The sequence below is a fragment of the Pseudochaenichthys georgianus genome, chromosome 10 (genome assembly GCF_902827115.2).
Source record: "Pseudochaenichthys georgianus chromosome 10, fPseGeo1.2, whole genome shotgun sequence".
Taxonomy (NCBI): domain Eukaryota; kingdom Metazoa; phylum Chordata; class Actinopteri; order Perciformes; family Channichthyidae; genus Pseudochaenichthys; species Pseudochaenichthys georgianus.
In genome coordinates, this window is record NC_047512.1 from 25,884,737 (window position 1) to 26,011,985 (window position 127,249).

General features: G+C 41.5%; 4 protein-coding genes across 6 annotated transcripts; 1 reads left to right on the forward strand and 3 right to left on the reverse strand.

The window, feature by feature from the left end:
- Window positions 1–13,252: 13,252 nt before the first annotated feature.
- Window positions 13,253–16,729, reverse strand: dusp1 (dual specificity phosphatase 1). The gene is made up of 4 exons (XM_034093300.2): window positions 16,091–16,729; window positions 15,467–15,612; window positions 15,131–15,350; window positions 13,253–14,451 (listed from the first exon to the last, which is right to left on the reverse strand). The coding sequence occupies exons 1-4, from the start codon at window positions 16,497–16,499 to the stop codon at window positions 14,096–14,098; spliced, it is 1,131 nt and encodes a 376-aa protein (XP_033949191.1). The 5' UTR covers window positions 16,500–16,729; the 3' UTR covers window positions 13,253–14,095.
- A 3,653-nt stretch (window positions 16,730–20,382) lies between these two features.
- On the forward strand, window positions 20,383–45,326 carry ergic1 (endoplasmic reticulum-golgi intermediate compartment 1). Its single transcript, XM_034093716.1, has 10 exons — window positions 20,383–20,509; window positions 29,922–29,983; window positions 36,881–36,953; window positions 37,401–37,495; window positions 40,331–40,455; window positions 41,805–41,909; window positions 41,985–42,045; window positions 42,261–42,361; window positions 43,026–43,148; window positions 44,043–45,326. Exons 1-10 carry the CDS (start codon window positions 20,490–20,492, stop codon window positions 44,148–44,150), a joined length of 873 nt encoding a protein of 290 aa, XP_033949607.1. The 5' UTR covers window positions 20,383–20,489; the 3' UTR covers window positions 44,151–45,326.
- A 959-nt stretch (window positions 45,327–46,285) lies between these two features.
- On the reverse strand, window positions 46,286–110,841 carry flt4 (fms related receptor tyrosine kinase 4). 3 transcript variants are annotated; one of them, XM_034093714.1, is made up of 30 exons: window positions 110,467–110,841; window positions 94,949–95,045; window positions 92,037–92,311; window positions 90,049–90,173; window positions 89,791–89,956; window positions 88,633–88,772; window positions 88,386–88,557; window positions 80,600–80,717; window positions 80,261–80,445; window positions 79,288–79,453; window positions 74,440–74,575; window positions 73,840–73,948; window positions 73,100–73,459; window positions 72,474–72,620; window positions 70,604–70,735; window positions 70,000–70,106; window positions 68,002–68,137; window positions 67,407–67,508; window positions 67,146–67,259; window positions 57,314–57,402; window positions 56,973–57,132; window positions 56,262–56,356; window positions 53,592–53,714; window positions 53,298–53,409; window positions 52,950–53,049; window positions 52,648–52,753; window positions 51,953–52,077; window positions 47,932–48,052; window positions 47,683–47,768; window positions 46,286–46,867 (listed from the first exon to the last, which is right to left on the reverse strand). In XM_034093714.1, the coding sequence occupies exons 1-30, from the start codon at window positions 110,522–110,524 to the stop codon at window positions 46,648–46,650; spliced, it is 4,182 nt and encodes a 1,393-aa protein (XP_033949605.1). In that variant the 5' UTR covers window positions 110,525–110,841; the 3' UTR covers window positions 46,286–46,647. The 3 variants fall into 3 exon arrangements, with proteins under 3 accessions (XP_033949605.1, XP_033949606.1, XP_033949604.1); XM_034093715.1 differs by having other exon boundaries at window positions 46,286–46,852; window positions 47,932–48,055; XM_034093713.2 differs by having other exon boundaries at window positions 47,932–48,055.
- Window positions 110,842–115,990: 5,149 nt separating this feature from the next.
- On the reverse strand, window positions 115,991–124,001 carry trim105 (tripartite motif containing 105). Its single transcript, XM_034093053.2, is given in 10 exon segments — window positions 115,991–117,401; window positions 117,606–117,721; window positions 117,846–117,859; window positions 118,011–118,244; window positions 121,401–121,502; window positions 122,452–122,499; window positions 122,501–122,584; window positions 122,586–122,639; window positions 122,641–122,784; window positions 123,885–124,001. Coding segments are annotated over 9 exon segments (1,299 nt in total). The 5' UTR covers window positions 122,728–122,784; window positions 123,885–124,001; the 3' UTR covers window positions 115,991–116,841.
- Between the last annotated feature and the right edge of the window lie 3,248 nt (window positions 124,002–127,249).

The following is a 127,249-nucleotide window of genomic DNA, read 5'->3' on the forward strand; positions in this document are numbered from 1 at the left end:
GTTTTCTAAATTGTAGGTATGGTGAAATTCATTGTAGGTCTATTTTACACAGATACATGTAATAGTTTCAATTGGTTTTATTAATTTTTTCGGTTGTTTTTTCTTACAATACAATACAACCTATTTCTGATTCTGATTATAAGAGAAAAAGAATAGCAACATGTATTTCTGAACATGGACAACAATGTGGTTGAACAGATACATGGAGCAAAAAGGAGGAAGCAGATAGTAAGGGGCCATCCAAAGGTTTGAAAACACTGAAATAGTTTGTTTTCTTTCCTTCTGGATCACGTTGGTTCTTGTCCAGCGGTGACTTCCCTTTCTATTCTCACAATCATTTTTGCCTTTTTTCCCATCACCCAGCAGGGGTCTGGGAAAATCTATGACACACTCTGTAAACCTTTCTCAGACACACAGGGCTCAGCAAGCAAATGAGTGACAGGCATTTCCTTTCGGCATAAAACAACAAATACAATTGAATTAATTTGAGATGTGGTAAGATAACTTGATTGGTAACGAAAAACTACCCTTTAGATATTGAGTCTATGTACCAAACGTAAAATAGCTCTATGAATATAAGAGCTCTGTAAACATTACATAATACGTTTTCAAGAACAGGTGAAAACCAATTAACTTCATTTTATTGTTTAAATCTCATTATGAAGTTTACTGATTATCTCGAACTCTTCCCTGTCTTTTTACTATCCAATTGTATTTTCCTTTGTCCTTGTTTAAATGTGTTGTAATTGCTTTATTTAGTAATACCAGTAGAAGTGGTAGTAGTAATAGAATCAACAACAGTGGGAAATTAAAACAAATCATTGTCTAGCTTTTACGCGAAGAAGAAGTATTACAATATACAGCAGCCTGAAAAGGAACATTCAATTATTATTGTTATAATGTTGTTTTTTATATTTGTATTCCAAACTTTTTCTCTATTAATTACAAATATTTAACAGCCTTAAGTTAAACATTAGACAATGCATTCACAAAGAAAACAAGAGGTTTACAATAAAGAGTCTGGCTTACCCTCTGTGCTGCCGTTAAGTGTCCTTTCTTCATGGGGGAAAGATAACTCGCTCAAACCAAAGGCAAAGCAGATGTTTGAAGATTGGTTATTCCCCATGCTGTTTTTCATTCAAACCGTTTTGAATTTAAGAGTAAATTAGCCACCTAAAATGACGTTTGCTAAAATAACACGTTTGAAGTGTGGTCTGTTCTAGCAGTGGGTCTCGTGTGAGTCAGGAAACTGCGTTATAATAACAAGACCAAATCCCGCCTGAAATTTGAAGATTTGTAAACAATAAGCACGTGGCTATTGCTATCACTTATTCTGTCCAATCAAGTCCAACCTAAAGTGTGTGTGTGTGTGTGTGTGTGTGTGTGTGTGTGTGTGTGTGTGTGTGTGTGTGTGTGTGTGTGTGTGTGTGTGTGTGTGCGTGTGTGTGTGTGTGTGTGTGTGTGTGTGTGTGTGTGTGTGTGTGTGTGTGTGTGTGTGTGTGTGCGTGCGTGCGTGTGTGAGTGATTGTGCGTGCGTGCGTGCGTGCGTCTAACCAGTTTAATATACACATGAGTCGACAATAAGAGTATAGCCTACTACTGTATGTTGACCAGATTTTCAAAATGAAAACCGGGGACATTTTGAGTTTTGCGGTCAATATATCATTAACATATCCAATTTCCTTCACTGTTAAAGAAAAAAGGGGGACAATTCTGGTTTAATGTAATTCGAACATTTGAACTGTTTGAACAAACAGAAGGAAGATAGCTCATATATGAGACTTCAAAGGTCTTTTATTTTGAAACTCTACATCAGATTGTCCTGATTCTCTCTGAGTGACTAGATGGGGTGTCCTGCTATCACCCTGGAGTGAAATAAGTCTTTGATAATTTGACAGTTTTTATTTATTCTTGTATAAAAACAGAAGGACGATAGCCATATAAGATTTCAAAAGTATTTTATTTTCAAATTCTACATCAGATTGTCCTGATTTTCTCTGATTGACTAGATTCTAGTCTCCTGCTATCAACCTGGAGTATTTCATTGACTTCGAATGACTCTTTGATTATGGATGGTTTCCATTAAATAATAATCAAAATATAGATGGACAATAGATCTAATTTGAGATTTTAAACAGCATACATTTTAAATTGTGCTTCAGAAAGTAATGTTATTTTAGGAGTGTTGTGAGATGGTGTCAACATCAATTGAAATTAGTCACCCAGTGGAAATGTCAGATATGTCTTCATAACTGTATACTTACATTTTACATTCAATCAATCAATCAATGTTTATTTATATAGCCCAATATCACAAATGTTACATTTGTCTCAGTGGTCTTCACAGTGTGTACAGAATATCAGTATGACAATACGACACCCTCTGTCCTTAGACCCTCACATCGTACAAGGAAAAACTTCCAAAGAAAACCCAGTTTAAAGGGAAAAATGGGAGAAACCTCAGGGAGAGCAACAGAGGAGGGATCCCTCTCCCAGGACGGACAGACGTGCAATAGATGCCGTGTGTAAATTGAAAAGATAATACATTTGCAACATAGGTAGTCCAAATGTTTGGAAATGCATGTGTGTATAATAGGAAGATGAATCCACGAGGATATCCATCCAGGACCTATGATCCAGGACCACAGCCACGACTCAAGATCCAGCGCTCGCGATCCAGGACACAGGACCGCAGGATCATCCATGACTCCGGATCCCAGCGTATATAGACACCAAAAAGAAAGACATTTGGGGAAGCTGGGTTAATCGGAACATGAGTGTACACGGGTATAGACAGAGAGAAGGAAGAAGTAAGATGTCCCCCGACAAACTAAGCCTATATCAGCAAAACTAGGGGCTGAATCTAATCAGCCCTAACTATAAGCTTTATCAAAAAGGAAGGTCTTAAGCGCACTCTTAAAAACGGATAGGGTGTCTGCCGCCCGAACACAAACTGGAAACTGGAAGCTGATTCCACAAATTCACTCAGTTATAATGTGGTAGTTATACATAGTTTGTTTTAAATTATTATTGATCACATTATATAGTACGTATTTCTTAATTTAAGCTCCAGTATATATGAATATGTTTGGTGTGTTTTTTTTTAGGTATATTTGTTATTGACCGAGTAAACGCTTTTATTTTGAAGGCAGTTTTTACAGGCCTCTACCGTAATCCATAGGATATTCGTGCACCGCAATACAACGTACTTTTGACTGTGTTTTCCGAAGTGGGGGCTGGCTTGACCACAGTCTGTTTACCCAGTGTTTCCTGACAAGAAACGTTTTATTTCACCTTGCTATGTGTTTTTAACGTATATTAAAAAACGGGGACATTTCCGGGGACAGTTTCAACCGGGGACAGGCCAATACAAACAGGAACTGTCCCCGGAAAACGGGGACGTCTGGTCACCCTAGCCTACTGGTGACTTGTTTCAGGTCACACCGCAGTTTCTAAAAAGGGCAAACTGGGCGTGCATGTTAGCCAAATATTGCTGTCCTCGTGAGGTGAGCGCCCGCTAACCAGGAAGTTTCATTATGTGGTAGGTGCATCTTTCTTTTAGTTGCTCATAGCCTAAATTCACCATGGTAAAGTTAGTTAGAGTTAGGTTAGATATTCGAGGAAATTCACTTCGGTCCACTCAGTTTAATAGACATAGGCCGTAGAGACGGGCCTATATAGATAAGATATCGTTAGAGGACGGGATGAAGGCCTTCGTAGTTTGGTTAAATTAGAAAGATATTGACGGATTCGATTTTGACGAATCAATAACTCCACGTCCGGCAATTCTCTTGTAATTCAAAAGATATCTCTAAACTCCTATCAAGTCAAGTGTCTTTTACCAAACAATGGGCTTTGTTTTGAAATGACGCTACTTCCGGGAGTTCCACCCCTCCCCTCGCTCAAATATATTTAGGCCATTTACTCAGGAAAAAAGCATTGCAGTCGCTTTTCTGTTCACTGGTTTAAGAAAGAAACAAAGGTGCACTGACACTAATTTACATGACGTCACGCAATAATACGCACCTCTTTTATTGGATTTGGGGATTCTTTTTTTTACATAATCATTTAATCAACAATAAGCTATATTGAAAAGTCTCAATATTTGAACCAGTGACTCCGAATAAATCTGTCCTACACTGGACAAGTAGGCAACACCTGTTTTTGTAATTGTATTTTATTGCATTTTATATTAATTATATGAACGTTCTTATGACAATTCAGCATTTTTCCATTAATATCTTTCTATTGATACATGGTAGCCTACTTTATGATTCCAAATCAATGTGCAATTGTATTACTGGACAAGAAAAGTAGGACACACCACTTTTTAAAAGCTTGTACTGCTTTTTCTATTTCATATGAATAGTCCTCAGTGAAAATTGTCTATTGGACATTACACTACAACTTAATCGAGTTGTCAATAAAAACTGAAGTTGTATTGTTATCAGCCTTCAAATTTGTATTTAATGATCTCTTATCTTGAACTTAACATATCAATGTTGCAGTTAGTTAATGATCAGTTAATATAGATTACTTATGTGGTCACAGAATGGCTCCTAGTGTTACTGATTAAAAATACCGGTCGAAAGTCAACAGTTTGAATCAGAGTCCCTTGAGTCAGAGATGGGAAAAGTACTCAGATCTTGTACTTCAGTACCACGTAGGAATACTCTGTTACAATTTAAAGTCCCGCAATTGAAATGTTACTCAAGTAAAAGTAGAAAAGTATTGGCATCAAAATATACTTACCAAAAGTAAAAGTACTCATTATGAGGATTGGCCCATTGCAGAATTATATGCTATCTTTTGATTATAATTATTGATGCCTTAATGTGTTTATCAAAGCAGGTAAAGGTGCAGCTAGTTTTAATAACTTTTTATGCTGCAGGGAAGCTTGTGAATTTTACCCCAATGTTTAACTCATCAATTTCACATCATTAATCAAAATCTGCAAAGCAACTAAACACATTAAATAAATGTAGTGGAGTAAAAGTACAAGATTTACCTCTGAATTGTAGTGGAGCTAAGGTACAAAGTAGCAACACATTGAAATACGGAACTAAAGGTACTTGAGTAAATTAGTTACTTTACACCCCTGCCATGAGTTAACCAATAGCAGTCCAGCCTGTCTCTCGATTGATCCAGCTCAGCCGTGTGATCTATTGAACCCAGGGTATTTGTTGGACTTTCGTTTAAATTGGAATAGGTCAGGTTAATCTAACATCCTCTCTTGAAAACTCATCGTCTGTGTTTGCCTGTGGGATGTTGATTTTCCTACACACACACTGATCGTTTCACAACCTCTTTACTGTCAACAGAGACTTTAGATAGCTGGGCCACCTCAGCTCCCTGATAACGTCCATTGATTGAGGTAATATGAAAAATTGGTTGTGTAATCAAACCACCTTGCTTTTGGAATCAGCCTTAATGTCGCTGAATTATGAACCATCCAGATCTCTCAGGTCTTCAGGGACTGGTCAGCTTTCTGTCCCCAGAGTCAGAACTAAACATGGAGAAGCAGCGTTCAGTTATTATGCTCCAAACATCTGGAACAAACTCCCAGAAACCTGCAGGTCCGCTGCAACTCTGACTACTTTTAAATCCAGGCTGAAGACTTTTCTTTTTGCCGCTGCTTTTAATTGAACTATTCATATCTTAGACTGCACTGTAACTTTTATCCATGTATTTTTTCTTTTAATGTTTATTTTATTAGCTTTTCTTTTTAATGACTGATTTTAAATGCCATTTTCTTAATGTCTTTCATTTTTTGTAAAGCACTTTGAATTGCCTTGTGTTGAAAAGTGCTATATAAATAAACTTGCCTTGCCTTGCCTTGCTGAATGCTAGAGACAGACATTTTTTGCAGACAGTAAGTCTACTTATTCCCATCAAAGATGTCTTTTTGGTAACACAATTATACTCCATAAGATGGCGCTCACACCCCTGTCTTTCTGTGGATCAATCTAGTGTATGTGATGCTCTACTGAAAGGGTGTTCAAGACTGAGACTGTTTTGACAGCTGTAATAGACATCATTGCTTAATGCAGAAACACACAGAACAGAATATAATTACATTTCATAAACCAAGAGATTTTGAAGATCTGTTATCTTTTCTGTATTTTGCTTAACCAGTTCAGCAAAACAAAGGGGACCAAATCAGGTCCATGTATATTTTGGCTAATTAAATGGATGAGTCCAATCTTACATGCTTCTGGAGTGAAAACAACTCGTGTCATATGATTGAAATAAAAATCAGATGTCAAAGCACACATCTTAAAATGATGATTTAAAACTTGAAACATAAGGTTTATGTAAATGTTAAACTCAACCTGTAGCTTGGTCATCACTAATATAAGAATTAGAATTACATTTTGTTTACGATGAAGGAGAAGAATGACCTCAGTAATGTTGCATGTACCACCAGTTAGACCGTATGCGTGGTGATCATTTCTCAGTCATGTGGGATGTCCCATGAAAGCTTGTGCCCAGGGCCCTCAAGTCGCAGAAGCCAGATGTATTCTCTTATTACTGCATTATTTTAGCACACATCAGGAGTAAATTACTGATAATTTTCTCTACTTGTTTCCATATTGGGTTTGACCAGAGCCAAGTGGTATTTTGATGTTGGGATAGTTTAATCGTTTCTTTAACAGGGCTTGTGCACAACACATCCATTGAGCCAGTTTATATTATGTGGTCCCTGTGTAGGAATGTATTACAACAAACAACAGAAATGAAACAAATAAAAGCAGAACATTTGGAAAAAATAACAGATAGGGAGTCATACATGTAACAGGGAGGCTGTGGCGCAGTGGCCTAGTGCGTTGGTGTTCGGATCAGGGGAGCACATTCAAAACCCCACTGCATGTCGTTGTGAGACACTTCACCCCAAATTGCTCCTGTGGGGATTGTCCACAGTATTGAGTATGTGAGTCGCTTTGGATAAAAGCGTCTAACAAGTGACATGAAATGTAATGTAATAACAAACATAAGTGTCATAGTCTCTGCTGGAAAACAGTTAGTTCCATACAAAGTTTATGTCAGTCATCACATGATATGGTTTGTTTTGAGCCATGTTATGAAGTGTTGTTTAAGAAATACTGAAGCATGAAAGCACGTAATGGTCACATCTCTCTGATAAAAGCCAGAAAAACATGTCTCGCCAGTCTTTAAATATGTCATTATTAGTGCCAATCAGATCCTTTTTCTCAAGATTGCCAAAATGCTACGTCAACTTGTTTTTGTTCTAGCTGTCACATCAGTGATTTATGTCTGCTCATGTATGTTCCTTGGGTGTGACATCATCCACCCAGAGTGCAGTCAGTGCTGGAGACAGGATGCCAGACATTCCTCGAATACTGCACACAGGATCTCACTGCTGCTTGTGAACACAACCCTGCGCCTCCAGTGAGTGGAAAACTACCGGCTCTGTTCAGACACAGCGTGTTGAACTAGGCTCTGGAGGGATTCATACAAGTCTTACTTCTGGTTTTCAATCAAACATATGATTACTTTTTATGATCAGGAGCAACTAAAAGTGACTATGCATTTTCATTTTTAATTGACTGAATATTGTTTTAGAATAAATGTCCTTTTTTTCTTTCTTTGTCTTTTCTTTTTCTTTTTGTATTGTCTATATTGTCTATATAATTTGTATCTGGATAAGTCCCTTTTGTGAGGGCAAAAAAAAAGAATAAAAAGTTGGTCACAAAAAAAAAGAATAAATGTCCTTTAATACTGCATTATTATAGGCGTAGGAGCACTGTTTTATCTGGACTGGTGGAACAACACAACACAATGGGAGATTAATATCATGCAACTTCAGTAGAGATACCCTAAAAGATAAACCAGTGCACTGCTTAAGAGCTGACATTGTTTCTCTTTCACCGTTGTCTTACATTCCAGATAGGGTTGTTAAAGGAAGGGGAGACCTGCTCGCAAGGTAAATCCACTCCACTGTGGCCATACGTAATATCCTGACTCCTGACATTCCTTAAACTAGACAAGTCTTTGGTTGTCGTGCCTCAGATCGGGCCTTATCTGGGCTCCTGTCACGCTAACCAGCGTGTCTGGCTTCCTTTGCAGGGTTTCTGCTAGAGCTTTGATCTGGAATCGCATGAATACAAAAGTCTGGTAGAGGTGAGGGCTTCGCAGTCACAGACAAATTACGTAGCAGCTTTCATTCTCTATCATTTTAAGTGATCTGTATTACCCTTTAAACATCGTACCTGCAACATGGATGGTTATTGTAGTCTTAACACGTTTTTTAAAGCAGGTTGGGGCTTTCTTTTCTTGTTTACGAAGAAGGCAAGAAAAGATTTGTCATCTGGCACAACAGACTTTATGTGTGTGTGTCTGCACTCTGCATTGATATAAAAGTGTGAACAAGACAGTGCAAATTCTAATGCCACAAAATGTTATAATAGAGGCCCTGCGGTCCTAAACATAATCCTTTTACAGATTTACTGCAGGTAAGTATTCTGCCATGACATCAATGTGTGGACCTAATCTTCTCACTCAGGATATTGTGTGTGTTTGTGAGAATGGATGTGTGAGTGTGTGAGACTTAATCCAGTTTCAAGGTACGATGAAGTGTGAGAGGTGTAATTACCCAGCATCCTAGAGTTCCAGAGTGGCAATCATGTTAACACTTAAGCCCTTCTCACACAGGAAGTCTTTGTTGCTTAGTCTTGTCCGTGTCATGTTCCTAAGTGTGTCTTCGAGTGAGGACAACTAAGTTATTTGATACATTTTTATTGCAAATTGAACACAGAAGTTATCAAGAGTTAGACTCCATAAAAACTCAATGCAATTAGTCTTGATGTACTGTATCGATTTATCAGATTAGCAAACTCTTTACTAATGCTAAAAAGAAATTGCCAAAAACACGGGCCATTCCAATTGAAACAAAACAACACGGGCGTCCCAATACATTCCTCCTGCTTGTGATAAGAAAGTGTAATGTACCAATGCATTTTGTATGCTTAAGCTCCTCAGAGGTGCTGTTCTTATTTACTACGCAAGGGTGTCCCACCATGGCTGCCAACTCTTTCTCAAAACTGCATATGCATTTCATAGTTCCTTCCTTACTGTCAGGAGAATATGATCTGAGTTATAAAAAATACCAAAATTGAGCAACATTTTAGTGATATAACATATCTAATCTATATAACTATCTTATAGAGAGATGTCATATTCTCTTCAACATATGTCACTGCCATGGTCAGGGCCTTATTTGTTAGTGCTCATGGTTCTATTACATGTTGGGTATTTTTGTTAATGTTTTAAAACAACATGAACAATGGTGAAAAAGACTTTTGTTTCCCATTGTTTTCAATTCAATTCAAAACCTTTATTTATCCAGGTGAAATCCCATTGAGATCAATGATCTCTTTGTCAAGGGAGACCTGCAGCAGTAGGTTCCACAAGAAGACGTAAAAACATAAACAACAGAACAACAAAAGGACATCATACAGCAAAATGTACAGGGATTACAATTTACATATCTAACCACATGTACAGGTACCAACAGCATCTGATTTTGTAGCATCCAACCGAGCTTTAAAAACATGTAGTGGTACTAGCTTGGTAATTTTCCATTCTTTTTGCAGACTGTTCCAAGTTAGTGGAGCTGCACATCTAAAAGCTTTCTTCCCTAAGACAGTCCTAGCACTTGGCACATTTAATAAAACCACAGCATGCGATCTCAGGCAATAAGTACTTTCAATTCGCAGAGAGATCAGGGAGCAGATATAAGATGGTAGTTTATCCAACATGGCTTTGTAAATGTTTGTTAGACAATGGCTTTGTGATCAAACGCAGCCATCTGTGGTTCAAACTGTAAATCTACTACTTTAAGTAAATTAAACGCAATAACAAACTGAAATGTTGCTGAAAAATTAGGAAAAATACAAAAACCATTACCTCCTTTCCATTTATCTGTACTGCTAAGCCTTATTATAAACGGTAGTAACTCATTAATAAATGGGAATGTGTTTTACACTTTACAACAAGGCTCCCTTTTGGCAACTATAAATGTTAGTAACTCCTAAATAAATGGTTATAAAGAGATGCCAAGAAACATCAAGATGGAAGGGGGGTATTCAACTCAGTGAGCAACAGATACCAAGGATGCTGGCTGATGAAGAAGACGAAGTACGCTAGGTAGCCAATATAAGGGTTCATCATCTTGCCAAATAGTGCGCCTGTGTTGTTGTATGAAAACTATGTTATAATTGGTTTATAAATGGTTCTTAATGATTAATAAAGTGTTAACAACCTAATTAATAACCTAATTATAAACCCTTTATAAGGGTAGTCTTATGTGGTACCTTTGATTCCATTTAGTCAACGTTTCAAATCAACTTTTTTGGTACATGTTACGAAATTCAATGCTAATGTCATTGTTATTTGTTGAAGAAGTAGGTATGTGTCATACCTTTGATGTTAAAAAAAGTCATGAAACTTACATCAACTTCCACATATTTGATCCAAACTGAGTAATGCAAAAGGGGAAGGGTGAGATCATGTTTCCTTGTGTCATGGCAGCAGAGTCTGACACATTATATCACCATTGTTTTAATTCAAATGACTTTGCAGTTGAGACAGAGCTCAGTTGCTAAATGGAACAGCCAATTGACAACAAAGTGAAAATGACATTATAGTCAATTCTGTCTGACTGATATCGACTGAAATTGTGAGCTTACACCTTGGCATTGTCTCACACCACATCAAGATTATCTCTCACACACACAATGCTTTAATGCCGCTCACCTGACAATTAACTGAGGGCCTTCTTCCTCCAAAGCTCCCTCATCGCACCATAAAAGATGCATAACGACTTTCACACTCACACACACACACTGCTGCCAACCTCCCTCCTGACAACAGGAAGTCTAAAGACACAAAGGTGGGGGGCTGGGGGGCTGGTAAGGGGGGCTGGAGCACATATGTCACCAAAACCACAGCTTGTCTGAGGGGGCTGGTGAGGTCATGAATGAGCCTTTCATCACAGAGTCACTGGTGATGTTTCCCTGCTCAAAAACAAACATTTACAACAGTGAGATAAGAAGTTAAAAGTTTTAAGAATACATTTTGTCATTTGTCAGAACCCATGTATTTCAAGTTAAAATTATAATAAAGTGTTCTTCTTCTTCTAAATCTTATATACATTAATTATGTCTGGCAGTGAATGCCTTAGGCAGGGTTGTCCAAACTCCTTTCACCAAGGGCCACATACATACAAATATACGAAGGGTTGGGCCACTCACTAGAGGTGAGGTATATTGCCTCATAAGTTTAGTTATAAGTCAGCAAAATCAATCAATTATGCTTGTAACTTGAATATGCTTTATGAAAACAAACAGGCTACATCCCACCTCTCTATAGGGTTTCATTTATTTTGTTAGCAGCTCATTCCTTACAACAGAAGCCTCAGATTGCTTATAAGAAGAGGAAATATGAAGGGTATATTTCAAGCTTGTTATGTTAATAAGTTATTAGGCTTTTTTCTTATCAACTTAGTGTCACGATCTGTCTTTATGGTGTTGTGTTTTGTCTTTAGATCTGTCTGTGGTTCCCTGTTCGTTAGTTTCCCTGGTGTGTCTGATTACCCGATTGTGTGCACCTGGTGCCCCTGTGTTTTCTCCTCCCTCCTCACCTGTGTCTTGTTTGTATGATTAGTCTTGTGTGTATTTAAGTTCTGGTTTTTTTGTCGGTTCGTCTTGTGTCATGACTAGTTCGTCAGTGAGTGTTCTGTTTTGTCTTTGTTTATCACCTAGCCTTGAAATAAAGGAATTTTCACTTTATTCTGCATTTGGGTCCTGCCTGCTTCACACACCGTAACACTTAGATTTGTTAGAAATTGTTTTCAACTTGAATTGACTGAATGTATTTGAAACATTTGGCTTATTAACTCATGAATCCTACTGTGTAATATATATTTGAGAAGTACAATATAAGACAAGCACATATTTCATTTGTGGGCCATATTTCATTATACTTTTAGAATGCTCTGAGGGCCGAATCAAAATGGCCCGTGGGCCGCATTTGGCCCCCGGGTCGTAGTTCGGACATCCCTGCCTTACGGGTATCATCATCCTCACTTCTGGAGGACAGTTTTTCAACTTTTTCTCACACGCCACCAAGGGTCAAGGCCAATGTTTTGGCTAATTTGCAACCTAAACATATTCCTATCCCTTTCACTGGCGTCTCTGTCTCCACCTCCATTGGTGTGGGAGGCAGGGGACACCAGGCCGGTACTTGAATAATCCCTGAATGCTCTTTAGTTGTCACACTTTTCCCAAACGCCTTGCAGCTGCTCCTATTGTGGCCTCAGAGGGAGGGCTCCTCAGCTTATTCTTTAGGCCTCCTGCTGCTGGCCTGCTCTCAGATGGGTTCATAGAGAGGGAGTGTGGCCCAGACAATGGCCAACACCATGACATCATGCTTCTTATGTGGGCAAAAACAATTATACAAATATACGCTTGGATTCCATTGCATGGAACAAAGCTGGGAAGGATGTGCACACAGATATCACATGCCATTAGATCCATCTTTTGCAATGGTGTTCCTCGTGTTGCTCTTTTGAGTGTTTACATTTTAAATTAATACATAAATATATAAGTATTTTGGAAATCACAAGTCCATCAACAGAAAATGTTTCTTTTTAAAAAATAAATTAAAGGTGTTCTAAAAACACACTTTCAATTACTATGTGAATGTTTCTGGTTGTATTAGTATCACAAATATTATTACGAATTAAAAGTCTTGGTTTTGGACTGAAAAAATAAGCATTATGAAAGTCAAGTTTAGCTTTAGGAAATGTTGATGGTCTTTTGTTTTATAATTTTATCATTTCTGACCTCTTGGTTGTTGAGTAGTTTCCCTGAAATATTCCTCTTATTGGCCTTATAAATGAACACATATATTTACGGATAGTTTAAAATGAGTGTTGAGAGACAATGATCTTATGAATTTACTTTTGTATTTTTCACTAAATTACAATAGTGTTTATAACCTGGACATGCCACTATGATAAATACGTTATATGCACTAGCTGCCTCAATATACCTGGCAACCATTAACCAAAAGTGTTGGTTTATTGAAAGACAATCAGTTGTGAAATCAATCATAAAAAGCTGAGTGTGTGTCCTAGAATGATTTGCAGGTCATTGTAGATTATGTCCTGCTCATGATAAATCTGTCTTCTTTCAAACATAAGATATTAAAGAAGGAGAAAATGTTCCACTTTGTAAAAACGTCATATGAGATTTATTAAACAGTATAAAAACAACATTTAAACAAACAGATGCAAAAATAGATACGATAAAGAAATATATTACTTTAGTTTAATAAATATGTCAGAATGCAGCCTCTGAGGACTACGTGTCCCCATCATATTAGCTTTAGGTTGAGTCCGTCTCAGCGCTGCAGTACACAGTACAGGAACTTGAGGTATTTAATGGTCCATTTCCCCTAATGTGTCGGGGTCGTCAAAGTTTCATGAAGTCTTGAAAGGCAGGTATTTGGATTGGCAACCATTCCTCAAACTGAGCATGAAGATTCATGAGGGGGGGGGGGGGGGGATACATTCATTGTTCGTCAAATGAAGGAGTAACTTCCATTGCCATGTTGGGCTTTGGGTTACATTACTTTCGTTAAGCAGTACAGAAAGTCAAATGAACATATGAGAGATTCCCTGAGACAAATTGTAGCCCTCTCCATTTTGTTTGCTTACATTTTGATTATCAAAAGCAGTTTCCTTCATAAAAAAATAAAATCAGTCTTTTGAATAAAGAATATTCAGATACTTCTTACTTCCTCTTCAGGAATAATCTCAACCACCTTTTCAGCCATTTCCAAAGTCATCTAGATTAAACTTTGGATGTCTTTCACATTTAGGAGGGACAACATGAATACTGCCTGATGGTAGTTGTATCGTCCTTTGAAATGATGAGGAACCGACCCCAAATATGATTCCGCCATTCTGTTCAGTGATACCAGTATCACCATAACATGGTTTAGAATCATGATTGTTTGTGTGTTTCAAGAGTCACTAGCGTGTTGCAGTTCAAAACAAGTCTGTGCTTCCTCAGCAGCTGGGAGAGGTGGTGATGGGACTGTGGAGGAAGGAGAGCTGCCCAGCTGACTTGTGTACAGGGATGGAGACTGGGAAATTGAAGACTGTGCTGCTGTTGCCGATGGCTGGACTTGCCGCCTCTGAGGAGCAGGTGGACGAGGCCAGGACCTGCGACTCAAACTGGAGGAGCTGACCCATGAAGCTGAAGTTCGGGGAGATGATGCTGCGGCGCTGCTTGACAAACTCAAAGGCCTCGTCCAGTTTCACACGGTTGGTCCGCATGAGATATGCAAGGCAAATGGTGGCAGAGCGGGAGATGCCTGCTTGACAGTGCACAAACACACGTCCTCCTTTATTCCTTACCGAGTCTGAAGGGGAGAGAGAGAAGAGAAAGCAACATTAGTTCACTGTAAACATCCCTCAGGTGAGGAAATGCATTTGCAAAGAATGGAGGTAAAACTCTGGCTGTCACAGGAAGGCAAAAACACAAAGGTCTTTGCAACACTTTCAGTTGCCTTTTAAATTCAACAGTGCTCATTAAGACACAGGAACACAGCTAATAGGGGTGCAGAGTGTGAGCCTGTGGGGGTTATTCCCCAAGGAGGCAGTCTGAATGGACAAAAGAGGGGAACAGACCCCTGCTGGGGGTATTGATCTGGGAGGAAGGCCGACAGCGAGTGAGGGGAAAATGCCTTTTGTTTAGCCGGAACAAAGAGCGGCGTGGAGGGAGCCATTCAAGCCCAGCCAGCATACCCACTACAAAACTAGTTTGAGGCCGCTGCCTTGCGATTGAATAAAAGGGGGCATCCCTTTATCTACGCCTGGGAGGTTGTGATGATGTAACCACCATTGTGGAGGAGCAAACAGCCTGTGCCGAGCCAGCTGGTCGGTTTTGGAGGGAACTTTTAAAAATGCAAATCCAGGAGTGTTTTGAAGGGAGAGGGGGGTTGGGTGTTTGTGTTTCCTGCCATCAACGGGCTCAGGATAGGCCCTCACATTTGGCAGGGGGTGTGAAGGGGGTACTAAAGAAATGGTGGATGTACTCACCAATAAACTCGATAGCCTCGTTGAACCATGAGCTGATATCGGCTTTGTGGTTGTCCTCAACTGGGATGCTCTTGTAGACGAAGGAGTCCACAAAGTGGTTAGGGCAGTTAGCGGAGACATTGATCAGAGCGGTGATCCCCAGTACGTCCAGCATGTCTTTTCTTGAAGCATGGTAAGCACTGCCAAGGTACAGGAAAGGCAAGATCTCCACAGGACCACCCTAAACAAAAACAAATAAACAAAATCATTGAGTCAACTTCAAAACAGTACAACAGGAAAGGAAAACAAACAGAATTCAGTGGGAACTCAATCTGATAGTATAAGAAAGATACTAACCTGGTCATATAGAGGAGTATTGCATGGACTACAGCTCGGGTCTGCACTCCCAGGATGACTGGAGCTCAGCGGCAAACAGAGCCCTTGTGGGGGGGAGGGTTTGTTGCAAGCCTCTGGATACTCTGTAGAAAATGTCTCAAAACCGCCTGGAAAACAGAGAAAAACACATCTCTGTTAGATGACAGACGGCACACAGACACATTCAGGTTCAAATATGGGTCTCCAAAAAGGTGACAACTGCTCAGGGGGCTATTTTTGAACGGTGTTTACTCCAACACCAGCTGGTATGGTGACAGCTGTAATCCGCATGTGTTGCCCCGTTGTTAGGATACAGTGACATTATTGTGAATTTATTTTATTTAACCAGATAAAAAAGCATTGAGATAAAATCTCATTTACAATGCTGACCTGGTCAAGAAGGCAGCAACGTTATAACACAACACACACATGTAATATACAGAAAACACAACTAAGAAAACAAAAGACGAAAAAGCTGTCACTACATTGAACACATTTAGGACAGTATGGTGCACTACTTATTACTGCAAGAGCAGTTGGTGGTAAGGATCTCAGACAACTTCAATTTAAAAGAGGCTATTATAAACAGTTATACACTCTTCTTACCTTTGAGAATTAAAACCCTGGCTCCACAGGGGTCGCGGCGTAGGGCCGTGACAGCCAGCATCAACGTGCCGTCTTTCTTCGCCTGGTTTAAGTCCAAACTGCGGTCGTCCAGAAGAACAACACACTGGTACTCCCCGGACAGGAGCCGGTTCCTGGTGTCCCCATTGGGGACAATGTGCTCAAGTCCCAGACCCCCCCTGGCTCTCCTGCGCACTATGGTGCTGAAGCGCACGTTGGTGGAGCCCGATATGTGGGACGAGTTGAAGGACAGGAAGGATCGGCAGTCCAGCACCAGGCAGCCCGGGCCGGCGCCCTCCAACAAACCACGCAGGGACGCACAGTCGATGGTGGGGACCTCCATAATGACCATAGTAGGGCGGCGGGATAGAAACGTTAAATCCAAATACATAAAGCTCGCTCGGCAGGAAGTGTAGGTTGTTGTGAAAAACGCGTTTCCCCTCAAAGCAGTATTTGAATCGGCGAGTCCTTTGTTCCGGTTTGCTTGTTTTGAGAAAAGAAAAGTTTTAGGACTACCAAAGCTTGTCCTTTCCTCTTCTTAAGTGTGTCCAGTAGTTGTGTTTCTTCTTTAAAAGTTTAATTTATTCAACTTTATCAGTCAGTTGCTTCTGTCTAAGAGCGCTTCGACAAGCCTTATATACCGCTCGTGCTTGTGAATGAGAGGCACTAACGTCAGGATCCCGCCCACTTTGGCTTCCTGCCAGCCTCGCGGACGTCATTTCCCCCCCCCCCCCCCCCCCCCGTGAGTGCAGCAGGGCACATGCGGGACATTTCTGTACATGCGCACAGCACGTAGCACCTGGGCACGCGCGGTGTCAGGAAAGTTTTCACGAGTGAGGTCTAACTCTTGTGTTTATTCTGTCTTTTATAATACTTGTATAATTCATCTCATGTTTCCAAATTATAACTGTTTGCATAATATGTCAGCAAATAAGGAATTTGCCACATTTTCCATGATGTGAGTGTTTAATTAGATTTCTATTTTGCCTTGACTGAGAGTTGACAATAACAAGATAATAAGTAAATATCTGCGGTGGGGGCCATAAAAGTTTATTCTTTGTCTTTATTAGTCACAGGTACATAGTGTGCAATGCCCCGAGAGCAAAGGCCAACCATAAAAGCTAATCACTGTATAGAAATCTGAAGTCCAGTAAATTTCCACATGCTGAGAAACAAAACACTGGTCTACCAGGAAGAAAACAGCCGATGGAGATCTCTTGGCTTCTCAGATTTTGTTTCATTTGTGATCTTATTGAAGCAGATGAATGACACATTTTGTTTCCCCCAAGAACTTCTGAGAATATTTAAAAAAGCAAACATGGTTACAGTCACTCTGGGATCTACTTTTCATTTGTCTGTGTGGTTTGCTGACTCACAGTGTGCAACACTGCTGTAAGGAGCAGGCTGATCATTATTGACAGACAACAGGCGCCACTGACAAGAGAGTGTGTTGAAACTGCACAGCAGAAACACGCTGAGGTTGTTTTGTTGTGAAAGAAATGCATAAAAGCAGACTTAGAAACAGGTAGTAGGCTACTCAAAGCACCATCTAAAATGACAGTGAATTTCTACTCAAGTGTGTCTCAGATTATGTTATTGTCTTAAACATCGGATTAATTGTAATTAAGTCTTTAGATCTGAACATATCATGCTGTTTGTGGCAAAAGATGCTTTAGGTTTTATTCCTCCAAAAGCTCAGGCTGACACTCACTACTGTATGTCGGTCATGACATCGTTCACACTTTACTGTAATCTGAACAGTTGAGGACTTTCAGCCCAGTGAATCCACATCCATGCTGTTTTGACTCTCAGGCACAGGGAAATAGATGTGAGAAAGGAAGAGGGGGAAGGGTGGGGAAGTTCTAAGGGCAGAAACTTAACCAATCACAACAAAGTGTAAAAACTCTCTAGCCGGTTTAACTTCACACTCCTGTGAGATGAGTCAACTCTGAGGCACATGCCTCAAAGCAGGAATGTTACGCACTTTAAGGGGAAGGACGGTCGAATAAGGCTCTGAAAACAGTCTGTTCCTAAACACTTTGTCCTCAAATGTGTCTTCACTCCTGTCATGAAGTGAGGGAATTACTCACTGAAGTTTAGAAAATAAATCAGACAGAAAATGTTCGCTTCATTATACACAGCATTTTCTACTGTGATATGGAGGCTTTCCAAAATGTTATACAAACAGTGTACCTACATTTATTCATATATAATAGTATATTGGACTATATATACAAATGTATTTAAAATAAAAATGTATATTATTATTATGTTTTTATTTTCTGTATTTAGATATTTCTTATTCTACCTGTTTATTATTCTATTTAGGTATCACTTGTGTGCCTACTACTTTATTTAATATCCTTATATTATATATATAATGACTCGGTATGCACATGAAAAGTAAAACTAAGCTTGAATGCACAAGTCAAACAGTATAATATAAGTATAAGCGCTCATCAAAGAAACACAGAGATATTTTTCGCTGTTTGGTCTTAATGATCAGCAAAAAGATCAAGAATGAAACCAAAACTTGTCTTTCTAAAAAATCCTGTTCTCTGTATGACAACATTTATCTGTGCAAATCTGTCTCTGTGAGTGAGAATCAAAACCCGGGTTGGCTGTACTGTACGGGACAGAATATTGGAACACAGGTCTGAAAATAGAGCCTGAGTTGTTGCTCTGTTTTGAATTCCCATAATTATAGCCTGTAACCAACTGTAGTTCTCATCCAGAAAGGGAAGTGAAAGAGAGGACGACAGAGAGGCATTTCCTGTGGTCCATTTGGCTGTCACTTGCTGTCATCCCTGCCTGCTTACTGTCATTGTCACTAGGGGCAACAGCTGAGACATCACTGGGAAAACACAGGGCCTATCCTGTCGTATGTCTCAACAACAGACACGCTATGTGAGCCAAAAAACCTTTTGTTTCGTTAATACAAGAGTGTGGGGAGACCAATACAAATAGACATGGGAAAAACATAACTAACGGAGTATAATTTGTGTTTCACCACAACCTATCATGACGTATAGCTCCAAGCTTCTGGGTTGTGATGGTACACAAAGTCCAATATCTGATACAGGTCCAAATGGAAACCAATAATGTGAATCTTTTAATATTGCTGAAATTATACTATGCTTAAATAAATGTGCCTGTCAATCAACCATTCTGATCTTACCCAACTTGACAAGCACTACAATATCTTGACTGGTACAAGTTGACCCTGTTGATGATCTATTAGCAGGCTTTTCTGACATTCTTAGACTTGTTGTATGTCTGCCAAACAGTGTAGTGGATGTGTTTGGGGCCAACAGGGGCATTAGATCAACAAAGTAATTTAAACAAAGATGTTCTCAAAAAGGATATGGTTTATTGCTTGCTGTTCAAGGCCACATAAACATTGACTCACTGAGCGAAGGTTGAAATGTTAGTTGACATCATGTGTATGTTATGTAAACAGTATGAGCAAAAAGTCATGAAGAAAGATCTGTTCTATATCATTTCTCTTTTATATTGTTATTTTAATGTTATTTCATCTGTTCCCCCTCAAGTCTACACAAATCTAATTTTAAACGATAATTTAGTTGGTAACTCTTTACTTCAAACTAAGTGAAAAATATATACGTAATTCAACTATAGAATATATTATATTATTTGCGTAATTTAATCATTATAATGTATGTCCGTGAATTGTCTGTTACTATGTCTATGCTTAAACTGTGTATGTGTATTTATTTATGTACACATGGACAGTAAATAAATACTATATTGTTGAACCAAATGTTTCACTGGAAGAGTAACAGTAACAAATACACACTTATACATGACCCAATATGTACCCTAGAATGATTAAACTGTTCAGGCACTAGACATAAACTACATATATTTGATTACAAATCACTCATTCTCTGTGTAACATTGTTATTTTTTGCACACATTCCATTAAAAAATACATTCATACTGTTGAGGAAAACACTATTACTCAGAAACTCACAGAATATTAATGACCTATTTCTTATTAGAAAAACAAGTTATTTTATGCAATTCAAGTAATTTAGTAGGTAAAATATTATGTGAAATATATTTTTTAGATTAATAAAACAATGTAAAATTATTGAATTTCAATATCATTTGTTACTTCCATTATTATTTATAAAAGCAAACTTTGTTCAACGACCGCAAAGTCATAAAAACGATACAGCGCTCTCACAGGAAAGAGAATCATTGCGAACAGGAAGTAGCTCGCAGCCAATCAGATTTTGCAAAGCGTCCTAAACTGACGTCAGCCCGGTACCAATAAACCACCGGTAGAAGAGAGCTGTGTGTTAGCCTGTTGTTTGTAGCTTTGTCTGCTAATCCCCTTGTCAAACGTGTAAACATCATGCCTTTCGATGTTAGGAGGTGAGTACGGAGCTTCCGGTTGTTTGTGAGAGGTGTGGAGAGGCGGTGGCGGGTTTTTTACAGTGTGTGTGTGTTCTGGATGAATTAATGGTTGGCATAGCATCGCCTAGTAATGAGCGAAGTTGTAACAGTGTTGATTCACATTTGGCATGAATGGGCTACATTGTCGCGGGGGGGTATAGTTTGTGGACTCATGCTCAGATTTAGTTCAGTTTTTGTGTAGGTTTATGCCTGCGCATGTGCAGATTTCCTCATCCATCCTAACACTTGCAAGTCTTGAGACTGATAACGGTAGTGCATTAAGGAACAGTCCACTACAGTTTTGCCATAGCTGCATAAGCAAAAGTGATTGTCTAGTTCAGTCTTATTCACAAATGAAACCTTGACAATTATCCCAGTACACAAAACAAAGCATTAAGATCCATTGGCCACCAATACACATTAAAACAGAAAATGTACAGTCGAAAATACACCTGACTGACAGGACTATTAACCTATAGATACTTGGGCAGAAGGCACAGAGCTAATACTCTCACCTATGCTGTTGAAACTGTCAATAGAGCGCACCCTAATTAAAATGAAGAACAGGATGTTTGCACTCAGTGGTCACTTCATAATCAGGGCTGTTCCAGATACTGACTGCTCTCCTGTCAAACTCAGTGTTGCAATCATATACACAATCCTTACATCGGAGTGCAACTTAAAGTTTTAGTTCTGCAATCAATTATTTATTTTCATGATCAATAAATAAAATCAGATTGTTTACATCAAATGTCAAAAAGTAGTAAAACACTGCCCTTCACAACTTTTGCAATTGGTTGTTCTCAAATGTCTTGTTTTTTGTGACCCAAAGATATTCAATTCATAATGATATGATAAAGAAAAGCAGCAAAGCTTCATATTTGATTAACAAGAGACTGCGTAGTGTTTGTTTAGAATTGTTGCTTGAAAAACGAGTACAGCAATTAATCCATAATCAATATTGTTTTTTTCATCTTTGAATCGATACAAATTGTCTATGAGTTTTACCACTATATAAACTAAAAACAAGAAATGGCACAGGATTGTCATTCTTGGTAATTAGTGATAGTTGATTTAGACCATAACATGGACAAAATAGTGAATTCCCAGGGTGAGATACTAGTGCTGAACCTCTGTTAATTCATTTATAATGCAACAGATTCCAAACATTCCCTTATAGCTTCTCCAGTGTGAGGATTTTTCTGTTTTATATAACTGTAAATGTTATAATGTCAAACAAGCTGAACACGTCACCTTGGTAACTGCCGTTGAAAAGGATGATTATTTGCATAACACAGATGAGCTGCCTGTCAAAATAATCGCATCTTTCCCACTGACCACAGCTGTGTTGTAATAAGGAAATTAATTTCAATGCAGTGTGTGTGTGTGTGTGTGTGTGTGTGTGTGTGTGTGTGTGTGTGTGTGTGTGTGTGTGTGTGTGTGTGTGTGTGTGTGTGTGTGTGTGTGTGTGTGTGTGTGTGTGTGTGTGTGTGTGTGTGTGTGTGTGTGTGTGTGTGTGTGATGAACAGGTCATGTCCCGTTCACATGCTTATGACTGGATGTCCTGAACATGCTCAACCTGCACTGCAACAATGGAAATGGTTTGATTGACCAACAAATAGTTGTTTCGCCCACTCAGAAATAGGGTTAGTCATCAGTGTAGCAACATACATTACCGTAGATCTTGTCATTACTAAGTATATGTATTTGGAATGTCTTTTTCCATTACATTGCATTTAGGTGACGCTTTTATCCAAAGCGACTTACAATAAGTACATTCGACCAGGAAGACACAACCTTGAAGAAAACAGAATCATATAAGTACATCAGGTTTCATAGAGCCAAGTATTTCAAGTGCTACTCAACTGGCTATAGATAAGCCAGTCCTTTATTAGTATATAAGTGCTCTGTTAGCAGTTCTTTGTTAGTAATTCTATCGCTCGAGGTGGAGTCGAAAGAGATGAGTTTTCAGTCTGCGCCGGAAGGTGTGTAAGCTATCTGCTGTCCTGATGTCAATGGGAGCTCATTCCACCATTTTGGAGCCAGGATAGCAAACCCACGTGTTTTTGCTGATGGGAACTTGGGTCCCCCTCGCAGCGAGGGTGCAGCGAGTCGTTTGGCTGATGCAGAGCGTAGAGCACGCGCTGGGGTGTACAGTTTAACCATGTCCTGGATGTAGGAAGGGCCAGATCCATTTGCAGCATGGTACGCAAGTACCAGTGTCTTGAAGTGAATTCTAGCAGTTACCGGAAGCCAGTGGAGGGAGTGGAGGAGCGGCGTGGTGTTGGGAAAATTTAGGAAGGTTGAAGACCAGACGAGCCGCTGCATTCTGGATGAGCTGCAGAGGTCGGATGGCACATGCAGGTAGACCAGCCAGGAGGGAGTTGCAGTAGTCTAGGCGTGAGGTGACGAAAGCCTGGACCAGAAGCTGGGTCGCTTTCTGGGTCAGCTGGGGACGTATTTTCCTGATGTTGTAGAGCGTGTATCTGCAGCAACGGGTTGTAGCAGCGATGTTTGCAGTGAAGGACAGGTTGTTATCTAGGATCACGCCCAGATTCCTTGCAGTCTGAGTCGGGGAAACAACAGAGGTGCCGATGTTGATAGTCAGGTCAAGAGTGGGACAATCTTTTCCCGGAAGGAAAAGCAGTTCAGTCTTGTCAAGGTTGAGCTTGAGGTGATGAGCGGACATCCACTGAGAGATGTCAGCTAAACAAGCAGAGATGCGTGCGCCAACCTGGGTCTCTGAGCGGGGAAAGGACAGAATTAATTGGGTGTCGTCAGCGTAGCGGTGGTATGAAAAACCATGCGGCTAATGACAGATCCGAGCGAGTTTGTGTACAGGGAGAAGAGGAGGGGACCAAGAACAGAGCCCTGAGGGACACCTGTTAATTGACAAGGGTCGGACTCGGACCCTCTCCAAGTTACCCTGTAGGTACGGTCTTTGCGGTATGAGGTGAGGAGGGAAAGTGCAGAGCCTGAAACTCCAAGTTCTTGAAGAGTGTGAAGGAGGATCTGATGATTCACCGTGTCGAATGCAGCAGACAAGTCCAACAGGATGATGACAGAGGAGAGGGAGGCTGCTTTGGCCGTGTGCAGTTCCTCAGTGACAGCAATGAGAGCAGTTTCTGTGGAGTGACCTGCCTTGAAACCAGACTGGTGCGGATCCAGAAGGTTGTTCTGATGGAGATAACAGGAGAGTTGTTTAAAGACAGCGCGTTCAAGTGTTTTAGACAGGAACGGGAAGAGAGAGACAGGCCTGTAGTTTATAACATCAAACGGGTTGAGAGTGGGTTTCTTTAGGAGAGGGTTTACTCTTGCCTCCTTGAGACTGTTTGGAAAGTGACCAGAAGTTAGAGAAGTGTTGATGAAATGGGTGAGAAACGGTAGAATATCAGGAGCGATAGTCTGAAGGAGGTTTGAAGGGATAGGGTCCAGAGGACAGGTGGTAGGGCGGGCAGAGGTAATGAGGGTAAGAACCTCACTTGGCGAGAGAGGGGAAAAGGAGGTTAGTGTGCGGGTGGAAGGAGGGTCTGGTGACCCATCGGTGAGTAAAGGTGAGTCAGAAAAAGAAGAGCGAATATCATCAACCTTTTTTTCAAAGTGGTTAATAAAGCCGCTTGACAGAAGTGAGGAGGGGGGAGGGGCTTTGGGAGGGTCCAAGAGGGTGGAGAAGATGGAACATAGTTTTTTAGAATTGGAATAGGAAGATTGGATCTTATCTTGAAAGAAAGTGCTTTTTGCCTGAGAGATCGAAGCAGAGAAAGAGGAGAGGAGAGCCTGATAGGTTAGGAGGTCGTCGCGGTGTTTGGATTTCCACCGTTTCCGCTCTGCTGCCCTAAGGACGGTTCTATTAACACGCAGTGCGTCATTTAGCCAGGGAGCAGGAGGGGACTGACGAGCTTACCGAGATGTGAGAGGACAGAGAGGAGAGAGAGTAGAGAGGAGAGTTTCTGCAGCAGAGTTTGGAGGCAGGAGTTGGAACGAGTCAGAGGAAGGGAGGGCTGAGAGCACAGATGAGGCAAAGGTAGAGGCGGAGAGGGAACGGAGGTTACGGCGGACAGGTGCAGGATGAGAAGAGATTAGTTTGTTATGTTTGGAAAGGGGTAGAGGGAATGAAATGAAGAAGTGATCGGATGTGTGGAGCGGGTTTACAGAGAGGTTAGAAGTAGTGCAGTTCCTTGAGAATATGAGATCAAGGACATTGCCAGCTTTATGAGTTGGTGGGGAAGGAGACAGTGAGAAAGCAAAGGCGGTTAACAGAGATGTTAGTTAGTCTATCTTCCCCGTCTGGAGGTTTAAGTCTCCGAGAAGTACAGCGGGAGGGCCAGTTTCAGGGATGTGTGAGAGGAGATTATCCAATTCCTCCAAGAAGTCCCCCAAGGCGCCTGGTGGACGGTAGAGAACAACAATGGTTAATTGTATAGGATGGGTTACTGTGACGGCATGGAATTCAAAGGTGGAAGGAGTGAAGTTGGGTAGCTTGAAGAGGGAAAAGCTCCATTTGGGAGAGAGCAGGAGACCAGTGCCACCTCCTCTGCCAGTGGGTCTGGGTGTATGGGAGAAGGAATATGCTGTGGAGAGAGCTGCTGGGGTGGATGTGTTGGATGGAGTAATCCAGGTCTCAGTGAGAGCAAGGAAATCCAGAGATTGCAGGGAAGCGTAGCCAGAGATGAAGTCAGCCTTAGGAACAGCTGACTGGCAGTTCCACAGGCCGCCTGAAACTAGATGTTGGATGTCAGTGGAGCACGTGGGATAGACGAGAGCAGGCCGGTTATAGCGATTAGGCGATACACGGGGCCAGTGATAATTGCGAGAAGACACATGAACAGGAATGGAGAAAATACACATGATTATAGCATGAGGGGCTAGAAAGCTAAAGAAAAGAAAAATAAGACACCAGCAATACTTAGCTCAATCAGAGTAGGATTTGCCTCCTCTTTGCCACCAATGGCTGACGCTCAAAGAAAGAGCTACCTAAATGGACACCTGATTGCTGAGTTCTCACAGCTGTGGTGCTACGCCCCTTTAATTAGTTAACTCTCTACAGCTGATGGGCGACAGCTGAGAGGCCCTTCCTATTTTAATGCAGCCTTGATCGCCTACTGAGAGCAATGTTCAGTGATCAGATCTGAGATTTAAATTTTCTCAAAAGTGCCATTTTAGCTACAATAACTACAGAACAATTATACAGAGTAGAATAACTGAAATAGAGAAGTCTAATTAAACAAGAATATTACTTAGAGTGGTTGTTGCGTCAATAGGTAATGTCGCCACCGGGTCAAAATGCACACTGCATTCCTTGAAACATTACCTAGAATGGCAATTACAGTGATTACTTACTTAAAAGTAGTATCATCAATAGATCAGCTTCTAATATGGGAAACGTCATTCAGAAAGACTGAACAGCAGCTTTGCTGAACCAATAAGTGAATAATTAAAGGGTTAGTATCAGATTATCTCATTTATTGACAAACACAGGTATGTGTTTTCGGCTAATCTGATAATTTAGTGTGTTTTTGTTTTGGGGATAATCAGATCATGGAAACTTTAGAGCTTCAGTGAGGATGCTCACTGTCAATAGATGTCATATCATTTCATCTAGGGTGACTGTTTGCTGTTTGATACCTGACGCACACTTTGGTCAGATGAATGGATAGAACCTACGTAACTAAAGTCAGAGGTACATGTGTTGTTTATAGCTTGTGATGTGAGGTGAGAAAGAGAACGTTATTCATAAACATCCGCTATGTGGGTTTACTCAGCGAAAACTCGCTATGACTCATTCGTGAGATATGGTTTATTTAGCAAGGGCCCTTCATTGAAATGCGGCCGTGTGGTGTCAACAGACAGATGCTGGTACAACATGTCCTTACTAAAAACAAAACATCTGAGCCCTTCTTACAGAAGACTGAGCAGTGGGAAGTGACCGAGGGACGTGTGTTGACTGTAATTCAGGAAATTACAAACATCGACGAGGGGTCGAGAGGTGAACTTTCAGCAGTCACAATTAGTATTCATGAAAACAACATGTTCTTAGCAGAGGAAGTGAAACTGAGTTCTCATTCACCCTGAATATGCCCATTTAAATGATGCATCAAAAAATACACTTTACTGGATTCTTTATTTTGTGTTCAACTTACCTTTTTTCTATATTTCTAGTCATTCAGTTTCAGTGATATTTAATTATATACTTTAAATTCTATATGTTTAGGTAAGCTAAAGTATATCGATGTCATAGATGAAGATATATTTTCTTCTGCAATAATATAAATTATGATTCACTGTACTTTTAAAATAATTGTATTACATGTAATGTGACTGAAGTGCACAGTGTTAAATCTAGATAGAAGTCCTATCATTCAAATATTTAAAGTATTCCATATATTGTAAAGTTGATATGTTACTTACTCTAATGTCAATACAAAGATAGTTCGGTTATGCCATTTTGTTATTTTTGTCCTTATTTCCAGCCCTTAATTTAAAGTGTAATTCAGACCTTGTGGCTAGATATATCCAGACTGTTGGTGGACAGATGTAGAGTAAGGTGCATTTGAGACTATTTAGAGTTCCCATGTAGCATCAGTTTCTGTCTCGCGTCTCGAGTGACCAGACGAGCTAGATTTTGTTTCCTTGCTCACATTCGCCATTAGCGGAGGGAAACTTTATCGCCTAAAAATAAGGGTTTGTGATCCTACAGCAAGATGTGAGGGTCTCTCTAACTATTAATAATCTCGTCTCGGAGATAGACTGCCAAAAACATGTCTCAAAGGTATATCTGCTGTTTGTGCTGTGTGCAAAACATTATATGATTTTTAAACGTACAATTAAATATATCTTTATGGCTGATTGATACTTCCAAGATGTATTCATTTGAAAGCAATACACGTCAAATCCATTTAAACTTACAATCTCTAACGCTGTTCTACGTGGCGTGTCTAAGGTGATGAGCTGTAGTTGCAAGTGTGTTTTGGAATCTTAATTCAAAGCTTACGTGCTTTTACGGATATATCTCAACAGACACGTCATTTGTAATACTGCAAACAAAGGGCTTTCATCTGTGGGCTTTAGGAGAGACCACTGATGTTTGTAACCTTTTTAGGCAATCGATAGTGATTTAACAGATCATTATTTAGATTTCAATCTTCAACATCATTCCTCAAGTCACTTTTAATTTGAGAAAAACTCAATAAGAGATTATAAACATAAGAGAGGACATCCATGTAATTTGATTTAAATGAATGAAAATGTCTGAATAACTTAATACTAATTGATATACAAATTGGTAATCATGTTCATTTAATCGTTTATTTGAACCGGGACAATGCGCATTAATGAACATTTTAAACAAAATAATGCTTTCAAATGTAAATGAGCCAGATTTTAGCTTTGAGCTAATTTCCACCCGTAGTCCCGTCACATACAACATTCAAAGTATACTTGCTTGATATCATATAAATTATCTCATCATATTGTGTATAAAGCCGTGTATTCGTAAACAGGCTCTAGGTTCTGTCTCTGAGATGCTGGAAAGCCCTAACGTATGTAGTGAATAATCCTTGAACTGAAGAGATGAAAATCAACATGACTTTCAGGGTTTTCACACAACAGGGGTCTGTATCGCGATGCTCCACCTGTCTGGTTCTTCCGGAGCTCAGTCCTGAGGCTGGGTGGAGGGGACGTGAAGAGGAAAGAGACCCTCCCTCAAGCCTGACATTCAGGAAGTATGTCACTCTAGAAGTGTTTCTGATCCTCAAACAGAGCGACCCCTCCCTGAGTCCCATCTCTGAAGCTCTCTCTGCACCCTGCCAGCTATTAGCACACAGTGACCTCACACCAGTGGGACAGGGACTCAGAAAGTCATCGATGGATGTGGATCAGAGACAGAGGAAGAGTCAGAGGTGTTTAGGATTGTTTAGCTGTAGATGAAAACAAAGGAGTGAAAGCTGCGGCAAAACACGAGAAGCAGCGGGGTCAGGGCTAGACAGGAAGCCCCCCCCCGTACTTCCTCCCCCGCCCATGACCACATCAGCTGTGGTTATTTCACCGCTCGGTGGAAGAAATGTGAGCAGATGTGAGTTCTGGAAGGACATGGGGATGGAGGAGTGGGTGGGTGGGGTTTGTGAGCGAAGGGGTTTGCGGTTTAAAATGTTTCACTGCCCCAAAAAGGACATGTGCAAGATCTCATGAACTGAAATAGTTTTGGTGTTGAGTCGCAGCTTTTTTCCCACCTTCTCAGCGCCCCCAAATATGCAACAAGAGTATTTCATAAGAGAGTCGATTGGCACAGGTTGCAATGATCCTCCTCCGCTTCTGATTCACTGATCTACGCGCACAGTCTCAAATGTAGACACGAAAATGTCAAGTTAAAGCTTTAGATGATTACAAAAAACAGCAGTCTTACTTAGGGCTGCTCAATTAATCGCAATTACGATTATGGCTTGCAACGATTACGAAAACAACGTAATCAAAATAAAACGATTATTTTTTTATTATTATTACTTCTTTTCTTTTTTTTAATAACTTTTTTTTTGTTATTGGTTTTTCAGTTGAATTAAAGTTCAGGGTAATCAACTGTTAAAAACATACTATTCACATTTTTTTTCTCCAATAAATTGATGTTTTCAAAGTAAATGGATAATTGTTTTTAATAATGGTGATATCAATTATTGACCCAAATAATCGAGATTATGATTTTTGCCATAATCGAGCAGCCCTAGTCTTACACGTTCATCCTCCACCTTCACTTCTGGTGTTACTGTTCATTTTTGTATGGTAACAAGAAGATCCAACCCTCTATATTTGTGTGTGTGTGTGTGTGTGTGTGTGTGTGTGTGTGTGTGTGTGTGTGTGTGTGTGTGTGTGTGTGTGTGTGTGTGTGTGTGTGTGTGTGTGTGTGTGTGTGTGTGTGTGTGTGTGTGTGTGTGTGTGTGTGTGTGTGTGTGTGTGTGTGTGTGTGTGTGTGTGTGTGTGTGTGTGTGTGTGTGTGTGTGTGTGTGTGTGTGTGTGTGTGTGTGTGTGTGTGTGTGTGTGTGTGTGTGTGTGTGTGTGTGTGTGTGTGTGTCTTTTTAGTGTTGTGTGTTAATGTTGGCGTTGTGTTATCATTTGTATTTGTTGAGCGTCAGAGACTTTTGTTGGCGTCAGGTCAGAATTACAGATTACACATTCAAAGGAAGAGGTGTAACCCTGTCAAAAGTGTGTGTGTGTTTTGTGGCTGGCTGTCTGGACCTGTGTGTGATGGCGCTGGTCCAGAGCTAACATTCTTCCACTCTTCCGTAATATTGCACTGCCTTATGGGTACAGCATGTGCCTTTTTCTCAGCACATAGTGTTTACTTGCTCTCTTCTTTTTTCTCACTCCCCCCTCCCTTTTTTTTCTTCCTTTCTCTTCTCAGATTCGATATCTACCGGAAAGTGCCAAAAGATCTCACCCAGCCCACATACACAGGAGCTTTCAGTGAGTAGTCCTTCACCACAACATGATGAGCTTCTACGTTATCAAGTTAAAGATGTCCACCTGTCCACATCTATATGGTTAGATTTGGTGCTGTCAGGATCTTTTTTTGATTCAAGGTTCTTTATTGTCAAACTAACATAGCTAGTAGTAATAGTAATTATGTCGTTCTTAGGTCACAGGCTTCTCCAACAATGCAACAGAATTACATTACGATTCAATCACAAACTTAAAATCCCCTCATTGAAGATATTGATACCACACACCATGTTTCAGCAGCTTATAACATATTAACACCACACCAAATAACAAGTTGGGGTTTTATTGAGGTTCTTACACTTTGGTTTATAATAATAATAATGGGTTCCATTTATAAAGCACTTCATATTTGATTTCAAATCCCAAAGTGTTACAAGTAGTGAGCATGAACAGTATAAATAAACATTACACAACACGGTAGAATTAATAAAAAGCAATAAATAAAAAATAAAAGGGTGATAAAAAGGTCTAGGCAAAGGCTCTTTTGAAGAGATGGGTTTGAGGCCTTTTTTAAAAAGCCTCCACGGTCTGTGGTGCTCTCATTTGGTCGGGGAGAGCATTCCACAGACTGGGAGCAGCCGAGCAGAAAGCCCGGTCACCCATAGTACGGAGCTTAGTCCTGGGGGGTTTGAGGAAGTTGGAGTTGCTGGAGCGGGTGGTCCGCAAGGAGGTATGGGGGGTGAGGAGTTCTTTGAGGTAGGGAGGGGCAGTTCCATGGACACACTGGTGGGTGAGGACGGAGACCTTGAATTCGATCCTCAGTTCCACGGGTAGCCAGTGTAGTGCTTTAAGGATGGGGGTGATGTGATCATATTTGCGCACCCTCATCAGGATCCTAGCAGCGCTGTTCTGAATGTATTGGAGCTTCTGGATGCTTTTGTTAGGGATCCCGATGAGGAGTGCATTGCAGTAGTCCAGCCTGGAGGAGACAAAGGCATGGACCAGCTTTTCGGCGTCAGACAGAGTGAGTGTGGGGCGGAGTTTGGCGATGTTCCTGAGGTGATAAAAGGAGTTCTTGCACAGCTGTTTAATGTGGGCCTCAAAGGTCAGATGGGCGTCCATTTTAACACCCAAGTTGGTTACTATTGAGGAGAGGGGAATGTCCTGGGTGGTGATGGTGGATGACCGAACCTGGTGTGGGGTGCCAACTATAATGGCTTCGGTCTTGGAGCTGTTGAGTTTCAGGAAGTTTTGCTTCATCCACGCCTGTATCTCGTCCAGGCAGGCAGTGAGTGTGGGCGAAGGCAGGGCTGCAGAGGAGGTAGGGTTGATCCTCAGGTACAGTTGGGTGTCATCAGCGTAGCAATGGAATGATACTCCATGTCGGCTGATGATCGAGCCAAGGGGGAGCATGTAGACCAGGGGTGCCCAACCAGTCGATCGCGATCGACCGGTCGATCGCGGGGAGATTCCCAGTCGATCGCGAGATGTGTCTAAAAATAGAACAACAATATTCTGTTTTATCGTTAATGTCCTATAACATAATCTTCCTGTGCCAGAATAATGCACATGAACGCATCAAAGCTTTGTGATTGGCCGGCGTGACCCCATGTGTCGGGGCGAGGCTGGTGGGCAGTGGGCAGTGCACTAGTTCGCTAACGTTGTCCGTGTCAACCATTGTCAACACCAGGAGTTACAGTCCGCACACACACAAGAAGCAACACATATATAATTTTCACTCCGAGTGGGAGGATGATTATTTTTGTATCTATTCCAATTCAAAGTCCATCTGTCTCATCTGCAATGTGAGCGTGGCTTTATCGAAGAAGGGTAATTTAGAAGCGGCATTTCAAAACAGTGCACAAAAGCTACGAGACAGAATTCCCTCCTAATTCTGCCCTCCGCTCCCAAAAGGTGAGGGACCTGAAAGGACAGCTAAATGCACAGCAGTCCATTTTCACCAGGCCAACAACAAGAGCAAGGCTGCTACCATAGCATCTTATCGTGTCAGTCACGTTCTTGCCTAACACATGAAGTCTTTCAAAGACGGCGAAGTTGTGAAAGAAGCATTCCTGGAGGCATGCCGATGCGTAATAAAAATAACAGAAGCATTTCAACAGGTTTTTGATATGATAAAAACTCAAGTTAGATACCGTTATTAATCAGCTGTAAGTTTGAGTTTGTTTGAACTTATTCATTATAATTATTGTACAAAATGGTATAAGAATGCAAACTTAAATTGATTATAGTCTATTATCAATTCAGGTTAAGAAACTAGTGTTGCTTGCATCCTATTTTAATGGCATTTCTTTTCTATACTCTAATAAAATGCAACAAAAAAAGGGTTTGATTCTATTAATTTTGTCTTTTTTATTGCACTTTGGCAGCAGATTCCTGTGTAGCTTCAGATCTGAGTTGTCTTGTTAGTAAGCCTAATTTATACTTTTGTAGCAACACTATTTTTATATAATGGCAAAGAAAGGGTTCAGAGTCTTTTCTTTTTTTCCTGTGTCATATGTGGCAGCACTGTTCAATGTTTCTTGAAAACATTACCCACTGTAGTATGTGACGTGTGAATAAACTCCAACTCTGTATCAACAACACTGTTGTGTAACTTCAGTTAAATACTTGTATGTGTGTAGATTAGAAAGAGGTAAGATAAAGGATCTGCAGTATTTTATGAAGTATTAATCGTACAAAGGTCAGTTGTATACAAGTAGAAGTGTGTATTTACCTGGCAGTAGGCTGTCAGTAATGGCTACGCCTCTCTATTTGGACTGGTAGATCTCGGCAGACTGGCAACTTTAAAAGTAGCTCTCGGTTCAAAAAAGGTTGGGCACCCCTGATGTAGACGGTGAAGAGGGTGGGGCCGAGAACTGATCCTTGAGGGACACCACAGGTGACGTTGTGGGTACCCGATTCTGCCTCGCCCAAGGAGACGTACTCTGTTCTCCCGGTGAGGTATGATCTGAACCAGTCAAGGGGAGAGTCAGAGAGTCCGATGGTGGAGTGCAGACGATGGAGGAGGATGCCGTGGTCGACGGTGTCGAAAGCTGCAGTGAGATCGAGGAGGATGAGGAGAGAGGGAGAGCCAGCATCAGCCGTCATCAGCAGGTCGTTGGTGACCCTGTCCAGGGCAGTTTCTGTGCTGTGGCCTGAGCAGAAACCAGACTGGAACTTCTCAAATAGGTTATTGGAGTTTAGGTGGTCCTGGAGCTGAGCAGCAACTCGTTTTTCCAGCACCTTTGATAGAAAAGGAAGGTTGGAAATGGGTCTGTAGTTGGCCAGGACTCCCGGGTCAAGGGAGGGTTTTTTGAGACAAGGTTTGATGACAGCGGTTTTTAGGGCAGAGGGGACATGGTTTATGTGCATATTAAACTAACTCAATGTGATGTGTTAATTTGTAAGAATGAATGTGCTTTTTGCTAAATGGCTATTGGCTCTAGCCTCATAAAAACATGTTTTTTGTCCATGTCGTGTCTACACTTTTTAAATTCTGTAAACTCCTGTTTATTATTGGGCTTAAGAGGTGTTAATAAGATGATTTAGGCAGAGCTTGGCTAGCTGTCTCTTTATGCTAAGCTGGCTATAGCTTTGCATTTAGCTTTTAGACATGACAGTGATATACATTTTCTTACCTAGAAAATGAAAGTGTGTACCCAAAAGGTTTTCTTAGTTCCTAATGATTCATTATAATTCTTTTTTGCAATCTAACTAGCCTTGAGTGGTAGCAAGCGTTTTGCTTGTCACGATATTGTAAAGTTTTTTTGGGGGGGAAAAGAACAGTGAAAAAAACAGGCTTTCATCCATATAATGATATTGATTCAATTGATAGGCGTGTGTTCTATCAAATATTATCCTATCTATACTGCCTATTCCTAAATGGCAATCACTAATAACCATTGCTGGACTGAAGACACACTATTTACTTACCTGTGATATATTATATGCACACTTATCAATGAAAGGTAAATGGAAAGAGGAACCATTCACTGCTTTGAGAGGTGGATGTATTGAGGAATAGTTCAGGCCAGGGCGGAGCTGTAGTTGAAGCGCCTGCCTATCCCAGAGCGGAGGTACGTCCTGACGGAGTCCTTCAGCACATGGACCAACCTGTTCCAGCACAAACTAGTATGGCAAGAATGTTAAAGATCGTGCTCAGCCATCACCTCGGGCCCGAGAAGTTATCAGTGGAAATCTAAATGCTTTTCCTGTCAAGTCATGTGTTGTGTTTACTCGTCATCCATAAGTCATTGTGTAATCAGTGAGTTGTATTGATAATTCACTGCCTGAGGCAAGACAAAACTCCCGATGACACATTTTTGGCTCCAATCTGTCATTTACTAGCATTACTAATGTATAAGTCAATGACAAGGTCGTGTTAACATCAATTTAAACTGATGTCATGATGAATCAGCCGCAAATATGTCAATCTTTTGGTTTCGTTTGATTTCATAAACCGTTTTTGTTCCTGTGTCAAGGAGTGATCATTTTGGGTTCCAATCCAGTCCCCTGTGTGTTGAAGAAAAAAGCCAAAAAAGTTTGGCATTAAAGCAAAATATCTTGTACACAAAACACAGTATCTAAGATTATAGAGTTTTTGGGGAAAAAACGATATATTATTAGAAAAAGTTAACTGATTGTTAATTCATAATCTTAAAAGATAAACATCTTAATATATAATAATCAGTGCATAGTGAGCATTTTTCTACACATTATAAACACTTTCCTGGATGACATGGAAGAAAATGGATTTGCCATCCACATCCGCAGAGTTTTGAACAATGAGTAAGTGGATGGAAGTACTTCATGTGCACAATCAACACCCTTCCTGTCTCCATCCACTGTCTACAAGTGAGGGCGCAGGGTTGATTAGGATTTTAGACGACTGTTCTTACATAACCCACCGCAGGTCAGATAACCCACGGCACTCACATTTTCGGCTCCCCCTCTTCACAAAAGGCCAAATATGTGACCCTGTCTGCTTTTGTTATTTTCTCTTAGGGCCACATTCCTTTGAGTTCAATTATTACGGTATTTACTGTGAACAATAACTCTGTTTTGGCCACAGTGGTTTCCGAACCTGTTGTAGCTTTGAACATAATGTATCAGTCTGTTGTTTGATGGATTTTCTGTCATCATTGGTTTGTCCTGCCTGTGTTAAACATTCGCATCTCTGTGTGCGGTGTGGTGGGAAATAAGCCTTTGGGAGTTATATGGCACATCTGATTACAGATATGCACATGTTGTATGTGCCAGACGGATTTGTGGTGTTAGCAGAGGTGGGAGAAGTACTCAGATCTTGTACTTAAGTAAAAGTAGAAGTACCAGAGTGTAGGAATACTCTGTTACAAGTAGAAGTCCCGCATTCAGAATGTTAATCAAGATAAAGTATTAGCATCAACATTTACTATTACCAAAAGTACTAATTTTACAGATTGGCGCATTTCATAATAAAATATGATATGTTTTGATTATAATGATTCATCATTAAAGTGTTCTCAAAGCTGGTAAAGATTCAGCTAGCTTTAATGACTTTGTATACTGCAGGGTAGCTTGTTAATTTACTCCAGGTGGAACTAAAGTCTGATTTAAGTGTGATGATGATTATATATTGATTATATTTCACATCAATAATCAAAATCTGTAAAGTAACTAAAGGTATTAAATAAATATAGTGGAGTAAAAGTACACTGTTTACCTCTGAACTGTAGTGGAGTATACACAGTAGCAAAACATATTTCAGTAAAGTATACAAGCACCTCAAAATTGTACTTAAGTACAGTACTTGAGTAAATCTACTTAGTTACTTTACACCACTAGGTGTTAGTGTATTTGATTGTTTCTGTCACAGGTCTGAGAAATATAAATAAACTACTTTATAATCTTCTTTCACCCCATGTGTGAGCAATCGGAAGGATGAGCTCAAGTTTAAACTAAAACAACTCAATACTCTGTCAGTATTTCCATTACGGAGCTTTTGAAGTCCAAACCATTATTACACTGATCTTTAGTAATCCAGTGCCAGTGTTTCGCCCTTTGACGCCCGGGAATAATTACTGTACTTTTCATCAGCCTGAATTGGTGACCTATGTGTCATAGCGACACTCCCTATTGTTTGTTGGTTAAACGTTACCTTATGTAAAGCCTTCACAGGCCGCAGGTTTGGCCTGCCAACCACAAGGTCATGTGACTGTGAGGTCCTAGGAGACAGTTGCCACATAAACACGCTACACCTGCTGAGTGAGAGCTTTCTGACAGGCTCTCACCACACCGGATAGACCAATGTTGCGCAGCACAGATCAGTTCCCTCCATATTTATCTTACTAAACACATGACGACGTTTTGCATGACCCTCTGGCTGATAGGTTAGACAGCCTTCTCTTTTTTAAGCTCAGGCTTTATTTAGGCTCAGACTGAACTAAAATACATATACGTAAAGGTCTATATTCCTAATTTGGTTTGTGTCTAGCTTCAAGTTAATCCTTAAAACTTCTTTATCAGAGTTGTTCGGTATGAGTGACTTACAGTGTGTGAGTTCGTCTAAGGAAACCTAAAAGGAGCTGTTTGTAGGACTAGCATTAGCTCACCCCTTTAAAGCAGATATGCTGTAATGTCCGCCTGTTTAGCTTATATTTAATGTGTAATGACTCGAGTAGTATTTCAAAATCTGTGTAATGGCAGGCTTTACACCGTCAGTGTAACGGCTATTTAGGGACTTCTATGGCCGCTGTGATTTCATTAATATCAATAACTTAGGTCACCCATCCCTAACGGCGGGAACAGCCCGGCTCATTTGGTCTGCATCATCCTTTGAAGCGCCAGTGTGATTTTGGGATGAATGGGAAATAAATGCCATCAGAGGATCAGCAGGGACTTAAGTTTAATATTCATTCTAACTTTCTTCCTCTCTGCCCACAGTTTCCATCCTCTGCTGTTTCTTCATTCTCTTCCTGTTCCTGTCTGAGCTGACGGGATTCATAGCCACAGAAATGTAGGTATCGAGAATCCCATCTCAGAATAAGGGCTGTCTCTTGTAATATCCTGTGGCTGACACACACTGATCGAGAGGACAGTTCCTTTGTTGCCACACGGGCACAGAACGTGCCGTCTGAAACTTACAAGACGGGGATTTAATCATGAATGTCAATGCCCTCATTATGACGACACGCATGTTGTAACCAATGAACAGAGGCCGTTTTCTTCTCTCAGGAAATTGGCTTTGTGCGTGCGTCAGCCTCTTAGAAATGTGTAATAATGCATGACTCCAGCAGGTGGGGTGTAAGCAGGGAGGAAATGACTCTAATTTGGCAGAAGATGTAAAGCAGTGTGTATTGTAGGAGGAAAAAGGAGTTTATTTTACTCAAATGATTTTTCTTTCTCATTGAATGTTCAGTTTGAGCTCATCTAACCATTTGTTTTCCTTCTCTCTGCCTTACAGTGTAAATGAACTGTATGTGGATGATCCTGATAAAGAGAGTGGTGGGAAGATAGAAGTGAGTTTAAACGTCAGTTTGCCAAACTTACACTGTGATTGTGAGTATTTACGTAATATATACATATACACTACTTTACACACCTCTTCTCTGCATCACACTTTCTGTTTGTGTGTTTTTCTTTTCACATTGTTTATGCGCTCTCTTTATAGTTCTGTTTTTCCCTTTTATCAGACCTTATCATACCCACCATGCCCTATCATTTTACACGGCATATTGGCAAAAGATAAGTGATGCCCTAGACAAAGAAGTCGACTCATATTGGTTTGTTTTTATGTGTGTGTTAGATAACAGCAGATTTCAGGCCCTGTTTGATCTGGTTCTGCCACACTGGCGCAATCTGAGTGGCCTCCATTGGCTTCTCTGCTGCATCGGATGTCAGAGAAGTGGGCAGGATGGAGAGCAGTCACTGGTTATTTTGTACCCATGACTCCCGTCAGAAACTATGCCCAATGACACACTTTACAGAGGCTCAGGCAGCACAGAAAAAACACACATTAGCGATATCCAAAAATGGCAACTAAATGCTTGTGTGAAAAACAAAGTCCAGATTTCCGCGATAGAGGTTTTGGCATGCTGACACACAGCTGTTGGCCCTGTGTTTAGACCGTCTCACTCATGGCATGCCTAAACAAAGGCCTTCTCATGCCGTGTCCAATTAAAGCCCCCTGTGATGGCGGTTTTGTTTATTTGCACAATTTAAACTTTTGGTTGCAGAAATGTGGGGCCCTCTTAAATCACAGCTTAAACATGTTGCTCTAACCACACTGCAGCTGCATGTAATGAGTAGGAATGTTAGTGTGAGTTAATATTGTACATCAGGTTGTCATCCATTACAAATCTCCCTGACACAAAGCTCCCTGACGCAGTTACTAAATCAGCCTACTATCACCTAAAGAACATATCTAGGATTAAAAGACTAATGTCACAGCAGGATTTAGAAAAACTTGTCCATGCTTTTATCTTCAGTAGACTGGACTACTGCAATGGTGTCTTCACAGGTCTCACTAAAACATCTATTAGAAAGCTGCAGCTGATTCAGAACACCGCTGCTCGAGTCCTCACTAACACTAAGAAAGTGGATCACATCACTCCTGTTCTGAAGTCTTTACACTGGCTTCCTGTGTGTCAAAGAATAGATTTCTAAATATTGCTGCTGGTTTATAAAGCACTGAATGGTTTAAGCCCAAAATACATTTCTGACCTCCTGCTAAATTATGAACCATCCAGATCTCTCAGGTCTTCAGGGACTGGTCAGCTTTCTGTCCCCAGAGTCAGAACTAAACAGGGAGAAGCAGCGTTCAGTTATTATGCTCCAAATATCTGGAACAAACTCCCAGAAACCTGCAGGTCCGCTGCAACTCTGACTACTTTTAAATCCAGGCTGAAGACTTTTCTTTTTGTCGCTGCTTTTAATTGAACTATTCACATCTTAAACTGCACTGTAACTTTTATCCATGTATTTTTTCTTTTAATGTTTATTTTATTATCTTTTCTTTTTAATGACTGATTTTAAATGCCATTTTCTTAAAGTCATTCGTTTTTTGTAAAGCACTTTGAATTGCCTTGTGTTGAAAAGTGCTTTATAAATAAACTTGCCTTGCCACGCGAGAAATCTTTTCATCATGGAAAAGCTGGCATTTCCATCCCTTTTTTACTATTTATCAACTCTGCTGTGCTGTTCCGGATCTAGACATTTAAACTTCTCCCTCCACTGACCTTTACCGGTTGCCAGGTCTCGATTTGTGACCTCATGGAAAAGCAGAACCACGTGTAATAACCTTATAATAATTCCCCCCGCCACCCCCGATCCACTTTACATGAACACACTTCCAGTTCTAAATGTCTTAAAAAGGAGAAATAACCAGCTCACATGGGCAGACTTATCTCATGTCCGCACACTGTATTTTGAGACCTTGATAGACGGAGTGGGGGGGGTCGAACATGTCTTGAATGTCAAAGGTCAGACGAGTGGCATGTGGAGCTTTTAGTACAGGTCCAGCACACGTCCCCGTCCCCCCCCTGCACTGATGGCCAACTCACAGCACAGGCCGGATCTGAAAATAGGCCACTGCCAGGGTGCGAACACACGCCGGCCTGCAGGAGGGGGGGGGGGGGGTGGGGGGGGGATTGGATGGATGGAAAAACACAGACAGGCAGGATAGGTGGTCTGTTTGGACTCTGTGTGTTTACTCTGTGGGTCATACTCTGCAGACTTTCTCTTATTATTCCTCCGGCAAATAAAAGCTGTGTTTGTTTGGTTGTGATGTTGTAAAAGAAAAGCTACTGATAATTCTCATTGTCTATAATTTATTTGATAACCTATTCATCATTTAGTTCATAAAGAGTCATACAAAGATCTGTGAAGTTATGTATTTAATTTCTAGAAAAGCAACATTTAAAAAAAAAAAAAAAAGTGATTGAGATGTGAGATCTTGCTCATAATTTAAGTGTATATAATTATTTTCATTTTATGTTTCAATTTACATTTTTATATAAAGATCAGGATTCAAATACAAAACAGCTGCAGATGTTTTGTATAGAAGTTAAATGTTGTCTAATCAAAGTGAAAATAATGTATTTATTTTGAACTGAACTATTTTTTACCTGGATTTGGATTTATGCCTAATATTATATTTATATTTTATATATATTAGTTTATTCCACTCATGGCAATTATAAAACAAAACATGTACACTTTCTTAAATCAATCTTAAATTAATAAGTTGAGTAATTTTTGTAATGCAGTTAATTCTCATTTTCTTATCAGTGAAAACAGTCAAAGTTTGAACTAGCAGAGGAAACTATATTATATTATTTAAATTTTCTTTTGAGTTTATTATTTATTTTGTAATGATCTCCCATGTGTCTTCAGTGGTGGGTTTGGACATCCAGGACGAGATGGGCCGCCACGAGGTCGGTCACATAGACAACTCCATGAAGATTCCTCTCAACCAGGGGGACGGTTGTCGCTTTGAAGGAGAGTTCACCATCAACAAAGTAAGACCTCCTCATCACACAGTGGAGAGGAGGAATAACACACTCAGACTTAAGAGAACATCAAGTCAGCTTTTTTCTGTGCCCATGTATTACATGATGATGGATCGGATAAGAGCCCCAGTATGTTGGTGGCTCTTGAAGTATCTGGTTGTTTATTTGTCTTGCACATGGGGTCCTTCTCACTTCGGTTAAATGGATTCCTTGCGTCCCTCACTTGCGTCGTTTCCCTGCGACTAGTCCCTCCCACCAGGGAAGCATGGAGAGATGCAAGGAAACCACGAGAAGCAGGGAAATGAGTTTTAAGAGCAATGGGACGTCCTTTCCTCCGGAGCGTCACGTGAAGCGACGTCCGTTTGTGATGACGCCGCACAGCTGATCGTCTGACAGCTGCTCTGTCCCCGTTGTGTTCACAAACACCCCCGCCTCTGTTAGTACACATTTACTGACACAAACATTTGTATCATCTGTTGTAGACCCAAATACATTAAATAAAATAAGAACTCATTCTCAAAAAAGATAAACGCCATTCTTAAAATGTATAGGCTAAACGAAAAAAGCAATCATGAAAATGTTTCTAATAAATGAATAAAATGATTTTTGACCACTTTGTTGTTCAGATATATCACATATTTGTAACTAAATGATACATTAATTGAAACAAAACACGGTATAAACTGAGGAGTGACTCCCGTGAGGTTCATGTATTTTCTTCACTCCGCTGGGAAACGGCTCTCATGTCAAGAAGCATCAGATCAGTGGATGCGCTGCCTCGTCCAATCAGTGAGCGATACACAGTAAGGGGGCGGGGCGAGTGTCTGAGGATTTCATCGAAGGATAATCTGGTGGTTCCTCGGTTATAGCTCCTCCATTATCGCTCCTCGGTCCTCCGGCAAAAATAAGGCCATTGGGACGCTACTCAAGATGGCGCAGACAAATCAACTTCCGGTGAGACCGAGACCGAGGAGCGAGGAAATGAAAAATAAGAGAAGTGAGAAGGGCCCCATAGTCTTCCTCCTCCAGTCTAAAATGGAGTTATGCTAAATGGAAGAGCCCTAGGATCAGCTTGAGTTACGTCTGCAGTCTGGGCCCACTGAAGCCCCGTTTGCCTCCATCGCCATCTTTGTGCGTCAGTCTTTCGTGGCTATTTAAGATGATTAACCCTGCTGTTGTACATTGATCACTCCTGCTCGCTGAATATATTTGGAAATACTTTATCCTTCCGGAGGTAAAGGCCATTTAGTTTCCAACCAACTGTGTGTGTTCAGACTTGGTCATTAGTTAACCAAATGTGTTGCAGGTGCTCTCATTAAGCTAAACCTAGCTGCCTGTGTGTACGTGTGTGTCTGCAGGTACCAGGAAACTTCCATGTGTCGACACACAGCGCCACAGCCCAGCCCCAGAGCCCAGACATGACCCACAACATCCACAAGCTGGTGTTTGGAGAAAAGCTCCAGGTCAGGACACGCACCCCAGGAAACAGATACCATCTACTGTACCAAGGCTAAACACAGATTCCTTTTGTCACACAGGTCAAAAAAGTCCAAGGAGCCTTTAATGCATTGGGAGGGGCTAATCGGCTGTCATCCAATCGTACGTATCTGCATAGTCATCTAATACAGTGTGTGACTTTCATGCAAGGGTGATGCAATGAAAGGAGACACCGAGTGGACGCGTATCAAATCCTAAGTGGAACCACAGCTGACGCTCCATCTCAAATAAAAAAAGCTCCCAGCTAGTGATCATGATCAACACTACATCCATTTTTGGAAAGGTTTTACTGAAATGACTCTGCTTCTCTCTTGCAGCTCTGGCGTCACACGACTACATACTGAAGATCGTTCCAACGGTGTATGAAGACCTGACAGGCAAACATAGGTTCTCCTACCAGTACACAGTAGCCAACAAGGTGCCGTCTCTCTCCTATTCTCCATCTTTCCCTTTCCCTCCGTGTCATGCATCGTTTTTGCAAGTGTCAAGGCAGCAGCTTGACCATCCCAGCATATGGCCGGAGCATATATCTCCGTGTTAACTTGTGCACACACCCAGAAGTGAAAGCGCGCCCCTATTGACTGGAAACGCTCCCCAGATGTCAACAAACCATAAACACACTTCCTAGAACTGACTGACAGCTGGGTTTGGAGTAATCACAGTGCAGATCAGCTGTGAAACGAGGCAGTGAGCAGAATATTCCTGAATCTCATCGTCAACGTCCAGCTGAGGGACATTTCAATGCTGTAAATGTTCCTTTGGGTGAATTTGGTTGTGTTGTTGCCGTGATTTGTACAACATCAATTGACTGTCGCCTCCTCTTGCAGACTTCATTACTTGAATTCATCCAAGATTAATTTACAAGGAAGCATTTATGACTTTATCTGAAACCAATTCTGTAACGACTCATAAACCCGCCACCGCTGGAGATAAGGATGAAATAAAAGATTGCGCTTAATGGATTTCTAAACATAATGGCATTTACCCGTCTCGGTGCTAAATGAATCTGTTTCTCTCCCCAGGCGCAGCTCCAACACTCATTAAATGTTTTGTAACACTTTCCTTTTTGTCATCCCGTCCAGGAATACGTTGCGTACAGCCACACGGGAAGGATCATCCCAGCCATCTGGTTCCGATACGACCTCAGTCCGATCACAGTGAAGTACACGGAGAGGAGACAGCCCTTCTACCGCTTCGTCACAACAGTGAGTGAAGTCTTCTCAGAGCCTTGACAGAATATAAAGATCTTTTGCCTCTAAGTCCTAAAATAAACTCAGTTTAATTCAAGGTCTTTGAAAGCTCTTAAATAGTGAAACTGTGATTTGAGGCTTTAAACATATTGTTATTACAAACTTTGGGAATTGGGACATCCTCAAACAACTAAGTTTAAATCAAATGAAATCTAAATGTTTTATAGCCCCAAATCACAAAAAATGCCTCAAAGGGCTGCAGAAAGCAAACAACAGAAAAGACAAAAACAAAATACAAACGTCATCGCATAACAATTATAAACACATTATACTTATTTAGACTTTAACTGTAGTTTCTCACATGAATGATTTCTATAGCTATATAGCTAGCTACAGCTATCCCATCTTAGCTTAGCTCAGACACTGGGAACAGGGACACTCCAACCCTGGCTTTTTTCAACAACTTTACAAAAGATAACAACTGTACAACTATTTCTATTACATTCTAAATTCCTTTCTCTGCCCCCCCCTCCATACCTGACTTCGTCATTTGAGGAATTTTGGCTGAGCTTGTAACCACCTTACCAGGATGTTTCCTGCTGACTGATACTGCGTCAGGATTAAATTGGCTGCCTGGCTGATGAGCTAAACCGTTATTTGTCTTTTCAGTTGTTTAGGTTTATCATGACTTCAGGCATGAGTTAGGACCTGACGCTGCTCATAGTGGGATCATGAGTCACGGTTAAAGACTGAGTCAAGCTGCAGCAGGACTCTTTGCTGGATTCCAGCACATTCCAGTGTCAGTGTATTGTTATAATTACAATGAAATGAGAAGCAGCTGACATTGTAAAAACAGAAGAAAACCTCAAAGATTTGAAACAGCGAGACTGACAGACTTGTTTTCTGTAGATCTGTGCCATCGTGGGCGGGACGTTCACAGTGGCAGGAATCATCGACTCCTGTATATTCACCGCCTCAGAGGCCTGGAAGAAGATCCAGATTGGGAAAATGTCCTGAGGACCGCTCCCCACTCCTCCCTTCAACTTAAATAAAGTGCAAAATAAGCCTGTTAGCTAAATCAAAGCCCACTTCCTTTTGAACATTGTATCATCGTAACCAACGGCGTGGCCCCGGGCACTCGATCTAACTACCAGGCTTCAAGACTGTGTCTCCGTTACTGAAGATCCTCTCAGGCTGCATCTGGTGACGCATGGATGCTGACTATCACATGACTGCTTCTACATCTTTGATGTAAAGGGGGGAGAGGGAAGCTCTTTTGTTACTGGTAATATGAAGTACTGTGTGTCAAAGTTCAACCGATCTGGGTATTTGAAGGCTGCACTTAAAATGAAGTCAAACAAAAAGGCTGATATTACATTTTCTTTTTTTTACGTGTGTATGTATGTATGACAAATCTTTAAATGTATTCAATTGTAGTGTTCAGGTTATGGCGGTAAAATGTACAAACAAGACACACTTGTTTTTTTAAAGGATCAGTTCAACCAGTGTATCAGTCAGTTTACCCAGTCACTCTTAAGGAGAACAATCATTTTAGGGAAGTGTTTGGGTACATTAGGCCGGTATGTGAATAGGCTGAACTCTAAAGTGTTTCCATAGTTCACACTTTCCATCATCTGATGTCACTTTGTTCCATCCAATACACTTTGTTATGGCCAGTTTCCAACCATGTGCCTTTAGGTCACCTCTTCCATGCGTATCCTCAGCTCTCATGTGTTGTTCTGTCTGTTTGCAGTGGCTGCCACGAAAACCAGTGACTTGCATGTTACAACTTTCTGTGTAGATTCACTTTCTAGAGTTTATTTTCAAACCAGTGATCATTGTTTACCTTTCAGTCAATTTAAACCAAATATATCATCAATGCTGTTAACCGTCCTTGCTTTTACTTTTTTCATTCCTTCTCACTTATTTCAGAAAATCTAGAGAATGTCTGGTTTTTTTACGATGGATTTATTGGACTTTTTTCGACCCGGTACAGGAATGAGTTTACTCATTGATAAAGTTGCAAGAATTGGTTTTGTAAGGAGAACATGTGCAGACCATGATGTTTGGTTGTAAAAAGATCAACGATGGTGATGATCATCAACTGCTCTGTTGAGGTCATCCACTTCCTGCTCCCTCTCAAAGTTCTCTGTAATGCTATTTGTTCCTCGAGTAAAGGTACCATACAAACCACTGGTGTCTTTATTTGTTCATGTTTCTATAAGCTTGTCACATTCATTCTCTTTTCCTAATTTTTTTTTTCAGTTTAACAATACGATTTCCAAATCATATTTTATGGTTTACAAAGAAAAATGGAAATAAATGGATAAATAATTGGTTTAAAAACAGAAAATCAACAGCATTCAAGCTGCTTTAGGGTTTAATATCCAAAGCTTCTTTGAGGTGGTGTGTCCAAAAACAATCTGGGTCTGCAAATTGAATATTGAATATCCTCAAAAGGAAGTGTTCATCTTCTAGATTGTTATCAACAAGGAATACTTTTTTATTTCTTTCCTGAAAAAGTACACGATTATTTCCTAATAAAACTAAAGTAGTGAAGTCATGGAGTCAAACCCTGCAGGTTTGCAGACATGTTTCACCTGAAAGGTGTCTGCTGGAACCATTTACACGTGTCACAGTTAAACTGAATCTATCCAGTTACCCTTAACAACAATATTATTTATAGAAACTAAAGATGGAGCCTTTGCACCGATTGATTTCTAGCTTGAAGCTCTATTGGCTGTACTTGTGTCTGAAGTGGACTTTGCACCCAATTGCTGCAGCTCATTTCCCTCCAGTGTCAACACGCTGCAGGTTGTCATGTGTTGTGGGCCTGTGAGGGGTGTGAGGCTGTCACAGCTGTCATCATGCTTACGTCTAGCTCTGATAATAGGTGCTTAGTCTGACTCACCCCATTTTCCTCGCCCCACATCCCTCTGTTTACCTCCGTCACTTAAACCTTGTTCACCATGTCGCGTATCCACGTGTCTCCACCTCCAGAGAATGACACACATCCTTACATATCTTGCTATTTTCCTTGATTGGTCCACCATGTGGATCATCATTTGTTGACCTGTTTGTTCATTTGGTGACGATAACAAATTATGTATTTGACTGGAGTAATGACAACCTACTAATTAGAGAGAAGAGAGTGAGAAGACAATCATTTTCTTTATTTCCTCCTATATGAGTCATAGTTTGTACAAAATGAAGGAGGAAAACTCTGTATATAAAAAGGTACAAATAGAAATGTGTAAATAGAAAAATACTTAGGGTTTGTTTTTGTCATAATGCTGCCACCCAGTGGCTGGTTAGAGGAACTTCAGGCACATAGAGCTCAGTCTGTGGAGGCAGCAGCCCGAGAGGAAGCGATTATCAGAGGTCTAGTCACACAGACCTACCATTAATAAATGACTTATTACATGTCACAACTGGAACTTTACTAAAGCCTCCCTTACCCTGAACTTTTTTTTTTTAAAACTCTCCATTCTCTCGGGCTGCCTCTCTGGTAAGATTACACGTTGGAGGAGGCCAGGCAGTGGGCGTCCGGCGCGGGGAAGAAGTCGCAGAAGCCCTCCTCAGACAGGTGTCCGTACTCATTGTTGTAGAAGGTCTGTCCTGAGAGCTGGCTGAAGAAGGTGGGCCGGAGTCTGGAGCTGCCGGGGTCACTGCTGCGCCCCAAGGAACCATGGGAGGCCGTGAGGGGCTCTGTGCTGCTGCTGCTGCCCATACGGCTGGGGAGAGCACAACATACATCATCTACTGTGGGAGGGTTTAGGAAATCACATGCAAAAATAATCACAAATCTAAATGTGCTACTACAGAAAACCAACATTTAGTTTTAATAACTCACATGCTCGCATATGTTTGAAAGTGGTCGACTTTAAACGATGCAATTAATGTATAAAGTAAAAACCCTTAAAAAAATAAACCCAGCTGATACAGGAAGGTATTTAACCTTTTTTTTTTTTACAACTTTATTCTTGACTGATGTCTTCAGTTGGAACCAATTGGGCTGAGATCCACAGACAGGGTGGGACAGTTAAATAGTATCAGTATATTATTAATAATAAACATATGACTCAGGATAGGATTGATTTTTGTCTTTCTGGTAGGGAAGTATTTTTGTTACAATGCGAACCCAGTTTTTTTCTATTCTTGATTTCCCTTGTGAGTTGAACGATTGGGAAGGCTTCGTGAAATCCATCTGAGTTAACATGTGATAAATCACTAGAAATGCTCTTAAAGGTTCCCTCTACATCTTGTAAGTCTTATTCCTTACTTTTAGCAAAACACTTTTTAGTGCTCTTTCAAAAATTGTTGAGCCAAGATCTCAGAACTCTGACAAGCGTCCTGGGTTCAAATGACTCAGACTGCTGCTCACTCCTACTTACCCATCCACCCTGCCTCCATCCTTTGCAGATCTCATCACTTATAAAGCTATGACTAATTTCTCCTTGTGTGTCTGCACTGTCTCATTTGCTGTGTGTCTCTTGTGCGTCACTGTCGGTTTCAGACAAATATGGATAAAAGCTTTTGTTTGATTAACCTTTTAGAGACGGCGCCTCTGTGCTTGTTTTCAATTCTCTCAAATTCTTCCGAGGCCAGAACCATCCCGCTGTCTGTCTGGTTATCCTGGGAAGAGACACAGTTTGACATCATGTGAATTAAATGCCTTGCGTTGACCCGGCTGGTATCTCTGCAACTATGTTTGGTAATTACCCAAGGAGACAATTTCAGAATGCCATTGACCAAATGTCACATTCCTCTAATAGCTGATAAAAGATCAAGAGCTTACTTGAGGAGCTGTCTGTCGATGCATCTCCAGGGGAAACTCTTCAAATGTCCTGACTCTGGGCTGGCATGCTTTGGAGGGTCCCACAAACACACAGCCGGTAAAGGGCACGCAGTTATAATACCTGCTGAAAAAAGGAGAGGATTATCAGATCAATACATGATGGACAGACGGATAAGGAAAGGTAAAAGAGAGCAATAGGTTATTTTGTTAGGAATAGGTTGTCAGCTCTTTGCTTTTCTCAGTCAGAGGTCTGATTTGATTTCATATCAATGAGTGTCTATATATGATGACACAATTCAATATGCTAAATAAAGTAAATACCAACTGAAAAATGCAATACGACATGTACGACAGGGTAATCAAAAACAATGTCTCATCCCATTAAATAAACGTAAGTTACCTTGTCTGTTTGTGACAGCTAGTTTAATAGGAACAGGCGCTTGGTTTACATTTCAAATCCTGTCTTATTTCTGTAGGTTGCTGTCAGGGTATTAACACAATGTGGAAAAAAGCTTTAAACATTATCTCAAAGGCATTTCAATGCTGGGTTGGAAGGTCATACGTTTACTTTTCAAATTGTAATTTGCTGCTCATTCTAAGGTGGATAATTCATTTAGAAACTAATTTGAGAGTTCAGGTTGCCGTTAAAGATTCTGTTTTTGTGCACGTTTCAAGCTCCTGTGCGTTTGATCAGATTTGATTGACAGTAGCCTTGGCAACAGTAGCAAACCACCACACAGCTCTCAACTCATTTACAATCATTCAATGTTCAATCTGCTCGACAAAATATGTCTGTCTTTTTTGTTTTCCTGCGATGATGGTTCTTCAGGACTGCTTCTTAAGCTCTAATCACACTCTCGCAGACTTTTCCGGTGTTTCTAAATTAGATGACAATGTATGTGTGTCATTTAAGAGGAAAAGATGCCTGTTTTTGTTGTTGTTATTACTGTCAGGAAATGTACAACCTAACCCTTGTCCGCCCAGTAGTAATAGTCAGATCGCTACTCCTGCCGATCTTAAAGCTAGGTCTGGGTTGGGTTTCATCCACTTGAATGTGCGCAGTCTGTTAGGTAAACTAGATTTTGTCCATATTTGGGCGAGCTCGACTGACGCTGACGTCATTGTTTTATCAGAAACATGGCTAAATAAATCTATTTTGGCCTCTGACGTTGCCTTAAATGGTTTTAATGTGTATCGTACCGACCGGCCTAATAAAGGTGGTGGCGTTGCCATTTATGTTAAGAATAAGTTCAGTGTAACCACATTCATTTCCAAATCGATCAGTAAGCAATTCCAATTTTTAGCCTTAAATATAGAAGTGGCAAAGGGTCAACAGGTCATGGTAGTGAGTTGTTACAGACCCCCCTCAGCTGTCAAAGACTCCTTGTCTTCACTAGCAAATCTTTTATCACAACTAGACTACAAGGAAATAGTGCTACTTGGAGTAGCACCCTAATGCTCCCTATAAATACTTATCTGTGGGAATATTTGCGAATGATCTGAGTGACCACTGTGTTGTAGCCACGATTAGGGACACTAAGGTCCAAAAGGTTAAACCTCGTATCATCACAAAGAGAGACATAAAACATTTTGTGGAGCAGGGTTTTGTGCATGATCTGTTTGATTTTGATTGGGGTAAAATCGATCTGTGTGCTGATGTTGAGACTGCATGGTCTTATTTTTATCTTGGTTTTATGGAGATCATTGATAGACATGCACCCCTGCGTACATTTAGAGTGAAGGGACGAGACAATCCTTGGTTTTCTGCTGAGCTGTCTAGTCTCCTTCTTGAGAGAAACAAGGCCTGGGCAAAGGCTAGGAAATCAGGCTCTGAGGTAGAATGGCTGCGTTTTAGGCAGCTAAGGAATAGCTTCACTTCAAATGTCAAAAGTGCTAAATCTAAGTACTATCTGTCAGTAACCACAAAGAATCTAAATAATCCTGGAAAACTTTGGAAAGCCATTAAATCGTTATCCACCGGCGATATCCGTAATGAGCTACCTCCGTGCCTCACCACAGCTTCTGGCACTATATCGGACAGGGCTACTATGCTAAATTGCTTTAATGAGCATTTTGTGTCCTGTGGTTCTCTATTTGATTCTGTGACTAACTCTGCTTCTGTGAACACTACAGTCTGTGACTCTGAAAAATTTGTGTTGGAAAACCCTTTTAGTTTTACTCCTTTTACTGTTGATGTTGTTCGTGAAGCTTTAACCAAGTTAGATCCTAAGAAACCGGCTGGCCCGGACAACGTAGAAAGATAGCTGCAGATTTTATTGCTCCACCTCTCACTACTCTTTTTAACCTCTCCCTCAGCACTAACACAATTCCAAAATTGTGGAAGTCAGCGTATGTCCTGCCTTTGCTAAAAGGAGGGGAGGCCACCTTATTAAATAACTATAGGCCAATCTCTAAGTTGTCAGTTCTGGCTAAGGTTCTTGAACGCTTAGTGAGTGAACAGGTAAAGGTGTTTTTATGTACAAATGACATCCTGTCTAAACATCAGTCAGGCTTCAGAAAGCAACACCTATCACTGCCACAATGAAAGTGGTGAATGATGTGGCGAGTATTTTAGATAATAAGCAGAGTTGTACAGCTCTATTTATTGACCTTTCAAAAGCGGTTGACACCGTTGATCATCGCATTTTAAAGCAGAGGCTAGCCAGTATTGGCATATCCAGCCATGCAGTGGGGTGGTTTGTGAACTACCTCTCTGAAAGGTCCCAATGTGTTCATTTTGATGGACTGTCTTTTGAGTGGTTAAACATTGCAAATGGTGTACCACAAGGTTCTGTTTTAGGACCACTTTTATTCTCCATATATATTAACAGCGTAGGTGATAATGTGGATGAAGCTACTTTACATTTTTATGCGGATGATACTGTGATGTATTGTGCAGGTCCCACCATTAAGGAGGCTGTTGTTAAATTACAGGCTGTTTTTAACACTATTCAGACTCAGTTCTCTGAATTAAAGCTTCTTTTACATGTTGAGAAAACCAAGGTAATGCTCTTTTCTAAAGCTAAAAAGACACCAGAGCCTGTTTTAGATATTGTAACGACGCAAGGAATAGAACTTGAAGTGGTTACCTGTTACAAATACCTTGGTATCTGGCTTGATGATTGTCTCACTTTTAAACTTCATGTCAATAACCTGCTTAAAAAGCTGAGGGTTAGGCTAGGTTTCTTCTACAGGAACAAGTCCTGCTTCTCGCTTGAGGACAGGAAAAGGCTAGTCACTGTGACCTTTTTACCTGTGCTGGACTATGGGGATCTGGTCTATATGAATGCACCTGCCAATTGCCTGGTCAAGTTAGATGCTGCGTATCACAGTGCTCTGAGATTTGTGACAAACTGTAAAGCATTAACCCATCACTGTACCCTGTATGCAAGGGCTGGTTTGCTTTCACTAACTGTACGGAGGCTCAGTCACTGGTACATTTTTATATACAAAGCCATGTTAGGGAAACTTCCATATTATATCTGCTCCCTGATCTCACGGAGAATTGTAAGTGGCTACTGCCTGAGATCGAATGCTGTGGTTTTATTAAATGTGCCAACTGCTAGGACTGTCTTAGGGAAGACAGCTTTTAGATGCGCAGCTCCTCTGTCTTGGAATAGTCTGCAAATTAAATGGAAACTGAACAATCTGGTGCCACTAAATGTTTTTAAAGCTCGGTTGGATGCTACTCAATCGGAAGCTATTGGTACCTGTTTATGTGGATAATTTTGTAAATGATGCTGATGATGTCCTTTTGTTGTTCTATTTATGTTGTTATGTTTCATGTGGAACTACTTGAGCAGGTCTCCCTTGAAAAAGAGATCAATGATCTCAATGGGATTCATCTGTATAAATAAAGGTTTGAAATGAAATGAATGTTGCTAAACCCTGATTGGTGCATGACATCATCATCATTACCCAACCAGATGAGCTCAGACAAAACCCAAAATATCAAGCATGCATGGAACAATCTTTACTTGTACCTAAATATATTTTCAGGGAATACAGGATGTAGATATACCTGGTGGGCAGAGTGTTGCAGGGCATCCTCAGTTCCTCCTCAGATGGAGGGCGAGACGAGGCCTGCGAGAAACCGTCATCCTCTGAGCTCTGTGAGTGGTTCAGAGGAATGTAGTCCTTCCCATCCTGAAGGGTAAACAGAGAAAATGTTTTCTAAAAGCTATTCACAAGAACTCACCAACACTTAAAGGTCCCCTATTATACAGTTTTTCATCACCAAAATCTCACCATTACCAAACAGATCATTGTAGCATCCCATAATCCCCTCTGTTTCAGCCCTGTTTCAAAAGTGCTGATTCTCTGTCTGTTACTTTAGATGAAAATAAGGAGCCCCTCCCCACGCCCCTCTGAGAGAGATTTGGTTAAAAAGAACACAATGGTGCTCTAGGAGGACATTCACATGATAAGGTGGGGGGGGGGGGGGGGGGTAGGTTGGTGATTGGCTAATGGTTACACAAGCCAAATAAATAGTTATGACATCATAAAGTGGCCAAAATCTGATCAGCTCATTTTCAGACAGAATTTTATATAAATGGATCAAGACAAAAAGTGAGAGAATATTTTCTCCTGAAACTCTCAGAATCTCTTTACAAGGATGGGACACATGTTGATGTAGAAAAGACATGAAGAAGCGGATTTAGCATAATATGTGACCTTTATAAGCTATAATGAAGGATTCTCCAGCAGATAACTTACAGGTAGGCTGTTGTCCTGCAGCAGGTCTCCCAGGATCTGAACCAGGGCGGGGAAGGTGGGTCTTTCTTTGAGTTCCCCCTGCCAGCAGGCCAGCATGATGCCGTATCTACCAGCAGAGAGCAGCACGGTCACAACAACACAACACTGGGGTCTCCAGCTCCCCCTCAATCAATTACACCACTGCACATTTCATCTTGTATCCTCCTCTAAATGAGCAAGTCCTGATTGGCTCGAGTTTGCCAATAAATATAATTTGACAGCAAAAGAAGAGAGAAAAAGAATAAATCAAAGCCCATGCTTACATTTCGGGGGAGGCAGTCTCAGGTGACCTCATCCTCACGCCGTCTTTCAATCGTCTGCAAAAGTCTTCATCAATCTGTACTCCCGGGTAGGGAGACGCACCTGAAGGCAGACAATTGGAGGATAAGACATTAGTAAACATGTCAGAGATATGAAAAACAAGTTATTTGTGATTGGATTACAGTGATAACAATTTACTCTTCCATCTAAAAGTTAACAAACAATAATGTCCTCATTAGTTTTGTCAGGATCTGAGATTGATAGGCACTTTTAGAAAGTATAAAACTTCTGGAGGAGATTTCATTGCATCCCATTGATTTTTACACAGATAATGAAACGTGTTTCTTTACCTAGAGAGAAGATTTCCCAGAGGAGAACTCCAAAAGACCACACGTCACTCTGGCTGGTGTACAATTTGTCAAAGATGCTCTCTGGAGCCATCCACTTTAACGGCAGACGAGCCTGAGGGAACATTAAAACACCAGAGCAATACTATGAGACAGACACATTAACACCTTTGAAAATCACCTTTGATTGTAAACCCTGTGCGAGTGGTTAAAAAACAAAGAGAAATAAAGTGTTGAATGTTTCCCCCCAGTAAATGGAGATGGGTAATTAGCGGAGGGAGAGGGAGGATGCCTTACATTGCCTTTCCTGACGTAGTCGGGGTCTTTGTATATGTCTCTGGCCAGGCCGAAGTCACAGATCTTCACAATGTTGTTTTCTGACAGGAGAATGTTCCGGGCTGCCAGGTCTCTGTGGATACACTGTGGATACACGCATACATCAAAACCCTGCCAACAGATGAGTGTGTGTGTGTGTGTGTGTGTGTGTGTGTGTGTGTGTGTGTGTGTGTGTGTGTGTGTGTGTGTGTGTGTGTGTGTGTGTGTGTGTGTGTGTGTGTGTGTGTGTGTGTGTGTGTGTGTGTGTGTGTGTGTGTGTGTGTGTGTGTGTGTGTGTGTGTGTGTGTGTGCATGCATGCATGCATTGATTCCAACATGTTTGAGGCAGTAATGATGTGGAGGAAGTAAATAGCAGTTGGTATTTTTGCTTTAGTAACCTGTTGCCTTAAAATGTGTGTGTGCGTGTGTGTGTGTGTGTGTGTGTGTGTGTGTGTGTGTGTGTGTGTGTGTGTGTGTGTGTGTGTGTTTCACAAATTATTTGTGAAATAAACTGGATGATAAAACCTGTTTTAATTGCTGGTCGTTACAATCAGTATAAGATGCTATTGCCACTATTAGAATATGGAAAAACATACACCATGTTTGTTTTTGTCACTCGGTAGAAATTATATCGACTTACATTCATTTCCTGAGACTTTTCCTAACCTTAAATATGATTGGTGAATTCTGGTGGTTTTAATTACACAAATCTTCCACTAAACACATATTACACATGTTGTGTTGTTAAATTCCGATACTGATATTGCTATGGCCATGATTGCGGCGTGGCTAAAGGAATGGCAATGATGGTCAGAAGTTACAGACTCCCCGGTAAAGAAATAGTCAGCACAGAACAGTGTGTTAATCATACTTTGATTTTCGGATGGATTAAATGATCAAGGTATGATGTGCTCATTAGTGAGCTTTAGAGGTGCTGAAAGGCCAGGCTACAGGTTTCCTCTAGTTACAGTCTTTATGTTCATCTTAGTTAACCTTGCTCGGCAGTAGCCTTATATCAAGTGTACAGACATAAAAGTGATAATGATCGACCCACAAGGGACTGAGAAATGTAAAATATGAGGGGGGAAATCACTCAAAATGTGTCCATGAATAACATTTTGAAAAGACTCTTAGGCTTTGCAGGGATTGGTGCTCGCAACAACTAATGTGAATTCAGTGTCTCGCTCGAAATGTTTTACGTTAAAAAATAAATAAATAAAGGAAATTCAATTCCTACAGCACACGCCAGAAAGGGTTGGCGCCCATGAAATGTCACATGAAGTGTACAGGAGACACAACATAAACTGGTCTTTTGGAGTTTACGTTAAACCTAATCTTCCACTGTGGTGTATTTCTGAATGTAGTATCTGAGCTCCTCATTTCCACACTAATGTTAAATGCCAAAAGAGAAAGGTCAAGAGAACAGTAATAACTTGAAAGGTTAAGGCTTGGAGGAAGATGGAGGCAGGGGAACAGTTCAGGGATATTCAGCAGAAGCGGTCGCATTACCGGGGTGGAAATAACTGAAATCTAATGTATAGGGCTGTAATCCATTACATCACGTTGGGGGACTGAGCACGTGTGTGTGTGTGTGTGTGTGTGTGTGTGTGTGTGTGTGTGTGTGTGTGTGTGTGTGTGTGTGTGTGTGTGTGTGTGTGTGTGTGTGTGTGTGTGTGTGTGTGTGTGTGTGTGTGTGTGTGTGTGTGTGTGTGTGTGTGTGTGTGTGTGTGTGTGTGTGTGTGTGTGTGTGTGTGTGTGTGTGTGTGTGTGTGTGTGTGTGTGTGTGTGTGTGTGTGTGTGTGTGTGTGTGTGTGTGTGTGTGTGTGTGTGTGTGTGTGTGTGTGTGTGTGTGTGTGTGTGTAACTGGGACTGGACTATGTCTGGAGCTCTGCTCTGTCCTGGCTCTCCGTTGTGAATCAGTCAAACACAGACAGTCTGCTTAGAGTCCGCTCAGATTGTTGATATTTATTACAAACTATAGCCGCTTTGGTAGACACCATTTTATTCCCGTTATTCACCCGATTACCAGTGGATTCACATGTGAGGCAGGGGCTGTCCACAAGAATCTAATGAGTATACCCACAATCCAACGGAAGCAACAGATTGGATTAATGAAGTCTCAGCTGCCTGAGACAGAAATCTAACCGAGAAACGCTCATGAGATCCATTTGTTTTACAGTTCAGTAAGTGGAAACGATAATCACCTAATTAAATAACATTTGAATAATAAATAACACAGATTGCATTGCTACAGATTACTCAAAGAGTATGTCCTAATGAGTTCAACGTAATCAAATTAAAAAGATAATAATGTTTTTGTTTCCCCAAAAACGGCTACATTTATGTAATGCTTTGCAGCTGTGAGTAGCTTCTAAATCACCTTGGTGCCATGCACTGGGGGACAATATGTCAACCAACAACTGATCCAAAAAACATCCCTTGGATTTAGTATGGAATATATTTCATTATATTGGTATTATTTAATTATCCTGTGGGATTGTGGAACAGCTGTAGTTTATGGTGACTTGATAAATGGACAAGCATAAAGGACTGAGAAGCTGAATGATCCAGGCAACAACGTACTGCCTCTGTGACAACCCTCTGGTGACCACAGCTTTTTCACTAAATGTCTCTGTAATGCTGACAATTAACCTTTCTGGAGGCCAGGAACTCCATCCCACGAGCCACCTGGAAACTGTAGCAAATGAGATCTTCTATCGTCAGAGGGGTTTTCCACAAGTCCTCCACTGGAGAGAAAACACGAGGGAAAGGTCAAAGATGGAGAAACAAGGTACAATTAAACTACAATTGTGACAAGACAATGAGTTAAAGGTCACCTATTATGCTAAATCCACTTTTTCATGTCTTTTATACATAAACATGTGTCCCCTCTGTGTAAAGAGATTCTGAACGTTTCAGGAAAAAAGACCCCATCTCTTTTTGTCCTGACCCATTTATATAAAAACTGAAAATGAGCTGATCAGATTTTGGTCACTTTATGATGTCATAACGATTGTTTGGGTTGTGTAACCATTAGCCAATAACCAACCAAGGTAACCCCCCCCCTTATCACCTGAATCTCATCCAAGAACACCGTTGTGTTTTTTTATTAACCAAATATCTCGTAGAGGGGCGTGGGGAGTGGCTCCTTATTTTCATCTAAAGTAAAAGATCAGCACTTTTGAAACAGGGCTGAAACAGAAGGGATTATGGGATGCTACAATGCATGATCTGTTTGGTATTTGGAGCCAAGCACTTCGGAGACATGTTTTGTATATAACTGATACCTATAATATATTGATGGAAAAGTGTATAATAGGGGACCTTTAAATAGATAAATCTTGTGAATTTCAGCAGACTTACTTTTCTCCAAAGCAGGACTGTCATTGGGCAGGATGGTTAATGGACCCTGAGGACTGTTGAGCGGTGAGGAGCGTGGAGAAGGCGGATGGCGAGCTCTCGGGTCTATTTGACCCGCCTCAATCATCCGTCTCACCTGACTCTGAGTTTTAGGAGAGCGGTCCTGAGTGCGGAAACAATTCAATGTGTTTAATATTTAAAAATAGACTTAGAAAATGTTGTTCAATAATGGAAACACATATGAAAACGTAAGCTCTCTTCCAGTAAAGAGGATTCTCCCTGCAGTCAGATTATTGCGGCAGAATAAACAAACATAAAAAGTGCATCAGTGTGGTGTTTTATACCCGGTACGGGAGGAAGAACTCTCTCTTGGCTCGTAGGAAGTTGGACAGATTTCCGTACTTGCAATATTCCACTATCACCATCAGAGGACCTGGGGATACAGACACTTTTATTGTAGGCTATTGTTCCACTAATATTTCAACACACATTGTTTTCCTGTTTGCAAAATAGTATCTGCTTCTTGTTATGAAGCAATTTTTTTCACACCATATTTAAAATAGTGACGGTTGGCATTCTGTAAGCAGGTCCTGCCGGGGATTAGCTGCGAGGCTAACTTTTGTTTTATGTTTTAGGGTAAACAGGGTTAAACATTACCAGATGTGAACCCTCGGAAATGTGCTCTAAAGATCAAATGATGTATGGACAGAAAATGAGGGTGTCAAAGAAAAGAGAGGCAGCTGTTTGACTTTCTCACTTTGTTTTTCCCACATGAAAGTGTTGGGTGGAAGCAGGGTGGACAAAATAATAGAGAAGGGATTTCAACAAAGCTGAAAACAGAACTATATTTAAGCCCGACCTATAATGGATTTTTGGGGCGGATAACGATCACTACACTAGGGAGTAAAATCCTTTTTATATTGGCTTGTATTTCTATATATTATATTATATATATATATATTAGGGATGCAGGGTCCGATATTAGGAATTATGACTTCATCCCGATAAACCCGATACAAGTATTAATAGCCCCGATAATATACAATATATTTTTTGGGTAAAAAAGAAGAAGAAAGTACAGCGGTGTGGGTGGATTGGAATGAGGGGCGCTTGTTTTTCACTCGGCTCCTCCCGTTTTGCCAGTACTGTGGTTTTAGTGGTTTAGGAAGAGGGGAGTTCTTCACAAATCCAGCGCTCCCTAACTCATGCCTGGCTGTGACGTAAATGGTGTGCGGCCGTGAAGCCAGCACAGTAAACAAACATGTCGTCGGTAGTATGGGACTATTTCAAAGTTTCAGAGTTGGAAAGTTTGCTTGCTATTTGTAACAAATGTAATGCAGAAGTTCCACGAGGAGGGAAAAAGGCAACGAGCTACAATACTTCAAACCTGATCAGTCACCTGAAACATCGCCATCGCTACGATGGTGTGTTAAAAGCGTACGAAGACGCCTGCGCTGCTAAACTAGCAGCAAATCCAAAGCCAGCTGCAAAGGCACCGGGGCTTTTATCCATCGACGAGGCTTTTGAAAAAGGCAAGAAGTTTGCCAGTTTTGCAACTCAAGGCATATGCTCGAACGGGAGCTGCCTGGACGCTGCAATCATGTTGCGCACTATCTGTGCAGAGTGTGCTGACTGTTCCTACAATGTCCCACTGTCTGGCTTCCTGCATAAAGTCAAGTGCTCGGCGCAGTTGTGGCGAAATGTCGCTCCTCTGTTTTCATTTAAACAGCTCCGTTAGCGCAGCTAGCTAGCACCAGATGCTAACAACAACAATGCACGTAAGGTCTCTCTCTCGCTCGCTCGGGCCACACATATACACACACCCTCCCGGTCCTCCCGATGGCCAGTCGGTGCCTGCCGGTGAGCGTGGAAGTGTGGTAGCAGGAGCGGGGGCTGTCAGCATCAGCTTGTAGATGGTATTTTAAACTCGATGCGCTCTGAAACTACGGGGCGGCCAAGGAAAAAAAATACACATGCGTTAATCGCGTTAAAATAATTAGTGGCGTAAAAAATGTAAAATATCGGTCTTGAGAAGCAGGAAGTTATCGGTATCGGTTTCAAAAAACCAATATCGTGCATCCCTAATATATATTATATTTCCTCTCTGAAGAACCATTACCTTACCGTGGTAGAGAGGTTTGTGTGCCCTGATGAACCTGGGGGCTGTGTTGTCTGGCACCTTGTGTTCCTGGTAGGGTCTCCCATGGCAAATTGGTCTCAGGCAAGGGGCCAGACTAAGATTGGTTCAAAAGACCTCATGAAAGACGACACAGGAAGTGAGGATACCCGGCCCGGAGGAAGCCCGGGGTCCCCTTCTGGAGCCAGGCCCAGAAGGAGGACTCGTTGGCGAGCGTCTGGTGGCCGGGCTTGCCACGGAGTCCGGCCGGGCACAGCCCGAAAAGGCAACGTGGGCAACACCTCCGCTTCTCCGTCTCTGGGGGGGAAGGAGCCGGAGCTTGTGCGGGAGGTGGAGCGGTACCAGTTGGATCTGGTTGGGCTCGCCTCTACGCACAGCGTCGGCTCTGGAACCTTACTTCTGGATAGGGGTTGGACTCTATTCTTCTCCGGAGTTGCTCAAGGTGTGAGGCGCCGGGCGGGTGTGGGGATACTCACAAGTCCCCGGTTGGGTGCTTCGTTGTTGGAGTTTACCCCTACGCCTGCGGGTTATGGGGGGGAAAACTCTGACTGTTGTGTGTGCTTATGCACCAAACAGCAGTTCGGAGTATACGGCCTTCTTGGAGACCCTGGAAAGAGTCCTGTATGGGGCTCCTGAAGGGGACTCTTTAATCTTACTGGGAGACTTCAACGCACATGTGGGCAATGATGGAGACACTTGGAGGGGTGTGATTGGGAGGAACGGCCCCCCTGATCTGAACCGGAGTGGTGGTTTGTTACTGGACTTCTGTGCTAGTCATGGATTGGCCATAACAAACACCATGTTCGAACATAATGATGCTCATAAGTGTACGTGGTACCAGAGCACGCGGGTGTGGGAGAAGTTCGGAGAAGACATGGAAAAGGACTTTCGGGCGGCACCAAAGTTGTTCTGGAAAACTGTCTGACACCTCAGGAGGGGGAACCAGGGAACCATCCAAGCTGTGTAGAGTAAGGATGGGACGTTGTTGACCTCAACTGATGGAGTGTTAGGGCATTGGAAGGAACACTTTGAGGAACTCCTGAACCCGACAACTCCGCCCTCTATGTTAGAGGCAGAGCTGGAGTATGACGGGGGATCAACACCAATCTCCCGGGGGGAGGTCACTGAGGTCGTCAAACAACTCCGCGGGTGGATGAGATCCGCCCAGAAATGCTGAAGGCTCTGGGTGTTGAGGGACTGTCATGGTTGACACGTCTCATCAACGTTGCGTGGAAGTCGGAAACAGTACCGAAGGAGTGGCAGACCGGGGTGGTGGTCCCCCTTTTCAAAAAGGGCGATCAGAGGGTGTGTGCCAATTACAGAGGCATGACCTTTGTTTTGTTTTGTTTTGTTTTGTTTGTGCTTGCCCTATTCCTGTAAAGCGACCTTGGGTCCCTTGAAAGGCGCTATAGAAATCTCAGTTATTATTATTATTATTATTATCACACTACTCAGCCTCCCCAGGAAAGTTTACTCTAAGGTACTCGAAAGGAGGGTCAGGCCAATTGTCGAACCTCAGATTGAGGAGGAACAATGCGGATTCCGTCCTGGTCGTGGAACGACGGATCAGCTTTTTACTCTCGCAAGGATCCTGGAGGGGGCCTGGGAGTATGCTTATCTGTTCTACATGTGTTTTGTAGACTTGGAGAAGGTGTATGACCGAGTTCCCAGGGAGCTACTGTGGGAGGTGCTGCGGGAGTATGGGGTGAGGGGGTCTCTACTCAGGGCCATCCAATCTCTGTACTCCCAAAGCGAGAGCTGTGTCCGGGTCCTCGGCAGTAAGTCGGACCCATTTCCGGTGAGGGTTGGCCTCCGCCAGGGCTGCATTTTGTCACCAATCCTGTTTGTAATATACATGGATCGGATTTCGAGGTGTAGTCGTGGGGGAAGGGGTCTGCAGTTCGGTGGACTAAGGATTGCACCACTGCTTTTTAATAATAATAATAATGAGTTCCATTTATAAAGCACTTCATATTTGAATGCAAATCCCGAAGTGCTACAAGTAGTGAGCATGAACAGTATAAATAAACATTACACAACACGGTAGAATTAATTAAAAAGCAATAAAAATAAATAAAAATAAAATAAAAATAAAAATAAATAAAAATAAAAATAAAAGGGTGATAAAAAGGTCTAGGCAAAGGCTCTTTTGAAGAGATGGGTTTTGAGGCCTTTTTTAAAAGCCTCCACGGTCTGTGGTGCTCTCATTTGGTCGGGGAGAGCGTTCCACAGGCTGGGAGCAGCCGAGCAGAAGGCCCGGTCTCCCATAGTACGGAGCTTAGTCCTGGGGGGTTTGAGGAAATTGGAGTTGCTGGAACGGGTGGTCCGCAAGGAGGTAAGGGGGGTGAGGAGTTCCTTGAGGTAGGGAGGGGCAGTTCCATGGACACACTGGTGGGTGAGGACGGAGACCTTGAATTCGATCCTCAGTTCCACGGGTAGCCAGTGTAGTGCTTTAAGGATGGGGGTGATGTGATCATATTTGCGCACCCTCATCAGGATCCTAGCAGCGCTGTTCTGGATGTACTGGAGCTTCTGGATGCTTTTGTTAGGGATCCCGATGAGGAGTGCATTGCAGTAATCCAGCCTGGAGGGGAGCCAAGGCGTGGACCAGCTTTTCGGCATCAGACAGAGTGAGTGTGGGGCGGAGTTTGGCGATGTTCCTGAGGTGGTAAAAGGAGTTCTTGCACAGCTGTTTAATGTGGGCCTCAAAGGTCAGATGGGCGTCCATTTTCACACCCAGGTTGGTGACTATTGAGGAGAGGGTAATGTCCTGGCCGGAGAAGGTGATGGTGGTGATGGTGGATGACCGAACCTGGTGTGGGGTGCCAACTATAATGGCTTCGGTCTTGGAGCTGTTGAGTTTCAGGAAGTTTTGCTTCATCCACGCCTGTATCTCCTCCAGGCAGGCACTGAGTGTGGGTGAAGGCAGGGCTGCAGAGGAGGTAGGGTTGATCCTGAGGTACAGTTGGGTGTCATCAGCGTAACAATGGAATGATACTCCATGTCGGCTGATGATAGAGCCAAGGGGGAGCATGTAGAGTGTGAAGAGGGTGGGGCCGAGAACTGATCCTTGAGGGACACCACAGGTGATGTTGTGGGTACCCGACTCTGCCTCGCCCAAGGAGACGTACTCTGTTCTCCCGGTGAGGTAAGATCTGAACCAGTCAAGGGGAGAGTCAGAGAGTCCGATGGTGGAGTGCAGACGATGGAGGAGGATGCCGTGATCGACGGTGTCGAAAGCTGCAGTGAGATCGAGGAGGATGAGGAGAGAGGGAGAGCCAGCATCAGCCGTCATCAGCAGGTCGTTGGTGACCCTGACCAGGGCAGTTTCTGTGCTGTGGCCTGAGCGGAAACCAGACTGGAACTTCTCAAATAAGTTGTTGGAGTTTAGGTGGTCCTGGAGCTGAGCAGCAACTAGTTTTTCCAGCACTTTAGATAGAAAAGGAAGGTTGGAAATGGGTCTGTAGTTGGCCAGGACTCCCGGGTCAAGGGAGGGTTTTTTCAGATGAGGTTTGATGACAGCGGTTTTTAGGGCAGAGGGGACATGGCCAGCCTGGAGTGAGAGGTTTACAATCTTAGTGATCATGGGGCTCATGGAACAGATGTACGGTGGAGGGCTTCATCCTCCTAACGATGCCCTCAACCTCTCGCTGAGAGATGTCCGTGAAACAGCGAAGAGGCTGGGTTGTCTCAGGCTGTGGGTCAGCAGTCGTAACTGGAGGTGCAGAGGGGCTAGAGAGGATGGAGCGGATGGTGTCAACTTTGTTAGTGAAGAAGGCGGCAAAGTTGCCACACTGCTTCTCATTGGAGTCGGAGTGTAGAGGACTTTAGGGTTTGAGGAGGTGGTTTATGGTGGAGAAGAGTTGCTTGGAGTTTCCAGTACTGTTGTTGATGAGGGAGGAGTAATACTGGGACCGTGCATCTCTGAGGGACTGTGCATAGGCCTTCTGGTGTTCATGATAGGCTAACCGGTGAACAGTGAGTCCTGAGGCCTTGAGCCGCCGCTCAAGGACACGCCCAGCTGTCTTCATTCTCCGCAGTTCGCCGGTGTACCAAGGGGCTGAGCGCGAGAAGGTGACTATCCTGGTTTTGAGGGGGGCGTGCAGATCAAGGAGACTCTTAAGGGACTGGTTGTAGTATGCAACTGACTCACTTACTGATGAGAAGTTGGCGGAAGAAAGATGCTGGAGGTCCAGGGTCATGGTGTCCGGGTTGATGTTCCTCAGGTTCCTGAAGCGGATTTGGCGTTTGGGCTTGCTGAGTGGGGATTGGAAAGAGAGCTCGATAGAGATGGTCTTGTGGTCAGACACCCCCAGGTCATACACTAGCAGATTGCTGATGGGGGCGGAGTTTGTGATGACCAGGTCGAGCGTGTGGCCCTTGGCGTGTGTGGGGACATTAACATGCTGTGTCAGATTGAGGCAGTCCAGAAGTAGCAGAAACTCAGTGCCAAAGTGGCAGGAGGGGGAGTCGACGTGAATATTAAAATCTCCAAGTATGATAATATTGCCAGAGGTTGTGCATAGCGTAGTGAGAAGGTCTTGTATCTCTGGGATGAAGGCTGAGTTGGGTTTGGGTGGCCGGTAGATCAGAAGTATTGTCAGGGCAAAGGGGGGTTTACATTTAAATGCAAGGCATTCAAAAGAGGACAATACAGGCAGGGCCAGGAGTGACAGTTCCAATTCCTTTCGGTAGATGACAGCTAGGCCTCCACCACGACCAGTGCTGCGGGCTTTCTCCAAGTAGCTGTAGCCAGGAGGGCAAGCTTCATTGAGGGTGGAGTAAACCTCTGGCTGATGCCAGGTTTCCGTGAGGCACATGAAGTCCATTTTCTCATCAGAGATGTGGTCGTGAATGAAGGATGCTTTATTACTGAGGGATTGTGTATTCAGAAGTTCTATTTTGGCTTTGGAAGATGTGGTGAATCTCTGTAGGGGCCGGAGCAGGCTGTAATCCACTCCACGTTTTCCAGACTCCTTCGTGTGTGGCGATCTCGCGATGCTCTCCGTGTATTCATGCAGCGGTCTCGCGATGTTTCTGGCGTGATTTGACCCCGCCATGAACGGGCTCTGATGACGCGTCAGATGTGCGACACGACGGCAGACAGAGTGGATGGATGGAATATCTGCAACTCCGTGCTGGGAATATACAGTTTGTCTTCTTCTTGGGCTTCGGTGGATATAGCGAGGCCGACGAAGAAGTCCAAGTTGTTTAATGACTGAGGTGCCGGTTGGAGCGTTGGAGTGGTTGAAGCTCAGGAGTTGGGGAATAGAAAACCTCAACATGTCAACAGGTTAGTGATGGGAATTCCGATTCCCTTCGGGGACACGAATCTTTTGATTCAGTTCACTTGAAAGATTCGTTCACTGATTCGTTCACCGGTTCGCGAACGACATCTGGTGATTTGCACGTTCGCGAACGATTCGTCTTTGTACTTAGTGAGTCTTCACTACTGCCGAAGTCCGTACAAGAAGTTTGCTGGCGTAACATTTATGATATTAAAACACATTTTACACCTCACCTTGTTGCCCCATGAATTATGCTCTGGGAATAGGCTACATATTATTTAAGAAATATAATTGGCCATTGTTAAATCTCTCATAAATGTGTGCCTGACTATACGATGTATTACAGCAGGCTAGCATGTTATACTTTCAAACCCATGCATGGACTATGTGCTTAAATCCAAAAGCATTAAACTCCATTTGGGCGAGTTCAAAGTGAATACAAAAATATATCCTCTACATCGGTGACGATTTATTCATATTCTATAGTATGTACCCATCTATGTTTACCTTTAGCTAGCGGCTAAGCTAGTGGGACGCTACGGAGCCCAGATATCCGCCCTCTGAAGCTTTTAGGGCCGACAGGGAGAGGAGAATGTCCCGCTAACGCGGTGTGTGTGTTTCACATGAGCGGGACGCTATGGAGCTCAGGTATCCGCCATCTGAAGCTTTTAGGGCCGACAGGGGGAGGAGAATACAACGCTGTGTGTATTTATTGCTAAGCTAGCGGCTAAGCTAGCTGGACGCTACGGAGCCCAGCTATCCGCCCTCTGAAGCTTTTAGTGCCGACAGGGGGAGGAGAATGTCCCGCTAACGCTGTGTGTGTTTTTCACATTAGCGGGACGCTATGGAGCTCAGGTATCCACCATCTGAAGCTTTTAGGGCCGACAGGGGGAGGAGAATACAAAGATGTGTGTATTTATCGCTAAGCTAGCTGGACGCTACGGTTCAGGTATCCGTCCTCTTTATTGCGGACAGGTTGAGGAGGGTGTGTGTGTGTGTGTGTGTGTGTGTGTGTGTGTGTGTGTGTGTGTGTGTGTGTGTGTGTGTGTGTGTGTGTCGGAGCTCAGGCTCTGATTACAGTAGCTACACTGTAGGAAACAGTTCTGAACTGTTTCCGCCAGTTCTTTAAGTTCGTCGTTCGCGAACAGCGAACGAATCGTTTTGTGGGAGGAATCAGTTCATCTCGTTCACTTCAAAGATTCGTTCAAAAAGAACGAATCGTTCGCGAACGACCCATCACTACAACAGGTCGGGCGCCGAAGAAGTTTGGTAGCGGTGCTTAGCAACGAGACAGCTGGAAGGCTATCCCGATAGTATACCTCGCGTCTGGGAATGAACAGAGGATTGGGAGTCCGCCTGCTGTCACAGTAGTAGCGGGAGAGAGGCAAGCAGTCAGCCGGAGATAGTCGGCGAATTTGGGCGATACAGCAGGTGAGTCCCGACAGTGTCAGGTCCAAAACCGTCAATAATCACGAGGTTTAAGATATAAAAGCACTTGTTAAACAGACTCAAGTTTAGCCATATGGCTTAAAAGCAGGTAAAATAGCTTAAAAGCAGATAAAAACTCTGAGGCGTAGGAGAAGCGGCGAACAAACAAGCGCCAGCGTCCTCTCCGCCAAATTATCTTATTATTTTTGCAGATGATGTGGTTCTGATGGCTTCATCGGTCTGCGACCTTCAGCACTCACTGGATCGGTTCGCAACCGAGTGTGAAGCGGCTGGGATGAGGATCAGCACCTCCAAATCTGAGGCCATGGTTCTCAGCAGGAAACCGATGGACTGTCCACTCCAAGTAGGGAATGAGTCCTTACCCCAAGTGAAGGAATTCAAGTATCTCGGGGTCTTGTTCTCGAGTGAGGGAACAATGGAGCGTGAGATGGGCCGGAGAATCGGAGCAGCGGGAGCGGTATGCAGTCGCTTTACCGCACCGTTGTGACGAAAAGAGAGCTGAGCCAGAAGGCAAAGCTCTCTGTCTACCGGGCCATTTTCCTATGTTCCTACCCTCACCTATGGTCATGAAGGATGGGTCATGACCGAAAGAACGAGATCGTGGATACAATTAGCCGAGATGGGTTTTCTCCGCAGGGTGGCTGGTGTCTCCCTTAGGGATAAGGTGAGAAGTTCAGTCATCCGGGAGGGACTCAGAGTTGAACCGCTCCTCCTTCGCGTCGAAAGGAGCCAGTTGAGGTGGTTCGGGCACCTAGTAAGGATGCCACCTGGGCGCCTCCCTAGGGAGGTGTTCCAGGCACGTCCAGCTGGGAAGAGACCAAGGGGTAGACCTAGGACCAGGTGGAGGGATTATATCTCTTCGCTGGCCTGGGAGCGCCTTGGGATCCCCCAGTCAGAGCTGGTTGATATCGCCAGGGAAAAGAAAGTTTGGGGCTCTCTGCTGGAACTGCTACCCCCGCGACCCGACCACGGATAAGCGGGAGAAGATGGATGGATGGATGGATAGATATTTCTATATATTTTCCTTTTTGATATTTATTAGAATTATTAGTATTATTGTTGAAAAAACAGCAATATTCTACTTTCTACTTCTACTCTCTAAAAGGAAATTGTCTCAAAAATCATGTAAACATATCTTCTAAAACAGAAAAAGTGCCATAAAAGAAAAATGATCACGTCTACACATTTCTTTTTAAGGAAATCCTGCTCATGGTGCATTCAACCTCTACCAACACTCATCATTATATGGCCATATGACATATTTAAGCACATAAAGTGAAGTGTAATACATGTACAATTCACCATTTGGTTTGGTGCAGGCTCCCAACAGGTTCACCACATTCAGATGGTTCCCAATGTGAATCAGTATCTTTAACTCTGACATCAAGGCCTTGTCCTCGCTGGCTGTGGCTCCATCTGAAACACACACGCACAATTCGAAACATTAGGTATGAAATAAATCTCATTGTTTATATCTTTATTGTTTATCTACCAGGCTGTAATGTTTGTGCATCAGAGACTTCCCAGAAAACCTCCAGTCCCAAACACAAAAAAAAATCTCACCCTTCAACATCTTGACAGCCACCGTGTCCAAAGTGTTGCTCTTGCTGACGCCGATTGATGCCTCAATTACTTTTCCAAAGGCACCTTGGCCTAAAACCTTGCCTGTGTCAGGAGAAAGGAGCGAACAACCACAGAATATTCATGATTCATTGATCAATGCAGGTTTTTAGTCTCATAGGAATAAACAAACAGTCTAGGGTTCGGGAGGGGTTGCATGATGTCAATGCATCTGGCTTCCTTATAGACAAGGGGGAAGGAATTCAAATCTCGATTGCAGCATTTGGAAACAACATGTTCCCCTGAGAAGGAAACTGTCGTGCAACAGATGCTTTTCCTCAGAGCGTTTTTAAAAAGCTCTGCATGGAATGAGCACATATTTAACATTAGCACTTCACTTGGCAGCACTTTGCCCAGCTGGCTGCCATCCAAACTCATGCCATTAAGGCTTCTGCAAATGGAAAACTAATTCAGTTTCATCCATCTATTCGCTCTCATCTTGGCCTGCGTATTTCCCCACAAACCCCCTCGCTCCTATCTTTGCTTATGAATCTGAGCATTCATTGGTCCTTTTCTCCCAGCCTTCCCGCCTACTCACCCAGTCGCAGTCTGTCTCTGGAGATCTCCCACTGAGAGGAGTCATAGGGCAGGTATTCACACTGCTCATCCAGAGGCACCTCCCCCGGATCCATAATGATTGACAGGTAGCCCGTCTTTATGTCTGCCGGATTAACCTGAAATTCAGAGAGAAAGAGACAGCTAATGTCAATCACGATATATATTTTTCAACATGTATTGACTATCTGCCAGCTGGGATGTTATCTCTCCAGTTAAAGAGATACTTCCGAGATGTAAGGTCATATTTATGAGGATAAAAAACAGTTTAAAACACATAACGATACAATATTACAAATGTGCTTTTTATAGCTCCTGAGAAGTAGACTTCCAGTGACAAATGAAAGCATATTGCAGCCACATAACCTATTATGGTATGGAAGGCTTTCAGAGCCAGCTGCTGACTGATCACAGTGTGCTTGAACACCTGTGGCCGAGCATTACATCTGCAGTCCACAGCTCTCCATGTTCAATTCACAAGAGGTGGGAAGTAACTAAGTATATTTACTCACTATACTATGTACTATACTTAGGTACAATTTGTAGGTACTTGTACTTTACTTGAGTATTTCCATTATATGCTACTTTGTTCTTTTACTCCACTACATTTATCTAGTCACTTTACAGATACAGTATATATTAATTAGTTCCACCTGTGATTAACACTTGAATGCATCAATATTATAATTAAAACATCTGATATATATTATTCTGAAATGGAACAATCTGCATTAAGTACTTTTACTTTTGGTACCTTAAGTATATTTTGATGCTAACACTTTCAAACTTTTACTTGAGTTACATTTGACTTGTAACAGAGTATTCCTACACTCTGGTACTTCTCCCACCTCTGAATCTCACACAAAGATTTCACAACTGGATGTCATGGTAACTGACTGTGCCTCGTCTCTAGTGACTACATCTTTTTATAAGTCTTAATTATACTGAATCAAGACCTTTTTTGTTTGCCTCTGTCTTTTAAAGAAATACAATAATTATAATTGTTGTTCACTGCACTGTAACTTTTATTCCTGTTCTTTATATCTGCCTTATCCTAATTTAGCGCGTTGTTTTCTATTCTCTTTAATGACTGTTGTATTTGAGAGTCTTTCTTAAGTGTGTTTCCTTAGCACTTTGTCTCAATGCTTTTCATGTTTTCTGTAAAGCAATTTAAATTTGCATCAATGCTGAAGATAGCCATATTAATAAATATGCCTTACCCTGTCTTAATAATCAAAAATATGTCATCTCAGCAGGATTATCCCAGAAGTTTAATATTTTACTGGTGGTTTGCTTTTCTTATATTATTTACAGCAGCAACATATTGTCTCATATGACTCATTCAATCTTTTAAATTCAGTTTAAGTCTCTCTTACAATGTGAATTCAACACCATGTGCTAAAAGCATACTCGGGAAGCTGTGACATACTGCTAATATTCATTGGGCAATTAAACTGTCTGCTGATGACAGGAGCTGCTGTGATGGCCAGTAGGCTTATATTGAAAGTCTCCTCATGTCTCAATTATGCTTATTTTTAAAAATAATGATGTGTTTTTACATTTTCTTATTATATTTACATTTCAAGGCATCCTTAACAGATTAATTAATTTGAGAGAGAGGAGAGAAAAAAGAGCCATCTGTGCATACCAATCCATGTCTTGATTAATTTGACCACGACAGCACCGCACTGTGAATCTGCTGCAGTGCGAGACGGTTTAATAAGTGACCAAGAAAGTAAAATAAAAAGCAATTTGGCTTCATTATAGACGACGAGGAGAAAGGACTTCGACTATTTCCTGGCAGCTATCAGTAACTCTCCCGAATGAATACCGTCTCAAAGATCAAACAGATTGTGCTCTAACGCCGACGGACATGCTTTGAGTCAGAGGTTAAAGAGTCTTCGTCACAGCCTGTCACTTTCTCTCACAAACCCACGGACACACACACAGACATGCAGGGGAAATTGGCGCCCTCTCTGACCCGCTTCACATTGCAGAAGATAAGGATGAGCAGAGTCCAGAAGAAGATGGCGATGACTCCGGTCCCGATGAGGATTACAATCTCCACATTGGCCTTGTCGTTTGAACCTTGATAGAAAGAAAGAAAGAAAGTCACTTTTGAATGCAAATGTTGTATCTGAAACAACTTTATAGGGCTTTTCCCTCTCCCAGCTGTAGGGGGTGCTACAGTATATCCCAAACAATTGATCCTCATTGAAACCTGCATTGAACTCATCAGGTGGTGCTAAACAGTCTTTTAATCAATTCAGCCATTCATCATGAGTCCACTTCGAGCAAACACATTCAATTATGAATTCCGAGCACGAAATGTCCCAGCAGTCAAACCCGACTTTGATTTTCACTGCGGAAAGCTCAACAAAAAGCAGAAAAAATACAGCTGCATTGAAAAGTGTGAGAGGTGAAAGACTAAAAATCCTGTTGTGTATATTTTGTGTGTGAAGAGGTGAGCTTGAGGCCATCGGTGTCTTCAGGCCTGAGTGCACTTAAACAAGCATGTCAGTAGCGAGCAAGTGTGAGTGGATTCAGGTGTGTTGTGCGACAGTGTGTGTGAGTGTGTGTCTCACCGATGACCTGGACGGCAGCTGAGGAGTGGACGCAGCCCCGCTGGTTGCAGGCGGTGCAGGTGTAGAGCCCGGCGTCCTCCTCAGTAACCCGCTGGATACTCAGCGTGCGGTTTGAGTCCTGCAGCTGGATCCCTGAAGAGAGACACACACAGCACCGCAACTCAACACTCCGCATCAAAAATTCAGCAGCTTTTTTCAACAACATTCCCCGAATACTTACCTCTGGACCTCGATCTGTAGAGTTCATTTAGAATTCTCGCCCCTGTGAGGCGAGACACATTTGCCCCAGCAGCCTCTCTGAGAGAATCCAGAGCCTCGGCTGTCACTCACACCCATGTTGACCCTCCATACCACCTCCTATTCTCCTTCAGATGTAAGGAGGAGATGCATGCTGGGAAAGCTAATGAGCCACGAATATCTGCCTGCGGGGTTTTATGTGTGGGTGTGCATATGTGCAGCAAACACATCTGCACACAACTTTGTGTTGCTGGTTCTCTTTGATACATTTGCTAAACAGTATGAGTGTGTGGGTGGGCTGGTGGGTGTGCATCTGTGTGTTGACTTTTAATCAGGATCTGGGGCCTATACTACGAACCTGGTTCAACCTAACCTGGATATGTTTGAGTTAGCCGGTTGGCCTAATCCAAAACATACGCGCTCTCGCTAAACGGTACTACGACGCTGGTTATCAAGTGGATTGCTCAAGCCAGCCGTGTCCTATCTAGTTAGGTGCGCGTTCACATGAAAGGGGTGGTATCTGGAGCATTCGACCAATCACAAACATGGAGAAGCGCACTGACAGCGCAGCGTCATACTTCCTGAATGAAAAGTGAACTTTAATACTAGTCAAAAATGAAGAAGTTAAACTTTAAACATCCATGACTTAAACACTTGATCAGGATCAAAGCCTCAGAGCTGCACCTGCAAGGTGAATACAGCTGGAAAAAGAAAAAGTGTTTGAATGCGTACATTAACAGGTTTATGATATCACTGCCCGTCTAAAACACGATCTGACTTTAATTACATTTGTCTCGAGTGTTTCGTCAACTTAATGTGTTGCTTAAAATAATACTTCTGCATCCAGTATGTGACACTGTGAGTGCTGCACGGCCAGATACGGCTCAGCTGACTCAGATAAGGAGATATATGATACACTATGAAGTGATATGCCGCGGACTGTACTTAATGTACTCTGATCCGGTTACTTATGTTGTGGCCGATATTTAAGTAAGCTTTCTTAACGCTAATGTTATAATAGTCAGATTGCTCTGAAGATGGAGGTGATATTCTATTCATGTTCACGTTCACACAGTCGGTGATTTCTGCCGGCCGTCTTTCCTAAGATGGCAGTTTTTCTGTATTTCCTTTCTCCTGTGATATGACTTGATCGCTTTAAACTCCGCACACTGAGCTCTGATTGGTCAGCAGGCGGTGCTTTCACTGAGTTGAGCTCTTAGCCTGCAACCTAACCTGGTCCCGACCAGGTTAGCTGCTTAGCATATATTACCATGGAGATCTAGCCTGCTAAAAAGAGAACCAGCTTCATAGGACCGGAAAGCCGGAGTTTTCCCTGAATTTAGCCGGCTAAGCGAAAATCCTGCTTCGCAGTATACCCCCCAGGACAGAAAGTGTAACAACAACAAAAAGAACACCTGCCAAAGTCTGTCAGTTGTTGAATAGATATGAACAAAGCACATTTTTGATCTTGTATCTAATGTCAGAAAAGCAGATAGGATCTCTTGATCTACGAGTCCTTCTAAATCAAGGTCCAAGTTGCTGTGTTAGACTGTACAGTACGTGTGGGTTGGAGGGTGGGCGGCAGCACTGTTGTGTAAACGTGTGCATCACTTGTGTGGGTGTATTCACACACCTGACATTTGGTGGAGAGGCTGGTTGTCTTTAAACCAGGAGAGCAGGGGCAGAGGTCGGCCCTCCACGTCGCACTCCATCCGCAGAGACTCCGTCACGTTCACCGTCTGGTTGGTGAGGCTGAGCTTGTATCGAGGCGCCTCCGGAGCTACATGGACAAAGAGAGGCCAAAAGGCGGAGAAATACCAGGAGAGAGAGAGAAGGGAAATCAGCACTTATGACTTGTGTTTCATGGTTTTGAACAAAGGTCAAAAGTCAACAAATCCCATTAAAATGTACATCTACCCTCCAGAATATGATGCAAGGTTGAAGCACACGAAATGGGTGAATCAGGCATTTGTTTGTGCATTACAGCCCCTCAGCTCTGTTCTCTGCTGCTATGTGTGAACTGTGCAAACACCAGGTACTCTTTCCATTACGTGTGGATGAGGGTCTTGGGCTGCGTGGGCTTAGAGAGAGTGTGTGTCTTTTTACGCCTCCAGCATCTCAGCACTGCGACCTGAGTGTGTTTCGCCTGCCAAGGGCTGAAATGTTCTCTGTAATCAGCTGTAGTTGAGAGTGACTACTCTGTGCACCGGGCACGAGTGTGTATCTGTGTCTGGAGCTTTCTTCTCATTCATGTCTCACCTTTTACAGAAATGTATCTGAACAGGCACTGTTTCTCCCCGCTGCGCCTGCTCTGAGCCTCACACACATAATGACCCTCATCCTGCATCTGTATGGAGGGGATGGTGAAGTCCAGGACCCAGCTGTTGGAGGGCTCCTGGAAGGAGAGCTGGCCTTCGAGGGTGTGGGCGTAGAGGTGCACGCTCCTGCAGTCCAGCTCCCGAGCCTTGCCCTGCTCGTCCTGCAGGGCCTGGGGGTCCAGGCGGTACCACTGCAGCTGCTCGTAGGTGTAGTTGTCAGCGCTGCAGCACAGGGACACTCTCTCCTGCTCCAGAAGATCCTCCGAGGGGTGGACGTCCACACTGAACCCCTCAGGGATGGCTGTGAAGAAACAGAGATGGGCAGGTGGGGCTGTTAACTTCCCTAACAACACAAAGCTCTTGTGTGGACATGAACATTGAGTCCTTGAATAAAATGTATTTTTGGCATGGTTCATTGGTGAAAGAAGAATAGAAAAACTGAGGAAATCCTGAATGATTTGAAGTAAGTTGTGGCCAAGTTAAACAACAGGAATTTAAAAAATTTCTCATTTATATTTTCGTATGCTTTTTAGATACATAGAACTTGCATTATACTTTACAAGGGTTTGAAAACGACTTATCCAAATGTTCTTCAAGAATTCACCAGTGAGTAATTTACCAATGTGTATGTGCTCTTTTTTTGGGTCAAAAGCAGGGTAAAATCTAACCCGACATACTTACTGGTCACATAGAAGTAAATCAGCCGCTCGTCTTTGCCAACTTTGTTTTCAGCAGAGCACTTGTACATGACGGAAACACTGGCGTTGCCAATCTGCAGCCTGCTGACTGTCTGTGAGGTGAGAAAAGGTGATGAGTCTTGAATTTATCAGAAGGAAACACACATGTTCTAAAAAGGAAATCCAGTCTGCCATCAATGTGTGGATGTGGATTCAATGTGAGCTGACATAAATCTGTTTTTGAGGTTGAAAGGCCAGCATGAAGCCTCCTTAATTAGGTGTGACTGAAAGACATCAAAGTTCTGCAATGGCTGCGTGTGTTCATAAAATAAAATTCAAGCAGTCCTTACAGGAAGTCGGCAGAGGAAGACTGTTCTAAATATTTTGTATGTGGAAATGGTCCATGACTGAGAAATGTTGTTATGGATTTCAGAATTTAGGAGACTTACATAAAAGCCTCGCAGTTCACAGATAAAGCCACTCTATATCAATGCGGTGTTTACTCAGCAACGACCAAACCATAATGTCATCCTTTTACGGAGAATTCTTAAAAACGTTGGCTTTTGCATAAAACGGCAAGAACAATCAAACAGCTGTGATGCACCTTTTGTCGGCCATCCACCACCTCAACCGCCGTTTCAACCGCCTCAATTTCATTCATGCCGTTCTCCCAGTTAATGTCCTGCCAGTTCTGACAGTCTGCGATCCTGTCACTCCGGCCTTTCCTGTCTCGCCGGACCCTGGAGAGAAACACACAACACACACACTTTCATGACACCTCGCTTCATTAAGATGCACATCACAGAGCTGGCAGTGGGGAAGAATTCAGAAGCAAATCAAACCAGACATCCTATGGTTTTATGAAGAAAAACAATTTGTATGTACTGGGTTGCATTTCAGATCAGAACATGAGCTCAATCCCAAAGGAAAAAAGGCAATTATAAGTGTCCTGGCAACTAATGTTAAAAGTTTCCATTATGATGAACCATGGTGTGACTGAACATCTTAGCAGAACTAATGAAACGTGAAATGGAAAAAGACACCGGCCAACTATTAGCAAAAGGCAATAAAGATTCGTTTCTTTTTACAATCTTCATATCGTATTAACTGTATACACATTTCATAAATAAAACTTATTTTAAATGATCACAAACCAATTATTTGTGAAATAAACTGGATGATAAAACCTGTTTTAATTCCCTCAAAGTGTTTTAACAAACTGCTGGTCGTTACAATCAGTATAAGATGCTATTGCCACTATTAGAATATGGAAAAACATACACCATGTTTGTTTTTGTCACTCGGTAGAAATTATATCGACTTACATTCATTTCCTGAGACTTTTCCTAACCTTAAATATGATTGGTGAATTCTGGTGGTTTTAATTACACAAATCTTCCACTAAACACATATTACACATGTTGTGTTGTTAAATTCCGATACTGATATTGCTATGGCCATGATTGCGGCGTGGCTAAAGGAATGGCAATGATGGTCAGAAGTTACAGACTCCCCGGTAAAGAAATAGTCAGCACAGAACAGTGTGTTAATCATACTTTGATTTTCGGATGGATTAAATGATCAAGGTATGATGTGCTCATTAGTGAGCTTTAGAGGTGCTGAAAGGCCAGGCTACAGGTTTCCTCTAGTTACAGTCTTTATGTTCATCTTAGTTAACCTTGCTCTGCAGTAGCCTTATATCAAGTGTACAGACATAAAAGTGATAATGATCGACCCACAAGGGACTGAGAAATGTAAAATATGAGGGGGGAAATCACTCAAAATGTGTCCATGAATAACATTTTGAAAAGACTCTTAGGCTTTGCAGGGATTGGTGCTCGCAACAACTAATGTGAATTCAGTGTCTCGCTCGAAATGTTTACGTTAAAAATAAATAAATAAAGGAAATTCAATTCCTACAGCACACGCCAGAAAGGGTTGGCGCCCATGAAATGTCACATGAAGTGTACAGGAGACACAACATAAACTGGTCTTTTGGAGTTTACGTTAAACCTAATCTTCCACTGTGGTGTATTTCTGAATGTAGTATCTGAGCTCCTCATTTCCACACTAATGTTAAATGCCAAAAGAGAAAGGTCAAGAGAACAGTAATAACTTGAAAGGTTAAGGCTTGGAGGAAGATGGAGGCAGGGGAACAGTTCAGGGATATTCAGCAGAAGCGGTCGCATTACCGGGGTGGAAATAACTGAAATCTAATGTGCAAAGAATCCATTACATCACGTTGGGGGACTGAGCACGTGTGTGTGTGTGTGTGTGTGTGTGTGTGTGTGTGTGTGTGTGTGTGTGTGTGTGTTGTGTGTGTGTGTGTGTGTGTGTGTGTGTGTGTGTGTGTGTGTGTGGTGTGTGTGTGTGTGTGTGTGTGTGTGTGGTGTTGTGTGTGTGTGGTGTGTGTGTGTGTGTGTGTGTGTGTGTGTGTGTGTGTGTGTGTGTGTGTGTGTGTGTGTGTGTCAACAAGTCCTCCAACTCATACGACCAAATGGGCCGATTGTTCAGGCCCTTATTACGACCAAATATGTTGTTTGTTCAAGCGCTTAATACGTCCTATAATTAAGTTTTAAAGTTTTCGCCCTCTAGTGCTCCCGTTGAATGCTAACGTTACAGATGGTCGTTTATTCACAAATAACCCTCTCAAAGAAAATGTTAAATTGTAGGATAGTTTGGCAATTAAAACACTTTTTGATTAGATTTCTAGCGAGAAGTGTATTTTGTACTTTTAGAATCCACGTCCAGTCGATATGTAGGATCTATAGTTTGATAGATATTACGAAGATGATTTGAGGTATGCGGCAAGCTTCCATGTAAAGTTACGGGTTGAAAACAGTATTTCCGGTCTCGACGTTTTCATAATAAAACCAATGATCAAATGATTTAACAGTGATATCTGCACTACTCATCCACTAAAAAACATCAGTTTATCCTTGTTAATTATACAAGATTTATTGGTTTAAACTGTGTACAATGCTTTTGTGTTTTTCCCATAGGTTTTTGTCTTTCGATTCTGAGAGACACCTTTCTTTTTTCAGAGGTTTTGATAGGCTAAAACATCGATTGTTTTAGCAGCAATGCATGTCGGGATATGGTATTTTTGCGATATGAAATAAAAATAAATAAATAGAAAAATAAAATACTTTATTCCGAGTGCTCTTGCTTTTCTCTTTGAAAGTCATCACATAACGGCATTGTAATACACGGTTCGGCTTTATTTATAGAGCCCTGATCAGAAGACCTTTTGACAAACTGTAAGAAATGCCACCAAAACTGAATACGTGACGTGGATCATAAATATATTAGCAATTAAACAACATCTTCCATTTATTTTCACACAATTCGTCTCCTTGTAGTATCAACACTAATTCGGCTGACTTTTATATTTGATCCAATTGGTAGATAGGCTGTATTTACACCATAATGGCGCACAGCTGATAGAAAGGGATTTTTTGTAGTTTTTAAAGATATTATTTTCTGAACTACCTTTCCAACTCCTCATGCAGTTGACTGTTACAGGTCTATACATGTTCATGGTACAATGCATAAGCTTCACATCGAGAGACTGAAACTGTATTTTTCTTTACCGTTCTGTTTTAATTTCACAATAAAGTTAATAGTCATATTATGTTTGATATTATTATGTTTTATTAACTACACCACTGGTTTTTTATCCCGCACTGCCTAGTGGTTAAAGCACGTTATTGAATTTTGTTGTTGAATACGTTTTTTTGAAAACATTTAAATATTAAGAGTAGCCTACATACAAAATTGGGGGAAAGTAGAAGGTCAATGATAGAAATATAGAATTGAAAATATCAAGAAGATACTGTAGTGATGTCTACAATAAAATAGTTTAGTTTAGCTCAGGACGCCAAAGATATTAACAGGAGGATATGCAAAACAGACAAACTAATAAGGCTTTATTTAAACATTAAAGAATACTTTAAATTAAGGTCTTCTTTTGAATAAGAAAAAAACGTTGGGGTTATCCACAGATAAATATGAAGTCTGACAAAGTACTTAACATCCAATATATTGCATAGATTATTTTGGCACTTGACAATCACCTTCCCTGAATTTTACTCAGGTGTAACTAAAGTCTGATTTAAGGGTTGTTTATATTTCACATCATTAATCAGAATCTGCAAAGTAACTAAAATAAATGTAGTGGAGTCAAAATACCAGGTTAACCTCTGAATTGTAGTGGAGTAGAACAAAGTAGTACATGCTGCTGGAACAAAAACATTTCCCAACTTGGGATCAATAAAGTATATCTTATCTTATCTTAAGATGATCGATGGCTACTGCCATATTTGCAAAATGTGCCTCTGAACCTTGACAAGTGCATGTTTCAGGCTCATCAATGAACAACAGGAGGGGTCACAGACATAAGACCAGCTGTTAAATAAAGCTCTTCTGACCTTAGGTGTCATGTGGGTATATTAATTCACCCATGTATTAATTATATGTTTTAAATGTGATAACACCACTGTGTTTCGTATCCCCTAAACCTCCAGGGTGTAGCCTACACAGTTTAAAACTGGCAACTTCTAATTGTGGGAAATACGAAAACGTCTTATAAAGAGACGTGCCATAGAACATGTTGCGAAACACACAATAGCCAGCATGTGTAGTTCAGGGGGCTGGACCCGTCCAATTCCAGTTTTGGAAAGTCTGCCATGGTTCCATTCCATTTCATAGAGCTGTTTGACGCTCAGCGTAACCTTTTCGCACTGCCACTCCAACATCCAATCACAGGGCTTGATGACTAATCACAGGGTTTGTAAAGCAAGGCGGATGTTGCAGTCCCAAACGATAGCTGGGGATTTTGTGTCTTCTGAAACTGTAGTGTCTAAACTCCGAAAAAACTATTTGTTTCTCTGAATCGAAGGTTAAAAACGCAAAAGCATTGTACACAATTGTGTAATGTGTGTGTGTGTGTGTGTGTGTGTGTGTGTGTGTGTGTGTGTGTGTGTGTGTGTGTGTGTGTGTGTGTGTGTGTGTGTGTGTGTGTGTGTGTGTGTGTGTGTGTGTGTGTGTGTGTGTGTGTGTGTGTGTGTGTGTGTGTGAGAGAGCTGGAGCATGGAGGATGATCCGCAGAGTAACATGATGACAGCGCGGAGGAGGAAGCAAGTTGGACATTGAACAGACACACTTGCCTTTCTTCCTCTCTTTTGCCTTTTCACTTCTCCTCTGCCTTTCTATTCATCTCTTCTCTTTTCATCCACCTCCACAACTTTTTATTCATAACCTTTTCCTTTATCATCTCCTCCCTCTCTTCTTCACTCAGAGCCAGTGGACAATTTCAAACTGACCTCTTCCTCTTATTTGGTCTTCACATAACGCTTCATGCACTGCATTCCACTCCTTTCCTTTCCTGTCCTGTTCGATTGAACCTTCTCTTCTCCCACACTGGTTACATAGTGTGTGTTGCTGGACTTACACTCTGCTCCGGTTGCTGTTGAGCACACATGGGCCCCAGGCTCTCCACTGCCAGCTGAAGGTGGGAGCAGGGAGACCGTAGGCAGTGCATGTTAGAGTCTGGCTGCTGCCACTGGGGTAAGGACTGGAGGGATCTGCCACTTCCTTCTCGTGGATGTGTGGGGGAACTGGGGAAGAGGAGAGCAAATCAAACCATCCATCCAGTAACATAGTATAATATTTAGGGTGACATACCTGGGTGAGAGACAGAAGTGCTCCATTCATGTAAGACTGGACTGTTGAACCCATGTCCTGAACATGTCCTGAAGTAACCAGCTTAAAGTGTTTTAAAATTGAATATAGCATGAAGTTAGAACCCAATATTTACTTTTGTTTTTAAATAAACTACACATTTATTTTTAGAATTTGAAAATTCTCTTTTCCTCTTCTATGATCAATTGTATTAGCAACATTATGCAAATACAGTTACAAAATAGAAATCCACCTTTCCTTTCTTCTTTGTCTTACATAAAATTCTACCTCGACACGCAAAAATAACGCACAAACACTAAAAGTGTGGAAACTAGGCAAATATATATCATATGATCAAGTGTTTGTTTGCATTTTCATGCCTGACAGCTGTGCGATTTTTATATTTCTACATGCATCTTTTGTTTATCAATGCTACATCTTTATGCTGCCTATATTTTGAACATTCTTATCCTTTTTTCCCCAAAAACTAAACCACACATTGGGCTTCATGAAGGGAGCAATATACTAACAGATTTCTCTTAACAGAAATTAAAATAATTTAAGAGAAAAATAATGTTTCTGCATGAGGCCTTGATTCCTATTACAAATGGTTGTATAAAATACCATGATCCATGCTTGTTAAACTGGTACATCTCTTTAGTTTTGTAGCATGAATGTGAACTGTTGCACATCCACTGCTTTGTACACATAGCATCTGGCGTGATCTCCAACAGAATAGTTACCGTTGACGACAAGCGTGATGTTGAGCCTACTCTCCAGCACAGCGGCACTGTTTCTCAGCACCACAGTGTAGAGCCCAGAATCCTCCTGACAGACATCCTTAATCTCCAGAGCGTGGTTAAGGTGTATCCTCATCCTTTTCATCTTGAACTCTGGGCGTTGGTTTATCGGCTTTCCATCTTTATACCTGGACACAAGGCACAGCTGCTACACTGCAGGATACAACCCAGCTGAGGTGCTCTGCCTTTAGATACATCTGTAAACCTAAGCAGCATGAAGCCTGATTATGCTATTGGGAAAAGCCCATTACATTCAATGAATACACCAGAGTGTTGTCTTACCATTGCGTTTCGGGTGGTGGGAAGGCAGACACATTAACTTGTAGTTTAAATAACTTCTGGCCAGCTGTAACCTCCACCACTGCTCCATTTCTGTAATTGAGGCTGATGAATGGCTTTTCTGAAAGAAGAGACATTCACTCATATACAATCTGTGTCTAAAGCACAAAGAATTCTCCACTAATAATCTTTCTCAAGCTTTAGTTTAGAAAAGTCCACAAAAAAGATCTCAAATCTATCCTCTGCTGTTCAAACATTCAGAATCTTCACTTTATTGCTTTACCTATGAATTGATAAAAACATAAGGAGAGGTTTGAGAATTTTCTAGGAATATATTTTCACACACCTTGCTGTGCAACCCAGTCTCACGGCATTTCGTGTTATAGTCACAACATTTCATCTATTGATTCGTGTCTGTTCACCAACACGATTTTCCCCTTTTTTTCGTGTCGCACAGAACGATTTTAAAAGCAATGTATTTCTATTGGTAGTATGTTTCGTGCCTGCACCACGTCTTTTTTTCTGGTCGGGTCTTGGAAGACCGGAAGCTGTGTGGTTCATAAAAACATGTTCATACTCAATATCAAGCCACGATTATTGTTTTTATTTTAAATCGTATAATGTCGCACTTCATTTGCCGTCCGTGAGGAAAAGAAATGGGGTTCAGAGCCTCAGAATACTGAAATCTGTCGTTTTTTTAATCTTTTTTTCTTTCTAATTTGTTATTCTTTTCGAAATAACACACTGTTATTTACTCAACAATAACACACAATTATCCTTGTTTTTATTTATTTGTTTGATTCTATAATCTCGGGCTTTTTTAGTGTCCGTCAGGAACTGAATTTCAAAATAAAAATATCCGGAAACAGACGTAGGCCTATATGGGACATTTTTAGCATCATTGCGATACACACCCACTGAACTGATTACCCAAGATCCTCAGCTATGGTTTAAGCTCGCTGATTGGATGTTTTAGCCGCAATGCACGTTGGAATATGGTGTTACGATGAGTGAAGCAAGCAGGACCCAAATGCAGATAACGCTGAAAATGCCTTTATTTCAAGGATAATCTAGACAACTTGGACAAAACAGAAAACTCACCAGTGAACTCAGTCACAAACAAAAGACGAACCAACACTGAACACAGGAGGAGACAAGACTAAATACAGGGAGCGGTAATCACAAGACGAGAAACACCCGGGCAGGGGAGGAGAAACACAAGGGCAACAGGTGAACACAATCAGACAATTAGACACACCAGGGAAACTAACGACAGGGGAAAAACACAGAGAGAGGGACCAGACAAGAAACAAGGGATACAGGGAGAACCGAACAGCAAAATAAACCCAAACCTAGACATACAAAACTAAAAACGTGACATAACATGAGAATCGTGACATATGGTGTTAATGCGACATGAAATCCGAAAAACATTTCGGAATTTAGGATGGCCGAAGACACTACACTACCCATAATCCTCAGATATCGTTTGGGACTACAGTCCCTTTGCTTGAAAAACCCTGTGATTAATCAAGCACTGGGATTGGATGTTGGAGTGGCAGTGTGCCAAGCAGGGTGGGAATTTCACGACGGCCACGACGGCCATGGCCTTAACATTTACGTGTTTATAGAAAGTACTATTGATAGGTAATTACCATTGTATTAGCCTATTTAAAGTCGACTCGTTAGTACATTTTGTCATGAAAACTAGCGATAGCTAGCTAGCTAGTTTGGATAGCGCTAACGTCTTCCCTTCAAGGGGTCTACATCTAGTGTTGCTTCTACAAGCTAGCAGATAGCTGTCACCTTTGAATCTAGTATTTGTCTTGCTAAGCGGTTTTGATATAATACATGAGTCTCACATTCTCTCTCTCTCTTTCTCTCTCACACACACCATTTCAAATTGAGCTTGTATTGTTAAGTAGTTTTGTTTGTCTGTTTGAGTGTATATGTTCATAGTTATTCAATGTTTTTAAATTAAAACAAATGTTTTAATACATCATTAATGTTTCTTGGTGAATGAGAATGTCACGGTATTAATCTGAAAGGTAAAACCAGCGTAATTTAACCAAACGGCCTTTGTGCCCTGTCATGTGGCCTTTGTGCCCTTGAAAAAAATGTGAACGGGAAGGCCAAATGGCCTTGCCCCTAAAATGACGAAATTCCAAGCCTGGTGCCAAGGTTACGCCGAGCGTCAAACAGCTCTTTGAAATAGAACGAAACCACGGGAGACTATCCAAAACTGGATTCGAACGGGACTAGCCCGCCCCCCCCCCCAAAAAACATACACATGCTGGCTATTCGCAAAATGTTCTATGGGACGTCTCTACTGGGAACGTTTTCGTTTTCCCCAAAATTAGAAGTTGCCAGTATTAAACACAGTGGTGTTATCAAATTTAAAACATATAATTAATAAATGGGTGAAGATCGCTTGTGTCCTCCATAATGGGCAGAATTAATATATACCCACATGACAGCTCATTGTTACTTTGTAATTCTACTCCACTACAATTCAGAGGTTAAGCTGGTATTTTTACTCCACTACATTTATTTGAGTTACTGATTAATGATGTGAAATATAAACAACCCTTAAATCAGACTTTAGTTACACCTGAATAAAATGCAGGGAAGGTGATTGTGAAGTGCCAACAATCAGGAGAGATATTTAATAGTTGGCGCTTGAGAAGACTAAACATTTATCTGCAGATCTTTATAAAGTATATTCATTACTCGTTTTTCTCTACTAATAGTTAATTAAAAACTGTAAATAATTGCTATTTTGCACATCCCTTTCAAGATTTCAAGATGTTCGGTGTAGTTATGCAATGAATGAAAAACTTGGGTCGCAGGTTCCTCAACAGTGCATTACAAGACATCTATCAATATGTGTGTACCTCCACCATTAAACTGTCATATTCTGCACATTTCTTATACTATCTACATACATCTTATAAGAGGATAATTAATATGTATAATATCAGTTAAAATAAGTGCTTCAACATAGTTAACATTGCAGGAAAGCAATATATTAGACACTTTGTCAGGCTTAATATTTTTCTGTTGATACCCCCAAAGCTTTTGTCTTATTTAAAAGAAGACCTTAACGTAAAGTATTCTTTAATGTTTAAATAAAGGTCAATTCGTTTTTCTGTTTTGCACATCCTCCTATTAATATCTGTGTACATCCGGCACTAAACTGTTTTATTTTAGAGATCACTTACAGGATCTTCTTGATTTTTTATATTCTATATTTCTATCATTGACCTTCTACTTTCCCCCTATGAAAGTATGTACTCTAATATTTTTTTCATCAAATATAATAAAATATTAAATAACATGCTTTAACCACTAGGCGGTGCACACAAGGTACACACAGCATGCAATAACATAACAACTTTGTATTATTAGTGTAGGACACTTATGTGTGTATAACATCTGAAGATGTGTAGTTTTATTCATGTTTTCACATCATTTTACAGGATGTTGCTATATTATTTCACATTCTACACATTAATATCTGATTTGTAAAACATCACAGACAGAAAGGTATATCCATCCTTTAATGGTAAGCTATTGAAATTTTGATTCCATATATGTGTCTCCCATCACCCAAAACCCCTGACTATTCTCTCAACTCAGTATTTACATTCTTTAATTCAAAGAAAATCAATAATATCTTTAAAAACTACAAGTCTATCAATCTACCAATTGGATCAAATATAAAAGTCAGCCGAATTAATGTTGATACTGCAAGGAGACGTATTGTGTGAAGAGAAATTGAAGATGTTGTTTAATTGCTGATATATTTATGATCCACGTCACATATTCAGTTTCGGTGGCAATTCTTCCAGTTTGTCAGGGCTCTATAAATAGAGAACTACGGCAGATGTGTAATATTTAATGCAGCTGAACCGTGTATTACAATGCCGTTATGTGATGACTTTCAAAGAGAAAAGCAAGCACATTTTCTTTTTAAAAGAAAATGTTTTTCGGATTTCATATCGCATAAACACCATATCCCAATGTGAATTTCGGCTAAACAATAAAAATAACCAAGCTTAAACCATAGCTGAGGATCTTGGGTAATCAGTTCAGTGGGTGTGTATCTGTTTCCGGTTATTTTATTTTGAAATTCAGTTCCTGACGGACGCCAAAAAAGCCTGAGATTATAGAATTAAACAAATAAATAAAAACAAGGATAATTGTGTGTTATTGTTGAGTAAATAACAGTGTGTTATTTAGAAAAGAATAACACATTTGTTGTGTCTCGTCAAATGTGTTAGCCAGTGGCGGCCGGCCCATAGGGGCGCTAGGGGCGCCGCCCCACCTCTTGCCAGATACAAAATTAAAAAATATATATATATTAATTAAAAAAATATATATTTAAAAAATATATATTTAAAAAAATATATATATTTTATATTTTAATTTTTAATGAACAAGGTAAATATCATACAATTGGTATCACAAAAATGTATAATCTACAATACAATCTCGTTTAAAATTGTGTTACGATGTCTAAAGTTACTGATAAGTCACCTGTTTCCTGCCTGGCCTTGCCCATGGCATTAGTTTATCATTACCGGGCAGAGCCCCCGAGCGAAACAGCAGCAACCAGCACGTTACAAAAGTCTCAATAGTAAACTGTGCCGCCGAAACATAATTTCAGCCAATCAGCGCCGTCAAATATTTTGGTCACGTGGGCGCTCACGTTGGCGCCCATGTTGCTTACGTGCGTTGACGTGAGTTGTTTTTTAGACTCGTGAGTGACCAAGGTGACGCAGTATTTGGATGAGAATGGTGTGCAGGTGGAGTCGCCGGAACCTCGGTCCGCCCAAGAGCTACTCTCCAATCCTTTTGAAAGGAGAAGTTTGGGAGATAAATTGATACTTAAAGACCTTGGACCGGACCAACCCGATTTGTATATATCACAGCAAGCTCGTGAAAAAGACAAAACGTATCAACAAGGCTTCTCACATGGCTAGCTGGATGCAAACAGTTAAATGCTATATTTTGTTTCACATGCTTGCTCTTCAAACAGCCGGGGACAGATACGATCTGTTCAGAAACTAGACAAAAGTTAAACAAGTACAAACCACAGACTGTCTGTGTCATGGAGAATACAGTCGCTGGTTTATTTATGTCTGTAGGCCGTTGTTGTGAGTGTGGACGGTCGGAGCATATATAGCGTTAGCTTAGCCAAGCTCCATTTAGAAAGCACGCATTTTAAAAAGGTTTTTCGCCTGCCGTCTGTCTGCAGACTTGTCAAAGCATTAATTCATGGTTTTTACTAACTGGTATCAGTATGTTGTTACGTCGGCATCATTTAGAAACGTGTATTACAATTTAATCACGGTAAAATATGTTCATGTTGTTGTAGTTGTAGCTCCCGAGCCAGCACGTCTTGTTTGAATGATGCGAGTAAACACAGCTGGCAGCCGCGGTGAAACTCGAGCGACTAGAGCGATGCGATAGGAGCGTTTAGAGCGAAGCGAATATTCGCATCGCGTCCGGTCTGAACGCAGCATTAAAGCGAGCTCCGCGCTGCACTGGAAACGCACCATTACATCACCAGAAGTCCTAATTTAAGGGGTCATTTCTCCCAAAAAAAAAAATTTTACTCACTCTATCAATAGCCCCACCAAAAATATTGTCCACCAGCCGTGCTAACTGGTGTTAGCTATGTATTATACTGTCATTTCATGTTTTTTCACGTCTGGTCATGTCTGTTTATATTAGGTCATTTGATCTCTAGTCAGTCTCTGTGTTTATTGTCATGTCTCGTCTTCCATTTCCTGTTTTATTTTGTGCTTACCTCTTGTATTTTGGCCCATTCCCAAACCGCCACCTACACCCTACACCCTACCCCTCCGTTTGCGCGTTCACGCGGAGGTTCCGCCATATTGAGGGCTGTTCCAAAGCAACGAGTGTGGAGGGGGAGTGGGCTATCAAGCCCTCAAACAGCGAGTCTGCAGCGGTGCTGCCTTGAGACAGGTCTCTACCTGACCGGAGTCACGCTGTGTGTGTCCGTCAGGAAACACGCTGTTTACAAGTAGTTCCAGCAAACATCCACTGATAAATTACGATGTTAACAACCTCATGATAACCTCATATGTTTTTAACTTAGGATCATACCTGTGTTTAGTCTAGAAAAAGGTAAATGTGTGCATTTTATTATAAAGTTGTGTATATTTACAGACCGTTGCAAAAACTATATAAAATAAAAGCTTATAAACATCAGGTTTAAAACTATAAGAGCTTTGAAACACAATGAAAGATGTTTGGAGTTTTATTTGAGTTATTCATTTAAACTTTTTGTCTAAGAGATGCTGATTTGAAACCGTTGTTACAAACAGTTACGGCACTTCCTGTTTCTGCCGGAGAGAGGGGAGGCCGTCCCAAAGCTTGCTGCTGTGTTTACTCCCTCCATCTGACAGGAGGGAGCCTCGTTGAGCTGCGAGTGTGGCTACAGACGGAGTTCACTCCATCACGGAGGGGTAGGGTCGAGGGAGTGGTTTGGGATTGGGCCTTTATTTCAGGCCCTGTTTCTCCCCCGTCTGTCCCGCCCCTGATTGTTTCCACCTGTTCCCACTCACCTCATGTTTAAAATAGTCCTGTCTTCCCCTGTCCTGTGTCAGTTTGTCTTGTTTGTTTCCCCAAATGGTCATGCCAAGCCTCAGCTCAGAAAAGGATCGCTTTTCACTCATGTCAGGTTTTGTTTATTTTGTTTATTTTGTTGGCTTAAGTTTTTATTAAGTCCTCCTTTTGTTATGCTAGTTTGTTCCTCCTGGTGAGCGCTTTTTGTTATCTGTTAAGAGGGTTTACCTGAACTGTGAAATAAATATACTTTTATTTATATAAGACTTTGTCTCTGGGTCGTACATTTGGGTTCAGCAGTTTGTGTCGAGGTCCTGACAAAATTAGATGGAAGAAAAGATTTAAAAAATACAGATTTCAGTATTCTGAGGCTCTGAGCCCCATTTCTTTTCCTCGCAGACGGCAAAAAAAGTCCAACATTATACGGTTTAAAAATAATAACAATAATCGTGGCTTGATATTGAGTAAGAACATGTTTTTATGAACCCCACAGCTTCCGGTCTTCTAAGACCCGACCGGACAAAAAGACATGGTGCAGGCATGAAACACACTACCAATAGAAAAACATTGCTTTTAAAATCGTTCTGTGTGACATGAAAAAAAGGGGGAAATGTTGTTGGTGAAAACGAAACAATAGATTAAATGTTGTGACTATAACACGAAATGCCGTGAGACTGGGTTGTGCTGTGACCTCATTTAAATTAGAGCCACCCTTCATGTCTACATTACAACATATTTGTATTTGATGCAGGATTCCTGAAAGCAAGACTATATCATTTTTCAGGAAAGAAATGATTTGTTCTTCTGAAATTAGATTTATAAGCAATAAAACACCCCTGCTCTGTTTAACACCCTCAGGGATTTTTCATTAGAGCCTTTCTTGGAATGCTGAATGAATGGCCACCATAGCTTCTCCAAGAAATTTGGAAAGGGAGGGCTAAGCTAAATGGTATTCACTTGGTTGCAATCTGCAACCTCACCACTAGGTGCTACTTCATCCTAAACACTGGTCCTAATGTCATTTAGTTAGCATGTTGAAGTTAGCATCCAGCCTCACATAGCTGCTAACACAGGTCTTTTTGTAATGTACAGATACTCATCACAAGTGTGATATTTAGGGTAGAAAACAACTGATCTTACAAACAAGAAAAAGGCAAAGTAGTGAACTGCACCATTCTGAGCTAGTGCTTACCATAAACTATGACCTGAGTTTGCCTGGTTATGGTTGTTCCCACGATGGTGACGTTGCAGATGTACGGGCCAGTGTCTCTGACGTTGACGCTGTGGATTGTGAGGAAGCTAACAGCCTCTGTGGCGTGAGACAGAGCTTCACGAGAGGGCTTAGTGTCTTCCCTACTGTTCGGCTGGTGAGAGGAAATTACATTTAAGTTTTTATTTACTGGTGCCATTCATCATGACCAACTCTCGCTGCCTCATACCTGTTTGCGGGGGTAAGACCACTTTATGTCCACTCCAGTGTCGAACTCCACCGACGCTGTGCAGTTGAGGGCCAGGGCCTCCCCCACTATCAGCTCCACTGGATCCTCAGGAAACAGCTTGACATCGTAAACCTGACTTCCTGTCCGGGAAAGAGAAAAAAGGGGGGAGGTAGAAACAGAGGGACAGAGGGAGGGGAGACAGTGATAGAGGTCACGGTGACATCGTCAGCAGTTTTTCCTTCCTCGCAGGTCCAGAGGAAATGACTTTCCTCTGGACCAGCGAGGCCATCACACTACAAAGAATATAAGTCTCACAAGTTCACGTTATTTCCATTCCTCCTACTGTACAAGCTATATCAGTGAAGAAAATTAATACATCGACACTTTAATTCAAGATAAGACGGAAAAAAGCAAGAAAGCTCTGGACACTGGCCAGTGTCTCTGATATCGAAGCCACCTCTCTCTGCAGTCTCTAGAAATAACATGGGGTGTAAAAAAACAAGTATGCTGGTGATGTCTCTGCAGAAGACTGTGATTGCCTGATTGTTTAAACGCTCCATTAGCGTTCGAAGCGAAGACTCGCTCTCAGTTTCTCCTCTGACTGATGCTGATGTTACTTTTGGCCCAGCAGCGGTGGGTATGAGTTTCCTTTCACCCTCTGCAGTGAGAGGCGAATGATCTCACACGACATAAAAAAGAGCCTCTGGGTCCCTCAGAGTTCATTCGCAATGAGAGTGATCCTCGTCATGAAATCTCTTCATCTTAGTTCCCTACAATTTAATTAAGCCTCCCATTCTCTTCCTCTTCATCTCTTTTAATTCTGCTGACATAATGGCACACGTCCTTGCATTAAAAAGGGATTTGTATTTATTTTGGAGGAAACAATATTATGAAATTAAATCCATGAAATTGTCAGCATTAAGGCTTAATTGGCTGCCATGTAAAAAAAACTGTTGACAGTGCAGTCAGCCTGGCACCACCTTTGATTTCCATTCTAATTTCTGTTTCAACAAAAGTACAGCTTCAAATCTCATTAAAATATTTGTACTGGGTCAGGTTTGCTTTTGTAGCTAAGGTGTGTGTGGTCGTTAATGTTTTTGCTGAAACACAAGACGAGATGATCCATTTGAACCTTTGGAGACATTGTGTTTTTTGTACCTGTTGTGTGGAAAATGTAGCTCGGAGATTGATAGTCTTTGCCTCCTAGTGTTGCCCAACACAAAACTCCGATGAGCATTGGCACACTGGCCATGACGTTTCTGGGAATGGACCAACCTCGCTTGTTGTCCCATGTCATCTTGTCGGTTTCCAGAGGCGTGGGATACTGAGATGACACACAATAAAGAAAATAATTAAATATTTGACAGCTTCAATTAGAGGAACACAGTGTGAGAAATATGTGGTGAGTATACAAACCGCATGGAGAGTGACGTTCAGATCGGGCACCGTGACCAGGCATGGCACTATGACGTGGGTGGAGAAGTGGTTGATGAAAATGATCTCCATGTCGCTGCCTCTCTGGAGGAAGGGCTGCTCGGGGTCTGGGTGCAGATAGAAACAGGGAGGGAGCTGTTTATGGGTAACCCTGATGCCAGCCGGGATAATGGCAGCTATTACTGAGAAAATGTCATGAGCAGACAGCAATATATCTCACAGCGTCATAATGAACCCCATATAAAAGACACGGCATATGTGAGAGACAGCTGAGAGGTTTTTCCTCCCCTAAACAGTGCTTCTATATCCCTTAAGCTGTGTGTTAGTGGACAAATATCTCTCGTTTTTTTCCTTAACACCTCGATGTCTCTATTTGTCTGTAAATCAAAGCTGATGTTGCAAGAGGGCTCTGAGAGACATCACAGCCAGTGTGATAACAATTTTCATTATGGTTATTATCACTACAACACTTTCTAGTACCTAAGCAGGAGTGCAAAATGCTTATCTCTTAGACTTTCCTGTCAATACTTTTGTACTGGAGACAGTGATGTTGTGGGACTACCTGCTCGGTTATTTTTCTTATTTCTCGTCTTCTCACGATAAGCCTTCTTATTATATTAATTTGTTTCTGCAGCAGTCAAAGCTATAACATCAATCATCTGCAAAGCCAAACAATGGGTCCGATCGAGAGGCTTATATGTCTGCCCTGCAGCGTCCTGAATACACACAGGTAACAGAAACAATACACAATTCCTCTCAGTTTAAGTTCTTCACAATAAATCACTGCAGGTATTAGAGTGCAATCGGTTTTGTAAGAGGAGATGTCGCACCCGGGGCAAGAAGATGGATATGAGCCTGGGTATGAGTGTGAAAAAGTGTGTGTCAGATGAAGTGTTTGTTGGTTTTAAATGAGCCTGTGTGAAGCAGATACAGTGCATTCATACATGCGGGTCATACTGTACGCTCATGTGTTTTTATATGATAGTGTGCAGCAGAGACCAGGTGAAGGGGCGATGTCTGCCTGTCTAACTCAATCCACATGCGTCTCTTCTCCTCCCGCCACACGCTGGGTCTAATTTATGGCTGTGATTTCATCTGCTTCTGATCAGCCCCCTGGTTAGATCTGTGGAAACTGTTTTGGCACCTTGTCACAGGAGATAAACAGGCGTTTCACTTGAGTGGACTGGTCAGCAGGATTCCCTTACATGACAATCATCTGTTTCTCTGCAAATCTCCCTATCCCCTCCTCTATCTGCGTTCCTCCCACAGCACACGGAGCGAGGCTAGGAAAAGGGAAGAGGCCTGAAATATGTCTAAAAGAACGAAGGTAGGAGTGATGCTTGGAATAATAATAACATATGAGACACTGTGAAATCAGGAGAGAAAACATAAGTAGCCAATCTTATTGTGCCGGTCCTATCAGATTTGACACATGAAAAGTCTCTCGCAAAGATAAATCCACAGAAAGCTGCTGCTATATTTCAATATTGATAAATTGAAAGCGTATCGTTTCTCTAATTAGAAAAGGAAATGAGCTGCTAATTTCTACCACTATCAAACACTTTGCATCTCTAATTTCCGATAGACTATTCCTGCCCGCTTCCAGGTTGCTGCTGAGGCAAAGTCAACTATTTCCAGCTCTTATAACTTCAGTAATAAAGTTACAAGAGATCTGTTTCAGTAGGACACCTATGGATATTTTAGGGTTGAAACTGAAGAAAAAGGGTACACACAGACAAGCCAAAGAGCTGCCAAGGCAAGAGATCAAAAAGTATCTCTTTAACCACAGAAAAAGTTCAGGCAGCAACATCTCCACACAAACTGCAGACTCACTACTATATAAAATGGATTTCGAAAAAGGAAAGATAACTCATGGTCAGAAATACCAAGTTGACTTTCAAGGATTTTCCATTTTCTTTTTCTTGCGTCAGCATACATGTGTATGTGTGGATTGTTGGTGTGTGACTCACCCCTGACGAACACATAAACGCTGACGGCAGTGGTGCCGACGATGATGGCCTTGACATCCTTGTAGTTGCAGCGGTAGTAGCCTGTGTCTTTGGCCTGCGCCCCGTTCAGGATCAGCCTCTTGCAGTACGGCCTCCCGGGCTGCCCCGGACACTCGCTGACCAGGACCACCCTCGGCCCGGGGGTCCTGGGGGTCGAGAGCTGCGCCTGTCGGTCTGTTAGCTCCTGGCCCACCAGAGTCTGATCAGGCCAGGCCCAGGCCAGAGTGTGCTGCCCCCTGACAGCACATGGGACATTTTGATTTAGAATCAGGTTCAGAGTGATAAATCATCAGCTTCTGGTCCAATTTCAAATAAAAGGATAGGTTAAAAACACACTTCAATATAATTATGGGTACCGGATATCTGTTTGGCCTACTTGTTCTCCCGTGCACATATAAGACGTATCAGTCTGTGTTTTTGAAATTAGTGTTTTATATTTTGTTGTGTTTTTAAAAAAAATGACATTGTGTATGAGACTCTTTCAGTCTGTGGCTATAAAATAGATAGATAGATAGATAGATAGATAGATAGATAGATAGATAGATAGATAGATAGATAGATAGCCAAACGGACCCGGTTCCGGGGCCGAAATCGCGTAATTTGCAGGGTACAACGTATAAGGAACCTTAATATGTAATAAACTATGAATATTGTATATCCATATAACGGGAAAAAACTCATTTAACTGATCTTTTTCATTTTTTTTTCAAAAAAAACACACAATGCTAACAGTAACCCTCTGAATTAGCCCCGAGCGAAAAATGCTAACCTATTACTGCACCGAAAATCACTCCTAGTTCCCTTATTACTTATCCTAGCTGCACATCCAACACATCGTTTATGATCGTAAAGACACAGAATCTAACGGTGCCCACCTCAACACTGAAAGATATAAACTTGCGACGTTATCAACAAAAACGTACATCAAAACCATAGATCAAAACATGTGGCGCTAGGTAGCCTAAAACGCTAACATGGTTTACCTAGGTCTTTGTCTGGTCAAAACTGGTCTTCAATGGCATTAAAACGATGCTGTAGTTAATCCATAGGTTAATATCCAATGTTACTGTGTCCCCTTTTAAATGTTCTGATAATCTATAAGCAATAAAACTGCAATTGCGTTTTCAAATATTAGAGCAGGGATATTCCTATGCTCTGAAGAAAGATTGCATGCGCAGAGACACAACCTTTTTTTAACATGAGTGTGTGCGGGACGATTTCCCTTCGATTATATTGGCTCTAACAAGAGATGTCACATGTCAAAATCAAGGGGGGGCCAGAGATATGGAAAATCCACCCAAATGGCGCCAGAAGAGGTTTTTTTTGCTAAATCTGTCTAAAAATGTCAATATCACTTGTTTTGCATCAATCTTGATACAGGGTACTTATTATATATTGTACTTTGGATTACTAAAGCTTTTAGTCTACTAACCCATCATCAAAGGTTAGTTTTCACTATAAGTACAAAATATATTTTCGACGGACAGTATAATTTACAGTTTTTTACTATGTTCAATCGGAATTTTTCTTTAAAATAAAAAACATCTATATAGATTCTGACTTTTCTACATCCAACTTACAGGTTTATCATTACTTTGAGAAAAAAGATTATTAATTTAACCCTTTTAGAAGGGAAGATATGGTCATTTGTTCTGGGAATGTCATTTTCGAGCCTGAAACCTGAAAAACAGGCTTGGGGCTTAACAGGGTAAGGTTGTATTGTCATGCTCTTAAAAAAAATGTTTTCTGTCCTAACGGTTTTGTCTAAATGTATTTATGCTGCTTTTTCTAATTTATAGATGTACAGCTCTTTGATCAACTCGTTGTTTTCAAATGTGCTATATAAATAAAATTGGATTGGATTGGATTTTAAGCCGATTTGAAAAGTTATGAACATATTGAAAGTTTACTGTTATCTGTATTAATCACATTCTAACACATAAGGCGTCAGAATAATTTGAATCAGAATATTTCCTTAATCCAGAGGAAATTTGGGTTGTGTAACAGTTGCTCAATTTTAGAAAGAAACAAATAAAAAGGTAATTTAAAAACATTGAATTAAATATGTATATAAACATAGGAAGTTAAAGTAACTGTTTGCACACTGTAGAAGTGTTTGTGTGACCGGAAACCAGTGTCTGAATGTTCATGTGTGTGGGTGTGAATTCCCTGTTTGCTCTATGCTTTGTCAAATAAATTCAGTTATAGTTGGACGTGGTAACCCGGAGGCTTTATGAGTGAGATTGAGTGGAATCATAATGGCTGTCTGAGAACTGATAGCTATGCTCTCAACACCTGCAATCCCCTCCCTAACATGTATTTATAGTTCTCTAGAAACATTTTACATTGCAGATTACTAGAGTCGTTGGCCATGTGAGGTTTATATGCAAACAACTATTCAAGACATTCCAAAGGCATCATCAGCTTTCCAAAGACATCATGCACCACGGAGGAGGAAACGCTTAACGGAGTGACAGCTTGGCAGCAGGCAGCACAGCAGAGATCTCATAAGGATAAAGGATGCTTATTATGGGGCTTTCATGCCTCACTTAGACTCAGATTTAAATCAGTGTTGGCTGGGTTTTAGAACAAAAACGTCGCTGTTTCCAAAAGGACTCATCCATTTCATATATGGACTTGTGATGAACATTTATCAGCGTTGGAGGAACTGTTTAGTGTAAAATAGCAACAGCACCCTTAAATAATCAAGTAAAAGCCCTGCACTGAAAGCGTAAAAGTGCCAAGGGGTTTATAGCTAAATTAACTTGAGGTATCAAACTTTGTTCTGAGTTTTGCACTTTTATATTCAAAAATGTATCAGCCAATTGATCTCTCTCATACAAACCACAAATGAGGGCAGCACGGACACACACCTGCATGTAATGGTGAGTGTTTGGTGGACAGGAATCACTAGGTCGTCTTTGGAGCTGTCAAGGATGGGTGGAGTCATAGAAAAGCCAATCACCAGACCTGAGGGAGCAAACAAGGCAATAGATTCATGTTACACAGATTACAGCCAGGATTTACATGTCAGAGCTGCCGGTATGCTGTCAAATCTCCCAAACACATCTGTAACCTGAAATATGACACGACAGCAGCTCAGATAACACGTTGTTTATTACATTTACAAGCTGTAAGGCAAAGCACTAGGTTCCTGATACTGTGAAACACACAGAACAGAGAAATGATGGCCATAATGCTGCTCGGAGCCTGTTTCCACCTCTGGAAAAGCCCATTTGCCCCTTGATTCATTGCCATTCACCTCACCTACTCAAGCTGGGTTAATATGGCCTGCTCAGAATATCATTACTGTCCCAGATTTTCCTCAGGGTGCTATAAGCGTCAGACTCCAAACCTACAGTTTATCATATAGAAAGTGTCATCATGACTTATGTCCCACCTGGATCTCATTAGAGCTGAAAAGGCACACAGTGCAATACCTGAGAGGGTGAAGGAGAGGCTTTATGGGCGTTTTCTATAGCATAGGAAACAAAGGAAGGAAAACAACCTCTAAATGCAATGTAATGTATTTTTTTTAACGTTGTAATCTTTATTTATTTTTTCACATTACTTTGTTAAATTATTGACAAACAAATGTCGAGCATGTGTAATTCAGACAACAGGCTAAACGACAGACAGACCAAACAGAGGAGCAGCGAGAATGATTTCACAACAGTCAGTCGTGACCTGCTGCCAATCAAAACCCGGAGCGCCGGACAGCTGCGATTCTTGTAAACAAGCCTCATTCCTCCAACACATCCTGCTGCCCTGGGAGCACAATAGAGCAAGGTTTTCCTCATGTAAATATTTGTGTTAATCCTGTTTACAGTAAAAGGCTGATCCCAATGGAAGGAGACTCATCAGCCTCGGCTACCTCCAATACTGAAGGAGCTCCCAGATAGCACTAACTGTGAGACTGTCTTGAGTTCAGTAAAGTATTGACATAAGAAACTTTAACACAATGGAAACAAATGTTTTGTCCACCTTTTCTACCGTTGTGTGTATTTCTTCTTCCTTGAGACTTTCCGAAAGACTTGAACACAATGCTTTTATCGAAAATTATTTGCATGACAATAACTAAGGCCAGGTTTCTGCTGCACTGCTGAAATAGTTTTCTTCTCTGAGTCAATTAAATGAAGAAACTGTATTAAAATATATAGAAAATGCAATATAATGAGACAAACCTTTAGACATTGGTGACTTGATAAGTTTTCCTTTTTACATTGATATTTTATAAATGTATTTGTTAGAATAGTTATAGTTTTCCTGTTGATATGAGAAGATGATAAGATCAACTACTTGTATGAATGTCTGTACTCCCATTTGATGTAGATGTATTGATAATATGTACAGTATAAATGTAAATGTTTAATCAGTTTAATGCAGACTAATGTACATGTCTTGTGCTGTCAGAGTGACTCTGCCAGTTGCCTGGCAACCTCACCGTATCGACAAAACTAGGGATTACGTTTTTTTTGATTGGGATTAGACAAACGAGATAAACAACGTGTTAATTAGAGAGCTTTAGGGGCTGTTAGTTCAATCCACAGATTTGACACATCAAAGTCTGTTCATAGGTCTTAGGGAGAACTACTTCAGATGTAAATAAAGTTTTATAAGTCCTTTTGTGTCTCTAGTGGAGGCTGCGCAGAGTCTGATACAAAATAAAACACTCATCTCTGCTCAAGGGGTGATGTTCCCATCGATAGCAGGAATGTTTGGAGAGATTTGGATAATTTAACAGATTTGGTTTGCCAATTAAGTTAAAGAAATGCGTATGACAATTTTACACAGATATCCGTGCAATGAATTAGTTCCCAATTAGAGTTACCCTTTATGTTCCTTGTGCATTAATGAGGTTCATTACATGTCAGCCAACAATGCCAGAGGATGTCAGGATTTTAAGTGGTTTATATCTTTTTTGTGAGTATGTTTGAAAGGTAAGAACAATGTGTGTAATAAAGAATTATATGCTGCATCAACCTTTGTCATCTCTTCTTCTTATTATTATTATTATTGGCTTTTATCATCTCATCTGTGTCTGTCATATATTGAACTATAGTGCTTTATTGTCACAGGTGTTGAACGTCTTTCTTACAAAATATTGATAACATTGCAAATATATGTTTTGATCTCCGCTGGGGATTACAACTGTATCAACGACACCATATGGCATTCTGTGTTTCTGTCTTTGCTCGGATAGTAAAAGTGATCATAATGCAAATAAAGAACCATGAATGTGAACCAGGACAGCTGATATCGTCATTCTGACAGAAAACAAACACACAACACCAAAGTGGGAAGTTTTGGTCAGTCCATGAATCAATCGTAGCTTGACTCCCAGCAGGGTATTCCTTCCTTGCCCTCACAGAGATCTTTCACACCAGAGGAGAAGCAACGTTTTCCCAACATATTGTCTCAGCTCAGATGTGAACCCGCCACCAGCTTCAGGCCCATCCCCACAACACAGCTTCTCCCTCACACCTGAAATACAGTGAAGCTACACTAGGCTGTGTAACATAAACACACACAGAGGTCGACACAGAGCCCTCCAAGAGCTACGGACAAGGGGAAAGTGTGAAAGGAAATTCCTCTCAGAATAGTTTACATCTTCACTATTATTGGAACAGCCCATTTCCTTCACACGCTCAAGGAGGAGAACGAGAGCGATCATACAGATAAGCGCTGGAACACAACTTCTATAAGGTTCTCTTCCTGTATAGACTGAAGACCCTGATGTTTTCCTCAGGGTAAAGAGTGAGGGCATTATGTCAAAACTTGGGAGCTTTTTAATTTCTGCATAGCATTACAATTCCAGCCATAGCGACGCCTTGAACTACAGCGTACACTACACCTGTCCGTACAATTGACTAAGTGCTGCGTACAGTATGCCGCAGTTCTTTTTGCGTGCTGCCATTTTTTTTTTTAGACTTTGTTGAACACTATTATATGACAGATTTGTTCTTATAATCAGTTGATTATCCACTCAGTTAAATGGAACTTTGATTGAGTTTGTACAAAACAACATGCCGTATCATGCAGTGGAAATGCGTCATATGTGTACTGTGATAGGGGTCGATCATATGAAGTAACACTTGACTCCCTTTTGGCTCTATGCTGTTTTTTGGCTTTTTATCAGGTCATTTTATTGGTTTTGATTCACTTGGATGGAGGACTTCTTGCTTTAAAGCCATTCTGTGAATAATTGAGACCAACCATGGCTCCCCCCAGTGATTATTATTATTATTACAAAACATTGAATTGGGCAATATACGCTGCCACCATCGCCTTCTATTTTATTCTACATGAAAAGACGAATGCCATCAGAAGATTTTGAAAGATAAAATGGTTATTTTGTATAATCTAAGGACTCATCTCCCAAGCAAGGCACTACACATTAACATAAAGTCTGTTCAACAGTTAATACATATTATTATTATGGGAACAGAGTGATGAATTCTGCGCTAAATCGCTACAGTCTCCATGATGGATGCTTCCCTCACAATCACTGCAGAGATCGCACTCTGACAGACAGGATGCAAATTGTAAATGTTTTTAAAATGCCATGATTGAGTGGCATGCCCTGAGAGACAACACATCAAGATTCTGGAGGTGTATGGTGGGAGGGAAGCTGAACAAATATGTAGTTGCTATTAAGGGAAGATTTCTGCTTCTGGTAACAAGATGGATCTATCACAGCATGGCAAGAGTGTCTCACAACGGAGGGGCAGAAGAAAGACATCACACACAGAGTCCAGCTAAAAGCTCTTTGTAGCCACAGATCATTCAAACGGATGCAATGCATGACAAATGTCCTCTGAGTTTGAGGCTAATGTGCGCCACATTACTTAACAGGACTTTAGATCTCCTGTGTTTATATATCGCTTGTCATTCTAAGTGACTCTCTGATGATTGCCGAATGAGGTGCCGGAAAGTCAAAGTTAATATGCGCTGGGTTGCATATGGCTGCTGGCCAAAAGCTCTCTGCTGTTTGGACACTTCAGATTGATGAGAGGTTTTGGGCGTGGGCTTTTCTAAACCCTAATGTAGATGACTCTCCCCCATGATGCTCCAGGAGCTCCCATGTTACACAATAATGAATGTCAGCCAAATGTCAGAATCTTCCATATGGATGTTCTGTATAATGTTTACACCACGTTTTCAAACTGTGAGACACCAAATATGAAGGCATGTCGCCCTGTCAGCAGAATTTAGGGTTTGTGAAAATATATAATCCCATTAGCAATCGTTTGCACTCTGTCAAATATAATTAAAAGCACACGTTGCACCGATGTACAGCTATGTGAGGGAATGCCAAAGAAAACCAAACAAATCAATTATTGCAAGTTCATGGCTGATAGCATCTTGTCATGATAATAAACACATTTTCCTGCTCTGACCTTTCATGCTGCGTTTCTTGACAGATTGTTATGACTGTTATCACTCAGTTCGCTCATTTATCTTATGCGTTCAACAGCTCTCCACGAATGGTGCAAGCCTTTTTAGCTGCAGGACTGTCAGCACAAACCAAATGTGGAGGTGGAGAGTGAGTAAGAGCTGCAGCTGTTACACTTCTGTACACAGACCTGCAGTGAGTACACGGTAAGTGTAGTTACCTCAGATGAAATGTTACAGTTCATTGTCGTGATGAAACTGAACAGACGGGTTATGTTTTCGGCTCGTTTCATGATCATGTTTGTCTGTCAGCAGAATGACGGAAACCTCCTGAACCTTGGATCCAGCTTGAGTTGTGTAATAGATCACAGTGAACATATTGCCTGCATTATCTTTGTCAGTGTTTTGTTTTCCTTGCAAAATGAAGATTGATTTGAAAAGCGTGCACTGCACTAACTCATAACGACTGTTTATCTTTGACACAAATAAATGTAGAGTCAATGTTTAATATAGCATAACATATTACGTATGATAGGCTGGTATAAAAAGTCTGATAATTGTTTTTTTAATAACAGACGGCAATGGATAAAAGGTCAGAAAACCAAGTGAATGTTATGCAAATTAGTTTATGTGATGTGTATTTGTTGAAAATGACTGTTATTCAAATAATTTGGCTAACAACATCTGACAGATCAACATGTATCCATTTTAAATGATTGCTTGGTTTGAAATACTGGACAATTGGCTTGTTGGCAACACCCGTACTAATGTGAACATGGGGCAGAGAGCCAAAAGAACATTTGAGCTTGGTTCCCCTCTTTTTCCCATGCATTCCAGCTGGTGGTGCAGAGATAAGCAGCAGCTTTGGGTGATTAAGTCCATCCAACAAAAAGCAACATCACATTTGAACCTACAAAGATAAAACTCAATATTTCCAAAGTTAACTCTCTCGCTCTGTCATACTATGATTACACAGGGCATAAACACACACTTGAAGATGTTTAAAATCCTTCACACAGATACACTGTGCATTAATGGCTCTCTTGTAGCCATTGTGTTTAAAGATCTTGAAATTACAATTATGCAATCCCTATAAACCTTGAGATTTAGCTCATTGTGAACGCAATGGCTGACACTTTCACCGACTGTAAAAGATAATTCAGTAATTATCAAGATATTTCTTTTTTAAATGAACTAAAAGTTTGGCATTCGTTTGACAAAGTTATTTCTCAGAAAACACTCATCCTGTCCTTGTAAAAACTTGACATCGCTAACAGCAACTTCTCTGTTAATGTGAGAGGGAGTAATGTGTGTGTACCCTGCACTGGCTGCAGCTCGATCTGCCAGGCAAATATGAAGTTTGAGTGGCCTAAAAAAACATTTCACACTGATCTTTCTTCATTATAGCATTACAATAAATACATGGAGTGGTTTGGTAGGTAAAATGTAGTTCATATAAGGATGAGGGGGTAAAGAGAGTTCAGCCATGCAAACCATGTGACAGCGATGATAAAGAGATGGCTACATTGGACACATGGGTTCACACAGATGTCTTTAAGACTTGTTTGCTGTTGCATGCCTCTATCATGATGGACGTGCCAGATGTATATGTGACATAAGTGCCAGAATTTCTGTTCCCTATGTCTGACCACTCTGCATGTGCATCACGCTGCCCTTTGATGTGGGCTCCACATGCCTGGTTGACATGCAGGCAGAAAGGAGGTGTGACTCGCTACTTGTCAACTGAAGTGTTCAAACAGCATGCCAGGGGAACATCAGAAGTAGCTCTTTATATATGTTTTGGTCTGAATGTCCAGAATACAGAGAAGTGCCGACTGCTGCAACAATTCAGTGCTGTAAAACATGGCAAAGATTTAAGAGAAAGGCCAAAAAGACAAAAGGTTAACCCAAATCATTTTCGGATTATTGTAACCTCCTGCAAAATAAGTGCAGACAGATGCAACGCAAACCTGACATTTCCATGCTTACATTTGGCATTTAAACTGCAAAATGAGTCAATATAGCCCCAGAATTAAAGGTCTAATATTACATCTTGTGATTTAAAAAAATATATTTTGTCACTAGAAGTTATGCAATATATGAAGATGTGTACCACTCTAATGTATGAACAGTATGGCTGCAACTAATGATTATGATAGTTAACGATTCATTTTGTTCACGATTAATCATACATCAAAATAGATTGTCATTATTTTTCTGTTGATATGCCAATCTCTGCAGCTCTTCAAAATATTTGCAGCCAGAGCCAGCAAGCAGATGTTCAAGGTTCTTTATTTAGTCATACGAACATAGCTACAGTGTAGTTATGCCGATGACAATCTTGTGTCACAGGCTTCTCCAACAGTGCAACACCAAACACATGTTACAATCGAAGCCGGCTAGCCATTTCTCATTGTTTCCTGTTGTTATGCTAAGCTAAGCTAATGTGCTACTGGCTCTAGGTCCATATCTACTCCACAGATATGAGATTGGTCTTTGTCTTATCCAACCCCCGGAAAGAACATGATTGCATTTTAATTTAAGTATTCCAAAAAGAAAAAACAGTAAACTACTGCAGCCTATTCTTTCTAAAATGCAGTAGAATCACAAAAATCAAACGAGTTTTCGATCAACATGTTCCCTTGCTTGGTGATGTTTAGACGAGTGTCTGGTTTAGCAGAGCGTGTATGAAATGTTTCAAACAACAACACACCAGTGATCGATTCTCAAACAAGAAACAGCGATTTTCAAGTAAACGTATCTCTGCATTTACAGAGGCAATCATATTTTTTTTCATGAATGTAATACATGGTTGTTTTGACAGAGGTTGGGGTTGGGGTAAAATGAAAGGTCTAATTGCTCAAGTAAAGGGAAGTGCATTTGTATCTTATCCTTTGCTGACCTCTGTTCATGGCTCATACTGTCGGGAAGTAGTGAAGCTGAACTTACCAGCCTATGGAGGCCACCTGCTGACTAAAGATAAATCATATACACACACACACACACACACACACACACACCAATGAAGATACCAAGCTGTCACCAGGCACTTTAAGCCATTAAAACATGTACAGAACCTCTGAAAGTAGACAGATAGGAGGCAGGCAGGAGTTGAGAGCATGAAAGGCATGAAGACGAAGGCTCCTCTCTCCGCGCGTACGACACACAGGACACATTACCCCTGCGAAATGAACCATTGTAGACCATGGTCTACCATGGTAGAACATGGTTCATTTAACCATGGTATAACCATGGTTGGGATATGGCACCACAGTCAACCATGGTAGAGCACTGATATAAACCATGGTCTACCATGGTCACAATAAACCATGGTCATAAACCATGGACATAAACCATGGTCCACCAGAATGGAAATAATAATAATTAATACAAGCTTTTCAATAGTTTCAAGCATTTAATTTTAAAATATTTGTATAGATCATGTTAATTGCACTTAATTTAATCTACAGTACACTGTCACTCTATAGTTGCACACACACACTTTAAATTAAATGCTCATTAAACAGTTGGTGAAAATGTAAAGACTATTTTATATACATTCATCAGGTGACAGTGCCTGCATGAGCCTCATTAGAATGATTGTCGACCATAGTTTCTGTAGACCATGGTTTCTTGAGACCATGGTTCAAATATTCAAATGGCTGACCATGGTGGACCATGTTTTCCGGAGTTGACATTGTGACCATGGTAGGCTGACCATGGTAGACCATGGTACACCATGGTTTCTTCCCCATGGTACTGTGACCATCATGGTATTTTGTGGTCAACCATGGTATTACCATGGTTGGCAATGGAATACCATGGTGACCATGGTCAACCATGGTTACGTTTTGCAGGGGTAAAGCTTAGTGTGAAAAGGCAGCGCAATGTTTTTCATTTGGAGCAAATTTCCTGTTTTCTTTATCATGTTCACGATGCTCCCACTTCCTTTTTCATGGACGGTGAAGGAGATGTTGCCGTTAGTGTTTCCTCGCTCCACTGTAGTTTTGTCTCTGATCAGTCATGTGACAGGAACAGGAAGGAGGAACCTTGCGCAAACAAATAACATTTCTCTCAGTCTCATTTTGGCAGAAAGGATGCGACCTAGAAGGCTATAAAAAACAGATGTAGGTTTTCACAGAAGTAGAAATTGTAAGGTGCTTTTGCTATTGATTTATAAATGACTGAAAGAGCTGTTGAAATGTTTCCATGGACACAGCTTTGACTTCCCTTCCCTCAGGGATAAACACACTTAAACTAAACGAGAACTGAATTGTACTTTTATTTGAAGAGAAACATGTAGGTGACAGTAAGCTCCAGTCATTTCAGTGACACAGTATCTGGCAAGGGGCCAAGGCTGGGGAACTCTGAAATAGCCCTGAATGTCCGGTGACGGACGAGAGGCCATGCAGGCCATGTAGCAGACCTGCACTCTGGATGTGGAGTCAGCCGGCCTCAGGCTATAACACACTCCCTCTTTCTCTCTCCCCGAACGAAATAAAGTCCACTTCCTCTGTCATCTGGACACAAGGCCAGGCCATAGGCAGGCGACAGACTGACTGGCAGTACAGCTTTGATTTCATTGTTACTACGGAGGACGGTGACATCCACTGCGTCCCTGTCCTCTCCACTATAGTGGGAGTTAGGCCTTTCCAACATCCTGCCAGAGGAGGGTTGCAAAATTAAGGATGCAACGACAAGCCATCTGGTCCAGCTTCCTATGTTTTAAACCTCTGTCCCTGACAAAATCTTCCTGTACCTGCCTCACAGGCACACCGGACAACTAAAACTCTTCCTCTGTGGCAACCCAATTTTTCGCATGTCATCATTTTTATCTTTGAGAAATTGTTTCCCCTGCTGAGATGTGAACCAAGGAAATGTTAGCAATGTGGTAAATGGTTTGCCCTGGCTTTTAACAAAGACGATGTTGTTGTGACACATCGATTACGTATGGCACTACTTCTATTCTTTGATTGTATTTACTTGCACTATTTTATCTGTTTTATTGTGTTGCATTGTTGGAGGACTTAAGATTTTCATCGACATAATTGCACTGTAGCTATGTACGAATGACAATAAAAGCCTTGAATCTTGAATTACGTCTCTTTTATTACAAGCAAATGCCAAAGATTAGCACAGTCCACGCCTGCTGTGATGGTTTTTAAGCTCCTGAAATTCATGCTGCGACTGTTCAGAGGTCAAGCTTTGAGGAGCCCCATTACTGCGCTTGTTACCTAATTCCTGGAGATTCAGGCCATAAACAAGCCTCTGCTGCCGCGTCAGATGTCCCTGTGAGCTAAATCACGGTGGCCTCTTAAGTTGCAGAAAACAAGGTCAAAGTAAGGAGTGCCGGGTCAACACTTACGGTGCTGAATGCCTAAAGGGAGGGAAGCTGGCAATTTCCTCAGGCTTTGCCAAAGGACTCTTTCCCATGAACCTCAAACAACCATCAATAACAAGCCAAAAGGCACAAGTGACCACCGAAATGCTACAGAGACTTCTATGTCTCAACCATAGACGGTCACAACCCTATAGACACACATCTGCCTGGGGCCGAGTGGCAATTTGAACGTAATTGCTGTGGCTCTCGTTAAACTGATAAGTGCTTTAAATGATGCTTGTTTCTAAGCAACGCAAGCACTTTGGAGTGTTGTAATATCAGTGCAACAAGATCAAGTTTCTACCTTCTTAGTGTGTGGAGAGTGATCACCCAACAAATGCAAGAGATGCCACAGGTTCTGAATTCCCCATAACTGGCCTTTCAATAGCATGCCAAGAGAACTTTTTAAGTCAACACCAAGGAAATCATTTGAAGCTGTGAATACATAACTCCTAGTAATTTTGGACAGCCTAATTTGTAGATTAACCCACCTCCCTGTCTAATGAAATCCGACTAGTACTTTCTTGTAACTAACATATAAATGATTTCATCTTTGTGCACACTCTCACCAAATCATGGATGTGCTCATTCAGTCATTGAGGTATAGCTGAGTTACTCATTACATTCAATTCGGAATGCCTTTGTGCTCTACAAGCTGCAGTATGAGACTCAGGCCAGTGTGAAAATGATAGAACTGACAGACAGACAATCAATAGGTTAAACCTCATCGGCATGGTAATTATTCCAAGTGTGGGAGAGTGTTCTAAGAATGCTAATAAACTTGTACTTTGTTGGAGCAGAGCGGCAGCTGCTGTCTGAAAAAGTGTGCCTTTATCTCATATTTAAATGATATCATGTCTCCCCCCTGTCAATGATGGCCAACTTTCCAGCCCGCCTTTGAGTGTGGCCAACGATGCCAAACAAATCATTTTCTTTCTAGCATAACTTAGCCTTAAGTTTGGCATGATGTACGTTGGCACATCAGCAGTTTAAGATACATTAGCATGCTAAGATGCTCACAATGACAATGCTAACATGCAAGTGTTTTGCAGGGATGATGTTAACAATTATTTACTTACATGTTGTGTGTAAGCATGGTTTAATTAGCTTTTTGCCAGTAAACATAACGTCCAGCTGCGGCTGTTGGGAATGTCATGTATTCATTCACAAACAAAGTACAGGACACATTTTGACCTGATATATTAAAAGTTAGTGAATCAAGATTTCATAATGCATCCCCAGAGAAACAGGAATGTCTGTCCCAATTCCATAGCATGCATCCAATAATTGGCAAGTCATTTAACCCTCCTGTTACCCTTGGGGTCAATTTGACCCCATTCAATGTTTAACGTATCTAAAAAAAATGGTTCACATTATATTTTTTGTTTTTGATAACCCAAATAGACCTAGATATTGTTAATACTTAATCAAAGAGTTTAATAAATGTCTGACCTGATAAAACTTTTACAAATGTATTTTTAAAGATGCAATAGTTTTGCTAATTTACTCTACAGTATCTCAAAATGCTTTCCCAAAGTCCATTTGCCGTCAGTGTTTACACATAGTCCAAACTGCAAACACATGCATTTTAACGTATACCGCCCTGCTTTCAAATAAATATGTGTTCTTAGTTTTGTCCTAAGAACATTTGGACAAAAGTATTATGGACAACATTTTTTTTAAAACACGTATCTAAAAAAAATGGTTCACATTATATTTTTTGTTTAGTATTTCATGACTTTTCCTAATTTAGTGAGGACTAATGGGTAAACATAAAATGAACATGAAGATCTTTTTTAAATGTCCTGTACGCACTTTGTACGTATCGGTGTTCCTTGGGGTCAATTTGACCCCAGGCTGTTTTAGTACATTTCAATATTTTACACATATTTGTGTTGATTGTGTAGGATGATATTGAGGTGACTATTACATGCAAATGTATCATTGTAAAACAAAACTACCCTCTGCTTTAGTTATTGGTCCTTTAACAACATCAAAAAGATCTTAATTTAACATTTCATTTCAATCAGTGAGATTTTATGGTGCTTTATATTACATTACATTACATGTCACTTGTTAGTCGCTTTTATCCAAAGCGACTTACCTACTCAATACGGTGGACAATCCCCACAGGAGCAATTATGGGGTGAAGTGTCCCAGGGACACAATGACATGCTGACTGCAGTGGGGTTTGAACCTGTGCTCCCCTGATCCGAACACCAACGCACTATTCCACTGCACCACACACCTCCTTATATATTTTTCGATAGTCACATAATAGGAATTCTGGGTCTATAAAGGGCTCTGTGGGGGGGAAGGTTGGGGTAATGTTTTATTTAAATGGTTATTTAGGTAGTCAACTAAGATACCACATTTCATATTGTTATTCAACCAAAAGCCAACAATCTAAAACCTTATGGTGGCACAAGAGGATCAACAAAAGTAGTGGACTCAACCCCTGTGAGAACATGAAGGTAGGTACAACATTTCACGACAATCCACGCAGTAATAGACCAACATGAAGCGACTAACACACTTTTCCACACATAGTGCCATGCAGCTAGCAGGCAGCTACTGTAGCATGGCTAATATCTGGGCACAGAAAACATGTAGGGGTCAAAAATATGAAAACAAAAATACCACAGATGGTTTGAATCAACTATCTAACACCAACTGACACATATTTGGCTTTTGCTGCAGATTCCTGGTGTTGAAAGAGCTTATCTCTCAGCTCTAGTCAAGTTTATGGTTTTGGTTCTTTGCATGATGAGAAAGTGAGTGACCAGGCATCCAAATAAATGCCCAAGGGGGGCCTCGCTACTTCATGGCAGTGATAAGTGAGGCACCGGACCTCTTATTAATTTGGATTTTACTGCAAAGAGCTTCCCACACGGGTCAGCAGCAGCATTCCTCTCATCCGAGCTGATATCCAGCTGATAGAACCGGGACAGGAACCGAGGTTCCGCTCTTCGGAGTCCTGAGGTTGAATCCTGAGATCAGCGCTGGGGATAGGGGGATATTGTTGGCTATAATAACTCAACCTCTATAAGTGGACGACTAGAATAATACCCAGAGTTGAGACTCAGATTTCGGGGATGATCTGATCAAGCGGAGGTATGCGTACAGAAAACACTGTGCTAAAAGCAATATCAACACTATGCACCCAAGACACAGAGAAAGTCAAAGATCATCCAGCTCTAGAGCTCAGCTTTAGAAGAAGAGAAAATGATTCACTGCATTCATGTGTGACTGGGAAGATTTTCAATAGCCAACTATACTGCAACAAAAACAAGGAAATTAAAGAGGAGATTAATCAATCGGTGATTAACAATTCATTTCAAAAGTATCTTGTGCCAGCTGAGCTGCACCAAGATGTCTTTATTATTATGAGACAGAATTTCTGTGGCTGTGTAATAAATGTTTTGGAACCACCGTAATTCAAACCAGAGGCAGCGTGACAGGAAGATGGTAGCAAATTGCTCCGGGTGAAATCTTCAAGCTTCATAAATGCAGCTGCTGTGTAAATTATACCCCCCAACCCCACACACACACTCCCTTTCCACCGACAATGACAATGAATTCTGGGTTCAGGTTTGCAATCCACTCTCCCTCAATCTCCCCCTCTGATCATAATGATGCTTGCATGAAATTCTGACTCAGTTGTCTCATTTTAATGTCACACATTAGTTTTTCGTTGAGCACAATTTGGGGGTTAAAAGGGTTAAGAAAATCCTTCAGAGTAAAGACGTGAGATGTGATTTGAATTCCACAGGAGATCATTTTTTCTGACGAGAAACAAGATTTTAAAAGAGGGCCTTGTATATTTAATAAACCATTCTAAAAAGCAGAAGAGACACAAGGTCAATTGCTGCATTCAAGGTCCATCTTCTGAATCTTGGAGTGTGTTCATGCTCTGCAAATTAAACTGACTGAAAAGAAACATTTTTAATTCAATTGAAATAGCCATTGTTTCAGCACTACATTCAACCCTCAAATACGGCTGTGGTGCTGGGCAAAATGCTGCAATATTTAATCAGGACATGGCCTCTTTCTGTCACACCTCTGGGAATGCAATCTCCCAGGTACATACTGTGAGATCTTAATTAATGAAACTGTTATGAAGCTGGACGTTGTTTCTGTCTCCAGGATACTTCTGGGATATTGTGCTTCTCCTAAGTGTGTTCAACATTGACTGAGAAAGATTGGGGCCCTTCATGGTTGAGCTACCCGGGCTGCCAATAAGTCTCTCAACAGATAACACTGCACACTCGCTAATAGGCACATCATCTCTGTGTGACAACAGACATTTCAAACAGAGCTTTACTATTCCAAGCTACACATTGTGGATTAATTAGAAACCATTATTTGAATGTTTAATGAATTTTGACTTGGTGTTGAATACTGCAAAAGTTTAAATACAGCCATAAAAGGTCATAAGGTGATAAATGTTGAGAAACTTCAGAATATATTTGGTGCTCATTAATAAATATAACGTTACTTTTCCTGAGGGCAGCAATTATTCCTCATTCACAGAGTTTATCTGTTCCTTCAAATGTACGTGACCCACCCAAGGAAGCTTGAGGAGAAAGAGAACATCCCTCCTCCAGTATCTTGGATGTACCATATGGCGCCTCTCACAAAATATTCCCTGTTCTTTATGAACAGCTGTTCCCTATATCAGTGATGAACTCAAACATACATATTCAGTCACTGGGAAAAACAGTGTCAGCCATACTTCCAGATAACAACATGTATCAGAGGGCCCTGTTTCTACTATGAAATATTACAATAAAAACAATGTGCTTTAGTTTCAGCTGTGAATGTTCTAGCAACACAAGTGACTACAAAGCACATTTGGAGGCAGATCACGCTGAGAATAATCCCACATTTCTCCAAACGAGTTGGTTTGTACTGGATACAAGTGACTTTCTCTCACATAATACTGTCTTAACCATTTTAGATTACATAAAGACACCACTCTGGGAGATTTGAAGGGACCTTCACATGTCAGTCGGGACAGCTCTCCTCCCACCCTGCCTCTTACCTACTACTGTATAAAAAAAGCCCTTACTCATAAGTCAAGCCATTCAAAGTCATCATAACAGATATGATCTAGGCTATTAGTTTGTCATTGTGAGTTTAGCATCAACAATTAACAGCTGCATCTGTATCCAACACAACAACAGCATGCCTCCCTCTAGTGCCTATCTGGATGTAGACTTGGAGACTCCCACTGGGCTCCTTATTAATTCAGTCCCATATGGAGAGGCAAACTTTCAATCATGTAGGAGTGATAAATGATAATGCAATGTGTGTGCACTGGGACTGAGGGGATTGAAAGCAGGCAAACGCGAATGCATTCCCTGTTTCTGATTGAATATAATGCATGAGTTATAACATGTTGAAACGTCCCACTGCGTTTGAAATGTATAAAAGAGGAGGAAAACAGAAAAGTTCAGAATCAACATGCCTCAGATTGACACCGCAGTTTATAAAACGCTTAGGCTAGAAATACAATTTAATTAAGCTCAGAAAGAACATTTATCGAAAGTCAGTGTCAACAGTCAGCTTATAAAAGTTATGCGCGCAAAACTTTTAAGGTAAAAGTTTCCTCACCTGAGGCATATGCTATTCCAATCAAAGTCCGACAGAAAAGCGTAACATCTGTCTTCATCTCCAGATCTCCGGTCCAGGAGCGCAGAAGCTTGCGCGGTGTTTCTTAAAAAGTCGTTAGTTTGCCTGCTGGTGGACACAGTGGAGATGGGGTGTGAATGAATGTCCATGGATGGAGGGAAAACTCAGGTGAACCTCGGCCAACCGATGCCTGTCTGTACTGTGCACACAGAGCTCAGCCCAAACGCTGAGGAAATAGAACAAACTATTCTAACCCCGTTTTGTCCAAAGGATGCACAAGGCACTGAATGGGATTTACAACGATTTCCCTTTCCCTTGCTCGTGACTGGAGCGCATGCACACCCACCCATCCAGTTCATAAAACAAGGGGAACAGGAGGTGTGTGCGTGCGTGTGTGTGTGTGTGTGCGTGCGCGTGTGCGTGTGTGTGTGTGTGTGTGTGTGTGTGGGGGGGGGGGGGGGTCCCGAACATCCATGACGAATTTCCCTTCCTGCTGGATCCCATTCATTTCATCCACTGTGTTAAAGACCTTTAGGCAGTGGTGGAATGTGGAACTTCCATTGTATGCAACGTTATACTAAACTACACCAAAGATAAACATATGTATACTCTCCAATTCATTACATGTATCTGACCTCTTAAAATGGCTTTTAGATTACATTTTTTTCATCCCCTCCCCGTCCAGTTACAACCATGGATCTACACATTTTTTGAGCTTTCCTGACAGGAAGGATGAAGTGTTCCTAATACACTTTGAAGCCCCCTTGGATTAGCTTGAAAATGCATCGTCAGAAAGCTGTAAACAGGGCTGTTTTTTTCTCTGAGCTTAAGAAAAGTTTACTTTTTTAGAGATACTTGGTTTTAACAGGACGGTGGCACTGCAAACATAATGATAACCTCACAGAATATGAACCTACCCAACAATATATAAAGGAGTTAGCACAACCTTAAACAACTACCGTGTAAAACATAGACATCAAGGCAGCAGTAATCATAATTCAAAGACATCATAAGTAAATATCTGATAGGGAATTTTTTCTGCATATTATGTTTGATATTTGCTGATCAAACATTACCTAGATAAGGTTTAAAATGCAGGACTTTTACTTGTAGTGTCTCGTATTCCTACTAGTATTTACTCAAGTAAAGTATCTGAATACTAACAGTGAATAGATCATTACAGGATGCATGATACACTAACTTCCAAGTTGACAGAATGCATGACTCTGTACAGGAGCTGTAATGTGTTGCTTATGTGCCGACTGTGTGCAATACATTCATTTTCATTTCATGGACCTTTCAAACCACTTAAATACCTCCTGACAGCCATTCAAAAGCTCAGCAGATAATCCTAATGCCATCAGAAATTCCCATAAAGCCACCACAGGAGTACAGCAGTGTCACCGAGGAAGTTAACAAAACACCAGCCTCTGCAGGAATATTAAAGACTCTGTCAGGATTCTTTCTCCTCTGGTCGCCGGTCTTTAATCCACACGATAATACTTCTCTTAAAGCTTCTGACCCCATAATGTCAATACAATAATATCTGTTGGGGTCAAATGTCTGCCGTTAATTTGATGTAGAAAAAGTTATCTTTTATTTCTTTCAGACCTTAGTGAACCACAGCTGAGCAGAGGTGCCTTTGGACCAGCTCACTATAAGAGTATGTAATTATTATTTAATGATGACTCCAATGAGTTCTTCAGGCCTTGTCCAAGTCCTGTTAACCCACACATTCATCCATCCTCCCCAGCAGTCCTTGGAGCATAAATGAAGATCATGTAGAGCAAAGCAAAAGTGAGCTGCTTTCAGCACTGTTTTATTTTACAAAGAGGGTTTTTGAAAATTGGAAACCTATGTACCAAGTACACTTAAGATGGAAATAAAATATCAAGGTGACACAAGAGGAGTGAACTTGACTGATCTAGCCCTCACACACAGTTAGAGTTTCGGATGCAGCTGTGTGATTAATTCATAACTTGTCGGATGTAGCAACAGCTTCAAGGTCCAATCGAACCTCTTGTGGAGCCACAGAGGAACCAGCATGCACATTCAAGCCAATATAATCAGTCAGCTCTGCTTTCAAACACCATGTGCTGTAAAATCAATAGTCTGCTGTTATCTCCTCTTGGACATCCATTACAACGATAATAGCGCTAGCTGACTCGAGACTCATTCCTAACTGTGTCTTAAGAACTGTTGAACACCAGTCCATCAATCAAACAGCAGCTGTCAATAAGTAAAAACATTTCTTTCCCAATATGATTATGTTGTTATTCTTAATGATTTCCAAGCCACGGAGACCCGGAGATCAGGCTTTTGTGGAATAACAGGGAGTCGAGGGATCGTTGGGTGTTATTGTGGGCATCAGTTTCCTCCCAGATCCCTTACGGCCATCCACCTCTCTGACCTTAAAACACAATGTTGTGATTGAATGGTTGTAATTAAAATGTTCTCCTGGTTTCAGCCCCGCAGCGCCCTCAGTTTCAGAGGAACATAAACATGCTAAATTGTGTTGATAGCCTAACAAAGCTATGTCCAGGGAGTTACCAAATCTCACCATGGATGTTGAACGGATAATGTCAGTAACCAATGAAAACACTTGAGTGTAACAATACACTGTACACATAAGCATCCAGGCAAACCATTCAGACTAACAAAAGGCCTTGTGTGGTTTTGTATGATTGCCCCTGCTGTGTCCAAAAAAGGTTCCAATTTATAATACTGCTGGCTCCTGAGAGACAACTGTGGACCCAAAGACCCGTCCTTGAAGTGCCAGCACTCCATCCGGCCCATCCTCAGGTCAGGAAACACATTACAGATCCACACGTTACTATCATAGGAAGGAAGTGGAGCGCTCATTCAACAGCTTGCTCTCTCACTGAAGTCCATGCCCATGGGCCTGTGCATGGCACTGCCCTCTGCCATGCTGTTGTGAGTTGGCTGATAGAGAGGGTTTTTGTTTTGTTTTTGTCACGAGTAAGACAGCGGAACAGCGGCTATGCAAAGTTGTTCGACTAAAAGAAGGAGCAGTGCTTGCATGTAAATAATTGATCAACTTATTAGTTATTAAAGGTCGCCTATTATAATGTTTTTCTCCAATATATTATAGGTCTCAGATATATACAAAACATGTCTCTGAAGTGTTTGGCTTGAAATACCAAACAGATCATGCATTGCAGCATCCCATAATCCCCTCTGTTTCAGCCCTGTTTCAAAAGTGCTGATTCTCTGTCTGTTACTTTAAGGCCCTGACACACCAAACTGACACCAAAGAACACGTCCTGACGGACCCGACTGTTGTGTCGCCTCACGTCTCCTGCGTCTTGGCCAAAAAGTCGCACTGGAACACACCGCAAAGACTTCAGCCGACAGCCAAGTAGCACGTACGCACTGCGCATGCGTGAGTGGCAATAACTGTCCTTACCAGCAAGCGGCGGTAGGGTGTATTCTTAATTCAAAAGAGGAAACCGGAAGACAGACTGCATGATATATACAACCAACAAATAGCGTGCGTTCCATTTTCACTCTCGTCCATCACAGACTGTTTCACATAACGACTTATAATCTAAAACATGTTTAGTGCGGTACTGGAAAATGAAAAATAATAGCCATCTGTGTGTGCCTTCTTCACTTCCGTTTCGCTTCTCATGCACTGATTCGCTAAGCTGAACAGCCAATCAGAGTGATTTCTTTTGCCGACAGCCTTTTTCCGACGAGCGGAAGGTGTCGGCACGGCCGAAAAGACACGACGGTGCTGGACACACCAATCTGAGTAGGGCGACAGGACGATCATCGACGGCCAGACATCAATCGACGGCCGGAATCGGCCCGGTGTGTCCGTGCCTTTAGGGGGTTACCTTGGTTGGTTATTGGCTAATGGTTTTTAATGGTAAAAACATTATGACATCATAAAGTGGCCTAAATCTGATCAGCTCATTTTCAGACAGGTTTTTATATAAATGGATCAGGACAAAAAGAGAGGGGGTCTTTTTTCCTGAAACTTGCAGAATCTCTTAACGCAAAGGGGACACATGTTTATGTATAAAAGACATGAAAAAGTGGATTTTACCTTACCTTTAAGCAAAGAGTGAAAAGCAGCTTGTCCACATAAATCTTTCTATGCTGAACTGCTGGAGGTCAAAGCAAATGGTACCTGAAGTTTGTCTCATTACCATCCATGACTAGGACGCTGGTTTTGTTTTCATCTGGTTTGTTTGTGTGTCCTCATGGCCCAATGTGGCCAAGGGTCTATTTTAGCAGGAACTACCACAGAGTATTTTACCATGTATTAATATGTCTTGGGACAGATTTTGCCACAACTGTGCAAAGTGAAATCACAATTTTGGTAAACTTCAGATCAAAATGAAGGCCAAGTCCGAAGATGGATGTGATCTGAGCAAGGGGGGGAAATGTAGGGGGCTAGGAAATGAGGAAGAGGCCATTTGTTGGTCTGGTTTGATGTCGCAACTTGTGTTCTGTGATCCCGTAGCAAGATGGTCGCTTGTTTCATTCAACTGGAAATTGTCACAACCCTACATTTATTTTTGAACAGCTCTGGTAGTTTTTTTGCCACTTGAGAGCAGCATACAAGCCAACATTATCTGGCCGTTTGGTTGCTAAATGCTACACGATGTTTCAATATGTTGTTTTGGGCTGGACAAATAAGGTGGACAGTGGGTCTAATACATTTTGTTGGGCTAGAGACAACTGCTTGCTGTTTGAAAATGTAAGAAACAATGCATTAAAAACAGAAAAGCAACCGCAATGAGCTAAAGGGTTAAGAGAAACTAACGAGTTGGGCAATGATAATCTTTCCATGACCACTTCCACATTCAACTTTGCCATTTTCCCACTGTTTATAGGAACATAATGGAAAGTACAACTTTACATTTGTATGCCTCTAATGAAGCTACATACCTCAATTTAAAACTACTATGATACATTTTATGCAGTCACTTTTGTAATCCAAGAGGCACCATGAGGACATGGGGTCCAAAAAGAGCCACAGAACCACTCATGCTCACTTCAGATGTAATACAACGTAATTGCTCTCTTCGGATTAGGAAACGAGTTAACTCTCTGCAGTTACAAGTCAGAGTGGCTGACCAGTGCATTGTTGTATACGCACCCACACGCCGCTGTGCAGGAAGAGCGTGGTCCCCCTCAGGTGCAGTTCATTGTGCCACTTTTCCAATTTGCAGAGGAGGCAGCAGCATCCTGCTTCAGCGGCCCCCCGAGGCCCGTGAAGCCCCGAGGCATCCCCTCTGTCACTCTGTTTTTGTGACCTTTCACCTGGCAGGAGGAAACAGGACATCAGTGCTTTTGTGTGTTTGTGAAGATAACCGAGAGCCCGCCTCTTCTTTCTCCATAAGTGTCAGGGATGACTTGTGTATTCATAGTCAAGCTTTCTGCTTTGATGATGCTTAATAACATCCTCGATTATTTCAAGTGAGGTCATGTAAGAGTGTAGGTTCACAGCTGCAGGAGAGAATCAAAGACAACGTTTTGTGAAAAGAGTGATTTGGTTTATTGTTTGAATCGACAGTTTTACAGTGATCAGTTGGGTCATATGCAACTGACATGCAATGGCAACAATGGAAATATACTGCATACACTGAATCCTGTGAAGAACTATATCTCCTTACTCTATCAAAACACAAGAGTGCATTATATCACACTTACATTTAGGCACGTCTAGTGTACATGATTGAATAGATAATGACAAATCAACAGCTTCTAGAAGTCATACAGAACTCGTAAAGGTGCTATGAAGTTACATTTGGATGTGAAACTTCATCAGAAAGAACATCTGTTTCTCATTTCAGACAGAAGTCCAAACATGAACCATTTCATCAGTAAAATCTCAAACTAAAGTGCACACATCTTTTATGCTGAAAAAACTCAATGGTGATTAAAACAATAACCTTTTACAAGCGACTGAGGACAGTCTGACTTAATGAAAAATAAATAAAAGGAGTATCATTGAAAGGTCAAATGTCTTCATCTTCTTTAAGAGATTTGGATGAGCAGTGAAGAACCGCATGCATCCAGCTTCACTATTCAAAATCGTTGAATAAAGTGTTAGTTTAATGTTTCTGTTTATGGCTACAGCACATAGAATTAGCCTCTACAGTTCGATTGAAGGAATATAGCATTGTTCATTACATATCAAGGCTTTAAAGGCTTATTGCAGGTAGAAAGTAAATATATCTGATCAATAGAGCATGGAGAGCAATCTGAAATGGCTGACACAGACCCATAATGCTAAAAAGGCACTGCTGTCTTTGAAGAGCCCAGTGCTAACAGTTATTGGTCAATAAGTGAATAGAAGGCTTTGCATCGATTGTCCCCATGCTAGCCAGACAGAGCGACAGGAGGGTAGTGGAGGAGTTTGATAGGCAGAGATTTCTGTCGGCCGTCACTGATGCACGGACTGAAGAAGGGGAACGCCTTGCCCCTCGGCCCGTTGGTGAACGAGTACAGCAGGCTCATATCATCGGCGTTGTAGAAGGAGACCCTCCTCTCCTCGCAGTCTAAGTAGACCCCGAGCTTCTGAGGGGCGGAGACGAGCTGCAGCCTGGTCCAGGGCTGCGTGCCGGCCGAGTATTCGCCGGCATTACGCAGCCGCAGCGTCCAGTAGCCGCTCTCGGGGCTCAGCTTGATGCGAGTGTGCCTGTCGACGGCCTCCGAGGCCACGCCCAGGTCCCACTTGGGCTTGGAGCCCACTTCTACCTCCCAGTAGTGTCGGCCTGACTGGAAGCCCTGTGCAGCCAGGATGTTGACGCACTGCAGGAAGCGCTTGTTGTGGTCGTTGTGCGGGATCATGATGTCACATTCAACAACCGCCGTTTTGTCCCTGGAGACCTGAATGCTCGGGTGCGCTGTGTCGACATCAAACGTTAATGGGGAAGGACCTGTGGGGTGAAATAATTAATTATTTAGATTTAACAGTGCGTTCGTCACATTTTTCAATAAATGAAATATCATTAGTGGAACAATGGTGTTATTACTGTGTGCCTTCAGCATCTTTTTATCATTTCAGTAATCATTCAGTAATTACTCCCATTGTTGAGGCAAGTCTTTTAGTCTCTAATGAAGCACACCAGAGAGGAAATTACCTGGCTTCAGAGACTTGAACATCTTTCTCCATGTGATGTACTGTAATGGGGCCACGTATTTGTAGCTGAAAGCGTTTATTTCAAACTCCAGGGCGTTCTTCACCTGCACACATGGCCTGTAGGAAAAAAGCAAATGAGGGTCATATATTTAGAGCACAAATAAAAACATATGAAAGGTGCAAAAAAAAAAACGACAACAAAAAATCAATTATTCATCAAACTGAAATATTTCACACTTACTTTATCTGTGGGAGCTAGAGCAAAAAAGGAAAAATCACATGACACACTATTATTAAAAGTGCAGATGTGATTGACACATTCACAGTTGAATGACTATTTTCAGGCATGAAAATGTACTTCAAACCTGGATTCTCTTTTAGACTTTGTGTCCTCGCCAAAGCTTACCTGAGTCAGGACGATGTTCTCATTGTCAGCGCTCGCCTGATGCAGCACTCTCATATTCTCCTCCAGCTGTCTTACTGCCAGCTCCATGGCCTCCATGTGGCGCTGCACTCTCTCCACCTCCTCCCCCTGCTCCCTCCTGAGCTGCTCCAGCATGCAGACCTCCTCATCCTGCAGGATCTGATGGAGAGCTGCAAACTCCCCTTTGACCCGAGCCTGCAGATCTGCTCCCACTCTCTACAACAGGGACAAATGAGCCATGTTACAGATGGAGAACATCATGTCACATCTCTCTATCGTTGTTCTACCACAGCTATGTAGGCTTGTCCCATTAAAGCTCTTAATTGCCTCCCCAAAAGTACACATCTCTAGAGAGAGACTAATGAAGCAACACTTTGCATCAAAGATCTACGTGTCAAACAAATGAAGACTGGGGGAAAGGATTTCCTGTTCCTCATCTCAGCACAGCATGCCGTCTAAATGCAAGCTCTTATCTTCCATCTGTCTCACGCGCATTAGATGTGTTTAAGTTGCTGTCGCCTGTGAACAGTTTGTCACATGGTGTAATGAAGTTTTGTCTAGGCCTTGAAGAAACATGGAAACAAAGCGCAGTTGTCAGAACGTTTAAAAGTTAGCGTTGAGCTTCAGTCTGCAATGTTCAAAACAACAGATAAAGCCAGCAATCTAGGTGCAGTCATGGACTCTGACCTGAGTTTAAACAGTCACATTCAAACAGTTACTCAATCAGCCTACTATCACCTAAAGAACATATCTAGGATTAAAAGACTAACACAGCAGGATTTGGAAAAACTTGTCCATGCCTTTATCTTCAGTAGACTGGACTACTGCAATGGTGTCTTCACAGGTCTCACTAAAACATCTATTAGAAAGCTGCAGCTGATTCAGAACGCCGCTGCTCGAGTCCTCACTAACACTAAGAAAGTGGATCACATCACTCCTGTTCTGAAGTCTTTACACTGGCTTCCTGTGTGTCAAAGAATATATTTCAAAATACTGCTGCTGGTTTATAAAGCACTGAATGGTTTAGGCCCAAAATACATTTCTGACCTCCTGCTAAATTATGAACCATCCAGATCTCTCAGGTCTTCAGGGACTGGTCAGCTTTCTGTCCCCAGAGTCAGAACTAAACATGGAGAAGCAGCAGTTCAGTTATTATGCTCCAGATATCTGGAACAAACTCCCAGAAAACCTGCAGGTCCGCTGCAACTCTGACTACTTTTAAATCCAGGCTGAAGACTTTCTTTTTGCCGCTGCTTTTAATTGAACTATTCACATCTTAAACTGCACTGTAACTTTTATCCATGTATTTTTTCTTTTAATGTTTATTTTATTAGCTTTTCTTTTTAATGACTGATTTGAAATGCCATTTTCTTAATGTCTTTCATTTTTTGTAAAGCAACTTTGAATTGCCTTGGTGTTGAAAAAGTTGCTATATAAATAAACTTGCCTTGTTGGACAGGTTGCTTCTGTTACGGCTCATTTCAGACATATGTGTGGTTTACATAACAAGATGATAACTAAGAGGAATCGATAACGCCTCTATTGAGTCTCCCCTTCTGGTGCAGACGTGAGGAGGTTCTGCTGGAGCTGTAGCTTCCATCCAGCATTTGATAAATCACAATAAAAAAAGGATTATCAGAGACAGTAAGGGAGAGAAAGGAAGGAGGTTGATCCAGAAATTAGCAGCAAAGTTGTCGGTAAATGTACAGCACAGACAGAGTCTCTGCTGCAGCTACATTCAATTATTGTCTGAAACCATGAGTATTTATTTATATATAAATATATGTATATCCTGAGACCCAGCTTATTGACCAATGCCCTCTGTAGTGGATATTTTATTAACATGCATCTCCTTTTACTCTTTCAATCCCTCTATCAATCCCTGCTGCACTGTGCAGAGGCCATCCAGGGCTTTCCAGTGATATGTCATTGGCATGCTGCTAAAATTGCATGCTGGGAAGTTACTCATTCTTTTCAGCCAAAATGGCCGGCATAGCAACAACAAAATGTATAGAGGGGTATGTCAAATCTATTGTTATTTTTACTATGAAAATCATATGTTCTTGTTTATTAACATGTTAGGAACTATATCATTAGTTCGGAAAGCAGTTAAATAATTTGCATTTGGAAATAACAGCTCTTTTCTAAATGTAAGACTTTATGACTCAACATTGTTTCAGGAGACAGAACTGAAGCAGAGAGTTAGGGGAGATTCAGATGTGGCGCTCTCAGATGATGAGAAAGAGGAGGATTTCACACCTGGGATAGAAGAAGAAGAAGAAGAAGAAGAAGAAGAAGAAGAAGAAGAAGAAGAAGAAGAAGAAGAAGAAGAAGAAGAAGAAGAAGAAGAAGAAGAAGAAGAAGAAGAAGAAGAAGAAGAAGAGAATAAGAAGAAAATAAGAAGAAGAAGAAGAAAAGAAGAAGAAGAAGAAAAATATGCAGGATGCTCAGATAGCACACAGATACAGACACATAGTGTATATGGATGTATGTATATATACTAGGGCTGCTCAATTAATCGTATTTTAGTCGCAATTACGATTTTGGCTTGCAATGGTTTTTCAGGTGAATTATACTTACATTTCAGGGTAATCAACTGTTAAAAACATACTGTTCAATTTTTTTTTCAATAAATGATGTTTTCAAAGTAAATGGATAATCGTTTTGGAATAATCATGATATCAATTATTGACCCAAATAATCAAGATTAATGATTTTTGCCATAATCGAGCAGCCCTAATATATACAGTAAAGATAAAAGAAGAGACTATTGAAATATGTGCAAGCACAGTGACACATCAAATACTGTCAAATAACTATTTGAATATTAATTGACCTTTTTCCCAGCGATCACCACATTTTAAAGAGCAGTCATTTATGTATAACAATTTGTAACAATTTACAATATGGCCGTAAGGTGTTGTTGTGTAGTCAATCGTAATAGCAACAGAAAAAGACAATTAAATAGTAAATATGATTAATTTGTATGACATTAATTGTCAACTTAAAGTAATTTACTGTGGCATCCCCAGTCTTGTCGGATGTTTAATCATCTTAAAGCTAAATAACAAGGTCTTGTTTTGATGCGCTGGGTCTCTCTGCTGAAGCAAATAATTACCATGTGAGAAAAAGACTGCACAGCAAATATTTCTTTAACAAAGTCGACACACAACGAAGTCAGAGGTTAGAGAGGCACCGAGGCGCAAGCCCCATTATGTTTTTTACAAATCAAAGCAGAAGTTGTCACTTACCACCATCTGCAAACAGCACTAAATATGCACAGCGGCATATTGCAAACAGCCATTAGGGAGTTTCATGTACATTCTTATCTGCTAAGTGCTGCCACCACTCGAGGTGAGCAGAGGAGTGTACCTTTATGGTGTCCATTTTGTCTTTGTCTCTGTGAATACTGTTGATGAAGTCCTCCTTCCTCAGGCGCTGGCTCTCCAACATCTCTTTCACTTGTTTCTGTAACAACATGTAAATTAAGTCAGAAACAAAAGAGAGAGACTGATGAGAGCATCATGGAACCCATATTCAACAGAGAATGTACTTTGTGTTGTGGTTGCATTTAACCGTCACTTTTTAAAGATGTAGAACTAGTATTTTTCCCACGTAGTTTACATGGAGAGCAAAAATACATTTCAATTGAATGCAGTCTACTGGAATGACAGCCCAACACTAAGGCCTAGATAAGAGAACATTTCGACAGACATCCGCAGACTGTATCCAGCCAAGAAATAGTCTGACAAAAAGGGCTTTTAAATATGCCATGTGTTTTTTTTGTATGGATTGAACAAACAAGATATAAAGTGTTACTGGGTGAGCTTTATTGAACTGTTGGTAGGTATTTTTTTATTACCGTAATACAGAGCCAGGCTAGCTGTTTGACAATGTTTTTCAACCTTAATACTAAGTTAGGCTAACCAGCTGCTGGCTCTCTATAAACTGAAGTGATATTAGTCTTCTTATCTTATCTTAAAGTATTTATTTTGAAAGAACCATAGCGTTGAATAAACACATTCCGACACAATATGATCAATAATTACATATAAAAAAGATTGTATGATTTATTATAGCAATTGTTTTTTATTATTCTGGCAGAGTATATTGTTTCCCCTGCTGTTGTTAAGTCGTATATCCTGTCATACACAACCTAATATAAAAGGGAGTGGAGTGAAGTTTACCCTGAGCTATTCAAGTGAGATGTGTTCAGGGTGGAACTACAGTGAAATAAACATGGATGTAGACTGAAGAGAAAACATTTGTATTCAAAGGTTAGAGAGAACTCCTTTTTAATCAACTGGTTTACTTTGGAGCATAAGGTTATTGTATAAGATTGCCAAATACTTAATAAACAAAGTCGAACTAGGAGCAAAAGGCATGGAAGGCAGCCAGCAGGAGGTCTGAACTCACCTCGAGGGTTTTTGATGTAAGTGTCCGAGGTGGTGACCCGGACCTTCTCCACCATGGGCCGCCACCAGGTAGTTAGTTTGAAACTGCTTGGAGCTGAACTCCTTGCGGCACTGTGGGCAGGTCACAGGCCCCTGAGCCCCCCCTCCAGTACCTGGAGATGCAGGGTTTGCAGAAGTGGTGCATACAGGCCAGCATGGACAGGCTCCCGGAACAGGTCGCAGCAGATGGCGCACGTCAGGTCCTCTCTCAGGCTGCCTTTAGAGGACGGAGCCGCAGCAGCCATGACCAACGGTGCTCTGCTTTGTGTGTCAGTCCACACGGAGAAAGTGAAAGCAAAAATCTAGAGGAAGAGAGAGACACAGCAAGAGAAAAACTGTAGCTTTTCAAGGCCAGATTGCAGGGTGACACATTCGTTTATTTCCCTAAAAATAAAATAAAAAGTCCACATTCAGCATGATTTCCAAGAGTTAACAAAAGAGAAGAGGCGTAAAGTGTACAAAGATAACATGAGACCAGTGGTGGAAAAAGTACTAGACTCAGATCATTTACTTCAGTAAAAGTACTAATACCACAGTATGAGTTGATAATGTTACTTTAGAAAGAGTACAGAAGTATTATCAGCTGAATGTACTCAAATATAGTATCAAAAGTACTTATTGTGCAGAATGCCGCTTATAAATGTGTTGTATTATTAGAGAATATTATACTATTCTGAATAATCATTAGAAAATGTATATACATTTATGTTGTAATTCCCAAATATGAAGCACATTTTGGAAAGTACAGAGTAAATAAGTAGTACATTTATAACATATAATAAACACAATGTTATGTTAAAAGTAACTACAAGTGTCTAATAAATACATGAAATGTAGTGAAGTACAAGTACAAAGTATCAGAAAATGGAAATACTCAAGTAAGGTAAAGGTATCCAAAAGTATAGTTAAGTACATTACTTGAGGAAATGTACTCCTTCCACAACTGAGACAAATAACGTGAAATAATGTTAATGTTAGGAAATACAATACAAAACATAAAATAAAGATGAACAATGACTATTGTGTGGATGGAACGCAGCATAACATGTTGTTTGTTTGGCTCAGTCTCAACTTTGATCCAACTGCTCCTTCCCTGTGAAGTCCGTCACTGATAACACATCGATGCAAATAAGGCTGTACTTGTTCATGAGGTTATGCTATACACCCGCTTCAATAAAAAGGACAGGCAGTTCAATTTAGGAGTGGAAATGGTCTGATATAGGGTCTCTTTAAGCTAGCTGGTAATTTGTTTGGTTTCGTTTTACACGGTTTGAAGCCTGCTAGTGTTTAGCTACGTATAGCAGCCAGCAAAAGTACTTTCCAAGCGACACAAAGGAATGCAAATGTAATGCTTTTGAATGGTGACTTTAATACACTTTAGTTAAACCTCTCGTGAACTTACGTGGTCTGTTGTTTGGAGATTTGTGTAGCCAGGTATACTTCAAAGTTCCTCGTCTGCTCTCAGATCCCAGGGCTTGGCTGCTGTTTGGGAACAATACGTACAAGCCAACTGCGCATGTGCGAGATACACGCCCACCTTTGATTGGTCCTCTGGTTTCACAGCAAACGGCAGGTCGTGAATACTGAAATGAAGGCAGTCAGTTATTAATTTTCCCTCTTCGATTCCTAACGTTTCTGTGGCACTTATCACAACTAAACACATGCCTTCTCTCGAAAATAATCAAAGCTGGAAGGAATACTCCGATTTTTTACCAGTGAAAAGTTGGAGAAGGGCACATCGGCAGTGCCCAGGACGTGAACTGGCACCTCTCCAGCTACCAGTCCAGTGTAAAAAATACTTTGTTACAAGTAAAAGTCCTGCATACAAAATCTAAGTTGGAGTACAAATGTATTGCCATCAAATTATACCATCCTCTCTTCAGGAGATATTTGAGGAGATGGTGAGAAAGCAAGGCCGTAAAATCACATGCGACCCCAAACACATCCTGTATAGAGAGTTTGAGTTGCTTCCCTCGGGCAGAAGGTATAGACCAAACTGTAAATTGAACAGGTATAAGTTTTCCTTTATTCCACTGTCAATCAAGCTGCTGAACAGTCAGAAACTATTGTGATTATGCTGTGTCAGGAGTTCTTGGGAGGTGCAATGTTTACAGTGTAGTTTGTGCAATCGAGAACATAGGGGAAGTGCATTATGTGTAAATAGGTACGGACACAATAGGGATAGGCTATGTGCAATTTGACGGACACTATGCATAAGTGCAATAGGGAAAGTGCAATATTGATTTGTGTATGAATTAATGCTGTCAAAATTATCGCGTTAACGGCGGTAATATTTTTTTTTAATTAATTGCGTTAAAAATATTTAACGCATTTAACGCATGTGCAGAATGGCCCGCCCTCTGGCCCGCCCAAGCCTCCAGGAAGTGCGCCGGAGTCTGATGAGAATATTCGTGCTGGTCAAACGGCGGTACTACACTTCCTTTAGGTTGCTGGGCCCGGAAACACTTTTTCCCATTGACTTACATGGGGAAAGAGTAGTCTGTTACTCGTTGGATAATTTTTTTTAAACTAAATAAACTACCCAGTATGAACGTTTGTATAGCCCTTATTAAAAACATTCGTTCCTCAAGTTGTAAAAATGTGCTAATAACGTTATTCTGAGAGTTATTTCCCTCGGCATTATGAACGCGCATCTAACCCACGGGACCGCGCCGCCCGGCACGTTCATGTTACGTGTTCAGTACAACATGAGTTCTATTTCGTCCCTACTGACCGCCAGAGGCGGTGCTTTAGCACTGGATATGTCCATCGCGCGCATGCGCAGCTCGAGTACCAATAACAACAAAGTCACCTGTGACCCACGTGACACCGGCTATATCAGCCGGTATTGTCAGAGGATCTGTTCCTTTTCGTCTTCTCGCTGCGCGAGGGTACCGTGGTTTCGTTTTCGTAGCCTACAGCGTTCAGGTTTGAACGTTTGATCTGAGGGATTCCTCTGCAAACAGCTGGCAGCGTGATGCTTCGCGACTGACAGTCGGGGCTACGGGTCGTTAGACGCGTCCTCCAGGAGCTGCGCCGGCTGTGCAGAGCCTCGACAGACAGGTTTGTGTCAGCTTGTTGCTGGTGATGGCTGTGTTTCCACACCCGCTCCCAGCCAAGTTGTCCTGATTACCGTCTTATTGTTTGTGGCTTAGACTTTCTGGTGACGACAGTGTTCCCGCTTCCTCTCCCATAAAGTTGCCCTTATGCTCTTTTGAAAGTTCTGCTTGTGGCGTTGTGCCCGAGCTATCATTAGCATTTGAGTCCCAGCTTTGGCTGCGTCCCTCATTCAATTTAGTATGGAAAGCCAAGAGTGTCATACTTTAAACCCGTTTTTTCGTTTAGATGCAGAAAGTAAGGTAAGTACTTTCTATTTTCTAGAAGCTATTATCTGGTCTTAACATTTGTGTTCTGACTTGGTCGCTTGATTGTTAGCAGCAGCCGCTTGGCTAACACCTTGCTGTTGAGCTTAACTATTAACTCAGGGCAGTGCTCCCGCTCCCTGTAGCATAGGGTTTGATTGCAGTAGCGCTAGTTCGTTGTATTACTGCTCCTAGTACTAGACTCCTAGCACTAGGATGATATGCAGAGAACATCTTCACGGCGGGTGCTGTGTGCTCAGCATGTGCGGTTACTACTGTAACCAGACACGGTTCTATGCGGGCTGTTCTCTTTCTTAGAAGCTAATTATCTGGTCTTAACATTGTGTTCTGACTTGGTTGCTTGATTGTTAGCAGCAGCCGCTTGGCTAACACCTTGCATGTACGGTTAAGCTTCATTATTTAACTCAGCCGGTGAGGGCAGTGCTCTCGCTGCTGCTCCCGGTAAACGCATGGTATGGTTGCAGTAGCGCTATATCGTGGTATTTACTGCTCCTAGTACTAGACTCCTAGCACTAGGACGGTATGCAGAGAACAATCTTCACTGTGTGTGCCGTGTGCTCTGCATGTATGGCCATTAAGGAGGATTTCATCCTCCCAATATTATATTGTCTAGTGGGCAGCCGTTGGCTGACACTTTTAGGCACCGGCCACAGTTACTATTGTAACTAAGGTTCTAAGCCGTAAGTACTGGCCATAGTTAATACTGTAACTACGGGGTTAAGCCGTAAGTGCTGGCCATAGTTACTACTGTAACTACGGTTCCAAGCCGTGCACGTACCGGCCATAGGCAATACCGTAACTAGGCTCTATACCGTGTAAGTACTGGCCATAGTTACTACTGTAACTACGGTTCTAAACCATGTAAGTACTGGCCATAGTTACTACTGTAACTACGGTTCCAAGCCGTGCAAGTACTGGCCAGAGTTACGACTGTAACTACGGTTCTAAGCCGTGTAAGGACTGGCCATAGTTACTACTGTAACTACGGTTAGATGCCGTGTGAGCCCTGGCCATGGTTACTGCTGTAACTACGGCTCTGTGCTGTTCTCTTCTTTAGAAGCTAGTTATCTGATCTTAAACATGTGTGTTATTTGACTTGATCTCGCTTGATCGTTAGCAGCAGCCGCTCGGCTAACGTCTTGCGTATACTGTTAGCTTCTTTATTTTACCCAGCTAGGTGAAGGCAGTGCTCTCGCTCCCGCTCCCTCTACCGGTAATGCGGATGTAGCTACATCCCTTTTTCTGTTCGGCGAGTAGTAGCACCGCTCTACTCTTCCCGTTCAGCAGGTAGCCGGTGAAGGCTGTGTTCCCGCACCCGCTCCCGGTTACACTGCATCTGGCATTCGTCTCTAACTCAACCAGTGAAGGCAGTTCTCGCCCCCGC

What these genes read in the sequence shown, in the direction of transcription:
- flt4 (XM_034093713.2), bottom strand. Translation starts at nt 110,524, where the DNA reads ATGAAGACAGATGTTACGCTTTTCTGTCGGACTTTGATTGGAATAGCA. An exon ending in AGCTGCCGTCCAGGTCATCG is followed by an intron (nt 70,107 to 70,603) that starts GTGAGACACACA and finishes CTTTCTATCAAG; the next exon opens with GTTCAAACGACAAGGCCAAT. An exon ending in ACTACGTCAGGAAAGGCAAT is followed by an intron (nt 53,410 to 53,591) that starts GTAAGGCATCCT and finishes ATGTTCCCTCAG; the next exon opens with GCTCGTCTGCCGTTAAAGTG.
- dusp1 (XM_034093300.2), bottom strand. Translation starts at nt 16,499, where the DNA reads ATGTATTTGGATTTAACGTTTCTATCCCGCCGCCCTACTATGGTCATT. An exon ending in ATACTCCTCTATATGACCAG is followed by an intron (nt 15,351 to 15,466) that starts GTTAGTATCTTT and finishes GTTTTTGTTTAG; the next exon opens with GGTGGTCCTGTGGAGATCTT. An exon ending in CGAGGCTATCGAGTTTATTG is followed by an intron (nt 14,452 to 15,130) that starts GTGAGTACATCC and finishes TCTCCCCTTCAG; the next exon opens with ACTCGGTAAGGAATAAAGGA.
- ergic1 (XM_034093716.1), top strand. Translation starts at nt 20,490, where the DNA reads ATGCCTTTCGATGTTAGGAG. An exon ending in TAATCGGCTGTCATCCAATC is followed by an intron (nt 42,046 to 42,260) that starts GTACGTATCTGC and finishes TCTCTCTTGCAG; the next exon opens with CTCTGGCGTCACACGACTAC. An exon ending in TCTACCGCTTCGTCACAACA is followed by an intron (nt 43,149 to 44,042) that starts GTGAGTGAAGTC and finishes TGTTTTCTGTAG; the next exon opens with ATCTGTGCCATCGTGGGCGG.